The 138,681-nt window shown below is 39.9% G+C and overlaps 15 protein-coding genes and 5 non-coding genes across 31 annotated transcripts; 15 read left to right on the plus strand and 5 right to left on the minus strand.

Annotated features, from left to right (window-relative positions):
• The first annotated feature begins 1,949 nt into the window (after positions 1–1,949).
• Lst8 (MTOR associated protein, LST8) lies at positions 1,950–4,017 on the plus strand. The gene is made up of 2 exons (XM_017244113.3): positions 1,950–2,147; positions 2,224–4,017. Exons 1-2 carry the CDS (start codon positions 2,031–2,033, stop codon positions 3,052–3,054), a joined length of 948 nt encoding a protein of 315 aa, XP_017099602.2. The 5' UTR covers positions 1,950–2,030; the 3' UTR covers positions 3,055–4,017.
• A 76-nt stretch (positions 4,018–4,093) lies between these two features.
• Positions 4,094–7,153, minus strand: Gga (ADP-ribosylation factor-binding protein Gga). Its single transcript, XM_017244111.3, has 5 exons — positions 7,005–7,153; positions 6,747–6,907; positions 5,555–6,149; positions 4,476–5,500; positions 4,094–4,412 (listed from the first exon to the last, which is right to left on the minus strand). Exons 1-5 carry the CDS (start codon positions 7,039–7,041, stop codon positions 4,200–4,202), a joined length of 2,031 nt encoding a protein of 676 aa, XP_017099600.2. The 5' UTR covers positions 7,042–7,153; the 3' UTR covers positions 4,094–4,199.
• Positions 7,154–7,468: 315 nt separating this feature from the next.
• Positions 7,469–11,204, plus strand: RpS5a (ribosomal protein S5a). Its single transcript, XM_070276241.1, has 5 exons — positions 7,469–7,582; positions 8,256–8,655; positions 9,955–10,071; positions 10,322–10,420; positions 10,999–11,204. The coding sequence occupies exons 2-5, from the start codon at positions 8,257–8,259 to the stop codon at positions 11,065–11,067; spliced, it is 684 nt and encodes a 227-aa protein (XP_070132342.1). The 5' UTR covers positions 7,469–7,582; position 8,256; the 3' UTR covers positions 11,068–11,204.
• Positions 9,219–9,374, plus strand: LOC122322025 (small nucleolar RNA psi18S-1854). Its single transcript, XR_006246393.1, has one exon. It is a non-coding gene; the product is annotated as a small nucleolar RNA psi18S-1854 (small nucleolar RNA).
• Positions 9,561–9,715, plus strand: LOC122322024 (small nucleolar RNA psi18S-1854). The gene has a single exon (XR_006246392.1). It is a non-coding gene; the product is annotated as a small nucleolar RNA psi18S-1854 (small nucleolar RNA).
• Positions 10,107–10,249, plus strand: LOC122322026 (small nucleolar RNA psi28S-2876). Its single transcript, XR_006246394.1, has one exon. It is a non-coding gene; the product is annotated as a small nucleolar RNA psi28S-2876 (small nucleolar RNA).
• LOC122322022 (small nucleolar RNA psi28S-1192) lies at positions 10,608–10,748 on the plus strand. Its single transcript, XR_006246390.1, has one exon. It is a non-coding gene; the product is annotated as a small nucleolar RNA psi28S-1192 (small nucleolar RNA).
• LOC122322021 (small nucleolar RNA psi28S-1192) lies at positions 10,773–10,910 on the plus strand. Its single transcript, XR_006246389.1, has one exon. It is a non-coding gene; the product is annotated as a small nucleolar RNA psi28S-1192 (small nucleolar RNA).
• Positions 11,205–11,939: 735 nt separating the features above from the next.
• Positions 11,940–18,023, plus strand: LOC108127141 (uncharacterized). The gene is made up of 7 exons (XM_043212935.2): positions 11,940–12,186; positions 14,253–14,349; positions 14,407–14,632; positions 14,693–16,814; positions 16,882–16,956; positions 17,032–17,805; positions 17,901–18,023. The coding sequence occupies exons 3-7, from the start codon at positions 14,511–14,513 to the stop codon at positions 17,916–17,918; spliced, it is 3,111 nt and encodes a 1,036-aa protein (XP_043068870.1). The 5' UTR covers positions 11,940–12,186; positions 14,253–14,349; positions 14,407–14,510; the 3' UTR covers positions 17,919–18,023.
• mei-217 (meiotic 217) lies at positions 12,119–14,233 on the plus strand. The gene is made up of 3 exons (XM_017243996.3): positions 12,119–12,186; positions 13,368–13,808; positions 14,070–14,233. The coding sequence occupies exons 1-3, from the start codon at positions 12,119–12,121 to the stop codon at positions 14,149–14,151; spliced, it is 591 nt and encodes a 196-aa protein (XP_017099485.2). The 3' UTR covers positions 14,152–14,233.
• Positions 18,024–18,811: 788 nt separating the features above from the next.
• mei-218 (meiotic 218) lies at positions 18,812–25,936 on the plus strand. Of its 5 annotated transcripts, none has more exons than XR_011444281.1 (6): positions 18,812–19,035; positions 19,851–20,291; positions 20,543–20,610; positions 20,726–20,930; positions 20,988–21,230; positions 21,295–21,433. XR_011444281.1 is itself a non-coding variant. In XM_017244126.3 (5 exons), the coding sequence occupies exons 1-5, from the start codon at positions 21,133–21,135 to the stop codon at positions 25,196–25,198; spliced, it is 3,810 nt and encodes a 1,269-aa protein (XP_017099615.2). In that variant the 5' UTR covers positions 21,096–21,132; the 3' UTR covers positions 25,199–25,936. The 5 variants fall into 5 exon arrangements, 2 of the variants coding, with proteins under 2 accessions (XP_017099615.2, XP_070139239.1); XR_011444280.1 differs by having other exon boundaries at positions 18,821–19,035; positions 20,775–20,930; XR_011444282.1 differs by lacking the exon at positions 20,543–20,610 and having other exon boundaries at positions 20,775–20,930.
• Positions 25,937–27,854: 1,918 nt separating this feature from the next.
• LOC108127183 (pleckstrin homology-like domain family B member 2) lies at positions 27,855–52,017 on the minus strand. 4 transcript variants are annotated; one of them, XM_017244084.3, is made up of 12 exons: positions 51,857–52,017; positions 51,518–51,606; positions 37,878–37,992; positions 36,967–37,051; positions 35,263–36,868; positions 35,028–35,203; positions 34,285–34,970; positions 34,060–34,216; positions 31,851–32,034; positions 29,100–29,548; positions 28,902–29,034; positions 27,855–28,841 (listed from the first exon to the last, which is right to left on the minus strand). In XM_017244084.3, the coding sequence occupies exons 3-12, from the start codon at positions 37,990–37,992 to the stop codon at positions 28,665–28,667; spliced, it is 3,768 nt and encodes a 1,255-aa protein (XP_017099573.2). In that variant the 5' UTR covers positions 51,518–51,606; positions 51,857–52,017; the 3' UTR covers positions 27,855–28,664. The 4 variants fall into 4 exon arrangements, with proteins under 4 accessions (XP_017099573.2, XP_070139162.1, XP_017099575.1 ...); XM_070283061.1 differs by having other exon boundaries at positions 51,968–51,983; XM_017244086.3 differs by lacking the exons at positions 34,060–34,216; positions 34,285–34,970; positions 35,028–35,203; ... (3 more) ...; positions 51,518–51,606; positions 51,857–52,017 and adding an exon at positions 32,467–32,629.
• Positions 52,018–52,544: 527 nt separating this feature from the next.
• On the plus strand, positions 52,545–54,355 carry Sap30 (SIN3-associated polypeptide 30). Its single transcript, XM_017244132.3, has 2 exons — positions 52,545–53,125; positions 53,549–54,355. Exons 1-2 carry the CDS (start codon positions 52,733–52,735, stop codon positions 53,675–53,677), a joined length of 522 nt encoding a protein of 173 aa, XP_017099621.1. The 5' UTR covers positions 52,545–52,732; the 3' UTR covers positions 53,678–54,355.
• Positions 54,356–54,465: 110 nt separating this feature from the next.
• Rrp45 (exosome complex component Rrp45) lies at positions 54,466–56,202 on the minus strand. The gene is made up of 4 exons (XM_017244131.3): positions 55,658–56,202; positions 54,999–55,598; positions 54,798–54,938; positions 54,466–54,734 (listed from the first exon to the last, which is right to left on the minus strand). The coding sequence occupies exons 1-4, from the start codon at positions 56,112–56,114 to the stop codon at positions 54,694–54,696; spliced, it is 1,239 nt and encodes a 412-aa protein (XP_017099620.2). The 5' UTR covers positions 56,115–56,202; the 3' UTR covers positions 54,466–54,693.
• Positions 56,203–56,544: 342 nt separating this feature from the next.
• Positions 56,545–61,670, plus strand: LOC108127203 (HUWE1-associated protein modifying stress responses). Its single transcript, XM_017244118.3, has 5 exons — positions 56,545–57,230; positions 59,308–59,397; positions 59,457–59,643; positions 59,710–59,940; positions 60,234–61,670. Exons 1-5 carry the CDS (start codon positions 57,050–57,052, stop codon positions 60,355–60,357), a joined length of 813 nt encoding a protein of 270 aa, XP_017099607.2. The 5' UTR covers positions 56,545–57,049; the 3' UTR covers positions 60,358–61,670.
• Positions 61,671–64,085: 2,415 nt separating this feature from the next.
• On the plus strand, positions 64,086–84,107 carry sbm (L-type amino acid transporter sobremesa). 3 transcript variants are annotated; one of them, XM_070282930.1, is made up of 9 exons: positions 64,086–64,202; positions 76,950–77,121; positions 77,592–77,638; positions 79,356–79,457; positions 79,756–79,998; positions 80,284–80,782; positions 81,419–81,515; positions 81,884–82,206; positions 82,273–84,107. In XM_070282930.1, exons 1-9 carry the CDS (start codon positions 64,151–64,153, stop codon positions 82,349–82,351), a joined length of 1,614 nt encoding a protein of 537 aa, XP_070139031.1. In that variant the 5' UTR covers positions 64,086–64,150; the 3' UTR covers positions 82,352–84,107. The 3 variants fall into 3 exon arrangements, with proteins under 3 accessions (XP_070139031.1, XP_070139030.1, XP_017099578.1); XM_070282929.1 differs by lacking the exon at positions 64,086–64,202 and adding an exon at positions 76,469–76,724; XM_017244089.3 differs by lacking the exon at positions 64,086–64,202 and adding an exon at positions 76,471–76,724 and having other exon boundaries at positions 81,884–82,202; positions 82,267–84,107.
• On the minus strand, positions 84,108–85,295 carry nmdyn-D6 (nucleoside diphosphate kinase 6). Of its 2 annotated transcripts, none has more exons than XM_017244091.3 (3): positions 85,179–85,295; positions 84,818–85,107; positions 84,108–84,754 (listed from the first exon to the last, which is right to left on the minus strand). In XM_017244091.3, exons 2-3 carry the CDS (start codon positions 85,015–85,017, stop codon positions 84,502–84,504), a joined length of 453 nt encoding a protein of 150 aa, XP_017099580.2. In that variant the 5' UTR covers positions 85,018–85,107; positions 85,179–85,295; the 3' UTR covers positions 84,108–84,501. The 2 variants fall into 2 exon arrangements, with proteins under 2 accessions (XP_017099580.2, XP_070139033.1); XM_070282932.1 differs by having other exon boundaries at positions 84,818–85,126; positions 85,179–85,227.
• Positions 85,296–85,463: 168 nt separating this feature from the next.
• mRpS25 (mitochondrial ribosomal protein S25) lies at positions 85,464–86,455 on the plus strand. The gene is made up of 3 exons (XM_017244104.3): positions 85,464–85,700; positions 85,754–85,948; positions 86,217–86,455. Exons 1-3 carry the CDS (start codon positions 85,564–85,566, stop codon positions 86,386–86,388), a joined length of 504 nt encoding a protein of 167 aa, XP_017099593.1. The 5' UTR covers positions 85,464–85,563; the 3' UTR covers positions 86,389–86,455.
• LOC108127190 (probable RNA-binding protein 18) lies at positions 86,017–87,492 on the minus strand. Of its 2 annotated transcripts, XM_070282931.1 has the most exons (5): positions 87,374–87,492; positions 87,215–87,311; positions 87,026–87,144; positions 86,873–86,965; positions 86,017–86,811 (listed from the first exon to the last, which is right to left on the minus strand). In XM_070282931.1, exons 1-5 carry the CDS (start codon positions 87,383–87,385, stop codon positions 86,527–86,529), a joined length of 606 nt encoding a protein of 201 aa, XP_070139032.1. In that variant the 5' UTR covers positions 87,386–87,492; the 3' UTR covers positions 86,017–86,526. The 2 variants fall into 2 exon arrangements, with proteins under 2 accessions (XP_070139032.1, XP_017099592.2); XM_017244103.3 differs by lacking the exon at positions 87,374–87,492 and having other exon boundaries at positions 87,026–87,100; positions 87,217–87,311.
• Positions 87,493–87,877: 385 nt separating this feature from the next.
• On the plus strand, positions 87,878–92,480 carry Cap-D2 (CAP-D2 condensin subunit). The gene is made up of 6 exons (XM_017244101.3): positions 87,878–88,096; positions 88,177–88,648; positions 88,712–89,607; positions 89,665–89,806; positions 89,868–89,955; positions 90,018–92,480. Exons 1-6 carry the CDS (start codon positions 87,970–87,972, stop codon positions 92,430–92,432), a joined length of 4,140 nt encoding a protein of 1,379 aa, XP_017099590.2. The 5' UTR covers positions 87,878–87,969; the 3' UTR covers positions 92,433–92,480.
• Positions 92,481–138,681: the final 46,201 nt, after the last annotated feature.

The raw sequence follows: 138,681 nt of genomic DNA on the forward strand, positions 1-138,681 counted from the left end.
TTAATTTGTATTTTATTTAACTTTTAATACATTTATTAAAGAAAAAAATACCTTAAAAATATTAAATTTTCACGGACATTTTAAAACGAAAACACCTATCCCGGTCGTAGCTGAAAAAGGACTGACTGTAGCGTCTGCGTAGCTGAGGACAAGAGAAACACGAAAAAGTACCGTTAATCGCAGCGCTCAGAGCTCTAAGATCGGAGCCACATCAGGGTCGGATTCAGGACTTTTTTTGAAGAGGGGAATTTAATATTGCAGGATTATCTTTTTTACAGGATTTTTGGTATAAATAATTATTAGAATTTAAAGGTTTATGTTTTTAAAAGATTGTAACCGTCATTTTGTTCCTTTTTTATTGTTTACGCCCCTTATTGGTGGCGCCCACAGGATCCGTTCCAAACCTTCATTCATACAAAGAGAGAATGAGAGAGAGTAAGAGAGTGGGAGTGTAAGATTTTGTGTATTATAGTCCAATTGGAGAGCGGAGTTTGAGAGAGAGAAAAAAGAACCAAAGCAAATAAGAATTTGGGGGAGTAGGATACGAAATAGAAAACTGTAAAGAAAAGAAAGAGGAAGTAAGAGAGAGGAAGACTAAATATTTTAAATAAATCCAATTGGAGAGCAGAGATCGAGAGGGAGAAAAAGGATTTTAGAAAATAAGTAGTAGGAGTAGGGGGAGTAGGACAAAAAATAGAAAACGGTAAAACAGAGTCTCCTACAAGATGGAAGAGTAAGGATTTGCAATAAATCCAATTGGAGAGCGGAGTTCAAGAGAGAGAAAAAGGATTTAAGCAAATAAGAACTTGGGGGAATAGGATAAGAAACAGAAAACGGTAAAACAGGGTCTCCTACTCGAAGATTTCTTAAAGTGTGGAAAATGCCTCTATATCAGCACCTTTGAAATGTCAGAGATCGGGATCCCTTTTGTTTGGCCATTGCAGGATTTGCTGGCTAATTCGATTGCTTAGGCTTAGGTTCCATGGGAAGCAAATTGCTTAACGCTCCACCAGGTCATGCGTTTCAAGCTCACCTGTTTTCTGTGGTTAATTTCAAACGCCTCCAAAGTCCGCCCCCTAAGCCCATGGGACTTGCACCCACTTTCGAGTTTATGGTCAACAAGGACACACACGAACATCGGGAGTGCATTGACGTTTTGTTTGCCTTCACCGCTCTGATGGATATCAAGGATAAGAAGGATATCAGGATATCTGGACATTCGAGCTGTTTTGATTTCTCCTATTAGAACATCTTCATGTGTATTTGTGGGAAACTAATATAATATTTTCAAATCAATCGATAGGGAAAGTGTTTACTTTAATTCATGCTGTTTTCGAATTTTTACTGACATTTAATAATTAGAAAAATATTTTACAGGCAATTTTAAAACAGTTAAATATATTTGAAAAAGAATGATAGCTAGTTCTTTTTAATAAAATAAAATACAGTTGTTTTGAACTAAAATTAAAATCATAAAAGCTGCATAATAGATGGAAATTTTGAAAATATATGTATTTCCTTTCACAATATTTATTAAAAATGTAATATTATTTAAATCTTTAATATCACTATAACTGAAATGTTTTAAAAACAAAGTTTAAGCTATATACAACCAAATAAATAATTAAGAGTATTTTTTTAAAAAGGAATTCTATTGGGTAAGGATTTTAAACCAAAATACTCACAAAATAACCTTAAAAATAAACTTTCTTTAAAGTTTAATGCCAATTTGAACTTTTAATTCCTTGAAAATACTAGTTTTTAAGTTTTTAAGCTACATATGTGACTATTTATGGCAAATAAAAATTAAACAAAATAATTTTGACAATCTTAATCAATGTTATTCCTTGAAAAATGAACAATTTTAGATTGAAAATTATTAAAAATCAAACTAAAAACCGCTAGAAATAGCTATAAACCGGCTAGAAAGTCATCACTGTGCAAGAAAAATATGGTCACACTGCGACCATGAAGCGAGGAAGAGCGGCGAACAAATAAAAATAGTGAAAAATTGCAAAGCCGACAATTGAATGGAAAATATGGGGGACCAACTGATCTTGGCCACCGGTGGATACGATCACACCATCAAGGTGTGGCAAGCACACACCGGTAATTGTATTAAAACGATGCGATTCGTGGAAACCTCCGTAAGTTGGAGAGACATCTGGCTCTGTCTATCTCTCTATTTTCATGGAATCCTTGTTTTAATAAGAATTTCTTTAGCAAGTAAATGCCTTGGACAGAACCCCGGATAAGACCAGATTGGCGGCCTGTGGTTATCAGTGCATCCGTTTATACGACCTGGAGTCGAACTGTACAGCGCCGGTCATTAACTTCGATGGCGTGCAGAAAAATGTGACCCGTTTGGGTTTCCAGGAGGATGGTAACTGGATGTTCACCGCCGGCGAGGATCATCATGTTAGAATCTGGGACATGATCTCGGCACCGCCGCACTGTTCCCGGGTGTTTGACTGTGAGGCGCCAGTGAACGCCGCCTGTCTGCATCCGAATCAAGTGGAAATCGGTATGGGATCCCAGAATGGTAGTGTATTCCTGTGGGACGTCAAGTCGGAGAAGCACGAACGGATTGTGCCCGAGGTAGATGCATCCATACAGGATGTGGCCATCTCTCCAGACGGCCGCTATTTGGCGGCAGCTAACAACAAAGGCAATTGCTATATTTGGTCTCTCACCAGCAGTCCGGATCAAAAGATGAGCACTCTGCGTCCCACCAAGAAAATCCCAGCCCATAGTCGCTACATCCTGCGCTGTAAATTCAGTCCGGACTCGAGGCTATTGCTAACCACGTCCGGCGATGGTACTGCCTGCATTTGGAAGACCGAGGACTTTACCAAATGGCGGGAGCTGTGCATCGAAAACTATTGGGTGTGGGATGCCGCCTTTAGTGCGGACTCCAAATGGCTCTTCACCGCCTCCTCGGACGGTGTGGCACGCCTTTGGAAGCTCCAAACCAAGAGTCCCATCAGGGATTATACTGGTCACACCAAGGCCATCACTGCCCTGTCCTTTAAGGACGAAATTGTGGGCAAATAGCATGTAGATCGTTAGTTAGAGTTAGGCAATTGTAGGATTATATTGTCCTCCTGTCGTGATTGTCTCGTTGTGAGGGCCTTCATAGGGTAACCAATTATGTATGAATCCAAAAAAGCTCATTTTTTTATTGTTGGAATTTTGGTTTTTAATTAGGAACTCTTTAATCCTAAATTTCAACGCTTTTTTTTAGTAGAATTTCAAATTTCTAAACTATCTTCGAACCTCTTTAAAGGTTTCTTTCTCTCCAGACTGGTTTGGAAAAGCAATAATAATTCTTTAGAACTTTAAAAAACGTCTTACTCCCAAAAAGGGGTATTTTATGGCATTTAAATGACTAGAAACTTTTTTCAGTGTTCTTTAGGCTTTCAACTTGAAACAGAAATAGAGTTAAAGGCTGAAATTTTGAAAATATTCCTTGTAAATATTAAGACAACAAATTTTCCAATTCAAATGCAATATAACTTAGAATTTTTCAATTAAATTTCTAGATTTTTGAAAAGATTATGTATAACTTCCAGCAATGTTTGGATATTTTGTATACCCACCCATAATAGAAACCCATTTGAGAGAGATCCAGCGAGACAATCAAGATGGGATAATGGCATTTAGAAAACGCAACTTAGGCTCCGGCGAATGTTTTTGCAGTTTTTAGAGGCAGTTCGAAAATGAATGAGAGGAACGTTTCGATTCCATAGACAGAGAAGCACACCAACCAGAACTGAAAACCCCCCAAATACCGGAAATCAATTTGGAATAACTTCTTTTTTACCAGCAAGTGAGAGAAACGGAAATTAAGCAAAAACTACCTCTGAAAATGGGCGCTTGGCTTTTGTAGCGACTTTTTCATAAATAATTTATAAACCTTTGATACATAATTATTATATATTACGACTAAATCGTGGGTATGCAAATTTGCAATTTAAATAAAACCTTATTGGCATAAATATATAAATCAATTAAGAACATTTCTTTTTGGAAAAAAAAGGAAAAAAACACAGAATTAAAATGCCGAAAATACTTTTTCCATCTTTTAGATGCAAAACAAAAGGGAAACAGCAACCGAAGGACAATGGAATTGACTTTCCTTCATCATTTGACTGTTTTTTTTTTTGGTAGCCGGTTTTTCTAGGAAAATGGCGTGGCTTTCAATCCACATAGGCAATGCCCTGGGCCACAACAGATTCCTTGATGGGATCAGGATCATCGCCCAGCTTATAGCCCACAATACAGGTCACATCCACTGCCTTGCCGGTGGGGTTTAGCAGCAGCATGACTTGGTTGATGGGCGTGGCCGGACGGAAGGGCTTGTGCGGTGGCATCTCGCTGTCCGTCGGCGGCAGCAGGCGCACCTTACAGGGCTGCAACAGAAAGATCACCTAGATTAGATGGTTATTTAAGGAAGTATATAGGATTTACTTTACCTTTTTGACGCTCGCCTCGAACTGAAAGTCCCGGACGGGCTGGCGACTCTTGTTTTGCGCCGATATCACAATCACGGAGACCCGTTGTCCGGGTCGATCGCTGGTAAAGTTCAGACTAAGCTGCATGTCGTCATCATTAAGAACGATGCGCTGCTCTCCCGTGGCCTGGATGCTGTCCAGGTCCACCTGAATCTCGCTGAGAGGCTTGACCGGAGGCGAAGCCGGTTCCGCCGCTGGCTTCACGACCTCTTCGAGCTTCTTCTCCACAGTTTCGCTCAGCAGTGGGTCATCATCGACAGGCGCTGGATCCGAAGCGGAGACAGAATTCTTAGAGTCGACTGACGCCTCCTTTTCGTTGTCCTCTGACAGCGGCTTGACATGCATCCTATCACGAGCCAAATCATTGAGGGTTACCTTTTCGGGATCCCTCTTGAAGCTAGCCATACGCTCCTGAGTGGGCAGGATCTGCTGGAAGAGCTCTTCGCTCAGCATATCGATCTGGGGCATTTTCCTGGCGGTTCCTGGCTTTTTGGCCGAATCCCCGGAGCTTCCATTGGCCAAGGAGTCTGGCGCGATGCTGGGGCTAAGAATTTGCGGCTCGAGGATAGTGCTGGCGTTCTGGAATGGTTGGTTGGTCTTATTCACTGCCTCACTTTCGGCCAAGGCACTGCTGAAGATTTCGCTCAAGTCCGCCAACGGATTGCCCGACGTGGAATTGCTGCTGGCAGTGTTGGGAGCTGCTGCTGTTGCACTGGGTGCTGGTGCGGGACTGGCGGCACTCTTCTCGCTTCCACTCCCGCTAATGAGCAAGTCCCCGAGAAGCTCGTTGAGCAACAGGGCATTGTTGGATCCAGAGCCCGACGCTGTCGCTGTCGATGTGAGTGGTGATGTTGATGTGGACTTTGTAGCGGATGTGGAAGAACTTGTGGCCGGCGCAGGGTTTGCAGTTCGAGTGGGCGACGGCACCAGATTCTTATAACGCTGCATTGTGGCCAGAAGGGCGCCATTGGCATCCAATGTGTCCGCTATACAAAATTAAGATTAGGATTGGGATATTTTGGAATATAAACCAGACCCACCTACGAGCTGGGCATCGGAATCGTCCAGCAACTGTGGCAGATGATGGAAAATGGGCTTGTGCTTCTTGCAGTTCCTGTACAGTTCGTGCAGTGTCTCGGCAACGTCCTGGTTAGTGGGATCGTAGGTGTCCAGCATTTGGTTGAGCAACTGCATCGTCTCCTGGACTTCGCTGAGAACTAAACGGTGTTGGGCCAATAAATCATTGCGACGCGCCTCCTGCGCCATGCGGTACTGCAGCAGGAGATTCGCTCGCTTAAAGTTTTCTGGATTGTTGCTCTTGATCAGCTTGGCGAACATCGCCTCGTCAATGGTGCCGAGGACGCTCTCCCTTTTGGCCACCGCCGCCTCGGTCTGGGCGTGCTCGATGTCGCCCTCCTTGCGCAGCATCTCGTAGGCATCACGAATCTTCTGGCGCTGCGGAAACTCTGTCGTCCACAGCAGCAGGCACTCCATGATCCGTTGCTTCACCTCGTGCGGCGTCTCCGCGCCCTTGTATTTCCGCGACACCAGTCGGATTAGTTCGTTTAGAAACCGGAACTTGGCCGCCTCGTCCTGGAAGTCGTCACCGCACTGGGTCATGCATTCCTCCAGTAGCTATAAACAAGATATACATATTTTAATACTTATTAATTATTTTTCTTGATTAATGAATCATAAAAACATCTGGATTTTGAAACTGAAGTAATGATTCATTTAAAGATATAAATACTCATTTTAAAAAATATATATATAAAACTAAGTGGCTAAACCTCTAAATTTAAATCATTTTTGAATTGATATCTTTATCTTCGAAAGGTAATATATAGATTTTTAAAAACTAAGTTTAAATCCCTACAAATATCAGAAAAAAATTACATGATTGCTTCCAAACGTCCATTCTACAATAGCTCATAGGTAGATCAAGCTTCAAAGCCTAATACATATGAAATTTAACCAATTCTCGCACAAAATAACTAGCCCCTTTTGTTTGGGATACTACACAGCTACGATTACATATCTGCTACAATATGAAAATTGATAACAATTGCGAATCGACCGCAGCCACACAAGTGCGTGTGCCTCAGTATGGGTTACTGGTTTGGGCCAACTTTACGGCCCACTGTGCCAGTGTGTGAGAGTATGGGGATGAGGGTGGGACGGCCCCCTTTAACGTTGCTGGGCGTGAGAATCGAGTCGAAAAATGTCACTAACCGATATTGCTCGTGTCGCCTCCGTTATGTTGGTGGATCGGACCTTGGCCACAATCATTTCCTGGGCCTTGTGAACCAGCTGGGTATTGCTCTTGACCACAATGCAGAACATTTGTACGCCCAACTCGTCAACTCTTTCTTTTGCCGGATTTGTTGCTCTGTCTGCGGGCAAGAATCAAGAAGAAGCAGAATACGGGAGTGTAAGTGAAAACAATGTAACTCTTTGTATGCGCCATAGTTGCATTATCGCATCGCTCACCCAGCATCTCCTCCATAATGCTCTCGTCAGTTGTCATTTTGCGGCCGCTTTGATTATTAACTTGGGGACACAAAATATTTGCGGTGGTTTTGAACAACAATCATTGTGTTGTTGTTGCCTGATAGTGGTGGCATTCCATCCGGGTGGATTTTCTAGAACAATCGATAGTTTCGTTTTGCGATGATTGCGTTTTGCGACTATCGCTTAGAAAATACCAAGAATACTACCACCTTAAACCGGTAAGCTATCGATAAATCAATAAAATATTATTAAATTTGTGACAAAATGAGGAATATAAAACATCATTTCATAAATAAAAATATTCAACTATTGGAGCAATAAATTAAGAGTTTAACGAAATATTTTTTCAATAAGGAAAAATCCAAATAAAACAGCAATATCGCATTTGGAGTTGTTATCGATAGCTCAAGTGTACCCCAGCCCTGGTAATGGAATGCAACCGTGCGTGCCTCGGCGGAAACGTGCGACTGTGGCGTTGTCCCACACTGCCGTAACATGTTCTTTTTCAGGCGTTTGCCTTTGCGCTGACATCGTATCTCGATTGCTTCTGTGAAAAAGTAAGAAAATTTCGCTGTTTAACTAAGTGTAAAAGCACCAAACTATTATTAAATGGTCACTTAAAGTGTCGGCCAAGTGTGGATATTCAGGGTTTTGTGCATTTTCATCAGCAACTATAGAAAATCGGCACTTTTTGCCAGCTCCTCCATAATGAGGTTAAAAACGGTCGGCTTTTTGTTTGTGTGTGTCTGCGGCCGTACGGCTGTGTGTGTGCGTCACACGTGTTGGTTTTACCTTTTTTTTTGTATTTTTTTTTACCGCTTGCCAAAAACTATGGTTTTTCAATCACTGTAGTGATATATTTTAATAATGGCATGGTATTTTTTCGATGGATTCCCTCTGGAAGTTACTTGAGACTCCCCGGGTCGGAAATCAACAATAACGCGCGAGTGTGTATGTGTGAAGCATGTGTGTGTGTTATATATTTTTGATTATTTTTTTTTTCTTTTAAAAACGTGATTTTATTAAAGGGTTTAGAAGACGGGAATACTTTCTACAAAAGCATAATAGTTTTAATAATTTATCTTCAACGTAATTCTTTTTTTTTTTTTTGTTGCCAACCTGTAGTCAGTAACAGAAAGTTACCACGTTTTTCTTAGTGTTTTTATTATTTTAGAAGAGGCACACAGTATTACAAAATTTTCAAATAACACCTATTATTTGTACTTTCAGCATGGCCGAAGTTGCTGAAAACGTGGTGGAGAACTTCGAGGAGCCAGCACCTCTGGAAACCGAGGCTGCTGAGACCATCCTGGAGACGAATGTGGTGGCCACCACTGAGTTGCCCGAGATCAAGCTGTTCGGCCGTTGGTCTTGCGACGATGTGACCGTCAACGATATTTCGCTGCAGGATTACATTTCGGTTAAGGAGAAGTTCGCTCGCTACCTTCCCCACTCTGCCGGCCGTTATGCCGCCAAGCGTTTCCGCAAGGCCCAGTGCCCCATTGTGGAGCGTCTGACCTGCTCCCTGATGATGAAGGGACGCAACAACGGCAAGAAACTGATGGCCTGCCGCATCGTCAAGCACTCGTTCGAGATCATCCATCTGCTCACCGGCGAGAACCCTCTGCAGGTACATTAAACACCTTAGTAATAGTTATTAACTATCATATCGTTTTAGAAGCGTCTCATGCTAAACTGTGGCCACAGACCAATTACCACTGGGTCATGGGTAGAATGGGAACGCAGATAAAAATAGGTTTTAATATTATCCTTGTGCTTGAAGATAAACAGCCTCTTCCTGCTCTCATGGAAACTAAAGCCACACCTTGAAATATTTGTTTGAGAAATGTTATTTGTAGTCCTCCTCAATGCTAGTTAGTTTATATTGTTGGCAGCTAAGCATACTCTTTTATTGGACTAATAGTGAATCAGAGATTCAATATTATCCTAGTGCTTGAAGAAAAAGAAAAGCTCCTTCCCGCATTCCTGGAAATTGAAACTACAACAGAACAAATCAGGTTATATATTAGTCCACCTCAATGCTGGTCGGTTTATAATTCATACTCGCCAAGCATCCATCAAAATGGACTAAAATTGACTAAAAATATTCAATATTATCCTAGTGCTTGAAGAAAATAGAAGCCCCTTCCCGCATTCCTGGAAATTGAAGATACAATAGAAACCAAACGAATCATAGAATCCGTCCAAAACTAAAACTGCAGTATTGATTTCAACAATATTGTGGTATTCAATTGGACAAAAATGAACCCCATGATTTACTATTCCTCTTAAGGGCATCGTCTTGAAGATACAAACCTTAATAAAGTCAAAAAGCAACAATACATCATGAAAGTATAGACAGTATTCTCGAGTAGTCCCAAATCGATGGCAGTTTATTGCAATTCCCAGCTAAACTTTGCTTATATAGGGACTCATAGGAACTATCGTTTTAATATCCTAGTGCTCAAAGAAACTATACTTTCCGCTCTCCTGGAACTTAAAACTACATTAGCTCTTATAGATACTTGTAGATAGACGATATCCGTCCAAAACTAAAACTGCAGCGTTGATCCCTACAGCGTTGTGGTATTCAATTGGACTAAAATGAACCCCATGGTTAACTATTCCTCTTAAGGGCATTGTCTCAAAAATGCGAACCTTAATAAAGTCGAAATCAACAATATAATACACTATTGAGATCCATTTTCAGTCCACTGACAATGCCAGACGATATAACCTTGTCGTTGGTAGGCATTTTTCCTGCGGGATGGACTAAGATTGAAATGTTTTAACTATCCTTGATCCTGAAGATATTCAACCACTTCTTGTTCTCCTGGAAATTAAAACAACACTTCGTTATTTTAAAATAGTTACTAGTTAGGTGGTAAAGGATGACCGGGTATTAATCAGTTTCATTTTACTTTTGCAGATCCTGGTCAGTGCTATCATCAACTCTGGACCTCGTGAGGACTCCACCCGTATTGGACGTGCTGGTACCGTCCGTCGTCAGGCTGTGGATGTGTCGCCCTTGCGTCGCGTCAACCAGGTGGGTTACTCCAGACGATTGTCGGTAGCAATGGAAAGATGGCCGGTAGCAATGGCTTGTGGTTCGATTGGAGACTGCTTGCTTATAACACTTGGCCAGATCGAAATTCTATCTTATCCGTAGCGTCATAATGTGTATTATAGCCGACATTTGGCGTATGAACTGAAGAGACATTTTCAAATATTATTCACATCTATCTTTGCATAGTTTAACCTTAAACAATTATTAACTTGACGTATTTATCTTTTAGGCCATCTGGCTGCTGTGCACTGGAGCTCGTGAGGCTGCCTTCAGGAACATCAAGACCATCGCCGAGTGCCTGGCTGATGAGCTGATCAACGCTGCTAAGGTGAATTCATAGTTTTATGGACGGCGATAGTTTGGTGGTCTACTCTAATGCCTGGCATTGTAATACCGAAAATGCCTGGCCTCGCTTGTAGACCAGATCACGAACTCAGTTCAGCACTGGAATTTAAAAAGGCAATGGGCCTTGATCCGCTCGTTGCCTGTAATTTAGTGTTACAATAGGTCTTACATTTGGGTCCAATCTAATTCTGCATCATGGTTTATTAATGTAGTCTCGCTTTTGGACCAGATCAAATCTCAAAATCCTTTATTATCCTTGTGCTAAAGCCAATTGCTAGGTCCAAGCACACGAGAAACGTAAAAGAACACTAAGAATAGCATTTACTTAGCTCCCATGTGGGTCCAATCTAATTCTGCATCATGGTTTATTAATGTAGTCTCGCTTTTGGACCAGAATAATCACCATTTTTTATTATCCTTGTGCTTGTAACATATTTCTGTTCAATGCACACGAGAAACGTAAAAGAACAATAAGTCTTATAAGTAAGGCTTATGAATTATTTTTATATTTAAGATTATTTAAATCTTTATACTTATCATGATTTTTGTCTTGTTTTTTAGGGATCTTCCAACTCCTACGCCATCAAGAAGAAGGACGAGTTGGAGCGTGTGGCCAAGTCCAACCGTTAAGGAGACTTCGAAAGCATCAACCAGCAAAAACAAACTATGTGTCTGTTTTTTGTTTTTTATAAAAATAACGCGTGCTCGCTGCAAGGTGTTGCACTAAATTTAAAATAAAAAATAACATGAAAAATCCAAACAACAAACCAAGTGTGAACCAATCTTTTTTTTTTAGTCATTAATGCTGAATAAAATGTACTGTCCATAGATATAGATTCCATGGTCTTGTAAAGTTATTTCTGGAAAAGTTTTCTACGACTATAGAAATTCGTATAAAGTAGGGATTTGGATGTTTTTATGAAAAAGAAAGAGAGGGATATAGTTTGTAATCCACTGGAATGTAGGATTTTAAATATTTTAAAGCTTTTTTATTTTTCTAAATAAAAGAACAGCTATACACCTAGAAAACAATAAAATAAAATAATTATCAACATTTTTGGACGTTATTTAGCTATTTTTCTATATATTTTTTTTATTGAAACGCCCAGAACCGGATCACTAAAGACTATTTAAAATATAACCGTTTACGAATCGGTTAAACTTAAACTTAAACGGTTATCTTCAAAACCAGGTATATGGGTCTTTTTTAAATGTTTAACGTAAGTGGTTAAATACAAAAATACAAATACAGTCTGTAAATACTAATATAATTCGAAAATTCAATATAATTTGTATATTTGAACTTAAAATGTTAACCGTTTCACTGCAAAAGTGCATATCGATATAAATGTATCGAAATATCGATTCCTTTTCCTTGTGGACTTCTATAAAAAGGACGTCGTTCAAAAAATTTTCGCACTTAACTTTCATGTTATCCGTTTCACTGGAGAGCGCAAAAGTAACATATCGATATAAATTTATCAAAATATCGGTTCTTTTTCCTTGGGGACCTTTATAAAAAGGACGTCGTTCAAAAAAATTTCGCACTTAACTTTACATCCATCACTGCATTGGTTGGTTTAGTGTTTCACCAAGTTTCCGAAGCCGTTGTAAAGATTTGTGTTTTCTTACATTCTTACATTGAGTGATTCAGCTAATTTAATGGTGTGGTCGAAATAAAATGTTCACATTTTATTCGTTACATTTTGCAACAACCGAAGAACAAAACGCTAGTTCCTCAAATAACCAGTAAGTAATTTTCATATAAAACTACCATAAAAAATCATAAAGCCCAAATACAATAAATATAATATATAGCCCGTAGCTTTATAAATGGGATGCCCAATATCGCTGCACGTTTTTTTTTATATTTTGTAAAAGTGCAATTTTTGGCCGGCTGCGCATGCTTGATCGGGCCATACTATTTTTGTAATTCATGTCCTCTTTGGAGCTCTTTCACCGGCCACGCATCGGAACTTGTCGTAGCATGCAGCTTCCTCACTCTACACTTCCCATAAGCGTAGAATAAAAACATTTTTCTCTTCGGGAGAACCAAACAAAATTTTCGCTTCTCCCCTTTGAAGCTTTTTTGCCGGCATTTTCCCTCGAAAAAAACAAAATGGTGTTTTCCATTAAGTTGTGATTTACAGAAAATTAGAAATTTTATAAATTTCAAATAGAAAATTGTGAAAAAAGTGAATCGCTTGGGACATGACATTTTTTTTCATTCCCTTTTTGGAACCCATTCGCCGGCAACGCAACGAAACTTGTCGTGTCGTCTTGTTCTCGCATTTTTCACTCGAAAAAAACAAAATTTCCGATTGAAATTGTGGTTAAGAAAAACTAAAAATTATACAATTTAAATAAGAAAATTGTGGAAATAATCGCTTGGGACATGAAATAGTTTTGCATTTCCTTTTTGGAGCTTTCCAAATTCGAGCACGTTTTTGCAAAACTACGCATTGCTTTCCATGACGCCATGTTTGTAATTCATCTCCTCTTTGGAGCCCTTTCGCCGGCAACGCATCGGAACTTGTCGTAGTCTGCAGCTTTCTCACTCTGAACAAGAAAATGGCGTTGCCAACTGAAAAGAAAACAAAAACTTGAATCGTGAAGAACAGAAATCTGTTTCTTTTTTACAGAAAAAAGTTGACTGTCTTCCTTATTAGTATTTTTTCAGAGTTTAATTATATTTAATTAATTTAATTCGTGACCATTTTCCGCAATATTAAGGAAGTATTCTAACAATATTTCAACTTTTGCACTAAAAAGTAAGTATAATTCTTAAAAATAAAAACAAGCTAGTTTGTTGGGCTCCCAATATAAAGCTACATGACGGTGCACTTTAGGATCCTAAAACTTAGGATCTTCTGACTATATATTACACACCCACACACACACTACTACATGAAATAAAATACACTATTCAGATTCCACGAGCAAAAGCTAGTGGAGAAGTATTGCCGGCAGACGCAGCTGCTGAAGCTGATCGAGGGCTCTGCAGGTAAGTTTGTGGAGAACTATAGAAACCACCGCCGGCCCGAGGACCTGCTGGCGCCGGTCCAGGTAAGTCTGGACTTCAACTACCGAGAGCTGCTCCGCCAGGCGCCCAAACTCCTCGACCAGGTCGTTGAGGAGCCGCTGCAGTTCGCCGAAGCTGTTAAATACACCGTCTATGGCCTAGTTAGGGACCATCTGAAGACCGCCGGGCTGAAACCCATCGATATATCCCAGCTGCACGCCCACTGGCGGCTGGTCGGGCTGCCGTACACCCCGGGCCTGCAGTTCGAGCCGCGGGAGAACTGCCTGCGGCTCGGACTGACCCAGGTGCAGGGCATCCTGTCGGCCTACACCCCACCGGAGAACCTGGTGTAAGATAGGAGTCAGTTTATGTAATTAGTTTGGTGAAAGTATTAACACTAGCCACTTGTGTTCACTTAGCACTAACTGAGGTGTCTTTTGTATCCATCTCCCATCGGTCTGGGCCTTCATTTGTAGACTAAACTAGACTATAACCTCTCATAACCATTATCGCACGTTATCCGCATGCTGCCCAAGCCCTGGGCATGACTAGCCACTTGATTGTAATCGAACTTAATGGTTCTCAATATGTTCTGCATTCTGCATTCTAGCCTCCAATCGATTTGGTACTGCGGCAGCGGCTGTATGCGAAATGCGATACAGACCAGCTCCACGGATGGTAGGTCCATCTAGACTAGGATTCCACAGCCAGCACCCATTCCTAACCCATTGCATTATTATTTTATGATTTGATTCTAACCCAAGCACAAAATTGATTTCGTTTTTGGTTCTAGATTGTAAAGAAATCGCATCGATTGTAATCCTAGACTTTCTGTTTCGTAGCTCCGTTGGGTTCGGGCCTTAACTGACTATCTCTTGTACGCCCAGCAGGTAAGCTTTTGGATTATTGTTTTAAACAAATTCTTAAAGACTTTAGAATTCATTCAGAATTGTAGTACATATCCACGACTGTGATTTGAAGCTGAGAGCCACTACCTAGCTACCTGATAACTGGTTATATTTGCATCTGCATTCGATCTTGATATTAAAGCATGTCATCTAAGAGGAAACTAGGAGGGAAATCCAGCCCCCGCCGCAGCCCTGTCCCGCTGGAAGTTTTCCTGCGCAGCGAGGAGGACGCCGAGAGTCTGTCCCAGACTGACAGCTTCATCGGGTAAGCGATGGACACCGAGTTCTTCTGAGAATCCTCTGAATCATAGTTTTTCTTCTACAGCTCGAATGGCAACAGGGAGGAGAGCAATGTGTCGACCTCGACCTCTGCCAGGCCTGCTAATGTTTGGGGTTTTATCGAGAGCAAGGATGACGTCAAGGCTTCCGCTGGCAAGAATCTTAAGCTAGACCCGAAGGAGTATCCCCATCTTGGATGGCAACCAAAACATCCTAAAGTAACGACATCTCCGGACGCTGTTTCGCTGGCAAGTGTATCCCATGTTGGCGTTGAGGTCAACAGGCACATAGTTCCAGCTACACCTACAAAGTTGGGGGTGGAGGAAGGTAACCCAGCCATGGGAATGAAAAAATCGAATGTTCAAGATCGTCAGACACCACAGCGTCCACAAGTGCGGGTGGTGCCTCTAGAGGCCCTTCTCCAGCCTCCGGGACAGCAGTCGCAGAATCAGGTGCAGCAGCCTCAGCACCAAGTAAGAGCGACCCATCCTCGGGTTCAACTACAACAGCAGTCTCGAGACGAGGCGCAGCCGCAGCCGCCAAAGGTTCCCGATCGTCACTCTAAACGAGTGACTAGAAATCCATCTTCACTACTAAAACGGCGGTGTCCTGATCAGTCGTCCATGCAGGAGAGGCAGCAGCCTAATGTTCAAGAGCGTCAGACACTAGAGCGTCCACAAGACCGTCCACAAGAGCCAGCGGTGCCCCAAGTTTCCCCGTCAGACACTTGTCAGACATTGCCACAGAAACAGGTGCAGGTGCCCTCATTGCTGCGACCTTCGAAACTAGCTTTGGGAGCGCAACTTGGCCGGCACTCGTCACGTCAGAAATTGGTTGAAACCCCCTCGGAATTGCCACAACCCTCGCAGAATCAGGTGCAGATACAGCCACCTCAGCAACAAGTGCATAAGACCACATGTGGGGTTCAAGTGCAACAGCAGTCTCGAGAGAAAGACGTGCCGCCGCCACAGGCAAATACTCCCAATCCATCTTCGCCATTTGTTCAAGGGCCTCAGACACCACAACGTCCACAAGTGCGGGTGGTGCCTATAGATTCCCTACGCCAGCCTCCGGGACAGCAGTCGCAGAATCAGGTGCAGCAGCCTCAGCACCAAGTAAGAGCAACCTCTTGGGTTCAACCACAGCAGTCTCGAGAGGAAGACCAGCCGCAGAGGCCAAATGCTCCCGATCGTCACTCGTTGCAGAAGGGGTTGTCGAATCCACCTTCACTACTAAAACGGCGGAGCCCGGATCAGTCGTCCATGCAGGAGGACCAGCGGACCAATGTTCAAGAGCTTGAGACACCACAGCGTCCACAAGTGCCGGCGGTACCACAAGTTACCCAACACCAGGCGCGGCAACAGGCTCAACATCGCCAAAATCCTCAGAATGAACAGCCGCTGGGAACAGCAACCAATCGGCGCATACCGCTGCAAGAATTGCCAGCACAGGACATGCCTCGAAATCAATGGCCGATTCCGAAATTGATCCGCTCTCCGAAACTTATGGGGGTACAACGTGGAGAGAATTCAACTCGTGAGCCATCGCTAAAGGAGAATCAGGAAGAGCAGCCTGAGAACCAAAAGGTCTCAGAACAACCTATCTCAGACTCGAAATCAGAGCAGTCTCGCGAGGAACTGCAAAAGCAGAGTCCAGACCAACATCAACTCCAGACCCAATCCAATGGGCAGCAGCAACGGCCTCATCGAGTATCGAAGCGGAAATGGATGACTGAACGAGAACGTGGACTAAAGAGGCGGCGACTTGCTGAAGTGGAGCAGAAGAAATCGGTGGTTAAGAAGGGCCCATCGCCAGAGGAACAGAAGGGCCCATCGCCAGAGGAAGAAATCAACCCAGCGAAAGTGGAAGAGATCGTTCCTGCGCCAGAGCAGGAACCCATCCCTTCTATTTATGGACAGATTTTTAAGGATAACAGCCTAATCCCTTCGTATGTTCATAAGGCGTTTGAGGTGCCGGATCCGACAGACATTGAAGCTGTACAGCGTGTTCGACAGCTTCGGTGGGATGTAGAGCACTTTAATATTGCTTCTCCGCATAGGTCCCCACATAACTCGAATGCCCAGAAGTCAACTCCGAGGGATCGAGTGAATCCGCAGCAGCAGGCCGACCAACAGGAACATCAGCCTCCTCCTAGTCTCAGAAATTCCGTAACTTTATACTTCCCAACCGATTAAGGTTTAATGTTAATTTTTTTGTTGTTTTTTTTTTTTTTAGCAACCAACGAGGGATTGCTCGACAGAGTCTTCGGAAGATGGATCCAGCGAGGAGAGTGATTCGTCCGACGAAGAGGTACCTCAGCTTGCTTCTAGTTCCAGAAATTCCGTAAACTATCCGTAACTAATTGTTTTTTGGATTTCTTTTTAGCAACCGAGGAGAGATTCCTCGACGGAGGAGAGTGATTCACAGGAGGAAGAGCCAAATGGGCCCGAGCCTCAAACCAATGCAGGACCGAGCAGTGCAACACCAGCCGGGAGAATTTCTCCCCGGCCGGGTGATGCACCGCGATCCTCGTCCTATGATCTGCCATTCCCATCCTATGTTCCGGAGGAGAGTGATTCAAAGGAGGAAGAGCCAAACGGACCCGAGCCTCAATCCAATGCAGGACCGAGCAAAGTGGCCCCGCGATCCCCATCCAATGATCTGCCATCCCCATGCTATGTTCGGCAAGAACCAAATCAAGGGACTCGCCCGAGATTGCCCAGCTACACGTTGCCCAAGATGCCATATGAACATAGTGCACATAGTCCGGCACCGGTGGCGCCTCTCACCCTGGCATCGACTCCGTCACCCGTGTACCAGCAACACCGGATGCGGTCGATGCCCTCCGTCTCTAGGAACACGGGACCTGATCAAGGAGGGCAGAACTGGACAGCGCGTCCTCCCGTGTACCAGCAACACCGGATGCGGTCGATGCCCTCCGTCTCTAGAAATACGGGACCTGATCAAGGAGGGCAGAATTGGACATCACGTCCTCGGAGTCACAAACCGGTGGCACCTCTTAGCCGAGAATCGCCTCCGCCACCCGTTTACCAGCAAGATTCGTGGTCGCCGCCCTCCGTCACTAGGAATACGGGACCTGATGAAGAGGGGGACATCAGGAGAAGACGTCCTCGGATCTGGTCTCCAATCAGATACCCTGTAATTAGTTTTTAGTTTTTAAAGCTTAGGAATTGTTTTTATATTTTAGGTTATTTAAACTAATATACTTATCATGATTTTTGTCTATTTTCCAGGGATCTTCTAACTCCTAATATTCCTTGGACTCCTTGGACTCCACCATCAAGAAGGACTAGTTGGAGCTTGTGGCCAACTAAACATCAACAGCATCAACCATCAAAAAAATACTATATTTTCTTTTTTTTAAGAACAAAAAACATTCAAAATACAAACAACAAACAATTGTAAACCAATCTTTTTTTTTAGTCATTAATGCATAAAGATTCCATGGTCTTGTAAAGTTATTTCTAGAAAAAGTTAACTTGCTCTATGATTCTTTATCTTTATAGAAATTCGTATAAAGCATAAGATTTTAAAGTTTTTATGAAAAAGAAAAAGAAAGATGTAGTTTGTAATCCATAGGCATATAGGATTTTAAATATTCGGAATCTTATTTTATTAATTTATCAATTACCATGATAATCTGTTTTAACAGTAACAAAATAAAATAATTTATACATTTTTTCAATTATTTACCTTTACAATTTTAAATATTTTACATTGAAACGCCTAGAAACGGATCACTAAGGCTATTTAAAATATAACCGTTTACGAATCGGTTAAATGCCTAACGATTAAACATTAACATTAATAATAGCTAAATAAACACATTTATGACGTCTGTAAAAACTAATATAATTTGTAAATTCAAAATATTTGTATATTTTAACTTAATAAAATATAATTCTAAAGATATTTTAAAGGAAATTTTATTTTATTTTGGAAATTCCATGTTACATTGATGGGCTAGCTAAAAGCATACATCTTCCATATTAACATTAATTAAAATTGTCTCTTTACAATTTTATATATCAATTTTATTGTCTACAACTATAACCGTTTCATGTTAACCGGTTCACTAGAAGCAGACAAAGTGACATATCGATATAAAGTTATCGAAATGATTACTTTTCGTCGTGGACCACCTCTAGCAGGAGGACGTCTTTCAAAACGAATTCCGCACTACATCCATCACTGCATTGCTTTGTAAAGTTTTTCACCTAAGTTTTCGAAGCCGCTGTAAAGATTTGTGTTTTCTTTCATTAGTGATTTAACTTAATGGTGTGGTGGTCGAAATAAAATGTTCACAGTTGACCCCACCTTACTTTCTGCAACATCCGAAGAACGAAACGCTAGTCCCTCAAATAGCCAGTAAGTAATTTATTTTCATATAAAAGCTACCATAAAAAATCATGACGCCTAAAGACAATACCCATAATATATAGCCCGTAGCTTTATAAATGGGATGCCCAATATCGCAGCACATGTTTTTTCTTGTTTTATAATTTTTGTAACAAGTGCAATTTTGGCCGGCTGCGCATGCTTGATGGTGATGATGACTTGACATCACTTTTCGAATTTAGTTTCCGCAATTCCTTAATTCCAACAACAACTTCTTGAGTTCATTTCCAAATTCGAGCACGTTTTTGCAAAACAATTTACGCATTTTTCTCCGCAGGAGAGACAAACCAAATTTTCGCGTCTCCTCTTTGGAGTTCTTTTGCCGGCAACAAAACGGATCTTGTCGTAGCCTGCAGCTTTCTCACTCTACACTGAAGATGAAAATGGTGTTGCCAACTGAAAAGAAAACGGAAATTTGAATCCCAGTGGCCATGAAATATTTTTTTCGATTTCTGTCATGTCGTGTCGTGTTTTTTCACAGAAACAAGTTAACTGCCTTCCTTACTAGTCGTCTACACTTTTTTTTTGTAATTTTCCACCGTAGTTTATTATCCATTATCCTTGGCCATTATCCGCAATATTAAGGAAATATTCTAATAATATTTCAAAGCATTTGCACTGAAAAGTAAGTCGAATTATATTTTAATAAAAACCAGCTAGTTTGTTGGGCTCCCAATATAAAGCTACATGACGGTGCACTTTAGGATCCTAAGACTTAGGATCTTCTGGCTATATATTACACACCCACACACACACTACTACATGAAATAAAATACACTATTCAGATTCCACGAGCAAAAGCTAGTGGAGAAGTATTGCCGGCAGACGCAGCTGCTGAAGCTGATCGAGGGCTCTGCAGGTAAGTTTGTGGAGAACTATAGAAACCACCGCCGGCCCGAGGACCTGCTGGCGCCGGTCCAGGTAAGTCTGGACTTCAACTACCGAGAGCTGCTCCGCCAGGCGCCCAAACTCCTCGACCTGGTCGTTGAGGAGCCCCTGCAGTTCGCCGAAGCTGTTAAATACACCGTCTATGGCCTAGTTAGGGACCATCTGAAGACCGCCGGGCTGAAACCCATCGATATATCCCAGCTGCACGCCCACTGGCGGCTGGTCGGGCTGCCGTACACCCCGGGCCTGCAGTTCGAGCCGCGGGAGAACTGCCTGCGGCTCGGACTGACCCAGGTGCAGGGCATCCTGTCGGCCTACACCCCACCGGAGAACCTGGTGTAAGATAGGAGTCAGTTTATGTAATTAGTTTGGTGAAAGTATTAACACTAGCCACTTGTGTTCGCTTAGCATTAACTGAGGTGTCTTTTGTATCCATCTTCCACCGGTCTGAGCCTTCATTTGTAGACTAACTCCTCTCATAACCACTATCGCACGATATCCGCATGCTGCCCAAGCCCTGGGCATGACTAGCCACTTGATTGTAATCGAACTTAATGGTTCTCAATATGTTCTGCATTCTGCATTCTAGCCTCCAATCGATTTGGTACTGCGGCAGCGGCTGTATGCGAAATGCGATACAGACCAGCTCCACGGATGGTAGGTCCATCTAGACTAGGATTCCACAGCCAGCACCCATTCCTAACCCATTGCATTATTATTTTATGATTTGATTCTAACCCAAGCACAAAATTGATTTCGTTTTTGGTTCTAGATTGTAAAGAAATCGCATCGATTGTAATTCAAGACTCTCTGTTTCGTAGCTCCTTTGTGTTCGGGCTGTTCACGGCCTATGTCTGAATACCAAAAGTTGAGAGTAACGGAGCAATATCATATTTTGGCCATCTTGCCAGGCTGCGCAATCGAGACGCCAACGACCACTGGTTGTCTTTATCGTCCCAAGCTAGTACGTTTGAGAGGTAAGCATTTTGGGTTATTATTTTACACAAATTCTTACAGACATTCTGAATATATAGCACACACATACGACTGCGCTTTGAAGTTGGGAGCTAGCTACTTGATAACAGGTTATTTTACGGGATCTTCAACCAACTATCATATCGAAGCATGCCATCTAAGAGGCAACTAGGAGGGAAATCCCGCCCCCGTCGCAGCCCTATCATGCTGAGTGTTTTCCTGCGCGGCGAGGAGGTCGCCCAGAATCCGTCCCAGATTGGAACCGTACCCAACAATCAGTCACAGAGTAACAATTCAGTAGGGTAAGCAATGGACCATTGAGTTCTTTTTAGAATCCTCTAAATAATTATTATTTACCCTCTCCAGATCGATTAAATCGAATGGCAACATGGGGGAGAGCGATGTGTCGCCTATAATGACACCCTCGACCATCGAGAGTTCGGCAACTCCACCAAGGACCTCGATCTTTGCCAGGCCTGTAAATGTTTGGGGATCTATCGCGAACAAGGATGACGCCAAGGCATCCGCTGGCAAAAAGTTTAAGCTAGACGCAGAGGAGTATCCCGATCTGGGACAGCACACCAAACGCTCAAAAGTAGCGCCATCTCAGGGAGCTGTTTCTCAGCCAAAATCCACATCATGTGGAACTTCTTTGAATGATGAAGGTTTCCCACGCAATCGGAGGATAGCTACTCCAGTGCTGGGCCACTATATGCCACAGTCAGTTTTGCCGCATGCCGAGACCAGTCCAAACCAGCAGCAGGAGGCTGAGAAGAAGATGCCCGGTGCCGTGACCTCCGCTACTACTCCGAAACGCAAAGTGGCTACTGCAAAAAACAAGAAAGAATCAAGCGAGGGCCTTCAGGGTCATGTATGCCATGGTAGCGATGGTTTGGAGGCCGAAGACGCCGAGATTCCGCCCTCTCAGGAGGACCAAGACGATGATGGGTTCATTGTAGTCAGATCCCGAAACAAGCGCATAGTTCGGGTCCCACCTTGGGGTGCGCCTACGCAGATGCCGCAGAATAAGCCGAATCGATCTTCGCCACAAAATCGGCAGAATTCACAACAGTCGTACATGCAGGAAAGGAAGCGGAAACATGTTCAGGATCGTCAGACACCACAGCGTCCACAAGGGCGACCGGTGCCACGAGGTTCTCCACAACAATCGCCGCCTAAGCCCAAGCTGGCATTGGAGCCAGCACAGCAGATGCCTCAACATCAACAGCAGCAACCAACAGAGCAGCAGTCGAATTACTTGGAGCAAGTGACACCACAGCCGCAGCTGTCGGGAGTCCAACTTGGCCAGCATTCCACTCGTCAGCCGTCGGAAGAGCCGTCTGAGATTCAGCTACAGGTGCAGCAACCTCAGCACCAAGTGATCCAGACCACAGCTGAGATTCAGCTACAGGTGCAGCAACCTCAACACGAAGTGCATGAGAATTCATCCCAGGTTCAACTGGAGGAGGAGTCTCGAGAGGAAGTCCAGCCTCTACCATCCCAGCATCAACGAAAGTCTTCCGATCAACTCCGGAAACGTTCTCACAGTTCATTGCAGCAAAGACCATCGCCATATGACCTCAAACAGCGGCCGTTGCACCAACACCGATCTCATTCCAATGGGCCCCAGCAACTGTCTGTGCCTTCGCCCGGCAGAAGTCTGCGTGCCACGCAATCGGAATACCAGCTGCCTTCAACTGGGGAAGACGGATCTCATCGACCGGTGAAGAGGGATTGGATGTATGAGAGGCAGAATTTTGAAGCTGAACGGCAGTGGGAGCAGCCAGAGGAGGAGGAGGAGGATAACATCACTAGGCTTGCTAGGTTTAGTTCCCTAAACTCGAATGCCCAGGAGTTTACTCCGAGGGGTCATCAGGCCGACGAACAGGAAGAGCAGGTGGCTCCTAGTCGCAGAATTTCCGTAAGATGATGCTTCCTCCCCAGCAGAGTGGGATTCAGTGTTAATTGTTTGGATTTCTTTTTTTTTTAGCAACGACGCCTTCGTCAGCGACACAGACGCACTCTAAGGAATCCAGGATCCAGCGAGGAGAATCAAATACCATTCTATGTTCCGCAAGGACCAAATCAAGGAGTGGAGAACACTCATAATTGGATTCCGAATAGCTATACGTTGCCCCAGTCGCCATTTAATAATGGTCCGCCAAAAACAAATATATATCCGACACCGGTGGCGCCTGTCAGCCTGGGATCGGTTCCGTCAGTCGTATACCAGCAAATCCCGAATGCGCCGCCGCCTACCATCACTTTGGGTCATATGGCTAATACACCATCGGTGATCTACTATAATCCGCAAACGCAGCAATCATGGAGCACTAACGCGACACCCGCTGAGGTTCACAGCCGCTGCCAGTCGGGTTTTCGGCTTGCCAGCCTCCCTACCACTGGTGTGGGGACCCCGAACTCGGATACATCTACAGGTTGGGGCAGCCTTCAGTCGAACAACCCCAGTTCCAAGGCAATGTCAGCGGTGTGCCGCAGCCTCAGCACACCCCCATCTACTATAACAGGCCCAGAGCCAGCCATAACCCATACGCTCAGTTCCACGGAGGAGGGGGCAGGCCCGCAGCCATCCATAACCCATACGCTCAGTTCCACGGAGGAGAGGGCGATGTCAGCGGTGCGCCGCAGCCTCAGCATCCCCCCGTCTACTATAACAGGCCCCGAGCAATCCATAACCCATACGCTCAGTTCCACGGAGGAGGAGCGGGCAGACCAGTCCGGATGGCAAGCTACCAACCGCGACCTGATGTACAGTCAGCCCCTATTGGATATGGACCGGGAGGATACCCCGTCCCCCTCCCGACAATGGCCGGAACGTCATGGTGCAGAGGAGGTGGTGGAGGTGACGGCGCCAGTGCCGCGTACAGTTTTATACCAGGAGGACGGCGAACTCATCGAGCTAGACGCAGAGGCAGGCGGCCGAGGGCGTAATAGAAATCCGGTGGTGAACTACACGTTGTTCCGAACACCCGCCGATAATAGTGGCAGGCATCACGATTATCCTCAACCGGATTTCAACTGCATCCCGTCCAGCATCAGGAGTCTATACCGTTTGGTTACTGCCAAATATTCCAGCTACTCCTTCATCTATGTTCTGTGCGCCCAGCTGTGTCGTGATTGTGGGCCGATAGATTGCTACGCCAATCTCAAGATTGCACTACTCACCAGCATTGTGTCCATCGAACCGGGTGAGGTGCGTCCCCCAATCCCAATGTGCGTCATTGCAACAGATTCGCTTGTGTGCCGCCGCATCATGACCGGCATGGGGAAACTGGCACCCCGATTTGTGGCAACCGGCGATCAAGATATACAGCAGACAGCCCACGCCCTGCCCCAACGCTCCAACTGGAAGCCTTCCAATCCTCTGATCATGGCCCAAAAGGGTGTGATAAACGTTGGAGATTGGAATGGTCAATCAAATTCCAACACTGCCTACCTGGAGAAGTGCATCGAGAATGGGGCGGTACCGATTCCACAGACCCAAGAGCATCAACCCCTCAACGCGTCCATCTGGACCTATTGGGAGAAATCCAATGCAGCGAATCCCAACGTGATCTTTTCCAAATTTTGTCCGTAAGTTAAAGATCATCTCTGTAAGTCTTGTAATATTATATATCTCCTTACCTGCAGGCTATTTGGCTTCCCGATCTATATGCCCGATAATGTGGAAGAAAGCCTGTACATCTATTATTTGATGGAAGCCTGTGAAGATCGCGACGAAGAGGTTTGGGATATCCCAGGTGAGGACATAAGTATGATGCTTCATGTTTTTTCCAATAGAGTTTCTGTTTTAACTCCGTCTGCCGAAAAATTACTTAAAAAGTATTATTTCGTCAGTCGGAGGGACAGACCAGGTGAGAATCATTGCCTTCTCTGTCTAATTGATGAGCATTCTAATATCTCCATCTCTCTCTCTGCAGTTGTCTTCTCTGCCAAGACCTATGAGGTTCTGAAACAAATGTCTGAAGCTCTGGCCAAGTTATCCTTTCGAGTCGAAGTCGTGGATGCCGATGTCTGTGCGGCTATATACCATTGTGAAACGTTTATGAACAAGTTTTTCGCGTCAGGAAGCACTCGTCCCCCGCCGGACGTCCCAGCTGGATTCAAGAATATGTCCGAAATCGATCCCCACATGAACGAGTTCTCTCGATGGCTTCTCACCTACCTGGATCGGTACAGTGACGAGGATCTGGGCATGATGCCAGCACAACGCCAAACGCTACAAACCAATGACTGGGAATGCCCCTAGGGATCGGATCCTACCATTTAGAATAGGATATTAGGATATTAGATGGTATAAGCAATTAGAACTGGAAACAACCACCCTGAGCTGTGAATCGTAAAACGTATCGTATCTACCTCGCTACCATTTAGTTATAGTGGCTACTCTTTAGATTTATTAGAGACGTAGCTATAGATCACTGAGATATTTTGAATACGTTTTCTAGTTTTATAGATGAATTTACAACGAGACTTGTTTGTAAACAAAAGAAATCCATGCCGAGGGGCCGAAACAATAGCTACCTTGGATGTAGTCTCTAAGTATCCTCCACCCCAAGAATCAATTGCTTATACCAAAAACCAATTGGTAAACATTTCTAGTTTCTTGATTCTCTCGATATATGTCTGATATGTATATATATATATACGGCCAAAGCTTTAATGGTTCCTATATATATTGTAAACAGAATTCTGAAATCTATTTGAGGCTGAGACTGGCCGCGTCGTATCTCTCAGGCAGTATCCGATAATTCTTAAATAATATTTGGCTAAATATGAATTAAAATTTAAATGTGTAGTTTAACATCAAGACTAGATTTCTCATTTAAAATTAACTTTAGTAAGGTTGTGAAATTTAAAAATTATAATATAAGTTACTGTTTAAAAATTTAAATAAGAGTAGATGACGCAGGTCTTGAAGACCTCATTCCAAACAAATGTAATCTGAATAACTGTAACTTGAAAAAATATATTTTTTTTTGTGTTAAATTATATTAATTCTATAAAAATTTGTTTTATTTTAATATGAAAATCATGAAAAAAGATATTCCATTCCAATGCTTCTAAAACTGCAGCGAAAAAACAATTTGAATTCGCCGCATGGAATTCGCCTGCTCCGCCCGCCATTTTGGAATTCGCAACCGGTTCAAGCGTCGGAAAAGTATAAATAGAGCGTCGCTGCTCCAGAATCCTCTTTGAAAAACCATAGTATCTCAGCCATTTGCAGTCCGATTGCGACGTACGATGTCTCAAACGACTCGTACGAGCCAACCTAAGCGATTGATGTAAAAAAAATTTCGAAAATCAACCAACTAATTTTTAGGATAAAATTGCAGAATTTTTTTTACATAGATCGCTTAATTAGCTTCCTACGAATCGTTTAAGATATCGCTCATCAAAATCGGACCATAAATGGCCAAGATACTAAATATTTCGAAAGTCGGTTTTGGGGAAGCGGCTCTCTATTTATACTTTTTCGGCGCCAGAACCGGTTGGGAATTCTAAAAATGCGCAAAATTTCTCAAAATTTGGGTTTTTAGATTTTGATGGGGAATGATAGTCCTAGAAGAGATAAGAGCGGGGATATATAGCATTATTCGATCGGACCAGTATTAGCCAAGTTATGGCCTTTGGAAGTTGCCGTTTTGGCCATGTTTTAAATTCCATACTTTCAGAAGCTCATATCTTGGCCATTTTCTAACAGATTTTGAAAAGGAATACCATTTTGGAATCAGGAATTCGATATCCTCAAATATGCATAAAAAAAAGGAAAAAATCTGTTCGGTTTTAGCCAAATTATGGCCTTTGAAAGTTGCCATTTTGGCCATGTTTTGAAATCTACACTTTCAGGAGCTCATATCTTGGCCATTTTCTAACAGATTTTAAAAAGGAATACCATTTTGGAATCAGGAATTCGATATCCTCAAATAGGCAAAAAAAAAAAGGGAAAAAATCTGTTCGGTTTTAGCCAAATTATGGCCTTTGAAAGTTGCAATTTTGGCCATGTTTTGAAATCCACACTTTCAGGAACTCATATCTTGGCCATTTTCTAACAGATTTTAAAAAGGAATACCATTTTGGAATCAGGAATTCGATATCCTCAAATAGGCAAAAAAAAAAAGGGAAAAAATCTGTTCGGTTTTAGCCAAATTATGGCCTTTGAAAGTTGCAATTTTGGCCATGTTTTAAATTCCATACTTTCAGGAGCTCATATCTTGGTCATTTTTTAACCGATTTTAAAAAGGAATACCATTTTGGAATCAGGAATTCAATATCCTCAAATATGCATAAAAAAAGGAAAAAATCGGTTCGGTTTTAGCCAAATTATGGCCTTTGAAAGTTGCCATTTTGGCCATGTTTTGAAATCTACACTTTCAGGAGCTCATATCTTGGCCATTTTCTAACAGATTTTAAAAAGGAATACCATTTTGGAATCAGGGATTTAATATCCTCAAATATGCATCAATAGGGGGAAAAGTAAACAACAAAATTTTTGCTCAAATTTTGAAAAAAATTGTGATGTTACCCCTTTGGAAAATTTCAAAAATTGTGAGAAAATTTCGTTGTTTAATTTTTAAAATATTTTAATGCAGGTTTAAGGATATTTTAACTCTGTTTAATAAATGGTATGTCTTTCCCAAATCGGTTAAGAATTAGCTGATTAGCTGGTTTTTAAAAATTTCAAAAAATTGAGTTTTTGGCCAAAAATTCTTTTTTTTTGTTTAAAATTGGCCAATATAGTTTTTTTTTAGGTTAGATATATAGACCATAAATCTGGCAATATATAACCAGATCAGAAAGATATAATATTACAGAAGAAAATAATTATTTTCCTCTTTAAAAATACAAAAAAATTTTACCAAATTCTATAAAATATTAACTAAAATAACAAAGTTTGTTAAATATTTATCTATAAAAAACAAATGATTTTTATTAACTATTTATACTTGTTACACATTCATAGTTATTGTTTATTATTAGTTGGTGTTCTCTCACGATTATACTTTTGATTATCCTTTTCAGTTGCCTGAGCAAATCATTTAAACTTTAGTTTTTAATTTTTTATTTTAGTCTTGGGCTTAGTAACGTTCGATTTTTCGAATTATATCGTTTATCAAAATATATGGTATATTTTTCATATAAAATATAATAGTTATATAATGTGTATATGTGTATAGTTAATAGGTAAATTCACAATGAAACTTCAAAAGTACAATAGTAGTCAAATCGTTATAAAAAACTTGTATACAGGCATATTTAGTCTAGACTTTATCGTTAAGTATATATATATTAATATATATATATATAGTTATTCGTATGATTAGGCTTTGATGTGGCTGTGTTAGTAGCGTGTTGGGCTGACCATGATGTACACTTTAAAATTCTAAAATTAAGCGATAGAGGGCTTAACTAATTTTATCATAAAGTAAAAAGCATTAGGTGCTATATCTATATGAAAAAAAAATACATTTTCGACTTTGGTCCAGTACTGAAATCTCGGATTTCGTTAGTTTGCCAAATAAAAGTAAGCAGGTGTCCTGGGATGTTCTACAGGATGCAGGATGTAGTTTTTTGAGCAATTTCTTTTCCTCTCTTAGATGTCTAAAGTAGGTTTTTAGATTTATATATATATATTATCATTTCCATTTTAATGCTGAGACTGTACACTGGGCAGAAGTGTGGGAATCCTTTTTGGGAAGGTGAAATCCTTTCTATTAGTAGTCCAGGTTGCCCTGGGCTCCCGTGATTATGGCATCGATCCAAATGCGGGCCGCGGAATCGGAGGCCGCCTGCAGATTGTAGCTTCGCTTTTTCGTTTTCACAATGAATGTGCAGTGCGGCCGGCCGCTCTTCGAGGCATTCAGGTGATCCAGATAGACCTCGTCAATGGTCTGTGAAGGAAAACATAATAAAATATATGATTTTCTTGGAAAAATGCAGATCCTACTCACCGCGAAATAGGCACCGCCTCTGGGCTTCCTCTCCGATTTGTCGGAATAATATATTAAAGCACTCCTCTGACGGTCCAGAACAAACCAGCGACGTGACCATGTATGAAATGTGGCTCCCAGCTTGTGAAGGTAACTGTCCGAAAATCCAAAAATCAATTAAAATATCTTGTTTATAGAAAGATCGAAAAATAGTCTTACCCCCGACAGCTGTGGGCATCGACAAAGACATGGGGACAGAGGTCAATCTGATGGCCGGCAGTTTCGATGTGATGCCTCAGGTTCAGATCCGGCGAGAAGATGGGCAGGTAGCGGGTGAGTGGTCGCTGGTGCTTGGGAAGAACGCGTTTCCTGTCCGTGCTGGCTGTGCTGCCGCCACTGCCGCTATTCCCGCTTCCGCTACCCGCCGATGCCGTATCCTGTGAGTTGCTATTACTGCTGGCCCTCTTGTTGTTGTTGCCCTCCGCCGACGAGTCCAATCCGTTGCTGAACTTGGGCGCCTCGATGGCAGCATCGCAGTTGTTGGCCTCCGAAAGGGGTCGGGGACTGCGGGTCACCATCTGGTTGCCAGCCCCACCACCGCCTCCACTGCTGCCACTCAGGCCCAGGGCAAGGGCATGGTGTTCCAGTTCCGGTTGCGAATGGCGTTGCTGGAAAAATAAAATTTTAAGAAATTAATGAGGTATTTCAGATTTCAGATATCTTGTATATTCACTTTTCAATATTTTATTTTTTGAACAAAAACCAAAAATAATAAAATTTTTTTTAAATATTAAAACTAATCTATTTTACTCACTAAATAATACAACTCCATTCTCTGACGTGCATTGGCATCCGTGCGTCGATGCTGCACGTAAGTCATCCAAACAGACATTTTTAAAAAATTAATATCTTTTTTTTTTTTTTTAATAAAATGTATTATTTTGTATTCTTTTATAAAAAAAAAAAACACTTGTGTTTCCTGTGGAAACAAGCAGCTAACTAAGCTATTTGCCGAACAGCACTGTGTTGTGAATCTAAATTCCGATCCGCGACCGATTCCTATAGCCTCCGACGAGCTACTTGCCTCTCGAGAACTGAGGCGAACATGAACATTGTCCAGGCGGGCAGACTGGGAGGATCCAGTTCGTGATCGGAGATCGGAGATGATGGCCAATTATCCACCATAATGTGTGGCCATTGAACGAGAGAAGATAACGAGATGCTATGGCCAAATATCTGATGAAAATTTGTAAACAAATATCAGCCAAATATCGAGCTAAAACGTAAATACTATAGACCTCTGCGTAACTTGCCAAAGAGCCAAACAAGAATTTAGCAATTAGACCAAAAATAAAACAAACATTGGCCAAAAGAACAATGGAAAAAGTTTACAACTTAAGGGGAGAAAATTATTACCAATTAATTAAAGATAATATTTATAAATATATAACATTTTTCCAAAGAAGTAATTATTATTGTAAGAGTACTACCTCTAGAGAGAAATACTACCAAGAGAAGTACCGGGTATTATAAACTACATATATGAATTTTACTAAGAAGATTTATAGAAGAATATTATATTTTTTTTAATCCCTAATATTTTTAAGATCTAAACCATTGTACCATTCGCAGCAAATATTAAACTTATTAATAAAGTGTAGTCCATATAGAATCGGATCGGCTATTGAGAGCACACGCAAGTTGGTTGGGAAAAGGAGGGGGAGCTGGTGGGGTGGTCTTTTAAAATAAACATTGGCTAAAATAAAACAGCTAACAAAAGGCCGAGGCGGCCAACAACTCGTGACTAACGAGCCGGCGATAGATTTGATCGTCATCAGAAAGCCCATTGAATGAATAAGAGCTATACACTTAAAACAAATTTTATAAATTAATAAATCAATTAATTCTAGCCTTTTATGAATTTTAAACCAACAAATAATTACATTTATTATTAGCACTCGTCCAAAGTATTTTCAAATTATATTCCTTAATTATTGGTTAATTTTGTCAAGTGCCTGAGAATCTCTTAAGAATTTGTCACTTGGAATATTTATCTTGGCACTCGAAATAAAACTCTTAATTTATTTTAGCTTTTCGGCTCTTTCTTCTCTTTCGCTATTTAAATGATCTTGAAACTAAAAAAGAAAGCATAATATTAGGGTAATATTAGGGTAATTCATGATAAATAAAAAACAAGAAATACTATTTCGTTTTGGATTTATAAATCAATCTATAATGACTAGCCATTTAATATAAATTAAAACGATTAAGAAAGTAATCTATGGAGTTATCTTTTAAATTCCAATCAAGGTTGTTCCTCAAGGTAACAACTTCGAGCATCAGTGGATGGACATTATCGACCTATTTAGGAGGGGGCTTTCGTTATCGAAGAATAAACCCCCCAAAACAATGCACACGTTGCCTCTTATCGTTTGGCTCTATCAACACACACTCAGTAATTGCTGAGAACACTGCAATTCTCCAATCCAGTATAGAGTTCCATCACTGCCTCCTTACAAATAAACACTTTTCAGGAAATTATTGAATCATTAATCAACATTCTGTGGAATTATAAATTCGACTACCACCTCCTACCTCCCCTCCTACAAAACATTACACTTGTTTATGATTTGGAACGGAAACAGAAAAATACGACTTGGGTGGGTGTTGGGTGGCCAGCGAGTACGAGAGTATTATATGGGGTCAGTGGCGTAGTGAATGCGTTTTCCTTTTCGCGGAAGCACCGGAAAAACAACAATTTCCATTAAAAACAAATCAGTTGGAAAATCTTTACGTTTGTTTGGCCTAGGTCATCATTAATTTTTGTTTTGTTTTTTTTTGTTTTTTCGGGGTCAAGAGTTTTAATTGTTATAGACTGTGAGAAAAATCTTAAATCATAAAAAAATTACTCTACTATTTTTTCCAACTAGATCTTTAAAATTTTCTGGATTTTTTTTCCAGTGTAGTTACCTGTTGAGGTGTTGCTTCTGTGGTGGCTATTGTTGTTGGACTGCTCCCGGTTGACTTTCTGTTTTTCACATTATTCTCCTTATCGCCGTTTGTCTTTCTCGCCTCCTCCTTCTCTGTTGTGTCATCTGCTTTATTGAGCTTTTGCATCTCGGCCTTCTCAAATAATTTCGCATCTTTGCCGCCGCTGAGAAAATTTTAATTAAAAATATTTAGATATAAATAATGGCTATAAAATTAATATAAAATGGTATTTTTTTATTAGAGGCCTCCCTAAAGCACTCCTGAGGGCATATTTCAATATTAACTTTAAAATACTTGTTTTAATAATTTAATTTAATTTATAAATATAAGAAAAACACTAATTAATATTGTTATTATTTTTTTATCTTTATAAAATCTTTTGAAAATTATTTAAAGGTAACTTTCTTTTTAAAAAACTTCACTTAAAAAATGTTTAATATTCTCTAATTTCACAAAACCACTCATAAATCATAAATTAACTTTTATTTAACTTTATTATCACTTAAGTAAATGCCTATTTTTATGATTTTTAAGGTGTAAACTATTTAATAATCCTCAGGTGGTTTATAAAATTTATTGTCTTTTTTTTCTTTACCAGCATGGAATCATAGCATTGATTCGATTCATTATTATTATTTAGCATGACTCACTCCACCGGTGGAATTATTATATTGCCCTATTCCCTATATCATATGTATATTCCACAACCGATTCCGATACCGATGGCTTTTACGCTCGAATTCCGACTGAAAACTGAACACTGAATACAACTGACTAAGCGGGCGGACTCCGTCCGGTTGGATGCACAAAACAGTTCCGAATCCGATGGATCCGAAGCAACAGTTGGCACACAATCAAAGCCATATATATATATATATATACACATGTACATATAGGTACACTATACAATCAGCTGATAAGCTTATCAGTAATGTGTGAAGGCAAAAAGAAGTACAATAAAAAAAACGAGGCTTTACAAGAAAAAAAAGGTACAAAAAAAAAATGCAGAAATGCAATTAAATCTTAAAAAATATATCAAAAATATATATATATATAAAACTACAATTTAAAGTTAAAGTTAATCATCCGCATGTCGCGACTGTCGATTTTGTTTATTTTTTTTGTTTAGGTTTTCAATTCAAATTTCAAAATAATTCGACAACCGGTTCTCAAGAGGGTGGAGTTACCCAAGGTGGTGCGAAGGGGGTGCGGGGTGCGGGGTGACGGGGGCTAGTGACTTTGGGCCACACATTGTTTGGCTATTAGCAACAAAGTTTGATTAATTGTACAGGCCCGAGTTCAATGAGCAAGCCAAAAGGCATTTTTAACCTTACACTAGACAACAAAAGTTGAGGTACAAGCTATAGGATATATAATTATGGGTTTGGCTATTAAAAAGTATTGCTAATTTTTAAAGATTTAGTAGTAATAATATTTAAAATTTTAAAAATATCATTATTTGTTCCAAATATTAAAAAATAAATTATATTTTCATTTAATTTAAAAATATAACCTAACGATACTGTCTATTTCTAATCTCTTAAATGACTTGAAAGCAAAAAATTATTAATTAATCATCAACAAAGTTGATTACAAATTAAAAAGAAAAGATTACTCATGTCTAATAAACAAAAACATATATAAACAAGTAATAGATATGATATAATAACATATTAAATAGAAACCCAAAGCCCTAGTTACATACAGGTATAATTAGTTCAAAATATGAAAAAGGCTTTAAAAAATGATAAAAGGGCTTTAGTGTTAAGGATTTTCTAAGCATTTAATATATGGTAATTAATTAATAAGAATAAAATAAAGTTAACCTATAAGGAACTCTAGAAATTGCTTTAAAATTAATAAAAATAAAAGAAAAAATTTCAAAAACATTTAAAAGATATTTTAAAAGGAATCAAAGAAAAGAAATCAAATAGATTCCATCAATATATACACATTATTTTTATAAAACTCATAACGATCAGAATAAATAAAAATCTTCAATAATTTCCCAGTCAAAAAATAGTAATCTTCTTTTGCTGTCTAGTGTAAGCTGCACTCCAACTGCAAGTGTTTTCTTGCAGCCTGTTCTCGCTAATTAACTCGCTCCGGGGGGGCACACTTTCAATTAGCTGGCCCGCTGGAGCTGGTGGGGGCTGGGCAACTGGAAGAGGAATGGGGGTCAACTCACTTGGCGTTCGTCTCCAACTGTTCCATTGATTGCTCCATCGATTGCTGCTGCTGTTGGTGCTGCTGGGTGGAGAGCAAGTACTGAGTGCGAGCCTCGTCATGACTTTTCTTCTTCAGGTCGTAGATCTTTTGTCGCTCGTGCTCGATGACCTGATGACCTGTGGGGTATAATTATAATTAGTTTTCCAGCTTAACTGTATCTGGTTCTCTAAAAATATTCCCATACCCTGCTGAGCCAATAAGAGCTTGCGATTCTTTTCAATCTCCTTGATGCTGTCAAAGATCTTGGTGCTGGCGCCCTGGCTGGCCGAGATGGGGGCATCGTTGGCCACCTTGCAGCTGCGATCGATGTCGTCCTGCGACGGTACACGACGCTCCAGAGGATTCACCTCGAAGCGATCGCTTTGGAGGGAGAGGTTGAAGCTGATCTGCTCGCAGCTGCCACCGTTGACATCCTCGAAGAGCTGGAGGGGCAGGCGCTTGGGCGTGCTGGTGGTGGCCTCGATTTTGTGGTTATAGAACATATTCTCATTCACGCTCTTCGACATCAGATCCTCCTGATTGCGCTTGGGGCAGAGCAGCTCAGCGGATCCGAACAGGGACTGGGACATTACGCCGTTGACCAGATTGCTGCTGCCGCCGTGATTGGAGGCCGGCGAGTTGGGCGGCGTGGATTCCTCCTCGTCGGGACCGATTTGAATGCGCAGTGCCGCCAACTCGGCTTCGAGGGCCAGACGTTGCTCCTGGCGCTTCAGTTCCTCGTGGCTGGCATGGTGTTCGGATTCCTCTTCAAAGTACTGAAACTCCAGATCCTCGAACGTCTTTCTATCGCTCTCCAGGGACTCGCACACCAGCTGCGACTCCTCCTTCAGGCAGGCATTGTTTGGTTTCTGCTTTAACATGGCTCGCAACCTGAAATGCAAAGGATTTCGAGTTAGTTTCGGGTTATCCTTCAAGAAGGACACTCACTTCTTCAGCTGGTCCTGCTTCATTTCGATGGACTGCTTCAGCTTGGCCTGTTGATTCTCCTCCATGACCCGGGTGGCGTTCCGTTGGGCCTCCAGACGTCGGATCTTGTTCTGCAGGGCCTGGAGCTGCAAGCGCGGTGATGCAGTGGCGGGCAAGGGCTGCTCCCCCAGTTCCAGCTAGAAATTCAAAAAAAAATATTAATAAGCGTGGAAGGATATAGATGACAAGGACTAACCTCTAGGGTATCGATACCCGCCGTGGGAGGCAGCTCCGCCAGTTCCTTCTTGACCAGCTTCCGCCGTTGAATCAGTTCCCTGCGCTGGCGCTGCTCCAGGTGGATGCTCCTTGGCGCCGGTGCTGGTTTCCGGCTCATCTTTGGCGACTGGGTCTGGACTTCTTGGGGCTGCAGGTTCAGGGTGAGATTGTTGATGTTCTTGTTGCTCCGCTTGGGCGGCACCAGGCGATCCAGTTGCTGCTGCTTTCTCTCAAAGGACTTGAACAGCTGCTCGTAGTCCCTCTGCTGGTTGGGAGCTGGTGGTTTGGGCGCCAGTGGTGGCTTCACCATCGGAAAGGGCGCCGAAACCACGGCCGTGGATGCCTGCGGCAGGGAACTGATGGCCAGCGCGAAGGCATTGCCGAAGGATACATCTTTCTTTGGAGACATGCAGTTGGTGCGGATTTTCGTCCTCGGACTTTGTGGCACATACTTTCCACCAGGTCCCGGACCGGGTCCTGATCCTGACCCCGGACCTGGTCCAGTATTAGAGATACTATTGTTCACAAGATTCTCGTGACTAGCTCGAACCGCTGGACTCGGAGCTATTCCGTTTCCATTAACGCCAGGAGCTCCTCCTCCTGCCCCAGCTGGGACATGTATCTGGCCGTTGATCTCCACACGATTGGGTCCCAGCAGTCGGACATTCTCGTAGCCGGAGGAACTGCTCAGCATAGCTAGGTTGGCGGTGCTGCCGGCCCCCGATCCGGCGCCCTGCTGCGGGAACGGTGACTTGTTCTTGTCCCGCGGCAGGGAACCATTCGTCTTGATGCGATTCTGGACGATCGGCGAGGAGGTGATGCTGGAAGTACTCGATGTGTTGTGCGGCGGATTAATGGAGTTGTTTCTATCCGCATATTCCGTGCAGATCTTGAGCATGTCCTCCAGTTCAGGACCTCCCCCGTTGACCGAATTGTTGATCTCACTGTTGACACTGTTCATGGAGTAGATCTGGAGTCCCCCCGTCTTCGGATACCGATCGTAGCGATCGTTATTGACTTTCGTCAGCAGATCGGGTTGACCCTGGGGCTGTTGCTGCTGGTGTTCCTTGTAAATGGCCGCATTGCTGGGCACATTCCAGTAGCCACTGTTGCTGCCAACTCCCTTGGCGAATTGGTTGTTCAGTTGCTTCTCGTTGCGATGATTCTCGGCGAGATTGCGGGCAAAGCTGGCGTACTTCTGGCCCAGGACATCTTTGGCGGGCATATTGACGGTGACCAGATCGGAGCTAAACACCTTGGGGCACTCCAGTTCGTAGGCCGATGAGTTGTTGATCGGATTTATAATGCTCTCATAAAAGGACTCCAGTTCCAGGGACTGACTTAGCTCGTGGGCCTGACGTGCCGATTGCGTGAAATCGATCTGTGGCATGGATATCCTTTCGTTGGAGCCCATCGCCGATCGCATCATTTGCGCCTCGTCCGGATTATTGAATCTCAGATAGTTGGAATTGCCAATGGTAATCATTGCCCCCTGGCTGAGTTTGGTCTCCTCCAGAATCGGAGATCCGTCGATTAACAGCCGGCTATCCTTTTCGGGCACGAGAGTTACTTCGTTGGCGTCGCTCCTGGAAAATATTAAATATCTCAGCTTAGTTTCTAGCACGTGTTTTATTTTTTTTTATTTTATAAAACTAATCTAGTATTTCAAAACTAGTAATATTACCTATAAATGGTGCAGTGCAGCGGACGTACTCCGCTTCCATTTAACGAGATGCTGCAACTGGGCGCCGATCCGATTGTCGTGTCACCTAAATGGGAATCCAAACAGAAGCTATTACTAAAAATCAGAATCTTTTTAATCTTTTTAAGAACTTAGTGTTTTGAGGTTGGAATATTTCGTCAGGCCAACATTCATTATTCCTTATCTTAGTCTCTGTGTCATCTCTCCCTCTCCCTGAATGTATTTACATACATTTTGTCATATATTTTAAGCTTTTTTTTTGGTACAGTGGGGTTTACAATATAAAATTTTATAATATGAAAATCTTGTTCTTACTTATTTATTGTTAAATGATATCTGACTTTTTAAATTTTTATTGATTACTTTTTATATTTATTTTTCATATTTTTAACAGTTTTTATTCCATAGTAGACTGACTAAAAAAATAAAATAACCTCTGAAATCTCAGCTTATCGCATTTTGCTTCATTTTGTTGTCTTTTGTGCGTTGTCTTTCGCAATACAGCTTCTTCTTCTTGTTGTTGTTGTTACCGATTTCGGGGTACTTTGCTTTTCGCTTTACAAATGACCTTGTCCGGGCCGAGCAAGAGTGCGAGGGAGAGGAGGGCAGAGCGCACGCGTGGCCGCACCGGCAACCAAAACATAAATGACACGCACGCGTGCGCGGAAGAGAGACAAGCGGAAGATGCGCGACAACAGAGAGAGAGAGGGAGAGAGACATGTAACAGTGCGTGAAGAATTGGGGTTAGGGATGGGGAGGTAAGAAGATAACAGGTAAGATAATATTTAAAAATTTACTTTAAATATTATTATTTTTTATTTGTCTAATTTTTATTATTTAATTTTTTATATATTTTATATTTTTATTATTTCGTGTCACGACTATCGACTCACCTATATGTATATAGTGAATGGTAACGGCGGTGCTCAGACGTCCTCCGCCCAGTGAAACGAGATGCGGATCCGAGGCGGCGACTCTCAGCGATGGATCCTTTTTCGTCAATGACATCTGCAAAAGAGGAAGCATAACAGGAATTTTTAGAGAGGGTGAGGGAGAGCGCTCAATTAAATAACAGGAATGCACACGTACAGACAGACAGGCACACACACGCACGCTACAGACACCTGGGGACCTGGTCGGCATAAAATTGGCAGCTGGCCGATAATTGTTATTGTTATGGGGTGTTTTGGTTATTGTTAAGGGATAATAACGGCATATGTGTGTGCGTGACAAAGCACGTGTCCTTATAATGAGCGTGTGGGCGAAAAAGTATGCTATTTTTCAGAGAAAACTACACTTGAAGAAAATCTTGAATGAAAATTTTAATAAACAATAAAAATATAATTTTTATTTTTTTTTATTCACACGTCTTGCTTGAACTTGCACGTCTCTGACCGCTAACTTTCGAACAACTGTTTTTCCCCAACTTCCGAAATGATGTCACAAGCGGCTAGAGAGGTAGTGACCCCATCCGAGTGGCGTTTCCACTCGGTTTCTGCCTTCGACTCACGCACTTGTAACTCGAACCGATAAACTTGCACTCAAAAGCAACAAAAACAACAACAAAAAACAGAAAAAAAAGCAAAGCCAACAACATCAATCAAACAACGACAAGACATTGTGAAAAATGATTTATGTTTATATACATTTATATATATGTATGTCTATATAACTTTATAAGTAGTGGTAGGTAGTTGGCTCTATAGATTGAAAACTTTATCAGGCAAACAACGTGCGCTCCCATTTTCCAGTTATCCAATGTGGAACGGACATCAAAGACACACACCACTAGATAATATTAATTAATATTATTAATATTAATAATATAGATATATTTCTCTTGAAACCTCTTTAAAAAAAAAAACCTCCATTTCAAAACCACATTCAAGTACTATGTATCTCCCACCTCAAAAAATAAAACATTGTAAGCTAGTGTTATCATATTTTTGACATGATCATGATGTCTATAATGACTATAATGATGATGATCATGGGATGCCGCCACTTAATCGCAGTCGCCTTTTTTTTTCCCGTCCCGTCCCGACCACTTTTGGTGTTTATGACCCAATTCGGGATTGTTTCAGCTTCGTTTGCGTCACTCCACCAAAAACACACACACCGATGGGGGGAAGAAAGAGGTGCAACTCTGGGGGAGGGATGGAGGGAGAGGGGAAAGTATTTCGTAAAATATTTTTCCAAAAAAAAAAATAGGAAGGCGGGAGGGAGGTTGGAACCTCGAACGCAACCATTTCCGTGCCCCAAAAATAAAAGTGAAAACTTTTAATGCCCCAATACTGTGACTTCCTCCTCCTCCTCCTTGTCTTCTCTTTCGTTTTCACCTTCCGTGTGCTCCAATGTTTATCTTCTCCCTCTTTTGGCTTCCACACATGCTTTACCTGTTTTTTGTTGTTGTTGTTGTTGCTTCTTATCAAAAAGGCCGCATTTTTCATTTATTTGTTTTTTTTTTTTGGTGATTGATTAGGCTCATATCATATCATAGCCTGGCCATTAAAATATGGCCATAATAGCACTGTGGATGCTGTAATTCTTTTTAGGTTTTTAGGCCTAAGACTATAAATACCCGGTAGTTGGCTAATAGTTTTGGCTATTTTGAAGGTCTGAAGGGTCAGAAGTGGAGGAAATAGTACTTCCACAGTTTTAATACGATAAATACCCGGTACTTGTCTAAAAATGTTACTTTTTGAAATAAGCTTATTAGCCAAAAATGGAAGAAATAGTAGTTTTAAAAGTTAAAGACTATAAATACCCGGTACTTGGCTGAAATTGCCTATTTTAGGGAGCTTATTGGAAGAAAATGGAGAAAAATATTGATTTTAAGGACCTTAATGGGCAATGTGGGAAAAATATTATTTCCAAAGGTCGAAGGTTTTGAATAATTCAAAAATTTAGAAATAAATTTTAAGAAATCAAATAAGAAAATCAGGCTCATCAAAATATTTCAGTTTAAAAATTTAGTTCATAAAATATTTTTCGGCCCAAAAAAATCAAACATTTTATTAAATCCATATAGATAATCCTTGGGAGTCTTAAAGTTACCCTTAGACGATTATTACATTAAAAGCAAAAATAATTCAAAAATGTAGGAATCAAATAAGAAAATCAGGCTCATCAAAATATTTCAGTTTAAAAATTTAGTTCATAAAATATTTTTTCGGCCCAAAAAAAAATCAAACATTTTATTAAATCCATATAGATAACCCTTGCGAGTCTTAAAGTTACCCTTAGACGATTATTACATTAAAAGCAAAAATAATTCAAAAATGTAGGAATCAAATAAGAAAATCAGGCTCATAAAAATATTTCAGTTCAAAATATTTAGTTCATAAAATTAATTTTTCGGCCCAAAAAAAAATCAAACATTTTATTAAATCCATATAGATAATCCTTGGGAGTCTTAAAGTTACCCTTAGACGATTATTACATTAAAAGCAAAAATAATTCAAAAATGTAGGAATCAAATAAGAAAATCAGTTCAAAATATTCAGTTCATAAAATATATTTTCGGCCCAAAAAAAAAATCAAACATTTTATTAAATCCATATAGATAACCCTTGGGAGCCCTTGGAGATACCCACTGATGTGCACCTTAAAGGCAAAAATAATTCAGCAAAAAAAAAAATTAATAAGAAAATAAGACCACACATTTGTTATATAATACGCACTTAAAAAAAAAAATGAGAAGCTAGATGTGGATGGTTCGGCTCCACACCGAGTTCTGATGAAAATCACATCCGCCCGCCTTTAAATATACTCGGGACAGGGCAAAAATGTCCTAAAGCCTTCAAGTGAAATAAGGGATTATTTGGTGAAAGGCGATTAAAATTTTTTTCGCGCAAATGGTCACACTTTATTGTGCAACACCTTCACATGCTTGGTTTATGTTACAAATTTTGGATTTTATTTACATTTTTCTCTAAAAAAAAGGTATAAAAAAAGTTAATAGAAAATAGGAATGGAGGAAAAGCTTTTCGACCCTTATACTTTCTTGACTCTTATTAGCCATTTATTAAATGACATATCCATTAACAAATTATTGAAATACATATCTTGTGTAATTTATTTTTCCTCAATTGCATAAAGCTTTCAAGACCTCTCGATCTTTCATTTTTTTACCATCAAGCATCACTTTCATTTTTTGTCTAGACGTTTCTGCTTAATCATCATCAGTATTTTAATTATTATAATCAAATATAATGACGATTCTGAGGCTGCATCATCATCATCATCATCAGGCTGTCATTACAACAAAAAAAAAACATTACGAAATGAATTTTTAGCTTTGAATCTCTATGTTTTTCTTGGCTGCATGTCTTACAGAATACTGTGTGGCACGTCATCCAATGTGACTAGACACATATAGATCGGTTGTAGAGGAGAGAAAAAAAAAGTCTTAAATAAAATCCACAAGATGTGTAATAAATTACAAAAAAAAAAACCAAGAAAGAAAGCCCAACAAAAGCAAAATTAAATAGCCTGGAAGAGAAAACAATATAATCAATACGAAATCGAATTCGAAATGAGTCAGAATTTCTTCAAGATCCAACCATTCAACTATGTATATATTGCCTCCTTTCCTCCGATTTGTTTTATTAGCGACCAACAACAACAACAACAACAACAAAGGTATTTCAATTTTATACCGATAAGATAAACACTGAACAGAGATATGCGCCCCAAGCCTCGCATTCATTATGTAAAAGCTTTCAATGCGATAAGAAACATAGATAATGGGTTATACATAAAGCTATATAGTCGAGGTTCCCTTTAATAGATCTATATTTTCACTGAAGAAACTCTAGCTTGAAGTTAAATATTTATCTTAGTGCCAATTCTCAATTACCAGCTATTGTCATTATCCCTTATTTTCCTCAGATAAATATTATAGTCATATCCTATAGCTATGAAAGAAAACCTTCCCCTTTTCAAGTCCCTTGGCTGGTTTGTTTGCCTTGAGCTGGCGAGCTCCCCCAGTTGGTAAATACAATTTTTGCCATTTTTAGTTGACTTTATTTATAGAGCCAATACAGATGGTACAGAGAGAGAAATTCTCTAGAGACTTGACTATATTACCCCTCTAAAATAATAATAATTTTCAATAATATTTCTCTTGGTGTACCATCACTCATAATTTTGAATATAACGCGGCTGGGAGGAGGAACCTGCAAGATGCATTAACTTGGCCAACTGTCAATATTTTCGATTGACAAAAAAGCCATATTTGTTTACTTTTTTTTGTTTTGGGGAGCTGTCACTTTGTTTTTGGCCAAAAAAACCAACACATTCCGCAGACTAGTTTTTTGTGGCTTTTTTTTTGGGAGCCTGTGGGTTGCGTTTTTTAATGGCATTTCGATGTTGTTTCAAAGTCAAATAAATCTTGAAAAGTGTAAACCACCATGGGACGTGACCTGAAATGAAAGGCTAGAATAATTTCTAAAAAAAAAAAACCCTTGAATGTGAGAATTTCCGGCTAATAGAACTATTCACTATTATGACAAATATTCAGTGACTTTATCTTGGCTATATAATATTGAGAACACGAACCCTGAATAAATCATGTTTACCCATTCAGAGTAGTACCCTAAATATCGTGAGACCTTCGCGGGACACTAAAATGTGGAGCACACTGACAAAAAAAAAAAAACAAAATAAAAGACTTGTTTTGAACTCATTTCGTGTGTAGGTACCTGGGGGCCAAGCCATTTAGCCATTTGGTTATTAGACATTAGACATGTGCATATTATGGCGGCTGACACAATTTGCTAGCAAATGTTGTGGTTATAAAAATACAGATATCATTATGTATGCTAGCCAAAATAATAAACCATTTTTGTATTTTTTTTTGTTGTTGTGCCAATTGTGAATTAAAATTATAAGCAAGCGTAACCAAAAACAGAAACATAAACAAGATCAACAGGGCCAAAATAATAGAAAATATAAATAATAGAAAAAATTATAAAGGAGTGTAGATTATAGTGTAATAGTATAGAAGTATTATTTATTTAAATATATTTATTATCATAATTATTATTATAATTATTTAGAATTTTTTTTTTTTGGTATAGAGTACGCTTTATAAAGTATATATATATTTTTTTTTTGTAGTAAAAACTTTCGAAAACCTTTATATAATTTTCGAAAACCATCCCTAACAGCAACAAGCTTTTCATACTTTTTTTTAAAACTTTATTTATGTCCCATAACTTATGGCTATTTTATTATATTTTTTATATTTACGACAAAGTTACTTGAATTTTTAATACGTGATTTTTTATTTTTTTTTAGAAAACTTACAAAAAAAAGTGGCAAGGTCAGGCGACACAATTACGTGCCTACCATAACAACGAAGGGGAGTGGTCGTAGGGCGTAGTAAACCCCCGCTGCGATACGCCTATGTATGTATGCCTTGTGCATAACAAAGCGCAACCCATATTTGCCAGCACACCACCTGCCACACCTCCCACACCTCCACCACCGCCCTTCTTTCACCCGACACGCCCCCATCCCGATTGGGCTCAGTAATGTGTGAAAATTATCGTCGTTTATTTTTTTTTTTTTACCTCAAAGGTTTACGATTGTCAAAGGGACTTCCTGTTTAACTTAAAGTTACACTGAAAAAAATGTATTTATTTAATTTTTTCTAAAATGTAGGTGATTATATAGGAGTCTCTGGTCTTTTTTATACCCTTGCAGAGGGTATTATAATTTTGTCCAAAAGTGTGCAACGCAGTGAAGGAGACATCTCCGACCCTATAAAGTATATATATTCTTGATCAGGATCACCTCCTGAGTTGATATGAGCATGTCCGTCTGTCCGTCTGTCCGTCTGTCCGTCTGTCTGTTTCTACGCAAACTAGTCTCTCAGTTTTAAAGCTATCGTCTTGAAACTTTGCACACACCCTTCTTTCCTTTGCACGCAGTATATAAGTCGGAACGGCCGGGATCGGCCGACTATATCCTATAGCTGCCATATAACTGATTGATCGGAAATGGTATAACTTTGGTGTTTTTAGAGTTAGAGAGTTCAAATTTGACATGAGAGCTATTTTTGGCAAAATAATACGACATGCCAAATTTCATAAGGATCGGCCGACTATATCTTATAGCTGCCATATAACTGAACGATCGGAAATGACCACACTTTCGTGTTTTTGAAGATAGAAAGCTGGACCTTGGTACAGATTATATTTTTGGCCAGTTAATCCGACCTACAAAATTTCATTAGGATCGGCCGACTATATCCTATAGCTGCCATATAACTGAACGATCGGAAATGACCCAACATTCGTGTTTTTGAAGATAGAAAGCTGGCACTTGGTACACATTCTATTTTTGGTCAGTCAATCCGATCTACCAAATTTCATAACGATCGGTTGACTATATCTTATAGCTGACATATAACTGAACGATCGGAAATGGTATTTGGTAGAAATATCAACTTTCGAATTTTTGAAGATAGAAGCTTGGGACTTTTTTTTAGATTCTTTATTGTAATTAATTGGTTTTATTATGATGTAATCATAAGGATCGGCCAACTATATCCGATGTTTGCGATATATATCCGGTTATAGCTGCAAGGGTATATAAACTTCGGCTCCGCCCGAAGTTAGCTTTGCTTTCTTGTTTTCATATATAATCTTAAATATTATAATACTATTATTTTTCTTAGTGCATCATTAGCATCTCCCACTCCCACCCCCACAAAAAAGAGAAAAGTAACTGTAAATTGTGGGCGCCACTTAATAAATCCGTCAAAAAGGCCCACAACTTGTTTGACAAACTCAAACTAAATGATGTTAAAAATAAAAAAAAAAATAAATAACCATTTTTCCCATTTTTTCTGCAAGTCATTAAAAAATGTATTCACTAATCATCTTGTTTATGACTCCATTAACTATAAATTTTACACACCTGTCATTAAAATCAATTGAGAAACTAAAACAAAACTAACAAAAACCACTGTGAGGTGCTTTCGTCACTAAAAAAAATTAAGATTATACAAATTTAATAAAAAAGAATGGTTAGTTTTTAATTAGTTTTAAATCTATTCTTTTTTAAGTTAAACTAAAAAGATAAGGACATTTTTTTAAAGTGCTTTCGTCACAAATATTAAGACCATAAAAATTTAATGAAATATAATAGTTAATTTTAATTTATTTGTAAACCTATTCTTTGTTAATTTAAACTAAAAAGGCTCTTTTAAAAGAGGAAGAAATATTTCTGAGGTAATTTCGTCACAAACAAAATGAAGACTACAAATTTTATAGTCATAGAATGGTTGGTTTTGAATAATTTCTTAATCAATTTTTAGTTAAAGTCATTAAAAGATGCTTTCATCACAAAACTCAAGATTAAAATTTTATAAAAAGAATGGTTACTTTTATTAAAAAATAAATACAATTTTAATTTTGAAAAAAAAGCATAGGTCAGTTCCACCCAATATTAAAAAAGACTCCCACATGGCACATCTTCCATTCGTCACAAAAATGGAACACAATTGTTATTCGGTTCGTTAAATAGATAGAGATGGGCGTGATTTTCATGGCAAGTTGTAGAAAGCGATCCGATTCCCCACCACTCCACCCCTAACCGATCTCTAGATCTCTAGATGTGGGGGGCCCCGTTGAGTGGTCTCTGTGTGTCAAGTGGCTTGTTAATTATGCTCATGACTTGAAGAGAATTACCCAAAAATGGGGATTTTCTCCCTTTTCGGAAGCTAAACTTCTTCTACCGAAAAAATAATAAAAAAAAAAAAAAAAAAAACTAATTAACACACCATTTCAGACAATTCTCAGCTGCTTGACTCGCCGCCGTCACTGGCACTTGCTTTTCCTTCTCATCTTCAACCAATTGAGTTCAATTGAAGTAACTAACAACAATGGGACACCATTTATGAATCATTTGTGTGTGTGTTTTTTTTAAAGATATACATACATGTATAGGGAGAAAGATTTTTCAAAAAAAAAAAAAATTAAAGGGGAAACTGCATGCAAATGCAAACAAATGCGTGATGTCATCAACATCAAAGCAATTGCATTTTTTTTAACAAGACAACAACAACTACAACAAAAGGCGAACAAAAGCCTAGCACAGTTGGCCAATTTATAAAAGATTTTATATACATTTTTTTATACTCTTTTTAGGAGATTTTTTTAAAAGAATTATAATAATAGTTATGGTTATAGTAAAAAAAGTAGTATATTTAAACTCAATTTCAGTGACGAAAGTAACTAAGAAATGGGATAGAACCGTCAAACAATGCCTTAAGGATTTAATATTCTAGTAACGTTAATTTTTTAAAGAATTTTAATAATAGAAATGGTTTTGGTACTAAGTATTTTTGAGATCTATTTTTTAAAGCTTTTAAAGTTGAATTTTAGCATCAAGAGCGTATGGAGTTCGACACAGCTGGAGGAGAATACTTATTTTTTTTTTCTTTTGTTCCTTTTTTTTGTTTTTTTTTTTTTTTTGTCAAAAGCTTAAAAATATAGATACGATTAGAGTACTTAGTACTTAGTTTATTTAAGAGTCTTCTAAAGATAGTTTTTCGATTTTTCAGATACATTTCTAGCTACAAGAGCATATAGAGTTCGACTCCGCGTGAGGTAAATATATTTTTTTCCCTTTTTTTTCATTGCATGTAGCCGTGTGTGGGGGTAAAGTAATTCAAAGCAAAGTGAAACAAAACATGCTTTGACTTGGATGACTTCATTAACGGAACGCGCAGAAAAAACAAAGCTCCGCCGGCTTACAATCTCAGAAAGTCAGTGAAGGAAACAACAAACACTGACGCCATTTCTCAAATTATTAATAAAATTAGTAATAGTTCTTAAATATAGGTAACCTTAGGAGTCAGAGTGTTTTTAATTTAATTGGTTTATTGATTCAATTAAAGTCAAGTTTGAGCAAATGGATTTAATTAAATGGCAAGTCCAAGAAAGTCCAGCAAGCGAAGGCCATCTTTGTCCCACGCATAGTGCGTAGTTGTATTAAATTGAGGGATATATATACTATATATATACTTAGTATCCAATGGTATAGGTTTGTTGAACTCTACGCAAAAGTATTGTTTTTATACGTACGGAATGGATGGCCGGGACCGGAAAACGGAAGCCCCTGTTTTGGTTTTGTTTATTATTGTCTGCATTTTTATGCTGCCGCTGTCCATTGTGAGAATTATGAATGTGCGTTTATGGTTACCGGGTTTATGACAATGGCGGTGGGGAATGGTTATAGGGATAGCTAGAACGGATGGATGGTAACTATGGGGAATACTTGCTACTACTTGTCACTTCACTGAATGGGCGACTAGAAACTAGAAAAAAAATAGAAAATGAAAAAATGAAAAACTGAAAACAGAAAGCGGCTAAATGGAACACATGGTGACATTGCAATGGGAGCAGAAACCACGACGACGTAGACGACGATGTCGTTGCCAAAGGTGTCGCCTCCAACTAACGCCACATGTGTCACCCATGCTACATACACTGAGAGAAACTATTCAATTACACCTCTAAAAAAAAAGAAATATTTAAGAAATATATATCTCTCAGTGCATATCCATATATTCATCACTCACGCATACCGACATAGACGCACCATTAAAGATCAGCGACGGTGACAAAGTGCGTCCGGTTTGAAAAAAAAAAAAAAAAAAAAAGTGTCGGATGCAAATGTGCAGAGCGATGGCCAGAAGGGAGTGGGGGGTAAAGGCGGCATGACGCTGGGGGAACCGTTAGCATGGGGGAGAAAACAATATTGGCAATGCACAATATTGTTTTTTATAATACCCTACCTAGACAAGAGTACATCAAGTAAGCTATAAAGTTGGTTTGTTTCAGGGTTTTGTTTTCTAATTATTGTTTATTAAGGAAGGGCTAAGAATTAACCTTTTAGGTGTACTATTGCAGTGACGAAAGCATGGTAGCTAGATTATAAATCACAAAAACAACTTCTTTTACAACAACTTCTAAGGTTTTAAACCCGTAAAATAGTTATTCTAAGAAGAGCCTTTAAGAAATAATATTTCAGTGATTTCAGTGACGAAAGCTCTATAGTTAGTTTATATATTAGTTAGTAGTATATCGTAGTAGTATATTAGTGACGAAAATATTCGCTTATTTAAGATTTTAAAATAGCCAAATATATGTACATATTCTTAGAAGATTCTTACAGAAGCTCATATTAAGTTTAATTCCAATGACGAAAGCTCTATATTTTGTATACATTTTGATGACGAAATCAATTACTCATTCAAGATTAGAAAATAATTAAATATTTATTCTAAGAAGACTTTAAAGTTTAAACTAAGCCCTAAGGAGGTCAAATTTCAGTGACAAAAGCACTCTACTTCTGCTAAATTTTAGTGACGAAAGTAACTAAGAGATAGGATAGAACCAGTAACGAAAGCACTATAATGAAGTTATAACTTTTAAGAACGAAAACCCCATCTCAGTTAAGATTTTAAAAGAGTTGAACATTTATTCAAAAAAGAATTTAAACTAAGCCTTGAAGATGTAAAATTCCAGTGACGAAAGTACTATATTTGCAATACATTTTAATGACAAATAAACTAGTTAAATTATTATTTTAAGAAAAGCCTTCTAAAGAGGTCAAATTTCAATGACAAAGGACCTATATTTGCACTTAATTTTAGTGACGAAAGTAACTATACATTTAAGATTTTCAAAATACTTCCAAAGTACTACCTAAAATATCATTAAATAAATAGGAAAATATTTAACTTCTTTACCAGTCTTCTCTTCACTATTAGATATAAGTTAGAAGATTAGATACTATTCTATCAGTATAAGTATAAGCCTATAAGATTGCTATTAGATAGAAGATATTCTACAATTTCTTTTACAATTCCCCACCATCCTTTTTTAATGAAAACCAAGTTAGAGTATCCGAAATTCGCTTTACTTTCTACTAGCTATCTGTTTTATATTCATTTTGCTGCAGGGAGGGAAATTGAAACATGTGCAACGGTGGAAGGAAAATGCCTCTGTGCCTCTGCCTCTGCCTCTGCATGGCTTTTCTTCATCATTTCCCGACCAGCTGCAGCACAATAAACTGAACTCAAAGTGTGAAATGGAAAAACACATAAAAAAAAAAAAAAGAATTGAAAAAGAACAAAACACATGCTGGTGGATGCCCGTGGAAATGCTATAGCACAGTGGGTCACAAAGTGTTAAAATCATAAAAAGAAGAACGGCCCTTGCTATATTTTTTTTTAAATGAAACGGAAACTCATTAAAATAAAAATTTTAATTAAATGGGCTGGAAACAAAAACAAGATCTTGGAAGAATAATCATAAAAGTAGATTCCAGTGAACTCCTCTGAAATGTATTCTGCATATTAAGCATAATTTTTTGCTGAAATCCAAGAAGATGAAAGGAGAAGACTGGAGATGGAGAATCATGAGTGGTAGGGGAGAAATGGGAGTCTTCTTCGCAGAAACCATCCATCTTGCACTTGATGCCAAGCCATTTAATGCTTTGCGAATCAAAAAAAAAAAAAAAAAAGCAGGAAACTTTAAAGAAATGCCCACCCACAGATATGAAAATCATTTCAGGCCATACACACCATCTGTTTATATATATATATCTATAAAAACTATATAATGCTTATGATGACATTTATACGAGGTGTCTGGAGAAGGAATTGGCGCCAACTTACTTCAGAGAAGTACCGGGTATGAATGGATGGCCAAAGCCGGCTAAAACCTAACCATTTAATATATGGCCATAACAACAATCGAGTTGGAAAAAAATTCAAACTGTCCAGTCCAACCCACCTCTTAAAAAAAAAACTAATAAAATCCAACAAACATTAAAACAAGACAACGTGTAAAAAATCTATAAAAAACCAAACGGGTTGTGGAAAATAAAAATAAATGACAGACTCGAAAAGCTAATACTCTGAAACCGATTCAGAGATATCGATTAGAAAATAATCTTAATTGCTAGTCATTATTAAAAGCCAATAAAATGCAAATTCATTAATCTTTTAATTATTATTTAATACTTGTAAAGATTAAAAAGAAAATAAATAGATTATAAAGACTATAGTGTGTTAGTAGTTAGTTTATATTTTAAGTGTAATTTATTTTGTCAACTTTTGAGAAATAATTAAAAGTTTATATAATTTTTTAAGGTTTTTGCTTGTATTTTTATATATTTTTTGAGTCACGTTGATCTGAGACACGTTCCACTCGCATTTGAAGCATTTTTTTTTTTAGCCCAAAAAAAAAAAAAAACAACAAAGGAGTAATATAAACCCCGAACAAGTTCTCGGGTAAATAATTAAATATGTATCTTGGCCTTTATATATAGGAGAGCTTATACATATGAGAGACGCTTGTTATTTGTGTATTTAGCTGGGCTATTCATTACTGGCCTTGCCATTCCCGCCCGCCCAGTGATGCCAATTTTGAAGTAATTTACATAATTTTAGTTAGCAACTTGTTGGGGCTTTGTGGTCCAATAGGGAACCAAACTAAGCCACTGCCAGTTAGGTAATTGCCTCTAAAGTAGCTTCTAGATTTTATTTGAATTTTTTTCATCAAAAAATCGTTAGCATTAATCTAATTTTTGAAGGAATTTAACAAGCAAATACTATATTTTTTTTGGAATAGTTTAAGGTCATTTTGATTTTGATTTTTTTCCAGTGTAGTTTAGCAATTTCCAGACCTTTGTTAATTTTCTTCAGGATATCAGGAAATACATTTTCCAAGAGTGTGTTAATTACACACTCTTGCTGTCCAATTGGAACATCTATCTATCCAACCATATCCGTATCGGTGTATCCATCAGATGCATCTTCTTCCAACGGGAAGGTTATAGAGCCAGTTCGGAGTTCATTGTTGTTGTTTTGCTTGCTTTTCAGCAGCCACGCCCCAAAAGGAAAAGCAAAGGAAAATAAAGAAACCCGCAACTGAACTTTCGCAACCCCCCCAATACCCCTCCCCCTGCAGTGGAAGACTGCAATAACGCCCCTTTCCCCAAACAAAGTTGAGACTCTCTGCAAAGTGACCCACTCACTTGAGAATAACCGTCTCCTTGTGGCTATCTCTTTCTGGCTGGGTGTACCCGTCTCTGTTTGGCATGTCTGAGCTGCTTTTTATGGAAACCGGCTAAATTCCATTTGATTTGGAAGTTGGGCCAAGAGCCAAAGCCTTGTCTTAACGTCTTGCCTTGCCTTTTCTTTCTTTCTCAGCACTGAGAGAAATTCTTAAGAGTTCTTTAAAGAATTGTAACCAATGAAAATAATTACCAATAAGATTTCTTTTTTTTTTCTTTCAGTGTAGTCGCATTTCACTCGATGGCAACGCCGACAGCGACGTCAACTGCGACTGCATCTTGGCAGCTGTCAAGGGCGCTTTTTCCGTTTTTTTTTTTTTTTAACAAAACAGGGAGGGAAATACCGCCACAGAACAGAAACCAAATGGTATTTGCCTTTTATGACCAAGGTGGTGGTTATTTAAATGTAAATTATAATTAAAATGCATACCTTACGGCCTACGACGCTGCCTGCCGCCTTCAACTGTTGCTGCCGCTACTGTCCTGTTGATTATGTACTTTCTGCTTTTCCCTCAGAAACTTTAATGGAAATACAAATGTCATACAGGAGAGCGTTAATATTTAAGCAGAATATCTACTTCTGACAATAACATTAACAATATAATATTAAAAAAAAAAAAAAAGCCGCGCGCAAACAAACGCTCACACACACACACACACACACAGAGGCAAACGAGTTTATTTGCTGCACACAACAAAAACAAAAAGGAAACCGCAAGCAGTCAAGGAAAAAGCGCGTTTTAATCCTAAATTATTTTCATGCACTAACATTTTCAGAGTTTCAGAGCCAATAATCATCAGTAATGTATGTAAGCGATTGCCGCAAAATCAAAACAAAACACTGCGAAAGTGCGGGCTTCAAAAAGGTAAATAAACACACGCAAATCAACCGCCGACGCGAAGCGTTCGTCTATTCGTCTTTGAAAACAAAAAAAAAACCCGACAGCGACAATATTTATTTCTATCGAAATATCGATGATTAATAACTATCGATATTGAGTGTAGCCAGATGTGGGGAAATCGAAAGAAAATACGGTATTTTTTTGTTTTATTATCGATAGTTTCTTGCAAAAATCGGCTTTTCAGTTGAACAGTTAAAAAAAATAAGGTTTTAATAGGTACTTTTAAATTTTAACATTTAGTTGAGGTTTTATTTCATTCAAGTTTTATTTAAATGAAACTTTTTAGATTTTGGTAGATTTTGTAGGTATTAAAAGTGTCATCTCTAAGCTCAGCTGATCAGCAGTGTCCTATAAGACCTTAAAAATAAAATAAAAACGAAGTTGCAAGATAATAAACCTAAACCCATTGAAAAGGCTTTTAAATAAAATAGATAGGCTCATTATTGAGTTATTATAAAAATTTCCCGCCCAAAATTTAAATTTCGTAAACCATTGTCATAGTACCATCCCTAAGTGTGACCCTCAGCCGGCTGTGGAGAAGGCGACGCAAAAGAAACTATGGTGGAGGGGGTGGAACACACAAACAGCGAAAGGGAAGGCAAAGCAATCAGAAGTAGAAGCTATAGAAAGAGAAACGGAAACGTAGCCTAAAGCGGAACAAAGAGGAGGAGCTGTCGAGCAGCAGAAAATCCGCATCACTAACAGAAAATTACGGAAAAAATTGGAGCTAAACGGAGTTTAGGATGAACAACGGATTCAGCACCGGCGAGGAGGACAGTCGCGGCCACACGGACCAGACCTGCTGCCTTATCGATGACATGGAGAGGTGTCGCAACCAGGCCGGCTATGCCAGCTATTCCAAGCGTATCCAGAAAACGGTGGCCCAAAAGCGGCTAAAACTTAGTAGTGATCCCAGTGCCCAGCACATATACATCTGTGACCATCACAAGGAACGCATCCAATCGGTGCGGACCAAGCGGAGGCGCAAGGACAGCGAGGACGATAGCAACGAAACGGATACAGATCTGCACGAATTCCCCGATCTATATCAGTTGGGTGTTAGTACGCTGCGTCGATACAAGCGCCACTTCAAGGTCCAAACCCGACAGGGCATGAAGCGGGCGCAGCTGGCGGATGTGAGTAGAGTCTCCCCTACACCCCGGTCGCATATATTTTAGTTTCTTCGTCTCGGGTTTTTATTTGCCAGTCGAAAAATATACAGTGCTGGTCGCAAAAATATGTACCCAAAAAAATGTCGATTGATGAAAATCTATGTTACTTACAATTGCCCTACAAAGTGAATATGTTTGGTGACCTAGTTTGGGTTCTCAATCAAGTTTGGTGTTTGTGAAGTTGGTTTTAAATTTAATATTTAAATACTTATGGTTTCTGTAAAGTTAAAGTTTAATATTTTTGTTAATATTCTTAAAAAATTAACTACAAACAAAGGAAAATTTTGTATTTAAATCAAATCAGAGAAGATCTTTAATTTTCTTTATAGCTTTATTTAATATTTATTAGATTCTCTAAATAATTACCTTTTTTTTTAATATTTCCAGACCATTATGAAGCACTTTAAGACAATACCCATCAAGGAGAAGGAGATTATCACATTTTTTGTGTACATGGTCAAGATGGGCTCGAATAAGTTGGACCAAAAGAATGGCATTGGCAACGACACTACCTGAAGACGCAGGGGCGGAGGCCAGGTGGTCAGGTGGCATAGATTGGAGGAGGACGATGCCGATTCGGTCTTCTCATTTTAATGCCAACCCATAGACCAACAACCGCCCGCCACCCACAAACGCTCATAATATTGTTGCTGCATTTGGTGTCGTCATCGAATACCGAGACCGAGATGTCAGAGCATTGTTCATCTATAAACGACAAGGAAACGAATTGTGTGAAAAAAAAATACTGATAGCGAAATGTCCTTTCCATCTCACCCACTGCCCATAAATCTCCTTCCCGATCACTTCCCAACAAAACAGATAAGATTACTAATAACTTTAAATTATAAAAAAAAATTGCAATGTAAAACTAAACGAAAAAAAGGTAAAGTAATGTGGCAACTGGTGCTCCCAAAACAAATAAAAAATAGTCTAAGTTTAAGCGAAATATTGTACAACATAAAAGTAGCATTGGTCTGTTGTTAATATTAATAGAGCTCTTTACTGTAAACACTTTTACACTTATACATATATTACATAAAAAAAATAAACTATGTAAATTTACAAGAGAATTAACACAAAAAACCAACCACTGAATCAAACACTAATTCGTATTCTTAGATTTACGACGAAAGTTATTAATTTCATCGTTTTTTATTATATCTCATGTTAATTGGGGATGGCTAGAAAACGAACAGAACCTACCAACCAACCTAAAAAAACACCAATAAAATATTAATACTTAAATAAATTAATTATTTTGAGTTGACAGACCCTCCCCCCCCAGAAAACCACAAAAACCACAATTGCTGTAAAAGATACATTTTAACAATCGTCCTTTTTCGGAAATTATATTTAGAGCTATAGTTCTAAGACTAAGACGAACATCTTGGTTCCAAGCTCAGATTGGAATTCCTCTTTAAGCGATTTCTGTTAAATGCCTAGACTGATTTTTAGCCATACGTTTAAGCCTAAATAAAACTTAATAGAAAGCATTTTCATTTAACTATCAGGACTGTCTCTATATCCGGTTACTAGAGAACCGGCTTGGTCTCCTCCTCCGAATCCGAATCATCTGCAAATTGGATAAGATCTTCTTTAGTTTTTAAATACTTTAATTTTATATTTTTCAACATACTTTGTGGTTTTTTTGTAGGTTGATTTTGCTGTTTTTTGTTGGCTTTGTTCCTATTTCGCTTGTTTTTTACTGGTTTTGGCGTGGGAATCGTCGCCTCGGTGCTCTCCTCCGGCAGCCAAGTGCTGTCATCCATGGGAGTTTCTAGGAAAAATACCATTTTTGATCGTTCTTTTCCGTTCTATTCCATGCATCCTTTCTTACCTTTTTCTTGTTTAGGGATCTCCACCTTATCAACATCTTCCGCCACTAACTCCACCTCTTTTGGGGGCTGCTCGTCAACCTCCATTTGCGAAGCTTCCATGGTGTAACGCTCCTGACCAAGCTCGTCCTTCATCAGCTTGTGGAAGCTCACCTTTTGCGCCGTCTCACTGACCAGGCTCAGCAGTCCCGGAACATATTGACTGCCCCGTGATCTTTGCGCCTCGTGTAGGCCTAAAGCTTTGCGTATGAAATCCACCAGGGCTTTGGAACGTTTGGCTGCACTCCGGGCGCACTGCATAATGGTTCGTACATTCGTGGGTGCACTGCCTCCAGCGTTCAGCGTACACAGCTCCTGGTACGAATTAAAGCTCAGGACAATCACTGAATCGGCGGCGTTCTCTTCGAGTAGCGTTGGATCCACTATCGGCTGTGAACTGGTCTTGTAAATGCAGTATGTTACGCTGACGGGATAGTGCAGGAAGAGCAGGGGCTGGTATTCCCGCTCCTTTTCGGTGTAGATATGCAGTTCATCGTCCGCAAATTTCACATCCGGCCGGCGGTAGTGCATCAATGCTGCTAAGGTGGCTATAGTACTGGCATCTGTAATATAAAGAGGTTAGTTTAATCATTGAAGCTTCCCTGCCTGGATCCAGATCTACCATAAAGATTTCCATCGTGATTGAGCACATTAATGTCCACACGAACACACCACACGTGCAGCTCGGAAGCTATGCACATGGATTCCATGTCCAGGCACCTGGAAGTGCGAAACGTGCGCTCCAGCAGGGAATTCAAGGTGAGGAATCTCTGGTCATAAGTGCTCTGGACTTCATCGAGAAACGCCACACCGTTGATGTTAACATTCAGTATGAGCTTTCCCTCGTTGGGCCGGGCTATAGTTGGTACACCGATATCGCAGCTCACCTGGGCCAGGACCTTAGTTTCGCCCAGAGAAACCGCCACAGTGCCCCAATCCGAGCCGAAGGTTAGCTCCACATCGCGACACTCGGTGGAACGCCTTCCATCGAATCTGTTGTTCTGTTTCACCGCCTGCTGGATAAAGGTCTTCTCCGCCTTGGATTTCCCGGGCTCAAACAGATTTGAGTTCATAAACATTGTGGATTTCTGGTTTGTTTTGGATTTCAACGTTGATGGCCGGCTTTCAAAAACGTGCACCGCAGTGTGACCGGCTGATGGAAAAAAGTCGCGGTATCGACAAGTCGATTATGATTCATTTTCCAACTGGTTCCAAAGAAGGTAATAAAAATCGAATTTATATTATATTTAATTTAGTCACACTTAGTAAATTAAAATATTATTATCGCCTCTAAATACTAGAAAATATTCAAATTCCTTTATTATCTTTATTAGTTTTTTTTTAGTGTAACATGCCTTGCGTTACATTACATATATTGAGGATTTTACTGTTCTAAGTTCTTATTTAAGTCTTAAGCCATATGGACATCATTGAAATTTTTGACAAAATCGTTTATATAATCTTGAAGAATATATTTTATTAGTATTTTACAAAAATTAACCAAAAACTAGTTCAGCGTTAAGAATATAACTCGTTCGGAACTAGTTCAAAAGACTTCCGAGTTCTGGACGATCTGGCAGCGCTATCACTGAGTGTGTGAGTTCTTTTTTTGCTGGTTTACTTGATGAAAGTGCTGCTCGTTATACCACTGCGGACCAAATAAGTTACAAAACTCTGTAGTCTTGCCAAAGATTGTCGCCGCGAGCCAGTACATTGGTTTTCAGGATCGCGGAAAGGATCATTAACGCATATTCGGAGTGCGATTCCAAGAGTTGACAAACTCACACACGCAAAGTGCGTGCGTGTGTGTGTCTGTGTCTCCGCGCGTGCCTCAGTGTGTGTGTTGTGTGTAATTGTGTGTGTGTTCGAGTGTGTCGTCGTAGCTGAAGAAGAAGAGCCAGCCGCACTGAAGAAAAGGAGCAGCAGCACCAGGAATATATTTTATTTTTTTTTTTTGTGGCATTTGCCGGAAAAGAACGGAACAAGGTTGTGCGAAAAAAAAAAAACGGCCAAGATGCAGCAACAGCAGGAGTCTGGGGGCGAGGAGAGCTGGCTGGAGGAGCAATACCATCGCGAGATCCATGGCCAGCAAGATGAATACGAACGGGAGTATGTGCGTCAGCGGGACAACAATCTGAGCACCGTCTATGGAGCATTCCAGGATTCGGCCACGGCCGTTGCCCAGCTTTACAGAGGTGAGTTTTGGGTACAAACCCGGGCGGCGGCGGCATCCCCAAATCATCTCCTCTTTCAAGGGCGTCGTCCGGGCTTGAAAAGAAGAGGAAGAAAAATGGGGAGAGAACAGAACCTACTATTTTCCATGCTTTCAAAATTTTGTTAGTTCTTTCTTTGTGTGCCGTATAGTGTGTGTGTGTGCGTGTGTGTGTGTGTGTGGGTCGGGAGAGCAGGCGAGCCAAAGGCGTAGGCAGGATTAACGCCAATGGGGGGTTCCATAATTCTGCCCCCCAAAACATAACATTAATTCTCGCCTCTGTCTGCGGCAGTCCGTCTCTCTTTAAAAATAGTTTTGGGCGAGGTATTAATAGACCAGCCAGAATAAGAGGAAGAATGCACAGCAGCAGCAGCAGCAGGCGCAGCATCCCGGCTTTTTGCTCAGCTAACCCCCCCCCTCATTCCCCATCCATCCTGAAATTTTGGTACCGACCCCCTGTTCCAATCCTGAAATAATCTACGCATTATCAAAATGCAGAAAGGGCTTGCGGCGAGAGAATATGCCAGAGGGGGACAGGAAGAGCCAACAGGAGGCGGCGATGGATGGTTGTAGAGGGGGATAAATGCAATAGAAAAAGGGAGAGAGCCCAGAAGAGCGAACCAGAGCGAGAAAGCAAGTGCAACGTTTTCCCCCAGCAGCAGCAGCAGCAGCAGAAGCAGCAGCAGTAGTAGTAGTAGTAGTAGCAGCACCAGAACCAGCAGCACCAGCAGAGGCGTCGCCTTAAAGAATTTTCCTTTGGCCTGCTCTTTTTTAGTTTCTGGTCAGCCTTTTTGCTGTTATTGCTATTTATTATTGTTGTTGTTGTTGTTGATATCATTAATCAACATGTGCGTGCAGGCAAAAACACAGAGAGACAAACAACACCCAACACACACACTGCGACACGCACACGCATGCACGCACATCCAAACATCACAGTCGGAGTTTGTGTGTGTGTGTGTGTGTGCGTCGAACAGCTGTTTTGCTGTCGTCATTGTTTTCTCTGAAAGAAAAATGCAAATAAGATGGATGTGTAGAAGAGGAAGTATGATTCTTCTCATTTTTTTTGTTGAATTCTTTAAAATCTTTATTGTTTTTTTTTTTGCGAATTATTTTTGCTTATGACGACGTCAACTGTTGCCATCCCACTTCCACGAATTTTCATTCGGCATTTGCTTCTTCTTTCTCCTCCACTTTTGGGTCGATATACATATAACGGCTCTGGTTCGTCTCTCCTTTTGTCCCACTCTTGTATCTTTTCGTCCTTTATTGTCCGTGTGCAGCAGGTGTGCCACGAGCAGGGGGTTAGGGAAGAAAGAATACAAAAAGGACACACAACAAAATGGTGGAAAATGATCCTCAATGGCCGGCAGGTCACATAGTCCCGTTTTTCGTTCTAATAATGCTTCTAATAGTATCTATGATCTATTTTTAGTATTTCTCCATGCATTCTTTAGTTTCCAACTGATAAAATTTGCGAGAAGAAAGATACGAAAGAAGAAGACAAGTAATTATGAAGTCTTTAAGAAACTTGTGATGATTTAGTTGCAAAATAAATCGATTTATATCGATTAATTGTTTAGGGTTATTAGGAGGATCATTAAAGTTAGTCATAAGCAGATGGTTTAATGGAAAACATCTTTATTGCAAAAGTATCTTCCATTAAAAAGTGCCATTTTCGTATTTAATTGATCATCGATCGAGTCTTTAAAAGTCCTTAATAGCAACATCTGTGTCTATAATTGAATCTTAATAGGTTCTATTAAGAAGTCTTCTAATGATTAATAAAATATTCATACCAGGAACTTAATTCCAAATAATTGTATAATATAATATTACATGAAAGGCCTGGGGAGTCAATACTATAACATTTAATATTACCAAATTATATTAGTTATGGTTCCGGTAGGTTTTGCTTCTCACTTTCTCAGTCTTGCTTGCCACGATCCTCGTATTACAAAGCAGACTCAGCAAAAAAAAAGTTTCTTTAAACAAATAATCAAACTTCATTAATAAATAAATAAACTAATAGCTGTCTTTCTTTTTTGTTTACTTTTTAGAGCGCTCATCGAACACATTTTCCTCAGATACAGGCGCCCTTTGGCTACCCTTCCAGACCGCAGCTGGCACTGTGACAACTCTCTATAAAGGTACGATCCTTGATTTAATAGTTTCTATAGATAGTAACACCTGTAATCTTGATTTTCAGAATCATGTGATGGTCTCAAACGCACCAGCGATGCCGCCATTCAGTGTGGCTACCAAAGACGCACACGCGAACTGGCCGATTGGGCGCGCAGCAAAAAACGCCGAATGATACGACGCGAGGATCTGTTGGCCTATCTGGCAGGAAAGCCTCTACCGCCGTCCAACGCCAATCCACATGCCAATCGTCGGTGAGTCGTAATTGAGTTTCTCACAGAGCATTCCCCCATTTACAGTTTGTGTGTCTTCCTATTTAGCTCACCGAAGCCGGAACACCATCAGAGTGGTAGCGGTGGTTCTGGCTTAGGATTCCATAGTTCAGGATTGGGTCTGGCCGGTGGCCCCCCGACCGTAACTGGAGGACAATCACATTTATTGTCCGCTGGTGCTGGAGGTGGGGGCGGTGGTCAGACAGGTGGAGCCGCTGGCGCCGGTGGTATCGGTGATGATTTGCACACATTTAAGGAGGCCTTGGTTCTGCGTCCACGGTTGGTTTAATACTTGGATCTTTAAGGGTTATGTAGACTTGATTAGACGAGAGTTAATAGAGTCATGTTATCTATTATTTTCTTTATAAGTTAGTCATAGATTAGAGTTAGATTTTGAGTCATTTTTCATGTTTTCCTTGTCTATAAGGAATCTCCTTATTAAGCTACTTAAAACGGAAGAGTTTCTCGGGCATGAAGCTTGATATTTTAGGCATTACCTCGTAGATCAAGTTTACTAATAAGGTTCTGTTAATGATTTATAAATAATATATATATTTTGTTTATTTTTTTAGTGGCCCAGAGCTGTTTGCATTTGTTGCCAATGAAATAGCGCGCCATTGCAAGCGTCCCGGCAGTCCCATCGACGACAAAATGGACATATGCCACTATAATAGTAAACGTCAGCGCTTCATGTAATCCAATGGAAACCAATATATATATATATATATATGTAATACCGATGCCCCTGCCACCATCATCAACCAAACGGGCCGCTAAGGATGTGTTATGGTTTTTCGACTAATTCAAGTTTAAACTTTTTTTTTTTTTGGTTTATTAAAGTTTTTGTAAATTGTCGAAAAATCAAATTGAAATCTTCTACAAACAGAACAGCATATGTACGTAACAACCACAACACAACCCAACACACACACACACGCATGGTATATATATTTTTTTTATATATATGTATGTATGTGCATATGAGTATATACATATATAAAAATAAAGATTAAAGTTTAAGTTATGTTTTAGTTGATAGCACTTAAGTTTAAAGTCAAGTTGATAATTATTTTGGACATAGAGATAGAGTGCTGGAAGCATCGGTCGGGCATGAATATATTACATAAATACTGTTGATCATTTTCATTGCAAGGAGAAATTCATGAAAATTAATGAAAACATTAAAGTGAAAGGACACAGTTGAGTTAGTAGTTTTATGCCAGCTGTGGGTCTGACTTAAGTTTAAGCCAAGCATTAATAGTAATTGTATTTTACTAAATAAACCACAAAATAAAGCTGTGTAAATAACAAAAAACAAAAAAAAAATAAAATTAAAGAAAAGAAAAGAATGTAAGAAACTATGGAAAACGCGACATAAATTCAATGTTATTAAATATGCGACTTAAAATGAACTTTATTAGCCGATTAGTATGTATAATGTATACACGCATGTATATATACTAATTATATACAACAACAGCATCCTTTTTGAAAATGTCAAAATCTATAAAAACATCTATATATGTATATATATATATATTTTCATTCGGGTCCTCATCATCTCTATTTCCAAGCAAAATAACATTTTAAGAAAAACTCTAAAAACCCAACAGAACAAAGCCAGATACAATTCCACCTACCAAATTATAAAAACCAGAAAGAAAACATCCCTTTTATAACCAAAATCCCGAATAGAAAGGTCGACTGTATACCTTTAATTATTAAAAAAAACAAAAAAAATAAACACACACATTGTATACAACTTGTGGTGAAGCCTCCGCCAATTTTTAGCTAGCCTGATTATTCCATATACACAACATCTATTTATACATATAACTATGTATATGAATAGCATGACGATGATTGAAATATTGATCTATGTTTGTAGTTCGGCATATATTAAACCAACAAGGTCCGAAACCAACAAATTATTAAAAAAAAAAAAACAAAAATATTTAAATAAACATGAAGAGAAACAAAATAAAAACTAAAATCGGATAGGGTGTTGAGGATGTTGCTGTGTTGTCGGCAGGAAGAAGGGAAAAGTCAAGAAGCTGAAGTCGAAGTCCTATGAAAATATTGCGTTGTAATTATATGTACTAAACCTAAAACATTATTTAAAAATAAAACATAAAACAATGAGAAAATCTCACAAAAAAAAAAATGAACATAAAAAGCAACCTACAAGAAAATGAAACAACATTGTAAGTTAAATAAAAAGCAAACAAAAAAAAAACAAGAAACAGAAAAAAAATTAAACAATGGTGTTTTTTATTTAAAAATGAATGTGGGGGGAATGTTTTAGGGAATTTAAATATTCACAATTTTAAATCTGAAAGCTATAATTCGTTTTCCAATTTTTAATTTATATTACTTATATATATATTTTATATATTATTTGGAATACCAATGTATTATCCTTTTTTCTTAAGCATAGTACTGAGTTGACGAAAATCCGCTGTCCAACGAGTGACAGCTGTCAAACTCCATATAAAAAAAACGGTGTAAAAAAGGAAAGAAGAAGAAATTTTTGCCTTCTAGATTTTGCGGGTACTGAGTTGACGAAAATTTTTGTTATCGATTTTAATGGTGTTGCCGGATCAAAAAAAATAAACAGCTGCTCTCGGGGTGTTAAAATAAATATTTCAATTTATTTTTATAGGTGTGACATGGAGGGTCAATTGACCAAACAAAAAAATAGTCGGCCCGAAACATTTTCGACGCGCCAGGACAAATTAAAATAAATTTCTGCGGTCAAGACGAAGCCCATAATATGAGATTTGACCCACAAGGGGCATTTTTTTTTTTTTTTTGTTGTATTAAGTTACTTCCATCCAGGAAATTGGGGAAGATTTATTTGGCCGTCCCGAAGGGACATTTTAATGCCATAAAATGGCATTGAAATGATTTGTGATTGATTTGGATTTTGATTTTGACCCAGTTTTCTATTTCTTAATCAGCTCCTTAGCGGCGAAATACATAAACAAAACACCAACATCCAATCGTTTTGAATTCATTTTTGCTTATTTGTTTTTTGTTTACAAACAACAGCTGTTCAGTATTACCTTATTTCTTCATTGTTTTGGTCACACTACCTCGGCAGCCGAATAAAGTGCAAAATCGCTATCAGAATTTGAACAGCGGATTTTCGTCAACTCAATACTATGCTTTACCATTTAAATTATTTCCCTACCGATTTTAGATTTTAATTTTTGCAGCTCAGATCTAGGGATGGGAGAAAGCAGTGTATCGCGATAACCCGGGTCATCAGGATTGCCCGCGTTTTAGTTTGAAAATTTAAATATTCATTTTCCACTTAAGGTATTTACGGAATCAAACAAAAAGTTACTCATAATCTTCGCTTTTATAAAAACCTTCCTAAAAAGCGCATCGGTACTATTACTATATGTTTATAGACACGTTCTTACTTTTTTCCTTCTATTTATTTACTTTAACATGTTTGAACTTGTTTTTTCATATTCATATAAAGGGTTTTTCATATAAAAGGGTCTATAATAAATACATTTTTGGTTTTCATGTAATTAAGTATTCTTTAAAAAGGCAAAAAGAGGGAAAAACTCAAAGAAAATGCTATTCGTTCTATAAGAACATTTTTAATATTTTTTGGGTTAATTCCTAAGGTTTTTGAGGTTAGTTTATGTCCCGAAATAAGATGGCTGCCGATTGCTGCGAGACTGTCGATTTTTGTTTCAAAATATTGTTAAAGAATAGATCTAGTGTTTTTTTTGTTTAAGTTTTAAGCAATAAGACATTTTATAAAATGGTATTTAAAATGAGAAAATCATAAAGAAATCCCTATTGGTCCCATAACATTAATAATATATTTTGAGGTTAGTTTTTTTTTATTTCCTGTAAAAAGTTAGCTGCTTAGCTTTTGTCCTCGACTGTGAAAACGTGATTTGTAAGCGCACTAGGCCATAAAACTGCATTTGGTTAACCGTTAGCTTTAAATGCTTAACAAGTGCGTTCGGATAAGCATTCCAATCGGCTTTTGATGCATTCTCGGATATATAAGTACATATATGTATGTTTGTACGTATGTGTTTTTATGCCTTTGTATAGGTAAGATAGCTTTTGGGTTTAGTTCTGTCGTCTGTCTACGTCACGGAAGTTCCGGCGTTTGCTCTCCTTTGCCGGTTGAGTGGAGACAAAAAAAAAAAAAAGAAACAAAAAAAAAAAAAGATAAAAGCTCTGCGCAAAAGGAGCAGCGCATAAACAAATATAAAATACTGGGAAAACGTTGACAGCGACTGCGACGTCAGCAGAGGCAGAGGCAGAGAGATGCAAAGCACATTATAGAAATTTGTCGAACCGATCCGATTCCGAGACCGAGACCGAGTCCGAGTCCCGAGCCCAATTCCCGATTCCCCGGCACCTTATAAATACGCAGAGCCGCTGGCCGCCGCTTTCATTCTCTCGCAGTGTAAAGTGACATGAAAGTGACGACATTGGCGCACTGTAGCACGTCATGTATCAGCATGTCCAACCAAACAACAACACAAATCATATTCACGCCAATGGTGAGTTATACCGTTAGCGATATCGTTACTCCACTGAACTGAACTGTTCCCTCGCTCTACATTACTGTATAGTATTTAATTTTTTTTTTTTGCAAATTAGTGGTGATTATTCAAAAAAAATTATTCCCTCATATGAATGATGAACTAGACTAAATGGCAACTGGTGATTTATATATATTTTTGTTGCGTTTTGCGGTGTGCTAATTTGCGGAACAAACAATTCAAGTTGCACCATGTGATTTTTAGCCACACGAGGTAGTTTTATTTTATTTTTTTTAATGTGGCTTAGTTCATCTAATTTTTTTTTCTAATTTATTGGAATGTGTTTGAAAAACGCATGCGCGGTTAACAACGGTAAATTACTGCCCGGCTAACGGTTTCCATGTGTATCCCCCCCCCCCAAATGTGTGTGAATGGGTGAGTGTGCCAGTGTGAGTGTGTAAGTGTGTGTATGTGTGTGTGTGAGTCGGGATTGCAATGGAACAGCTGTTCTCATCGACCAGACCCTAAGCCAAGTTCATAAAAGTTGCAATATATGTAAACATAACGGTACTGGGACACACCCACCAAAAACGACCAGCCCAACATGGCCTTTTTCACTGAAAAAAAATTTTAATCCAATTAAGTCGCCATGGAGTGGACTCTTGGAATCCTAGACGAAATCCATTATTTTGACAAAATAATGCCAGAAACAGGCCAGAAAAAGACCTCTCCTCTGATAAGAATTGATTGTGTTATCTACTTACTTTTTTTAGTGGTGAAATTTCTTCTTGAAATTCAATTCAATTGCTGGTTTTTGTTTGTTTTTTTTTTTACGGTGTAATCATAGTACTCATTGATTGGCGGGCCGTACTTCTATCTATGAGAGGGAATATTCGCGTGAAATTGGATCCAAACGGCGAACAAAAATCGTAAATATACTGAATGATTTATGGCTCGAATGTGGGAACTGAACAGACTAATTGTCAAATGACTATACTATATGATAAAAAAATATACACTATATTTCTGTAGAAATATCAATTATATTGATATTGGAAAGTGGAGGTCTCTTATTGTTTAAAACTTTGACTCACTATGGGTTCTATTCTATTCTATTCTCATCATTTTTATTGCATTTTATATTAAAATCTAGGCTATATCAGTTATCAGATATTATATAACCGATTCCCTTTTATTGCCTCCATTTGCTTTCCAATTTCACTTTCATTCGAGGCCCCCCTCCCCACCCACAACGTCCCCTCTTACGTTACGCAATCGCCGAAAGCAGCCGCTTATCAGCCAGTGCTAACTGTACCCCAACCCAAGATACACACACACACATACACAGACACAGAGAGATACAGTTACAGTTACTTTTAGGCTCCATTGGTTTTTTTTTTTTTTTGTGGGGATTTCTTGCCTATTTTTAGGGGCAGGCCACGCATTTCCGCTGAAAGTGCAAACGAGAAATGAAAGGAAAGAAGAAGAAGCTAAGCTAAAAGCCGGCTTTTGCTGAGATTTGTTTTTGGCTGCCGGAAGCCGTCAAAAGCCAAAGCCAAAAGTTGCAGCCAAGCCCGTCAAGGACAAAGTCAAGGCAACGCAAAAGCATGTAGAATGCGTGCCTCTGTGTCTGTGTCTGTGTGGGTGTGAGTGCGAGTGGGCGGTGGGGCTGTTAAGGGTTAAGTGCTAAGGGTTGCTGTCTTGACATGGTTGGAATGTTGTGCACTTGACATAATTTGGCAAAAGAATTCCAAAAACATGTTTAAAAAATGTTTTTTTTTAAAGGAATCTTAACTCAGGGTTTTTATTTTATTAAAATAGAACCTGTTATGCAAGTACATAGATGTTTAAATTATTTTAATTATCATCACATGTATTTTTTTAACCATTAAGCTTTGTCACTTTTAATCACAAAATTACGTTTTTTTTTTTCCTCGTAATTTGTGTGTTTTTTTTTCGTTTCCCCCCTCTTTGAATTTTAGTTTTTAGAGGAAGCTTAGTTAATTATCCAGACTTAAGCCATTTTAGAGAAATAAAAAGCCTCAAGTGATTTAAATTAGATCCCCAGTTTTAAGAAACTTGTCTGATATCTTAAATAAAGAAAAGAAAGAATATTTCTAGAATCTAGACGTATGTATATGATAGCTTCTTGTAGTCTAATCCCCATAAGATCCTTTATTCTTTCTGGTTTTTAATGTTTTTTGGTAAATAGGCGTATAATAGATGTCTCTAAAAAGTTTTAGGCAGATTTCTTAGCAGTTATGAGAGTTACTTGGTATCTAAGGTACTTGGTATCTACAAATTCAAGAAATATCTTAGGGTATTAATATATTAATATATTGTATTACTAAACTTGCCTGATATCTTTCTTAAATAACGAGAAGAAATAATGATTCCAGACGTAAAATGATAGTTTCTTGTGGTCTAATCCCCATAAGATCCTTTATTCTTCCTTTATTTAACTCATATTACTCTTTAATTTCTTAACATATTTCCACCTTTTAGTAGCACTTACTAGTGATTTGACTAAGAAGTATATAACTCATTTTACTCTTTAATTTCTTTATATTTCCTCCCATTTAGTAGCTCTCACTAGTGAACTTTTAATTACCTTGCACTTGGCAGATTTCTAAGAGCCTCCTCATTTCAAAAAAAAAGGATGCTTTGTCTAGAAAAAAATTAGAAATTGTTTTGGCCAAGGCTAAGACATTCGCCATTGTCGCCATTGCCCTTGGCTTTGTCATTCGCCTAGTGGGCGGAGTGGCTAGTGGGTGGTAAGTCCTTGCAGGACTAGTACGTGCCCTCTGGTAGGGAAGGAAGGCTTCATCATTACCCAGCTCCCGAGAAACTTTTACGCGTTTTATGCGGCGCTCAGCAAAGTATGCCTGTCGCCATTTATTCGAGGACGCTGTGGCGTCTGTTAACCGTTATCAGCGGCGGCGAGATGTCCTGGCAAGGACATGTGGCAGGGCGCAGGCGCCAGTCTCAGTCTCTGTCTCGGTCGCTGCCGCTGTCGCCGGCGAAAGCTCTCCCGAATCCCTACATTTTGCTATTTTTAGCCCACAAATACATGGACATCTGGCAACGTCACCAGGATCCAGTAGCCAGGAGCCGGCTTTCATTGCGTAAGTCCTGCGGAGGCGAGAGTCCTGCGGGCGAGCCATAAAAACAGGTGGCCTGGCATCCTCATGGCCTGGCAAGGGGCGTGCCCCACAGATACACACACACACACACACACACACACAGATAAACAAATGTACACAAAAACGCGCCACGTGTGGCAGTCTTTCAGCCCAGATTCTAGCACAGACTTGGCCCGAAACCCAAAGAACCAGAATGAAAAACTTTTCAGTTCAAACAATCGTAAATGTCCTTTTATGGTCGGGGAGGCAGGCTCTTAAATTACATTTTAAACTAGGCGCATCCTGCAGACATTTACGCCAAACGAGCCTGTTGTAAAGTTAATTGGTTTTCATCCTCGTCATGAACATGGCTCCCAGCGAAAATCAGAGATAAAGGCTTTATAGTCTTTAACTAACATTGGAAACATGTGTGTCTTAGAAAGGTATTTTTACAATGTGTTCTTAGGTGTGGATAACGAAGGATAACGCTTGAGAATCGGATAAGAATTGGGGAAGATATAGCCATCGCAGTGGGCCCTATAGGGGAAACCCCCATTTTCAGGGGATCCATATGGAAAAATGGACAAAAAATCTGAAAAATATTTCGTCTCAGGATTTTGATGCAGAATAGTAGAGAATTGATCTAGAAATCGTTTAAGGTACTCCGCTTGAGAATCGGAGGAGAATTGGGGAAGATATAGCCATCGCAGTGGGCCCTATAGGGGAAAACCCCATTTTCAGGGGATCCATCAGGAAAAATGGACAAAAAATCTGAAAAATATTTCGTCTCAGGATTTTGATGCAGAATAGTAGAGAATTGATCTAGAAATCGTTTAAGGTACTCCGCTTGAGAATCGGAGGAGAATTGGGGAAGATATAGCCATCGCAGTGGGCCCTATAGGGGAAAACCCCATTTTCAGGGGATCCATAAGGAAAAATGGACAAAAAATCTGAAAAAATATTTTGTCTCAGGATTTTGATGCAGAATGGTGGAGAATTGATCTAGAAATCGTTGAAGGTACTCCGCTTGAAAATCGGATGAGAATTGAGGAAGATATAGCCATCGCAGTGGGCCCTATAGGAAAAATACCCATTTTCAGGAGATCCTTCGGGAAAAATGGAAAAAAAATCTGAAAAATATTTCGTCTCAGGATTTTGATGCAAATTTGTAGAGAATCAATCCTCGATTCTTTAGAGGCATTCCGCTTGAGAATCGGATTTGTATTGGCCAATTGATAGACTTTTTTTGCGACCACATGTTTCCGAACGCCATTTGTTTCTGAAATATGTCTCTGGCAACTGGCCCTTTGAGTTTCCGACCCCATGTAAGTGACAATTTAATTTAAAAGCGGACTTGGAGCCATTTAGCCACGTCTTATTTACCCTTGTGTGGAATACCAAATGTTGTGAGCCAATCGACCCACTCAAAAAGAAGGGAAAAGGAAAGGGGGAGGACGACGAGCCTCTAAAATTCATTGAACGCCCACGGCTCAAAGTTTTCCCTTTATAACGGAGAAAGTGTGTGCGTGTGTGTGTGTGTGCGTGTGTGTGTGGGTGTATCGCCATTGTCTTACATCTGTGTGCGTGTCCTTGCCGGTATTACAAATAATTGAGTGGCGCCCGGGCAGGACAAAATGGAGGCGAGTTCAATGCCTCGCAGTGGCTCCCTCTACACATGTATCTGTTCCCTGGCAGGAGGGGAATAGGGGGAGCAGCCCAACCCCCCCTGTGTCGACCAAAACTTTTTGGCCACCGCTTGGCAACAGCTTGTACACGGCCAATATCTTTATTTCAACAGAAGCATTAAGCTTGCATGAGGAGGAAAAGTTTTTTGGGGTTATACTCCAAGCAATTGCCAGTGGGATTCTCACGGACATGTGCGGCGTTGCCACCATGCATAAAAGATAACGGGAACGACATCCGAAATAGACGATGGAGCCCAAGGACACAAACGTGTCCGCAAATGCAGCTGTTTGATGCTATTTTTAATATTTTTAACAAATAATATTTGAAATGTTTGTCTTTGTGGTAAGATTTTCTTGGAATATGTATCTATGAATCAAATTTTGGGAGATTTTTGGGTTAGATATAGGTTGTTATAGATCTTGGGATGTTTAATTATAGAAAATAATACATTTTTAAGGCCTAATACATAGGTATTTTTAATAAAATAGACCACTTTATTAAGTTATAAACTTATATAAACTTTTTTTGAAGGTTATGTTCTTGAGTTAGTTCTTTAAATTTATCGATAACTATCGAAATAATCAACAGTAAAGCTACTAAGCATTAAAATTATAGTATTATATAACCTCTGAAATATATAAAGATCTATTTTAACTAAAATAAATAAATTTTAAAAGTCTCTTACCAAATAAGTTCCCAAATAGAGACTAAGATTAAAGAACTAATCTCTTCATGTAACTAATAATCGGATATTGAAAATCCTCTTACCTAGAGATACTATATCTATAAATACGTAACTTCATGTAACTAATAATCGGATATTGAAAATCCTCTTACCTAGAGATACTATATCTATAAATACGTATTTCGTTTTGTAGTTGCCTCTCATCCTCCACTTGTATGTAGATTTCAATTCAGAAGAGTTCTCCTACTGGGCTGGCAAGATGAAAATGATTCTGCCAAATGAATTTATCGCTTTGTAATTATTACCGCCGATCATTAGCGTCATCATGAACGTCGGTGGCGACGCGGCCATAGCGCTTGGAGCGTCACGAGTCAAATAAAAATCAATTGAGTTAAATTGAAAAATGCCAGAAATAAAAGGCGAAACGACAATTTCCACAAACGATCGCAAAAATGCACTTGTCGTCGTACAAGATCGGAGGAAACAGATAGATAGATAATCTTGAAACTTGAAAGGTATAAAAATAATACTACTAAACAAGGCAGGAAATAATACATGAAAGATATTGCTATAAAGGTTTCTTCGAAATCTTGTAAACCTTTTATTAAAAGTATATTTCGAATCTTTCATCCAGTAATTCTTGGTTCGTGTCCTTACTATGAAAACAAAGAATTCAAAAGCTTTCTTTTTTTGAAAGAAAATATATTCCAAATTTTCTTCAAAGCTTCCAAGATCAATAAAATTTTTATAATTTCCAAATTTAAATAAATATCTATTAAAAAATAATATAAAAACCATTTATTACAATTTCCCCTTTTCTCCTAACTCGGAATTTCATATTATATTTGCCTTTTTAGTTAGTCAGGCATTTGTGGGTGACCTTCGGGCTGGGGCGGTGACAATGTCAAGGTCGTTGCTGACATAAATTAGCACCAAATGGTGTCACAGTGTGCGTGTGCCAGCCAACAGAAACCCAAACACGTTAATACACTGAAAAATAGATTTGAAAAGCTTCTCATTTAAGCCTCAAGAATCGCATGTTTCCGGAATAAATATTAAAACTTATCTTATCTTTAAGAACGGAAGAAATGGAAACAAAATATCTGAAATCTTAAAAAAGCTTACTTAAGAATTGGAATTTTATCAATTTGAGTTTTTAAGGCTTTTCAATGTTGCATTAATTAGTTAGGAAATTAATTCCGAGTGAAAAGTAACACTTGCATTTCGTATGAATTTTGCATTTGCACACTGGCCACGCCCCTTTCCTGTCAAGTGCATGAATGGCTCGCCTTGACATTGACTTTCTCGTGTTTTGAGACTTCCCACCCACCGTTCATCCATCCCACCCATCCCCGCCCCAACAGTGCCCCACAGTGGGAGCTTCAATTAACAAAAAATCCAACGACAATCGTTAAACGACAAACGATACATTTCAATTAAGATGAGAGAGCGGGAAATATTTCGACAGCATCCAATAAAGCCCATTTGGGGGGCGGTAGACTCAAGGGGCTGAAATCGGAGGCGGGGCTGGGCGGCAACAGGAGGTGGTCGGCGGTGAGGTGAGCTGGGCATGTCTGACGCAAATGGAGCAAGAAAATATTGAAATAATAGAATTTCATAAATAAACTCAGGGGTTTATGCCGCAAGAGAAATCATAAAAAAGAGATCTCTACATAAAGGAGTTTTATATTTCTCATATTATTCTTTATTATTCATCTTATAAGTTAATAGCTTTTAATTAATATAGAATTCTGGTTCTGATATCAACTGGTTCTCACCTTTTTCTATCACCAAATACCTCAATGTGCTAACTAGATCAATAAAAATAAAATTAAGATAGCAGTTCGTCACATGGGTCACGCATAAACCGCAACCACTCTGGTTATAACAAGTGGACAGCAGAATTTTTGGACAGGGACCTGGGTCTCGGGACTCGGGACTCTACGGGAGACCGGGACTTTGGGCCATTGACATTTTGTTATGGGACTTGCGACGATACAGAACAAATCAATTAAGTGAATGGTAGAAGGGGAATGTTTTATTTTTGGGCAGCATTTAAGGTTCGCGTGTCAGACGAGGCTTCGACAACTTCCAGGGGGAGACACACAAGTGTCAGAGGTAAATCGATTCATCAGTTTGCCCAACCAACCCAATCAAACTTTTCAAAAACTGTCCAAAGACGTCGGCGAAGGCGAATAATTAGCACAAACGAATTTGCGACACATGCTGAGGAAAGTCTTCACGCGCCGTTTAATTAACAGCTCAACCAGAGCAATAAAATAAACAAATAATTTAAATTGAATTTTGAACAGACAGACAGGGTATTGAAATAATTATTCAATGAATTAAAAAGATCAGGGATAGGATTAGTCGAAGAAATATCTAAATGTTTTCAAAGGAACTACCTCTAATATCTCAAAAGAGATACCTTAACTAAGATTCAAGATAAAGTCTTTAATTCCCAAGTTGTTAAATCTTGAAAGTTTAACTAGTTAACAATACAAACAATTAATTTTCCTTTAAAATTTATTTATATTTTTAATTATCGACAGTTGTACTCGGTAGTGAGTGCTGCCTTTCCCAGAGCACTGCCTTTGCTTGGGAATTTTGTGACGCGACACTCGTCATACAACGAACTGAAATTATAGAGATAATATAGATGACATTGAAGCCGTAGATTGTATACTCTTTCCCTGTTTATTTCTATATATTTTAAAGAAGAAATAAAAAGCTTGAGAGTTGAGAGTTATTTAAAATAAGGACTAATTGTCTGTAGAAGCGGAAAAACAGATACTGTCTATGCCTTACGGAAATATTAAGATAACTCTAAAGATATAGATCGAGAGATCTTAAAATAATAGGTTTTTCGAGCTATTTAAAGGTGATTGCTTATAGCTCTAATATAGACATTAAGCTATAGTGATATCCCTGTAATCAAACTAACGAATAAATCCTTTAAAGTCAAAATATATGATAAGAATATCATAAAGCTAAGTCAAGTCACAATTCTAGTAAGAATCGCAGACCCTTAAAAGCTAACGAACACTGCTCTTTCCAGCTTTCTGCACTAAATAACGATATCTTCGGCAAGTGTATAAATATTTACCAACACTGTATGTACATATATATGAAGAAGAAACCAAATTTGTTTGGCACTACGCCAATTGAGATGCATAAAGACCCCATATCCGCTCCTCCCCCCAGTGGTCAAGCCCCCCCAACCCTGGTAGCTGCTTTGCATACTTGAAATTTTTATTTGCAGCAAAAAAAAAAAAAGTTTGTTTTTGGCCCCAGAAGAAAAGGGGTGGTGGGCTGGCAGTGGGGTGGAAAGAAATTTGACTATGAAGCGCGTGATTATTACTCATTTAGCGGCGTTGGCGTTGACGTTGACGTTGGCGCTGGCGTCGACGCTGCAGTCATTGGCAGCGACTTCTTTGCGTCACTGGAGTTTATGGGAAAAGCGGGGGCGGTATTGGCAATACACTGACAAAAAATACAGAAGGCTATAAAATATTTATTATTAAAAAAATATATGACTTTTTTTTAAGAAAAGATGAACATGTGGCATGATTAGTAATATTTATCTATAGATACTATATAGTCATTGGATCGTTGTGATTTAATAGGTTAATGGATTCTATTTTTATTTGTTTTTCTTCACCTGGAAAATACGTTTCGTCGCTCTATGAATTGTGATTGATATTGCAAGCCTATTTATCGCGTTCAATTATCTTTATATGCCTTAAACGATATACGATATTCGATAATACGAATTTTAAATACCCTTCTTTGATAATTAAAATGTTATATTTTCTAATTTCTTTCATATTCATAAAGCTAGACGATTTCTATATCTTTCAGATCGGCCAAACGCTTTATGAAACGGTCGCTCAAATGTATTAGCTTCATATTCATTAAGGATTTCGACTATAGATACCTGGTACTTGTACTAAAGTATGGTAAAGCACTGTTAATTACATATTACAACCTCTGTTACCAACTTCTATGGCATTTACTTTGGCACTGTCTTGAATTAATATTGATATAACCAATTAAAAATATTAATAGAGATTTATTGGAAATTTTTGTACTAAACTAATACCAGTAAGCCTACTAAGCTAGTTGTTTGTTTAACAAACTCTTCACTTATCTTTGCGAATCTATTCGTTGTTTGTTTTTCGCATTAACGTGTCTAAATAATTAACGACTCGAAATCGGGCGACAAGCCCATCCAATGTTCGAATTGCACATTAGCACAAAGAGGCTACGTGCAACGTGGGGCGTAGGTTCTACGATATATAACGCAAGCTACAGGGATCTTTGGGAAATACAAGTCTATTCTCACTAGAAAAATACTAATATTAATAAGTATTTAAAAAGCTAACAAAAAGCTAATTAAACAATAAGCTTAGTTTTCTGTAAGAGTATTACCCCTGTATCGGGTCTTCTGAATGGGGCATCCTATGGCAGACATAAAATATATGTAGCATTTTATGCCTGGGGCGTCAAATCAGTGTAAATAAAACTGCACTAGAACTGCCATCAACTGCCACGCCCTGTACGCCCTCCGCATTAATGAAGGAGCTCTTATGGGTGGTAGGGTGGCTCGTGTTCCGTCTCAATTGACGATACGTCTGGGAGGGATGTCATCTGACAATATTGGCGGCTGGTTTGGTTGTCAAGTGCTCTTCGGTCGGAGGTCTGTGAAAGTGAAAACGAATCAAAACGAAGAGTATCCACAAATTATAAGTGGTTGTCTATATATATATGTAAGCATGTCTGATTCTTCTCGATAGAATTCGAAATTCGAATCATACCTACGTCACGTATACGTTGGGCCACAGTGCGTATAAGTGATATTTGCTGAGAAGGCATGAAAATCGAAAATATATAAGAAATAAGAGCTTTTTTTCTGTAGTTACTCTAAATAGATTATATTTGTTTACAATTTATTCCCCATGATGTATAATTTTTTTGGGGGAGAAAGATCCGAAAGTAATGTATCCGACCCACCCACTGTCCGCCTGCCCTGTCACGCCCCCTTGACGAGCGATCGACAAAAACAAAATGTTCTACCAGGCCGCGTGACTTTTATGACAGAAAGAAAGAAAGAAAGAAAAAAAGACCTACATTGAGAAAAAATAAAAGAAATAACAGCAATAAGAATCAACTAGAAGAGCCGAAGCGAAAAAGAGCTTAACACTAGGAATCGTTTATTTATGTTTATGTATCTGTATATATATATAGGTATATATATGCAAAAAAATCAGACAATGTATTTATATACGTACAACTCTGGTCAAAACAGTAGGGTTCTACATAAATAAAGGGTTATCGAAGCATTTGAAACCATGGAGAGGAATATTACGTATACGCAATGTGGGTTTTTCTTTTTCTATGAATTAATTATATGATTTATTGATCAGTTTTTTAGCTTAAATTCTATAAATGGTACTACAAGGTATTATCATATTTGTAGAAAATTTCTTTCATTGTACCACAGTGCGTATACGTTATCCGAAAGTTAAGTCATAGAACTTTATGGATCTTTAATATTATTTGGGACTAAATGTTTTTCCTTTGCTATTTCTTGTGCGTATTTCAACGTAGCCGTGAATAACCAAAAATTTTATACATGTTTCTGTGATATTTATTTTCGTACATGCATATATCGATTTGTTAAACACTATTTTCATGATACATATACGATTTTTGGGGGCAAGTCCAGCCGAGAAGAATTGAACGGAAATAGTGCAAGAACATAGTAAAATATATGTATGTATGTATATGGGAGTACGTATGTATGTATGTATATAAACGAGTGGGCTGATGAAATACCGACTGCCTCGTGGGCGAGAAAATAAAGATCCCAGAGTGACGTAGCAGATGGAGATGATTTTTTTTTTTTTGCGGCACATGACCAAATCGGGGCCAAAGGGTGGCGTATCACCTCCCATTAATAAGCGACCAATTGAGGCAAATGAAAATGCGCAACAACCAATTAATTGAGATGAGCCCATGAATGGCCCAACAAGCCAAGTAGTCAAGTGATAGCTGGGGAGCACCCTAGCCTAGGGAGGGTCTCTGTCTGTCTGTCTGTCCACTGCAGTTATTCGAGCGAGAAGAGCCCGTGGTATTAGCCGAATAATTCGCTTTTCAAAAATTTAATTTAAAGTTATAAATAGCCGGGGGAGAGAAAACAAAAAGAGGCAGAGTATGTAGCTAGCTGCCTTCACCTTGACAATTCTATAATCAAAATATAAAAACCGTAGAAAAGCGACGCGTCGGCACAAAATTGCATAAATCAGTCAGGAGGAGGACTCTATACATACAGGCGGGTGTCACGTAGACATCAACCGAAAAGCTGAAAACAGCCGACGAGAGAAAGTCCAAGGAGAATACACAGCAAGAAAATGTTTGGGGTTATTAAGGGGTATATAAAGATATTTAATATAATTCATATAAAAACATATTTTTAATTATTTAAGAGTCTAAGTTAAAACTATAAAATCTATCAAATCCTAATATTTTCATAATATCCTTAATTTCTGTATTTTGTTTCTCTCTGTGCATTAAGAAACAACATGGCGAGCGGGAGAGCGAGTACGAGAGCATATCTTCAGCATCCTAAGCTCGTTAAGCTTCGGCTGCGGTTCTCGCTATCCCGAACACTCGCGACTCGCTGCTCGGCTGGCGAGTGTGTGGCCTTCGGGTGGCGTTCGGGTCGGCGGCTGGGGAAAAAGCTTTTCGGCTGGCGGACTATTTGACGCCGCCGACAATTGGGACGCGGACAGTTGCCTGAGAATTGCCGCCCACAGCGCTTGATTTTGTCGCGCCGTTTTCCCCGTTAGATTTCACCGATTCCCAAATACCGATTCCCGTTTGGCCGTTTTTCATAATTCGTTTCTTTTTTTTTCGCTGAGAGCTGAAATTCGCGGCGAAATAATTTTAGCAACTTGTTATCCGTCCATGCCATGCGCGATAAAATATCACAACTATTTTGCTTGCAAAAAAACGCATGCAAAAATAATTCAACAGATAATAGAGGTGCGGGGGTGGTATTGTTTCTCAATTTCTCTCTGGTTGTGTGTGTGTATGAGTATGATTGTGTGTGTGTCTGTCATTCATAAAAAATAATATAAAATATGATTGAGTATTTTTTTTCAAGTGTAAAATATTATCCATGCTAATCCATGTGTTCTCTATTCTCTCTCTTTTTTTCTCTCGGTGTCGCTGTGTGTTCCTTATCCTTTTTTACAAAAAAAAAAACAGGACATAATGTGCCAACAAAAGCAACGAGCAACGGGACAATGTGCGCCAATGGGTCTCTTGGAACAGAAGGGCCCGAAGCGCCAGAGACCGACACATCAGGGACCGGGCGGATGCGGAAGCCGCTGGAGAGGAATGGCTCAGCGCAGAACCACGCTGTTCACCTCGAGAGAAGGTACATATTGCAATATTTACACTCCAATATAAACAATAATCATTCAAATATTTAGATACAATTATTCTCAAAATAAACAGATCATTAGAGATGTTTTTGTCTCCAAAGTTTCTCTATAAACAAGTAATATCTCAAGATCGTATTGTCACATTTTTATCTTTGAAAATATTTAGAAAACTGTTTACAAATATTTCAGTTTAGTTTCAAGGTTTCATAGCAAAATATATTTTCTATTTACTTGGCCGAGACGCGTGCTTTATGGATGACTTGATTTTAGCACTAAACTGTCAATCAATGGATCCCCACCCACTTGAAATTAACAAGTTTAAGGTTCTATTTTAGGCCAATAATTTAGACAACAAGATACTACCAGATACTTAAACTTTCAAGTCAGGCTTTTGTCTATTACTTTCTATAAAGTTCTTCTAACAAATCCTAACTCTTATTTGATTTTCTTATTATCCTTTCAGGCTGGGCCTCTTCAGTGGGGTGGCTTTAATTGTTGGAACTATGATAGGTAAGTCTCTATAATAATTTCATACATATTATTATTATTATTAAACCCAAAAACAATCTCCTATAATCTCATATATGAGGGAACATGGCGCCGACCAAACTCATTGAAATTAGAACAAAAATGCCAACATGGCCACAAAACACGCCATTTTCCTTGGACTGTGTCAAATGATTCTGTTTTTCTTGTTATTTTCTTTAATAAGTTTTCCTCTATTTTTTTTTTTTTTTTGGTTGAGAACCGGTGAAAATTATTGTGGCACATTTTTTCAATCGGTGTTTTTTTCGGAGAAGAAGGCGCGCATGGCCAAAAATACGTACACATAATTTTAGATACGTGTTGTATATCCAACCGAGTACATATTTACGCAGCTTCAGACGTAAATATATATATAGCATACATATAGTATATAGTCTGTTCTTCCTTTTGGCGTTCGTGTGGGTGGGTGGTCGGAGTGTGTAGATACGCAGAATGTGACGCAAAAAAGCGTCAGAAATCCGGTAAAGTGTGGTGGACGTTGTGCGGGGCTTCGGGTTTGGGTGTTTTGGGAGGGATTAAGGGCAGCCATTCCGCCCGGCATTCCACTGAATCTGAAAAAGGAAGCCTACACACGGCCCACACACACTTGCGGTTACCATAAAAGTTTAATCAGTAATTGAAATGTATTTAATTTCCAAAGTATTTTTTTTGTTATGAACCCTTTTTATTCTTTTGGGGTTTTAATGGGGGTATTGAAGAGTATTTATAATATTTTGCTTTTAAATTAAAAATTTTTAAAATATATGATATTCAACTAGGACATTTTCTTATAAATTAAGGCAGGCTAGTTAGCGGACACACGGACAAACGGACAAAATTAAATATTTTCAAGGGATTTCTTGAAAAAAAGATTAAGAAACGAACTAAATTAGCTTGATTTTGGTGGGGGAAGTCTTTTCTATGTAATTTATGCTTTTTAAGGGTAAAATATTACAAAACATTAACGGACAGACGGACAAACGGACAGGAATTTTAGTGAATATATTAAAAAAACCGATAGAGGAATAAATTTTAATATTTTATGGTCAAATATATCTTCTAAAGCAGTTAAGTCCCTAGAAGACTAGTTTTCTGAATATTCTGAATATATACTTTGGGAATTTCAAAAGAAAAACCATATAAACCTACGGACAGATGGACATACGGACAAACGGACAAGTTAATATTTTAAAAATAACTCTTACCTCTCAAACCTTCATCACTTGTTCCTCAAATACGTTTATTTATGACATGAACGCCGGATATTATCGGTATTGCACTTTGACCTTAGGCAATGGCGCCAGTTGTGGCACGCATTCGTGTTACCAAATTGTTGCACGCTCTCACCACCACTCGCCCACTCGCCCACCCAACCACCCATCCGACCATCCTCTCCCACCTTCGAAGGGTGGTTCGTTCTCTGCACGAGATAGAAACCGTTATTTTCCCGTTATTTTGAGCTTTTACCAAATGGTGGAAGCTTTCTCAGTGTGGCAAGTGGCCCACCGCCCACTGATGACGTCTTTGCCACCCACTGATAGCCCACCACCCACTCTCATTAGCATAAACGAATCAAAAACATCGCGTGCTCCAATCAGCTGTTTTCAACCCACCCCCACCCCCACCTAGAATGCAGCCTTAATATATGCTACGAAATACTAATACCAATATATATGTATGTGCATCTTCTCTCCCCAAACAGGGTCTGGAATTTTTGTGTCACCCTCCGGTTTACTGGTTCGCACTGGTTCCGTTGGAGTTAGCTTTATAATCTGGCTTGCCTGTGGTCTGCTCTCCCTGCTGGGTAAGTACCACCATCTAATCAGGGGGTTAATCAGGCGACTTTTGGGCCACGTGCAGCTGACCCACTTACGGGCAGCCGCCAAGTGGCCAAGAGCCGTCATCCATCACAACTTGTTGCACGGCTGGCAGACGGCCAGCGGTATGTTTAGAGGATTCCCCTACCTTATCTGTTGCACTGAACTTGCCCCAAAAAAAAAAAAAGAGGTGGCCCCTCAAGGTTCAAGCTAATAAAGGCTAAGAGCTATTATTTAAAAAGCCAATTAACCCTTAAATATATTTTTGTTTTTGATTTTTTTTAGGCGCTCTGGCATATGCTGAACTTGGCACAATGAACACTTCGTCGGGGGCGGAGTGGGCGTACTTTATGGACGCCTATGGACCGGCGCCGGCGTTCCTGTTCTCATGGGTGTCGACTCTGGTGTTGAAGCCATCTCAAATGGCTATAATATGCTTATCATTTGCCCAATATGCCGTTGAGGCTTTTATAACGGAATGCGATCCGCCGAAGGGCGTTGTCAAGATGGTTGCTTTGGTGGCAATTGGTAAGAATAACGGTTTATATTACTCGTATAGAACTAAGGTCACACTTAATTTTAATTTCAAATATAATTTTAAAGAGATTTTTCTTCGAAAGTTTATTATTTATTATTTGGAACTCAATTTTAAACATATTTTATTTTTATTTTCGAAATTCAACATTAAAATAATTCTTCTCCACTTCTCCGCCACACTAATTTTCGATTTCGAACTCAGTTTCGAATGTAATCTTTATCGAAACTGGTATTTAAAAGTTTAATTTTTAATAAATTTCTTTCTCTCTGTTACAGTGATGATCCTGTTCGTGAACTGCTACAGTGTTAACCTGGGCATGGCCGTTCAGAATATATTCACCGCCGCCAAACTGGTCGCCGTGGTGATCGTCATCTGCGGCGGTGCCTACAAACTGATGCAGGGCAACACCCAGCACCTGGCGAATGCATTTAATGGTCCGATGCCTAACATGGGCGCCATCGCCACAGCCTTTTACACGGGCCTGTGGGCATACGATGGCTGGAACAATCTGAATTACGTCACCGAGGAGATCAAGAACCCCAGCAAGAACCTACCCCGCTCCATCATTATTGGCATCCCCCTGGTTACCCTGTGCTATGCCCTCATCAATATCTCCTATCTGGCGGCCATGTCCCCGCAGGAGATGATCGAGTCGGATGCGGTGGCGGTCTATTTTGGCAATCGCGTCCTTGGAGCACTGGCGTGGCTCATGCCCCTCAGCGTCACCATTAGCACCTTTGGCAGTGCCAATGGTACGCTCTTTGCTGCCGGCCGGTAAGTTTACTTGATTTATATCCAGAGAAGGCCATATCTCTACCTATATCCATTAGATTCTCAAGGGCTGGGCCTTAAAAGATTTTAAGATCGATTCTCCAATGATATGAATTAAAACCTAATCCCAAAATATTTTAGAAATATTTCTAAAATTTATTTAAATGAAGAACACTATGGGGATCAAAATATGACCCAAATCAGAAGATATATCTTCGCTAATATATATCCGATTCTCTAGCGGAATTCTTTTTACCAATTCTCTATTAATCTGCATTAAAAACTGATCTGTAAATATTTGTTTATAATTTTCATCAATTTTTTCTATGCGAGCCCTTTGAAAATATGAGAGTACCCCCATATCCTAAGATCATATCTCAACCAATTTTTAGCCAATCTTCAAGCAGGATACCTTAAAAGATTCGTGAAGATCTTCTCTACTAATCTGCATAAAAATCTTAAGAATAACTTTTAAATAGTTTATTTTTATAATTTTTTCCCAAGAGTCCTTAACAAAAATTGTAAAAACGAAAGCCAGGCCCATAAAAATAGGCAATATATTTTTTTTGTTTAGTTTTGTATCCTTTATTATAGCTTTCCAATATTATATAATATTATAAAATGTTGTTTCCATTTCAGGCTCTGTTTCGCGGCCAGCCGAGAGGGTCACCTGCTGGATATTCTCTCCTACGTTCATATACGCCGTCTAACACCTGCCCCAGGCCTGATATTCCACGTAAGTGTCTAGTTATACCAAATGTGGCAAGTTTAGAGCAAGTTTTGATAGTACTTAAAGATCTTTAATACTTTAAATAAATTTTCATGAAATTTTTAAAAAATATAACATATAGCATGCATTATTAATTAAGAAATTTATCTTTTAAAAAATAGTTTTTGATTGTAGAATCTTAAATTTTTTTGATTAAAATTCCCCAATAACCTGATAGCTATATGTTATCCTGATCCTAACCTAAATCTAAACTCCCTTCTTGTTCTTTTTATTTATCTCTTTCTCTCCCTTTCTCTTTCTATCTCTTTTTCTCTGTGCGTATGTTCCCGTAACCGTATACCGTATACCGTATCCGTATCCGTCTCCGTCACCAGTCGCTGATTGCCTCGGCAATGGTGCTCCACGGCACGATTGATTCGCTGATTGATTTCTTCAGCTTCACCGCCTGGATATTCTACGGCGGAGCCATGCTGGCCCTCATCGTGATGCGCTACACCAAGCCCAACTACCCGCGGCCCTACAAGGTGCCGATCATCATTCCCGTTGTGGTCTTGGCCATTTCTGTGTATCTCGTGGCGGCGCCCATATTTGAGACGCCCCGTATCGAGTATCTGTACGCCATGATCTTTATATTCGCGGGCCTGATCTTCTATGTGCCGTTTGTTAAATGGGGCATGACGCCGAGATTTATGAGTAAGTGAAAGTCAAGGATAAAAAGGACTTTATTTTAAAAATGTTTTATCTTTTTCCTTTCCAGATAAAGTAACACTATTCTTCCAGCTACTGCTGGAGGTGGTGCCCACTTCTTCGATGGCCATGTTCGAGTAGAAAGGACTCCATAACCATGGAATGATGATGATGATGAGGAGAAGCAAATACATTCACTTATTTACTATACAAACAAGGATATATGTTAGGAGTGAAGCCAGGGATGGCGGCAAGGGAAGGAATTTCGATAGGGGGATATATGTATATGTAGAATTGAAAGGAACGATTGAGCAACCTATTATGATATATATATATATATATTGACGTTGTCGTTGACAAAAGTAATGCTAGAGAAACAAAAAACTATTTGAAATAGTCTTTTTTATGCTATGAGCTGGTTACATTCATATACAGATACATAGTACGTATGTATATACATATACCTTTATTGATTGTGTGTAGGCCAAGTTGCATAGTTGATAATACGTACTATAGAACTATAGAAACATATATTTTTATGTTTTAGTACCTAGAGAGATCCCAAAAAAACATACAAAAAAAAAAAATCAAATGACAAAAAACACACTCACATACAGAGAAGACCTACAGAGAAGAATATCCTTGCCAAGCGGTTGGAAGTCTGACGGAGTGCTCGAGGTCGAAGGTTAAAGTACAGTGCCGCCAAAAGCACCACCAATCAGTACAGTACCCACCTAAAATAGGCAGCTTTCCGCATCGATTTGTTACTATTATTATTATTAATAATTTTTGATCCTAATCCCAATCTCGATACTATATACAAAAAAAAAAATACCTGCGTTGAATACGAGTTTAACGATCTAGAGATCGATTTGAATAGCAATATTTATGTGTACATTGTATGTGACAAAGTGATGTTTATGCAACAAACAAAAAAAAATCACAAGAACTACAACAACAAAAAGAAGAAAACTATTTAAAAAAAAAGGACAAAAAACAAACCCCAACCGAATGTTTCTAACTTTGACGCGTCAAGGATGCGCGTTTCGAAAATCGTAGGACTGCAAAATAGGCATTAAAAATTTGTAATTGAATACCAAAATTAAGGTCACTAGAAAAAAAAAATGCAAACCAAAAAAATAGCAAAACTTGGATAAACAAAAACAAAAAACACAACTATATAGAATAATTGCTAAACATTTTTTTTTTTGCATCATATGTTGGGCTTTGAGAAATCGTTTTTTTTTTTTTGAGAAATCAAAGCTAAGACTAGAATTTAGAAAGACGGTTATACTTTTACAAAAAAAAAAACAAACACAAAAAGAAACACTATTATTAATAGTTATATTATTAAAAATATATATTTTTGAAATTTTCTAATGTATTTCCTTCGGTTTTTGATCCTTTGTGAAGGACTCTTTTCGCACGAATTAGAAAAAGACAGCAGATGCCGATACCGTGCCATCTCACTCTGACCCAAGCGCCTGGCGCTTGAAAAATAAAATATTTGAAAATATATTTCAAAATATTTGAGTCGACCTGGCCGGGAATCGAACCGTAAAATAATTTAAAAACTTGGATGATTTTTTTAAATATTTCTCGCCTTGCTTCTAGCATCTGTCTGAACCGATTTACAAAGAAATAATAATAATTATCTATATATCTATAGATTTTTCAAAACGTACATACACACACACACATAAATACATACATATTTAATATATATATATATATATAATTTGTTAAGTTTATAAATATTATAATTTTTATTACCAAAACTATTTACAATGAGCTAAACGGTAACCAGAACAAATCGAAAATCTCTATCTATACATGTACCTACCAACTAATGACAAAATAATTGTATTATGTAAACCAAGAAATTGAGGAAATAAAGTTTTTGAAACACAATTTAGTTTGAAATATTTATAGGAAAAGGAATGCAAAGCATTATGGGAATACAAGTAGGTGTATATCTTAATATATATGCATTTCTTTCTTTGGTTATTTTTAGAAATTTTATAAAAATTTGCATAATTAAAATTTCTTTATTTTTGCATTATTTATTCAAGCTTTTATCAAGGTTGAGATAAACATGAATATGTTTTTTAAAATGCAGAAGCTATCTAGCTTTCAAAATTTTAGAAAAAGCATCACAAATCTTGGCTCATTTTTAAAAAACATTTAAATACAAGCTCTAATTCACAATTTAAATATTTTTTAGCCGCAGCTAGGAGCTGTCACAGAAGGCTTTCAGGTTTCTGCAATGTAAAAATTAATTCTCCAACAAGAATTTCTCCCAAAGTTATGTCTTCTTTTTCACTTCCCGACTAACTTCATCCAGTTTGAATTCTGGGAATAGGATACCGATTTCTCGCAGGGCAGATTCTTCGCTGTCGGATCCGTGACAGGCATTTCGGGTATCGGACAGTCCATAGAGAGCCCGAATGCAGTTGGGATCACTGTATACAGCTCGGAATACCTTGGTGGGTCCAAGAAGGCCTCGCCATTTTTGGATGCAGGCCTCTGACTGCAGGATAAGAGCATAGCAGGGACCACTAATGCCAAATATATAATAAGCATTTAATCAATGTATTCTTTATGTTTAAGAACTTACGTACCTGTTCATGAAAGTGGTTAGTCGATGGTAGAAGAACTTGCCCCGGTGCTCCTCATAGAATCTCGCGGAGATGTCCTTTGTGATGTGCACCTCCTTCTGGTCGAGCACTGTGAAATTCTGGGCTATCAGCGCCCGGATCTGTTGCATGGCATATGTATTTCGCAGAACGTGCGGTTTAATAAGAGCCAAAGTAATTTCCATTATATCACTAAGCTTTTCAAGATTTAATAATTCTTGCCCTTTGGGTGCCAAGTTCTGCCTTGCTTTGTGTCTTAAAAAATGTATTTTTATCTGAAATAAATATATAAATCTTTAAATATACGGAAAATTTAGAAATAATTAAGTATTGTGTTACTACAAACCTAAAATCTAAAGTTTACTTAATCAATGTTGCCGGTTTCTGTGTTTTAGAACATCAGCTGTTTAAATATTGGTGATGGGCAATCGAAAATGTGTCGATAAATAAGTGACATTGTTTTTATTGAAATTAATAGAATACAAAACCCAATTAAATAATAAAAGATAAATTAATTAAAAACGGAAATGCTAAATTCAAATGCTATTCAAATCGTCTCAGGAATTGTTACTTTTTTAAACAACTTATCGTTATCGTATGTGTTGAATTTATCGATAGATATCGCACTATTTACCAACACTGGACAATCAGCTGGCCGCATTACACAAGCAGCCGCTTCCCTCAGATTCCTCTTCTTGTTTAAGTGCAATTATATTAATTAAAAGGTAGTCATGCCTTTCATGAAAGGACGCGAGCCGATTCGGCGCACTCTCAACTACCTAAACGCCGGCAAACTGGTCCTCAAGGACAAGGTCCGCATCTTCAGTGTCAACTACAACACATACGGTGATCATCACGCGGGTGCCAGGTAAGTTTCCTATTCAGATTATCCAATGGTATCCTAATTGCCACTATTTGCAGGGACTTTGTCTTCTGGAACATTCCACAGATCCAGTTCAAGAATCCCGAAGTTCAGGTGCTCACCCTTAAGAACCTGACGCCGTCGCCGTTCGTGCGATGCTACTTTGAAGATGGCCGGGACATGCTGATCGACATTGAGGGACGAAACAAGAACGATATCATCGAGCACCTGGTCCAGGTGGTGGGCAAGACGAGGTGAGATTAGAGCAGATAATATGTTGCTTATATTTATTAATATTTCTTCAAGTTTGGTTTAAAATCAGTTACAACTTATCCTAATTGACAGAGTTCTTTGCGAATTTTTGTGAAAAATTAAGTTTAGCTCGGTTGAGGCAGGAAATATAATGGTAGAAAACGAAAAATAAGTTATATAAATTTAAAAAATCAGTACATTTACTTAAGTGATTTGTTCCCTCGCAAGCAATACACTAAAATGCTGCCTTTTTCTTGCCCATTCACACAGAGAGCAACTGGACGCGGAGGCGCGCCTAAAGGAGAGCAAGGACAATCCGGCAAACTTTGGCTACGGCTGCGGCAGGCACTGCATTTGTGAGATTCCCGGACAGGTGCGGTGTCCGGGCACAGTTCCGCTTCCCGAACAGATGCGTGGGAAATTCAAGTTTGCCCCCAAGTAGATGCTCCCGGTTGATTTTTCCTCTCCTACGTTTTTTTTAAATAAATTAATTATAAAACTAAACTAAACGCCGGCAAGGCTCGTCCGTTGAGGTAGCACCCAAAGTACCATGGCTTTGTACGAACTGGGTCTCGTGGTTTCAGCGTCTCTTGGGGCGCTGCTGTCGGTGGTATGGTGCCGAGGATTTGCCATAGCGCTGGGATGTGTCACGGTCCTTGTTGAACTGATAGCGCTGGATGAAGGGCACGTTCGTCTCGCCTCGGCCATGTGTGTTTAGCTCCAAATTGTCGTCGGTCTGACGCTCCAGCACCTTCAGCTTTGCCTCTATGGCGCGTATGGCCTCCGATTTGCTAATCTTTTCCTCCCTCTTGCCGGTGCCCAGAGCTGGGATCTCAATGCGGGGCTTTGGTTTCTGCAGGTCGTCCTGCAAGTGATAATGATTATAAATAGTGTCCTACAACAATAACTAGTTATAGGGGACTTACATATTTGATATTCTTGGCTAGACGCACGGCGATGGAACGATTTCCAACGCTGCTGCCGTCAAGTTTCATCAGCGCATTGGTGGCTCCTTCGTTCTGTGAAAGTGGGAGATGCATTTACAAGGTTGGGGAAGGTTGCACTGTAGCAACACTCACCTGAGCAAAGGTGACGAAAGCATAGCCACGGGATTGGCCGACCATGGGGCCTCCTTTGTGGAAGAGCATGTCGAACTTCTCGATGGGGCCGCATTTTTGCATCAGTTTGAGTAGTTGAAACCGATTGGGGGCAATGCAAAGGGTCTATTAGCACCGTCGAGGCATATTCATGAAATTATTGTTCAACTTACTCGGTGATGCGAGAATCTAGATTTCCAACCCAAATCCGTCGCTGCTCCTCGGAGTTTCCAGTCGTACTGCTGCTACTTGTGGCACTGGAACTGGTCTGAAATCAAAGTCAATTTACTACAGTTAAGAAGAAAACTACAAAATATATATTATACGCACTGCACTTGCCATTTTCTTTTGGCCAAAACAAACCAAAGAACGAAACTATTTTTTGTGTATGGGTGGTGAGTTGCGGTCAGCTGTCTGCAGTTTATCGTTTATCGAAAATAAACTCACCATCAAGAAAGTGTTGGAAAAGGTAAGAAGCAAGGCACTATAATTTGAATTAATATGATTTTAAAATTAAACAATAAATAAAAAATAAAGCATATGCAGTGGACTTCCCTAGAAGATATTAATTTATTTATCATAACGCCTAAGGGTAAGAGCGTATACATATCAAACTGTATCACAAAACAAACAATTTTTACACGTTTTGTTAACTTAATGTAATAATGAGAAATATTTATTTGTAATTTTTATTATATTAAGAGCTTTTAATGTAAATTAGTATTAAATACTTGAAGTTAAGTCAAATTTCCGTTAAAAGTATTTCAAACCAGCGGTACAGCTCGATCCTCGATAACAGAGGGTCGATAGAGGTCTGCGCTATCGAACTACCATCTCTAAAGACGACGCTGGGCTGTTAATCGTTTTGTGTCCAACAGTCGATCCGCAATATTTTAATCAAAAGGAAAATAGAAAAAGCCCCAACGATGGAGGACGCTCCAAACTTTCAGTTCGTGCTGCCTCTGAACTCCTCCGATCTGATCAACTCATGCTCGGATCAGTACTTTGTAAAGGAAGTGTTTCCCAGTTCCGAAATACCCGGCAAACTACTAGGTGAGTTTCCGTTGGCGCGTCGTTGTATTTGAATGCTCCCAAGTATTTATTTACATTAATTTTGGCTTTAAATTCCACAGAATGCAAACGAAAAGCACACCAACAAGATCCATTCTACATCTTCGAACATTTCGACACATACTACTCCGTTCTGGAGTCCCCCGGGGTCGATAGTGCCTCTGTGCGCAATCTTATGCGCTCCTTCGACCTGATCTACATCACGGTCGATAAGCTGGGCCAGGACCTACAGCCACTGCTCACCAGCAGTGAGCCCATGTCCAATCAGGTGCGCAGCAGCTACCTCAACCTGACAAAGATGGTGCTCTTCCTCCAGGTGAGCACGGTGAAGAAGCTCGACCAGATCGTCCAGCAAACGCTGCGCGATCAGCAAATCAACGTCCAGAAGAAGCGGGCCAAGCAGCAGGAGGTCATGGAACAGTTCCCCGACTGGGACCACAAGCGGGGCAAGTTCCTCATCCAGCTTTTCAATATTCTGCAATGCCCGCTGGAGAAATTGTGGAGTCCGCCCGTCGCCGAGGAGGATTTTGTATCGTAAGTTGCATGAGTGCCTTCAGTAGAGAGTCTACTGTACTCAGCGGATTTCAATTCTTGCAGGATGTTCTGCGACATTTGCTATCGAACTCTGGAGCTGCACCAACTGCGCTCGGACAACCGACACATCTTCGACACGGTCTTCCAGATCCTGGGCACTTGTATTAAACGATTCAATCAGGCCATGACTTTCCCAGTCCGTATCCTGCAGGTTCTGCGCGGCACAGAGCACTCGGCATCTTCGATTGCCAACGGAATCTTGCTTCTGCACGAGGAGTATGGAATCTCGTCGGTATTTTCCATCCTCCTAAAGAGCATTGTGGAAGTCCTCAACCAAGACACCTCTGACTCGGCGGTGTCGAAGAACTTTTCGAATTTTCTCACTGAATTCGCCAACATTGCGCCCAAACTGATCATTCCCCACTTGGCGAAGCTGGCCGAGGAGCTGCTCGACTGCCAGTCGCATTCCATTCGCAACTGCGTGCTCCAGATAATCGGCGACACGGTGGTGTGCGAGTTAACCTCGGAGGAGCTCACCGATGAGTTGCGCGAAGTGCGCAACGAATTCCTTGATCATCTCCTCGACCACATACTGGACATATCCGCCCATGTGCGCTCCAAAGTGCTCACAATTTGGCACCATCTCAAGACCCAGCATGCCATTCCGCTCAGCTATCTGACCAAAGTCCTGGAGGAGACGGTGGGTCGGCTGGAGGACAAGAGCTCACTTGTGCGTCGCGCCGCCATGCAGCTTATCAAGTCCGCCCTGGAGAGCAATCCCTATTCGCCGAAACTCTCGCTGGACGATCTGCGCGTCAAGCACGAAAAGGAGGTGGTGGCCATGGAGAAGCTGAACGAGCGGCTGGAGGAGGAGCGCAAGCAAGAAGAGAAGCTCAACGAGGAATGGGGCACCCTGGCCGTGGAATTGCTGCCCTTCATCGAAGAGAATCTCAAAGAGTGTAAGTTGGACTTTGATTCTAGTAGGAGTTCTGGATCTAAATCGGAATCTCCTTTAGTTCCAGAAATGCAGTTCGACAAGGAGGAGAGTGACGAGAGTCTCATCCAGAGAATCATTCCTTTGATGCGGGAGAAGGACTACAAGGCTGTTATAGTGCTGGTCCGTAAAGTGGACTTTCTGGCTGGTAATCAGGCCATGAGGTAAGTTATTCAAAGCCACTGTTAGTGTCTCTTAGTGGATCATCTAATCGCTTTCTTCCAGTTCCCTGCTGAAGCACGAGGAGCACTGTGTTTATGTAATGGCTTTGATGAAAACCTATCACCTTCTGGCCGCCGGATTCAAGCAGAGTGTAGGTGTACCGACCTCTAGAATTCAGAAATGTATATAACCATTGAATGCTTTCCCTTTCAGAGCGAGGAGATGCTGCACCAGATCAAGACGGTACAGTTCCTCAAGGACAGCATCGAATTTGCCCAAATGGTCACCGCCGCCTTCCCCAAGCTGCACGAGATGCTCATGTCGAAGACGAACAGCGATGTGTTCGAGGCCGTGGATCTCTTCACCACCGGCTACATGTTCGGCATTCACGGCACCTTGTCCGGCATGCAGCAGATGCTGCAGCTGGTCTGGTCCTCCGACAAGGAGAAGCGGGACGCCGTCTGCGCGGCCTACAAGCGCATCCTCTTCACCACGGATCAAACTGGGCGCACTCATGCCATACTGGTGGTGCAGAACCTGTCCAAGTTCCTCTCGGACATCGAGTACGGCCACTTCAAGGCCCTCGAGTCGCTCATGGCCGAGTGGGTGAACGGCGAGGACATCGATGCCGCTGTGATCAAGGTCCTGTTCGAGAGGTTCACCCTCAAGCTGGAGGGTACGACGCCCAACGATGCGCGGCTGGCGCTGCAGCTCCTGATCATGGCCTCCAAGTCGAAGGCCAGCATTTCCGCTGCCAACATAGCCCTGATCGAGTCCATCGCCATCGGGGAGCGGGGCCGACGAGATCCGCGCCTCTTCTCCGGCTGCCTCCAGTTCCTGCTGAACTCCATTGATGCCAACAACAACGCCAAGTACTACAAGCGCCTCAACAGGGACGCCGAGTTCGTGCAGAGCATCACCCGGCTCTTCCTCGACTTCTTCTTCCACGAGAAGCTGTCCAACTTTGATGATGTGGCGACGAGCCTGTTCGAGTACCTGTATCGGATGTGCCAGGCTCCGGACTTGATTGCCCAGCGGCTGGTGGCGGAGCTGTTGCGGCGCTTCAACGACAACTGGCTGGTGGAGGAGTCAGCTGCCGGGGCGGACAAGGAGAACGACCTGGGCCTGGGCTCGCAGCTCTCGCAGATCCCCTACTCTCAGCCAGCATCGGTGGCCCTAACCCAGACGTTCGGCGCGACCCAGAGTCAGGGCAGTTGTATGCCCGTGTTCCTGTTGTCGCGCTTCATATTCTGCATCGGCTACATGACCGTCAAGGAGATGATCTTCCTGGACATGGACGTGTACAACAACATGAAGTACCGCGAGAAGATCACTGCCCTGGAGGAGCGCGACAAGCGCAACCAGATGGCGAGCAGCGCCCAGACCCCGGCCCGACGAACCCTCAACATGTCGGCGATGGAGGTGCGGAAACGGCTGTCGGGGGTGACGGCGGAGCCGCAGCAGGAGCCGGACGAGGACCTGGTGGGCGCCACCGCCGAGGACAACATCGCCGAGGAGATCAACGCCATCTGCGAGGACCTGATGCTGTTCAATCCGAACGCCCTGCTCTCCCACCTCTCGCCCACCATCATCGAGATCTGCAAGCGGCCGGGCGAGTACCGGGACGCGAAGCTGCAGCAGTCGGCGACCTTGGCTCTGGCCCGCCTGATGACCGTGTCGTCGCGGTTCTGCGAGTCGAACATGAGCTTCCTGATGAACATCCTCAACCTGACCAAGAACATTCGCATCAAGTGCAACACGGTGGTGGGACTGTCGGATCTCACGTTCCGCTTCCCGAACATCATCGAACCCTGGACCGGTCACATCTATGCCCAGCTCCACGAATCCGACACTGAGCTCCGGCTGACGGCCATTAAGATGCTGTCGCATCTCATCCTGAACGAGATGATCCGCGTCAAGGGCCAGATCGCCGACGTGGCGCTGTGCCTCGTCGACGAGAACGAGGAGATCCGCGACATCACCAAGCAGTCCTTCAAGGAGATTGCCAACAAGCCCAACATCCTGTACAACGTCCTGCCCGACATCATATCGCGCCTGAGCGACGTGAATCTCGGCCTGGAGGAGGATCGCTACCAGCAGGTCATGTCCTACATCCTGGGCCTCATCCAGAAGGATCGCCAGATCGAGACGCTGGTGGAGAAGCTCTGCCTCCGTTTCCCGGTTACCCGCGTGGAGCGGCAGTGGCGCGACATCGCCTTCTGCCTCAGCCAGCTGACCTACAACGAGCGGGCGGTGAACAAGCTGATCGACAACGTCCAGCACTTCCGGGACAAGGTGCAGGTGGACGAGGTCTATCAGTCCTTCAAGCTGATCATCAGCAACACCAACAAGCAGGGCAAGCCCGAACTAAAAGCCGTCATCACCGAGTTCGAGAAACGGCTGAAGGAGTGCTTAGAAGTGAATCCGGATCCGGCGTCGGGTCAGTCGGGCGACCAGCCTGGTGCATCGGGGGTGGACGCCAACCGATCTCGTGCTCCGGCACCGAAGTCGAAATCCCGTGGCGGTCGCCAGCCAGCCGCCGGCAAGAAGGCTCCGGCCAAAGGACGTGGTCGACGCGGTCGCAAGGACTCTACCTCCGATGAGACCAGCGATAGCGACAGTGACTAGTCACTGTAACTTTCTCAAGTATTCATCAAGTTTTCATCAAGTTCGAACAAAGGAGAAAAATTTCTTAATCTTAGCATATAAATTAAAATTAGTATGAAGATAATTCTATTATTTAATTAAGCTATTTTTATTTTTTTTCATTTAAATCATAATTTGTATGTATGATAATAAATAAATTTTGGGTATTTCGCAAGGGTACTAGTACTAGGGGAGGTCTAAACCTCTCCCTGGGGAGGTTTATCCCTAATATCCTTAACCATTTAGACCATTTCCGGTTTCCATTTAAACTCATGTCAGAGATTAAAGTCGCAGCTCGCAGCTCGCAGCTCGGCTAATGCAAAACGCCTCGCATGAGCTGCATGAGTGATTTGCTGCCCGAATTACGTATGCAGCAAATGACCATCATCCTGCTCCCAGCACGCTGCCATAAAAAATTGCCTTACGAAGGAGTCGGGAGTCAGGAGCCGGGTGCCAGGAGCCAAAGGACGAGACCCGGACCTAGTGTGTGGGTTAAAATATGCGCACAAGCCAGCAATTGCAGCGGCGTGGCCATATAGCTATATAGAAATTGAAGCTTGCATACTAAAATGCATTCCCTAAATACACTTTCCAAAAAGGATAATGATTCCAAAGCAAGGAAGTGTTTTTTTTGCAGTGTAATAACCCATTAAGAGTACTAGGGCATCATCCTAATTATCCTTTAAAGCTATAATATGGTGGAAAGATATTTTCTACAGTGTCCTGCTACCAGGACTCCAACTCCGTCTTGGCCTCTGGCGGCGACATCTCTTTACAGTTTCATGTGAGCCTGTCCGGTTGGAGTTCGTCCTTCTCTCCGTTTGAATTATTCAAACAAATGACGCAACTTTTCCAACAACCGGCGGGGTGTTTCATCATCACTCTGTAACACTCACGGTGGATACTGCATCATGGTGCATCATACATGCCTACATCTCGTCCAGCGTACAGGGTACAGCGTCCAGTTCCAGGTTACCAGGCTCCAGGCTCCGTCTCCAGCGCCTTGTTAGTTCAAGGACGGCAATTTGTGTTGGCTGGGCGACAAATTACAGTAGAGTGGCGACAGTACACTGAGAGATATAGTATATTAATTCAAAATAAATGCTAATTTTAGAAGGAAATACTAAAGAATTAATGTATTTGAAAAAAAACCAATAAGTAATATTTGTATTTAAAAATTTAAATATAAGAATAGTGTCCTAAAACCTCTAACTTCAGTGTGGAGTAAGGTGGGCGAAACAGGAAGGAAAAATAAAAAATGGAGTCGGAATGGCTGACATGCAAAATGACAACCGGAAACTAAGCTTTACATCGCTGTCACAGTGTTGCCAGATTTCTGACATTAAATAAATTAAACTGTAAACATTATTAAGCCTTTAAAAACTTAAATAAACTAAAAAACACACAACAATTTAAAGCAATTCTTGATAAAAATAAAAATATAAATCAAATGTCAGTTTGCAGTCCTTTATGAAGACATAGGAAATAGTGTGTCCTCGGACACTAAAGGACAACGGGATAAAAGAAGCCCCAGGGGGCGTGGTGAAAGAAGTTAGTAAGCAAGGAGGAGGAGAGGAGGAGGAGCAGGACCCGGAACTTATCGCATACAATGCGCATTAGTAGTGTCTACATGCATCTGCATCAAGTTATTTCCATACTGGCCGGAGTCCAGAGTCCCGGAGTCCCGGAGTCCGGACTCTCGAGAACGGCTGTTGCATATTTCAATGAGCTTTGTGGATTTTCTCCGTTTGTCGTCGTCGTCTTCGAGCTTTATTTTGCTCCACTTTGTCTCATCCAGAGGGAGGAGTCTTGCATTCCTAGCGGATTATATAGAGGTTTCCCGTGCAAAATATATATAGACTCTACTAATTAAACACTTAATAAAACCAATTAATAATGATTCTTTGCGGTTTTATGCTGAACCTATTTCTGGATTTGGCCACAATTATGTTCCTGACACTGACAACTTGTTTTGTAGGCCAGTGGGTCCTGAAATATGCATATTTCCATCACCGACTTGCGGCTTTTAATGCAGTTATAATGTGATATGGGGCCTGACCGCAGACTTCTTGCCGTTTCCTTGCAGTAACACATGTCAACTGCATTCTCCGGCATATGCCACTTGCGGCTCCTTTAATTATCCTTTCCCAGGACAATGCCCACTAATTTTCGCCCAGCTTAGGTCTCAATTGAGTTTCTAATTAACTCGGAATTCTAATTGAAATATATTTAAATTAATTTGGTTAAGCCCAAAGCCTTAGGCTTGGCCTTAAAACTTAAATAAAGGTATTATTTTATTGAAATTAAAATTATTTAGCTTCTTCTTTAGCTTTTCTCTTTCATTGCAAAAGAGTACACATTTTGGGGTAAAAAAGGGGGGAAAAGCAAAAACAAAAAGAAAATAGAGCGATCCCTTTATGATCCTCCTTCTTGAAAGAGAAATTTCGCCTTTTTCGCTCCTAGCGTCAGAAAGAGAGCAGCCTTTGGGGTTCTGCTTTGGGGGATCAGCAAGGAGCGTTTCATTTACCTCTTCATGCTCAGTGAGGGCGCATCGGCCCAAGGAGCGAGCCTGTCCAATTGTAAGAAGAAGAACTAGAAATAAAGAAAAGTGAAAGATCCGCCATTACTGCTGGCAAGGATCATTTGTTGCTGGATTAAAATTAATTGTAAGTTGTAACAATATTTATTTATCTATTAGTACTAGTTTTTAATGCTTACAAACGTAAAGGAAAGGAGAGAGCCTATCTGTGACTGGCCGCCATAGCTGAAATAATATTGAATTGTTTTGAAATAATACATATGTTATGTAAGATTTAATTCTTTCCATTCATTATTATTTATTCCTTTTTCTAAAAACCAAACTCAAACAAGTAAATTTAAAAAGAAGAATCATTTAAAACGGGAGCCACTTTAAAGTGCTACCAAATCCCGTTACTTTCCACAGCAACATCTTGTATTTTATTGCTGATTTTTTATTGCTCCTTATTTAAGTGACTTGTGAGTGGAAAGAGAGGAAATTTGGAAGGATTCGATGTTTCAGCTTTAGACAAGCAAGATGAGAGTTTTAAGTTACGGCTTGTCTATGGAAAGTGCAAAAGAGAACTCTCTTTTATCCTTGAAAAAAAAGGAAAAAATGAGAAATTTATGGCTTGCGGATTTAAATTAAGGGTAAGTTTTTTTTTAATTATTTCCAAAAAATAAAAAAAATAAGTAAAAGATTTAAAAAATTTTAAAACGGAAAATGTAATTTAAAGTGAATGTAAAAACCAAATCTAAAGACCTTTTAAAAGCTTAAAAGTGAAAAAATTAATAAAATATTTTGGCTAAATATTAAAATTATACAAAACTTAAACAAAAGAGGTTAAAAACTTAACTAAAACACGTTTTTTTTATGTATATATTTTATTTGTATCCTTCTTATACACATTTTTAAATATATTTTAAGAAAATACCATATATTTTCTTATTGACTTAATTATCTTGTTGATATTTAATTTTCTTCAAAGTAAAATCCTCGTCCCCGATAGCAGATAATTTGAAGTGCTTCCGATTATTGATTTCGTAAACTTCCCTAAGGGCTGATTGCAGATTCTCGAAAGTGCATTTTCATTGGAGGAGCAAGGGAGAGACTTGGTCAGCTCCAGCTGTTTATTTTGTTTTGGGTGCCATTCTGGTACATACATACATATGTCTCCACTTATCCACTGCCCCAACCATCCACTACCCATTCTGCTTTCAAGCCCCTTCGACTTTTAACCACTTTTCCTTATGCACACCGTGCCGGCGGCAAATTGCAAAATGGACACAATTTTTGCTACCAATTTTTTTTCCTTTTTTTTTTTATTTAGTTTTTCTTTTTTTTTTTTGTACGTTTTCTCTTTCTTGTTCATAAATATAACTGCTATTATAAATGCACACATACTCATATGCGTTTACACTTGAAACTATAAATGGGAGAAGATTTTAAAGATCATTTTTTTAAAGGATTTTAATTTATTTTTATAGACTCTTTATTTATAGAGTTATAATAATAAACTAAAATACTAAGTATTGTATGCCATTTGGTCCTTTTAAGAAAACTAAAGCCTACTTTTGTGGGTCATTTGTTTTATTCTACCATTTCCTTGGCTTAAATAATATCTTAAAAGATTTCCTAAACTAAATAAAGTTTACAACTCTTAAAATCATAAAATTGTAAAAATAATAAAAATTTAACATGAAATGATGCATTAATTTGCTCGAATTTGATGGCAGTGTTTATAGTTTAGATATGCTGATATGCAGGAAGGTCGCCCAGGAAGGCGGTAGTCGGTGGGTGGGTGGGTGCGGCTTTGGGCTTGGGGGGGCGTGGCAGCTGAGTGGGGGTGACACGCATGCAAAACTTTGTGTAGGAAGCAAACCAGTTCAAGTGCCTGGAAAAGTAAAGTCGTCTGGTGACTTAAGTTGTTATAAAAATGCAAATTTTTTACAGCTTTTGCCATTTCCTAGAGCAACAACACGACACTGAATGAGCATGTGTGTTTCCCTGTGTGTGTGTGTGTGTGCAAGGATATCGTAGCTTGGGGATCAAGGAGGTAGAATAGATGGAGAGAGGCTTAGTCGGTTAGGGGTGAAGGATATATATATGAAACGATAACTACACGAAATGGTTGTAATGATTTTGTCATGAGTTTTGTTGCGGGGCATAAACTAGGCTGAGTATTCAACTCCGGGACGTGGGCTGTGGATGACCCCGACAGACCGGCAGGGCACACACAAGGATTCGCCCGTCCTCTATCAGGACGAACTTAAAAGGCAGCCCTGGCGAACATTCGTATGCATTCTCCAAGCCAGAAATAGGACAAAGTCTTGAGTGTTTACACAACAAATAAATACAAAAATTAAAAGGAAATAATTTTAAAATTAAATAATACACATAATACTACGTTTGTGGCTTAAAATTGGGTCCCTTAGGGTTCTAAAAGTATTATTCTATAATTTAATAGGACTATAGTCCTTTTCTACAATTTCTTAATGTGTAGAGATGAACTGCTCCTGACATACATATCCTGGCATTTACTTAACTACTCCAAGAACATGGCTGAGATCTTTGGGACAACCTCAGAATTATGGTCACGTCTTCAGTTGGAGCATGGTCCTGGCATTGACCACTTGACAGTCCGAGTGACCAGCCCTCATCTTCCTTCGTGACCAGCTAGCTAGCTAGCTCCTTTATGTCATCGCAATATGAATATCCTGGCCAAGTCACATGGCTAGTTAATGTGTTTTCTTGAGATATTGTGGCTCAGGATGCAGATTTCTTGGCGCCAGTCCTAAATATTAAGGTTTTTGGTTAAAAAAAGTTAGGATTTTCTACAATGTTAGGTTTACTAATTAAGATATTAGCTAAATGTTTTAAATAAAAAGAGGATTAGATAGAAAATGTACTCAAAAATAATTTTCGTAATTTCTAAAATCCTTGCATCTTGGCCTAAGCCTTTAGAGAACCCGAAAAGGATCGACAGACTTTATAGATCCTTTGTAGTTTCCCTTTTTTTAATGATTTAGAATGAAAGTATTCAGAAAACTGGTAAAATGAAACCTTTAGAACATCCTGAAAGTCGTTCAAACACGGATGCATAATGTATGCAGACACACAGGTGGGCGGGGCAGCCAGGGAAAGCTGGCAAGGGTCCTGCATGTGTCCTTGCCAGGCTGATGTACGAGAGAATTATGCGATAAATGTGCATTTTTGTGAGTTATTCAAAGTATGTATGCACATCGGTGTGTATCTTGGTCCTTGGTCCTGTGTTGCTTCTGCCTGCCTGCCTGGCCTGCCCTGCCCTGCCTCCTCTGAGGCATCCGTGAACAGTTCATTTGGGGCCAGGCTTGTGCAATTTATGACAACGTCTAGGATCAGGACATGCAAAATATGAAGGCAATAAAATGCTCCAGCCGAAAACTGTGAAACTTAAATGCTAATAAGGGGGCGAAGATAGCAGAGTGCTTATCCTTCAGTCGTTATCCTTTTTGGCTTGTGAAAAGATGCTGTAGTGCCCATCAAGGATGTCAAGGTGCAAACTGTCTCAAGATGCCATGTTAAATGTTTCAACAATTGAATGCCAAGCCGAGATTTCCCAACGATTCGGATTTTAATTAAAAACCATTTGTGAGGAGTTTCAGTTTTTATAGCTTTTTTTTTGTGTTTTTATAAAGTGTTGAGGGATTTTATGAGCTCTTAAGCTACGTTATGGATAAGCTGATTTCGAAACATAAACATTTATGAGTAATATTTCCCATTTATGGATTTAAGGGAAGGACATTTCAATAAATTTCGAATGGCACATGTGCTTACAATGAGGTAATTAATAGAGATGGACGGAGAATGTCCGGAATGGAAGGACCTGACAGGATTGGCTACTTAATCGCTTGCATCCTGGCTGCCTGGCTGGTGGGGATGGTTGGCATTTAAATTCCAAGGTGCAAACTGCCGTTAGATGCAATGCAAATTAGCCAGAGAATGGTGATTTAGAGACAGATGCTCCAGATGCAGACAGGTTTTGATTTTAATTTTAATTAAAACTTCGAGGAATGCTAAGCCCAGGCCAGCCCAGGCCAGCTCAGCTCAGCTCTAGCAGCTGTGTGGAATCTTTAACAATAATAAGGCATGACGAGTGGTGCATAAATTTATTTTCCAGAATGCATCTCCCAGACTTTGAATGTGTGCGGACGGAGGGGGGAGGGTGGGGGTAGGATATTTGTGTATCTTAAGGATACAAATTTGTGTATCTGTGTAGGGAGTGTATGTGTGGCAGGGTAGGTGGATAGAGAGATACATGAAAACTAACGGTTACAAAACCATAAAACAAATTACATTCTGCCAGCGTTGGCATCGCAGTCGCTAAGTGAAAGAGATGGAAGACTTGGGTGCAAAAGAGTGAGGGCGAGTGGGGGAGGGGGAGGGGGGGGCAAGTGAGATGCTTTGATTATGTGAACCTTGGCGGAATGACTTTTGCCCTCCTCGCTCATCTCAAGTTGTCTTCTTTGACGGCAGCGTCGCCGTCACCGTCGACGTTCGGCAATAAAAAGCACAACATAAATGTGAGAGCACTCATTCCGGTGGTTTTTTAGTTTTCTTCCGCCCAACCCCGCCCAACCCCGCCCTTTTCCGGAACTCGACCTACGGAAACCCCTTTGAAATATGTCCAAAAAAAAAAGGAGGCATCTTCTAAATGCTAAAAATTAATATAAACAATGAATTAAGAGAAGAGGCTCTTAAAAACCCACAAAAATATATAGTTTCAACATCATAATCTTAAGAAAAACTATAATATTACCTATAAAATTAGTCTAAAAACTAAAATTTTTACTCAAAAAACTTTCCAAATCATTTCGATCCTAAGATACCTCTTGTTTATTTATTGCTGGTCCATGAAAAACCGAAAGTAATGCAAAACATGAAAAGAAACAACAACTGACATACTCGTACGTATAATAATGCATAAATTGTGGCAAGTTATAGCAGCTCCTGCTTCGTTTCCATATAGTCCTTTTTGGTTTATCCCCCGGGAAGGGGAAAGAGTCTACCACGGCTCCATATTGAAGATGAGAATATGCGAAGATTTTTCCACTTAACAACAGCAAAAAAAGAAAAAAAACTTTTTAATTATCTATACATGTGCTGGGATGTGCTTGCATGTGTTTGTTGGCAATTAAAGTCATATAAAAAGCTAGGGTAGCCCACTTCCATGCTCCTCCTCCCAACCTCGCCCCCGACTCTGTCATCCCCAATCAACTTCATCCTCATCCTCATCTCAAGTTAAAATTAAAATTACTTTGGTTTGTGTTTTCGCTCGGCATTGAGGATGGAGAAAGGGGGGATTTAATGGGTCACAGGGTCAGCTTTAAGTGACACACACAAACAAACAAATACCCAGTCCCCCCACACACACTCGCATGCAGGAAACCGAAATGGCGTTCAATTCAATTTCGGTTCAATTCAATTAGACGGGGGAGGATTTAATTGAAATGCCGCCAGTGAACAACAAAAAAAAAAAGTAGGAAAAACTTTTTAATGCCTCAGCACAAAATGATGTCCAAACATTTTCGTCCTTCCTTGATGTCCTTATTGCTACTGTTGTTGCTGTTGTTCAATGTTAATGCTATTGGTTTCCAGAGCGACCAAAATTGATGTCAATTGATATTGATAATCCATGCATTATGCGCGATAAACAAAGTTAATTGAATCAAAGGCGCTGCCCTCCATCACCCATCCTCCATCAGCCAACTGCTCTGCGTTAATGGTGCGTATGAGCAGTGTCCTTTAAGGACGAAATCGAATCTGAAATGGGATTAGCGCCCGGATGCCCGGATTTACCGCCGATGCTAATTCCTTCAAATTGACTCGACAGATACCTCGCCACATTAAAATGTTCACGTACAGCCAATTAAAAACTATTTTGTAGCTGAAATTAATTAAAGTTGAATAAAATATGTTAATTAAATTGCATTGAAAACACGGCATGTCCATGAATGTTTCAATAAATATAAGTCTAGGCTTATTTTAAAGCGAATATTGGTACAAAATGGTAGCTCTTCTAGACTTATTGTGAAATTGACTTATGGTCCTTCGAGACAGATGACAGATCTACTGAGGGTCACCTCTTCTAAACTGATAGTTGATTGGTCCTTTGACACAGTTGTTAGGCTATGGTACCAAAAGGTCTTCAAGTATTTAATTCATTTTCTTTCTAGTTATATTATCTATATCTTTCATAATATCTACTATGTAAATGTTAACTATTCTCGGCTGATTGCCTGGTCCTTCGAGCCGGATATGAGCTTTTATAATAGCCCTACCACAAAGCCTATAAATCTTTAAAACATTTTGTTTCTGGCTTCATATCTGGGTGATAAATAACTAAATACCTGGAAATACCAGAAGTTCCATTGAAAGCGCCAACTTTGACGGTTGTAGTTTCACCAAACGCCTATTTTTTTTTTTTAGGCCAAAGAAAGCCGTCGCAGAAGCGTCGTTTTCTGGGAATATGGGAGAGGGGCTGTAGAACACCACCTGCCAAGGCGTCAAAATTAAAAAGTTTCGACAGCGCTTCAACAACAATTTGGCAAGTTTCTTGATGCTTGAAATGAACAATAGTTTTAAAATGCCACCAACCCCGGATAACTGCCTGTCCCCAGGGGCGTTATTCATGGGATAGAGGAGGGGGGCCCCAACTCGGAACTGAGGTAAAGGAGGAGCCCAGTTTTATGAGCTTGGCAAAAAGTTAGCTAACAATTATTTTTTGCCGGGGCAAACGCAAAAATACGAAAAATCTACATGACACTGAATGAGTTTTCAAAGTTTTCCAGGCAGTGACAACCGGGCCAGAGCTGAGGTGGAGGTGAAAAAGAGACAAACGCATTATCATTTGGCTAGTATGTGTCTTTGTGTCTTTGTCAGTGTGTGAGTGTATGTATAAGTGTGTGTGTTGGTGTGTCTAATGCACATTTCAGGGAGTATTCTTATTCGTTTGCGTATTCTCCAGCTGAAGCTGTCCAAATGTTCTGTCAAAGCACACACGCACTTTCTCACTTCCCACATTCCCTTTTACAATTTTGGAAATTACACTGAAAAAATAAGGATTTTTATAGCTTATAGATTTAAATTTTCTTGATTTAAGATGGAAGGAGCCGTAGACAGGTCTTAATAATTAGATCTCATCAAAAAAGTTCACCTTTGAGTGTCTCGAAGGACCAAAAGCAAAAGGGCTTTCAGTGTAACATACTCCCTTGTCCTCTGGCACGTCTTGTCCTTTCCATATGCGGTTTATCTACAACTCGCACTGACATTGGACTCTCTGTTCTCTGCTCCATGCCCCGGTACACACACACACACACACAGGAAACGGAAAGAAATCAGGCACTTCCCCTCCTTTGGGCCAAGCCCTACCATCGCCTTGATCCTGGCCAGCCCCAGTTGTCTGTTCGTTTTAAAACTTTGCGCAATTGTAATTATTTTTCGATTTGCATGCTGCAGTTTTTCAGTTGTCCAGCAACTTTAGAGCCAGCAACAGCAAATGCAGCAGTTAGACTAGCAGCAGAGCCAGCAACAGCAACAGCAAAAGCAGCAGCAGCACCAGTGTAGTAACAACAATAAAAGTGGCACTTTCAACTGCCACTTGCAGCAGACCTCTCCCTACAGTTGGCCACTAACCACCCCAACCAACCCACTCTACCCCGATGACCCACCGCCTGGCTGGACAATGAGGAAAATGCCTGAGCAAATGTTTGGCTTTGTTCGCTTAATTACAAAAATTGCAAAAGCTTCAAATAATTTTGATCAGCTTTCTCCTGCAGTATTTTCGAACAAAACTCTCTCGTATGTGATGGGCTGAACTGGACTGAGGATGGGGTTATCGAATCGCAGTGGTGCACAGTGGGATTTATGGGAGTTGCTAGTGAAACGCGATACACACAGAAAGGTAATATAATCTAAGGGCCATAAAAATTTTAATAATTGAGGTATTATATATCCCTTGCATGTTTTTCCAATTAGAATTATATAATTAACGTTTTTAAAGGCCTTGGCGCTAAAAGTGGATCATCTGTCCACAGTGCCAATCCAGTCCGGTTCGGAAACGAATTCTTGGACAGGCCATCCCACCCATATGAGACCGATTCCCAGCCCGACGAAAGTTGCCCCATGAACAAAAAACTTTGCACGCACTTGGCACATTGTTTTGGGGGCGATGGCTAGTTTTGGAGGTGGTGGTGGTGGTGGGGATCTGTCAAGTGTGCGGTGGTTGTGGCCATCAGAAGTCCAAGTCCGTTCTCGCACATTTTCCCAGGCAAAGTTGGAGTAACATCATCATCAAGAGCATCCAGTCCGAGTGCGTGGGAAGTGTGGGAATAGGACCAAGTCACAGTGGAAGTATATGTATAGTTTTTAGGAGATATTATTAAAAATAATGCTTAAATTATCCAAAAGAAAACTATTTGAAAGATGGTAACTTGAAGACTATTTTTCAGGGAAGATTGGTATGTACCTTGTCCATCTGAATATTATTTTAATTAACCTTTTTCCACTGTGATGTTTAGAAAAGACTAGAAAAACTGGCATTTGGATGCAAAAAGAGCGAGAAATGTGATTATGGAAGATTTTGGAGAAGAATTTAAAAGGCAAGACGGCTGAAAGGCAAATCAGAAGATCCCAGGACCCATAGGGAAAATTCAAGAAGGGGAAAGTCCAAGAAAAATTAGAGAAATAAAAAAGAAATACCAAACTCCGAGCAGATTAATTAATTTTCTTCTTGGCAATGTTACAAATAAAATGCTTTATTTCTGAGATTTTTGTTTAAAAAAGTAAAGCGAAAGAAAACGAATGGTATAGTGTGTCCTTTTGTCCACCAATCTGTCCCTTTGTACGTTACGTTTTACGTTTATTTTAGCTTAATTAACTTTTATTTAAAGCCAGGTCCAGGTCCCTGAACTGTGAGCCATTTTAACTAGTTTTTTTTTTTTTTTGTAGAGCAACGTCTCAAGTATTGCGATCTCCTGGCCTTTGCATTCGAAAAGCATCCAGTGCCTACTGGGAGCGGGTAACCGCACAACCCTTTTTGCCTTTTGCCATCTGCCCCTGAACCCTGTCCCTCGAGCTGTCCTCCTCCCTAAGCTGTCCCCCCCTTGCTTGTAAAGCAGGCAACACCCGGTGGAACCGATCCCATTGTGTTCCGCTGTTGCGGCCTGGGCGTCTGAAATTTAATACTTTTGCACATTTTCTAAACTGTCGTTGGCCTTAGCGGCATGCCTCCGACTCCTACCATGCTCCTCCCAGTTTCGTCCTTTTCCGGTACCTGTCGTCGCCGGCCCCCTTTCTTTCTGTTTTCTCCCAGGACATGTGTGTGTGTGTGTGTAAGTGTTGGTGGGTGTATGGATGGGATGTGGATGGGTTGTGTGGATGCGGACCTCTGTGCATTTTTCTATTCCCGTTTTCATTTATGCAACGTTGCCACAGAAGAAGCATGCTGCAAAAGGAGCTAAAGCAACAAAATTTTGTCTGTGTTTTTCTAAAATTAAAAAAAAGCACTGGAAAAATATGCGCGCTGCGTCGCTGCTTCATTGCTGCGGTTGACAGCAGCAGTGCACTTGAAGAAATTATTAAAAAAAAATACTTCAAAAATCATAAAGTATAGGATGAGAAAGATAGCTTTGTGGACAGGTGGATTCCCGGATATTGTAAGATATTACTTATTATTATTTTTTATTAATTTTTTCAAGTGTATCAGCAGCGGCAATGGTAATAGTGGCAGCTGCAACATTGATGCCGCTGCCCGCTCCCTGCCGAGCTGCAATTTTTATGACATTTCATTTGCATGCCGCGCGCAAAGTCAGCAGAGGCAGTGGCAGAGACTGTGGCAGAGGCAGAGGCAGAGGCAGCAACAGTAGCAGCAAAAAGAAATTAAACACAACAGCGTCAAGGGATAGCAGCTGCGGTGTGGCAGAGGGGGAGGGAAGGGGGCGGTGAGTGTTGCCATTTTAGTATGCACACAGAATTGTTAACAATATGGCGCCTCCGTTCACCATACTTTGTTGCCTCCCCCGCGCCCATCAGCCCTCTTAGTGACCCCCCGTCCCACCCTCCTGGTACACCCCCGCTGGCTCCTCTGATTTTCCTTTTCCATTTTCCTTTGGCTTGATCTCTCAGCCCGAAAGCTAGGGGTATGTGCGGCTGGGAACTGATGTTGGACTGTCCAAGATTTATGCCTTCAAAGTGGCTTTATTGGGAAAAATTTTCAAAGAATTTGGTTTAAAATAAAATATGTTATTTTTTTCGATTATATCTAAAGTTTTTTAAGGTTTTTGAGGGCTACAAAAATTGTTGATGATTTTTTTTTAAGTGTAATAGACAAGAGAACATACGGCCAGGAAAAGAACAATAAATAGAAAAATAAACATAGGAACTCTAGTGTTTGTGGAAAACCAGAACGAATGGATAAAATAAGGGAATGACTAACTGAAATATTAAGGGAAATATAATATTAAGGGTATATACCGAATATTAAGGACATTTTAACGGACAAAGAAAATTCATAAAATAAAGAATTAAAGAAAGTATCTCACACCTGAAGAATATACATAATTTCTTCTTTTTCTTAAAACTTAATTATAATTATGTTTGAAATACTTTAGGTATTTCAAATACTCCTTTTTTTTAACCCCATCCTCTTTCACAGGATATCAAAATCTTCGATACATTAGCAATTTCCAATTTGTTGGTTTTGTTTCCCTTTGTTTTTTAGCCAGCACTGTCAGTATTTGTATTTTTTTTAATTAATTCAGTTTTGAGCAATTAGTTTTGATGCGTTGCGTTTAAAATTAATTGCAGTAGCGTTAATTGGCTGCAATCTGCCACCCATTGCCTCTAACCTTATAAAGCCCCCCCTCTCAGAATACTTCCGGTTGGGGGGGAAGGGACACAGAGCTTAGGCCACAGAGGAGTTGGGGAAGTAAATCAACTAAAAAGTGCACAACACACAAAAATGTTTCCTCTGCGGCTCATTAAAGCTTAATTTGCTGAGTGCCGCCGAGGGGGAGAGGTATGCGAGTTGACTAAAATACGAAATTAATTATATATACATATAGGTATAGGTATAGGTAGGTAGAGATATACATACATATATGGATGGTTGTTTTATATATAGAGGTATGTTTAATTGCCAAGGTGTCTTTTTCTTTGACATTTTCCCACACTCGGCTTACGGGATTCTAATGCGATACACATGTACGCATAGCTAATCAATTTAATGCCACATGCCACACACTCCGCTTTCCGTAATTGTTGTGGTTGTGCCACGAGAAGCTGGTGAAGAGAGTTAGCAACGTTTCTAAAATTGTTAAAGCCATTTATCCCTTTTACTTTTAACCAAAATAAATATTATTCGATCATCTTTTTATTTCATCTTTGAAACTTTGTCTTGCTAGGCCCTTCAAGTCTCAAAATCATTCATTCAATCATTCCATATCACAAGTTACTTTAAAGTGGACTGCCCCCCCCTCCTATATCGATCTTAAAATAGACCAATTTAATTACCATTTGGAGTGGTATTTCCCTTTGTGACCTCTACTTTTCCGGCTGCTCCCACTGATGTGCTCATTAAAATGTGCTAAGGTTTCTTAAATTACCATTGCCAATGAAAGCCAGAGTCTCACGAAAGCCCAGCCACCACTGCGTATGGGTAATATGCGACACAAAAAGTGCCCAGCACGTGCAGGAGTGTGTGCCTGGGTGTGGGGGTGTGGGTGGGGTGTAGGTGTACCGTATATATTTGCTAATTAGAATACGCTTGCGGTTTTCCATTTGGAAATGTCATAAATACACCACGAACACACACACACACACTCTGCCATAGATGCTGGAAACTCCAACCTAGTGGTTGGATTATTTGTTTTTTTTTTTGTGCCGAGGATGCTGCTGGTCTTGTCCGGTAGCTGCGGTCATGACCGTCGAGGGTTCACTGTCTAACCACCTGCAGCATCCCTGGCCACCGTTCGTGTGGCTCCTGTGGCGGAGCTGGCAAAAACTATGGCCTATTTATGTGGGCTCTGGCCTGGGATCCTGGTCAAGTTTGGTAATCAGCCACCACGAGAACAGTGAAGTGCCCCGGTAACTAAAAAGGGGCTTAAAATGTGCAAGAATATGATACACATTACATAGTTTTTATATGTTTGGTTTTTAGATATGGAAAAGGGTAGTAAGGTTTTATATTTCGGAAAGTGTCCAAAAAAACCCTCGAACATGGCAGGTGGAGCACAATGGTTGTCTCCGATTGTGGAAGCTGCAGGTCTTTCATTATCTTGATTGTGGGTTTCAATGTTTAAATTATTTCCATTGCTCTTTAGACCACCTAAAAGGCAACATTTGCAACAGCCAGGACAAGGAACTTTCTATTAGAACAGATTATAGAGTCTATTTTCCATTCCAAGTTTAAAATTCGATCTTTTGCTGGTCTCTTTAAATCTCAGTTTCTGTTGCAAGTTCTATACAGCTGTGGAAAGCCTCTGCTGTTAAAGCAAACACCTCTCATCCATATTCTGATTTTTCCAAGTCCTGCCCCCAGGACATTGCTTTGATTTTGCTTTTCCTATACTCTCTTTTTTTTTTTTGCTGGCTGCTCTTTTTCTGTTTGCATTTGGCATTTGGCGGCGACACTTGCAGCTGTGGCGCCTCCAATGATTAACGCTCTGATCGGCACTTGCTGCACAGTGGGCCAAAGCTAAGGTTTTTTTGGTTTCATCTTTAAATCATACATTCCTGGTATAGAGGGATATAATAATTAAAGGAAATAAATGTTTATATGTTACACTGTTTGTAACCTTTTCACATTCCCCAAATTGCCTCGAGGCCCTGCCCATAAAAGAGGTCACGAGGTCGTTCGGCCTGTTTGGCCGGGCAACTTGTGCCTCCTTGTTGTATATTTTTGTTTGACAACATCAACATCTTTGGCGACACGAACATAAACGTAAATGTACACTTGCTATGCCCACACATTCAGTCAATAAACACATTGGCAAATAAGTATGGTCTCTCCATTGAAAGCTAAATAATTACATTTTGGCTTGGTTAAGTGATGGAAATGAAATGGAATGAGTTTGGCTTCCAAATCTAGCTTAGTTTTTGTCTCTAGGTTTGCTTACTACCGGATATCTATAGTTTTGTTTAATGAATGGCTTTAGCTGGAGGAGGAGGAGCTAGTCCAGTTTCATCTGGACAATTATTTTGCATAAGTGCAGGCGTGGCACATAGCCTTGGCACAATTGCATTTAGCTCTCCTCTGGTATTTATTATCGGATTGGATCGGTGCTACGACTGGACCAAAGCTACAAATGCCCATGTATTAGTTAAGAAGCCAAAGCACGAACACACGTCCAATATCCGTGTGTGTGTGTGTTAATGTATGCGTGCATGAATGAGCATTAAACAATGGCCGTCCGGTCCAAATTGACGGACTGACTGACTGACTGACTGACCCACCGACTGGCCAACCGGCTGGTTGGCTGCCCGGCTTGTTGGCTGGTTGGCTGACTAACTGGCGAGTGTTATTTAATTACGTTCAAACAAAATTCAATTGAATTTCCTCTCCTGCCGTCATGCCGTCCTGCCGAGATTTGAGCTCTGGGCTGCTATGCACTAGCACGCTCAACACTTTCCACATCCTATGCATCCCTTTGGCTTTCCAATACAAATCCATAAGCGTAGGCAGAAATCGATCTGGCTCAGGCTCTTTCATAGAGGGGGTATATACTTGGGGGATTTCTATTCTAGAGGAGGTGCGAGTGGGATTGTACCTCTGGTAGGTTATTAGACTTGGGCTTTAGGATTCTCTTTCAAAAAATTTAAGACCTCTAACCTAAATTTTTGTGAGGTATTAATTTAGTATTCCAAAAGGAAGAGCTATGTCCGCCTGTCTGTAAAACTCTCCTTTAAGCTTTACCTTTTACCTCTAAGTTTTGAGAGTCTGTCTTTGCACAAGATCTTATATCCTGTATTTTTGGGTATTATCCCCAACTATCTTCGCTTGGAATTCACAGAATCCCCTTTTGATGAGCCTCTGGTCGTCCTAACTAGCCTCCACACTAGTCGCACACACTCATACCCACCCAATGTGCAAACACATTTTGTTATACAAAATAAACAAATCAAATTAGAATTAATGTTGAATAATTAGTCGAAACATAACGCATTGGGGGCATTTACGATTGCGATAGGAGCTGCATAGTCCACCGGTTGGAGGAGAGACGGGGCGATCGAGGGGCGGGTGGCATGAACATAAATGTCCTGTGAGGATGTGTGCGGTCGTGTGTGTATGAGTGGGTGTGTGCTCAATGGCATGCAAGTGGTTTGTTTGTTAAACATGTAATTTCATTTTGAACTCCCTGCCGCAAGAAATGGCCACTGCTTGGGGCATGGAATTGGAAGAGGGTGGGGGAGGGTTGGTTGGAAAGGGCTGGAGCTGAAGCTGGAGACCCTCAAGGGTGCCAGGGCATGGCTGAGACATAAGCCTCAAATTCCTAAGCAGTTTTGGCCCAAAATCCGATTTTGAATGCAATGGAAATTCAATGCCAGGAAGGACATTGTTCACCTGGTGGTAGTCCTGGTAATCCTAACAATACCCACCAACTCTCAATCACCTAGGAAGCTGGGTAGTGAGCCATATATTACAGGAACTAGATCATTAAAAAGCCAAGCTTGTTAGCCGGCAAATTGTCAATATTATATTTATCGTCAACAATGTAAGGAGTTCATGTCTATCCGCCTGACCAATTTTCAGTTTAAATTTGAATTACCATTACAGTTTATTGGACAGGAATGATGTCACTTCTGTTGGTTGCAAGCATTTATAACCACAACTCGGAAACCAATTACAGATATGAACAGATATTAATATGATTTGAGTTATTTTCTTCAAAAAGTTTTTCATTCAAACAATTAGATTTCCAAAATATAATGCTTGTAGGTGTTCTCCTGTTGCTGGCGCAGGACCTGACTTAAGGATAATGCTAATTGATTGCTATAAGCATTGCCTATTATCCTTATCTCCTGCACAAGGTGGAGTAGACTCCTCTACACATGGAATAATTTTTTGAAAATATTTTAAGGTTATATTTTAAGAGTCTAGCTGTCCGTGTGTCCGTTAGCTTGTCCGTCTAGGCCTTGAAAAGTATGAGTTCTGATTAGCTAATCTCTTTAAAAATATCTTCCTATTTATTTATGGCTATGATATTTAAATAAGCTTTACAGCTTAGTGACTAAAATCTATCTCTCTGTAGTATCTGTCCGCCACTCTCTGTCCGTGTGTCCGCATCATATTTTTGGAATGACTTAACCTACTGACATTTTCTTTTCTCCGCATGCAAAATGAAGATGGAAGGCATTTCTGAAAAAAAAGAAATCAACGCAAATTGCTAAATGTTGCAGCTAAACCCCTGCCACGCCCCTACCCCCCAGCCTCTCCGCCAGTGTGTGTGGCATTTAAAAAAGAAAATCAGAACGAACCGAAGGTGGCGGCAAAAAGAAACAAGATGGAATATCTTTTAAGCCATAGTCGGTAACTTGCCGGCTTTAATGGCAACGGCTTAGAGTCTTCCTACCTCCCTCTCTCCCTCAGACATACATAGCCTGGGCCTGTCTCTGTCCTTATCTCTATCTCTATAGCCGTCTCTGTCTCTTTTATTTGGTGCATAATTGAAATTTATGCTTAAATACATTCAACGAGCTGCTGAGCGGCTTATGATCCTTCCATCACTTCTTTTCCTGGGGAATGTTGTGCTCATTTTTGGTGGGTCGTGGTGTTGCAAAGGGGGGGAGGCAGTACTGCTGCTGCTGTGGGGGCGTGGTGCGTGTGTGTATTTTGCATATTTAACTTTGCATTTGAGCGCTAAGCTTTCTTAGTTTATTATTTAAACAGAAACAGGCGAACGACGTTGACGGCGACGACGGCAAGGATGACGAGGATGTCGACGAGCTGGTAAGGACGAAATTCCACATCAGGGGGAAGGGGGGATAGGGAGTGGGAGTGACAGTAGGTGGGTGGGGTATGGTGGTTAAAGGGTGGCCGGGGTTGAAGCGGGCAGGATATTGTCCCGGTTATTATTATGCCAAGTAGCTGCGTCTTTGTGAGCGTCCGCCTCACTTTGGGACACTGAGAAAAAATACTAGGTAATTGCTAAATAATTCTGGCTTAAAAAAATAACTAAAAGCTGCATCATAAATAATTTTTTGCGTTTTTTAACTATTTTTTAACAAGATTTTTAATCAGTAAAGTTTATTCAAAAGTTTATAAACTCAATTTTCTTCAAAAAAAGTTAGGTACATAGATTTCTTATGACTAAAATTATTTATTAATTTATTAATACTGTTTTTTATTATTTAAAGCATATATTTTTTAATCTAAATATTTTAGTTTATTAAAAAAATCCCTAAACACCATACCCCCAATTTTTCCAAGTGCCTGTGTGTGTGTGGCAAGTATTTAGCGTGCGTGAAATTGAGATAAATGTCGTCAGAGTTATGACATGGAGGCAACCCAAAAACCCCAAACCCCCAATCCCCTAACCCTCAACCGTAAGCTTCTCCCACCAACCTTAACCACGCCCACCTAACCCAATTCAAGCCCACAAGCCAACCTCGGATTCGCGAGGCAGTCGCCGGAATATGCAAATTATTTTGAAATTTTTTGGCGGGTGTCGCACTCCTCCTAACCACCTCCTCCCTCTGGTCTTGCCACCTGCTGTCTGTTGCTTCCGACGACTGCCACGCCCCCCTCTTCCACGCCCCCTGTGACCAGTGGCTTGGCTCATTGTCATTAAGATTATGAATTAGCATTTGTAAGGCATTTTTGTATGGGCTCAGCTGCGAAGGCTAACCCGCCTTAAAGAGCAGCTCAGCCTGTGTCACCTGCCGGATGATTGAGTGCACGCAGGTGGGTCGACCGCCGAGGGGTAGCCGGGTGGGCTGTCTCTAATCCAAGGTGACTGACTATGCTTCATATCCCATATGCATATTCCACCACTGAGCCAGCTAGCTTATGAAGCTTATGAAGCAGGGATATTTTATGAAAAAAATCGTATCTTTAGGAAGTCCATATCCTAGCCAGTTCTGATCTAATCTTAAGGAGAGATATCTTCAAAGCATCGTGAATCAATTTACTTTCGATCTGCATTTAAGCCTTTTTATTGAAAAATTTTAAGATATTTTGTCAATTTTCCCTATGAGACCCCTATAAAATGGAGAATTGGTGAGTACTGCCCATATGACCCCACTACGAAGTCCATATCTCAGTCAATTTTCAACTGATCGTAAAAAGGAATATCTTATAGGAATCGTGTATCAATTTGCTTTCGATCTGCATTTAAACCTTTTCATCGAAATTTTTTTCAATTTATTGTCAATTTTCCCTATGAGACCCCTATAAAATGGAGAATTGGTGGGTACTACCCATATGACCCCACTACGGAGTCCATATCTCAGGCAATTTTCATCTGATCCTAAAAAGGGATATCTCAACAGAATCGTGGCTCAATTTCCTTTCGATCTGCATTTAAACCTTTTCATCGAAATTTTTTTCAATTTTTTGTCAATTTTCCCTATGAGACCCCTATAAAATGGAGCATTGGTGGGTACTGCCCATATAACCCCACTACGAAGTCCATATCTCAGCCAATTTTTATCTGATCCTTAAAAAGGGATACCTTAAAATAATTTAAGTTCAATTTTCTATGATTCTACATTGAAAAGGTTACATAAATAAAGTAGTAATGTATGAAATGATTTTTGAAACTCATGTTCTTGAGGAAAACCCCTTGTTTCTCGCAGTGTTTTGAGATGAAAAGAAGTCCTTGTGTTGCACGACCCACAGATCTAGTCCTATCACTCTCTGCTAAAATAGTTCCACCCTTTTTCTCTTTATTTCGATCCCTCAAGAGTCATCTCTGAGCTCGGACCGCCCATTCTGTTCCCATCGGCCAAGTTGTCTGTTTTTATTGTTTTATGAGGCCTTGCAGCAGCTGTGTGGCAAGTTGGCCCTGCCTTTTCCCGCGGGCCATCTTCGTGTTGCAGTTGCAACAATTTCATAAACTGCTGATGATGCGCAGCAAACAAAGTTTTCGGGCAGCTGATAAAGAACGTTGCCGGTGCTGGTGCCGGTGCCGGTGCCTGTGCCACTTGTGTCTTCTGTTCTGGTTTCTTTTTCAGCTCCTTTGAATTTTTTTCACATTCACTAACAATTTGCTTCAAATTTCCCAAAACAAAAAAAAAGAACTATAAGCTTTGGCCTTGGGAGAAAATCTTGCATATTTTTTAAAGTTTTCCTTTTTTTTTCTCTGGTTCTTTTTAAATGGAGTGTATATAGTTTTTTGATTAAAATGAGAACTTTAATCCATTAATGATTTAACGGATTATATTGCTGGGCCATTAACCGCATACCACTAAAGAAGGCAATGAGCTGTATTCTGTATTCTTCAGTACTTTGGCTACTCGATACTTTGTGCCGTGAGTTAATTGTTAACGGTAATGTCGGTGCTTTGAGGGCGCATTATTTACACCAATTAAACGGTGGGAATTAATTAACTTCCCGCATTTCCACCTGCCAAACAATGGCATGGCGACTTTATGCTCTGTATGTATGTATAGTAAGTACATCTGACAGCAGTTTTTCGAGAAATCCATTAAACTGATGGTGTGAGCTGGTATTGTCTTTACTTATAATGGCCATTAATCGAAGACCATTGATTCTGTATAGTGTAATGGATATATGCTATTTTTCGATGAGTTTGAATTGTCTGTTTAGGTTTCAATTGGAAAGTAACATTTAGGTGAAAAGTAGCAGGTATTATATAGTCTTTTTCTCTTCTTTTGGGAGCCTGGGAATAATTTGTTTTATTTTAAAATTTAAGAAAAGGGGTCTATATTGTTAGGAAAAAGTATTGGGTATTATTTAGGTGGGGGCTCTCTTATTATTATTCTTATTTTCTAATATCTTGAGTATTATATTATTGCTTATTAGCAGAAATAGATTTTAAAATATTTAAATAGGAATATATATTTCAAAATCGTCTACCCAAAAGTGCCGGATATCATATAATAAGTGATTACCATGTGTTCTTTTTTCTTCAGCACCTAACCATTAATTTGTGCAATTTAAAGTTAAAGGAAAAAGGTCTATAATTGTAGTCTCAAAAGTATCGGGTATTATATACTCAGGTAGTACCTTTTTATCAATTTTTCCTCTTTAATAAATCTAAAATATTTCATAAAATACCTCGAGAAAAAGTCGGAAAGTCTTAAGATAAAAACCCAAGACTACTACCAGGTATCATATAGTCTATCCATCCCTTTTCAGTTCTCCTTTATCCCAGTACTTGAGAATAAATTATTGCATATTGGTGTGCAACAAACTTTTGATTGCAATTGTAGTTTTGACCTCTCTCTCTCTGTGTTCTCTCTATTTCTATATATTTCTGTCGCGAAATTTTTTCATTCGCATTCTTTGCATAATTTGATTTTCCTGTTTTCGCATGATTTCAAAATAAACATGGAAAATTCGACATCATTTCCTACAACACTATTTCTCCTCGGCCCTCCTAGCCACGCCCTCGGAATTTTTCAAAATACAAAATACGAACAGAAAAAAAAAATGAAAGAAATGTTCTTTTCGTGAAAAACTTTGGACTAGTTGAACTTCTTGCAGGAAAAGTTTCAGCGTATTTTGCTTGCAGTTTTGTTTTTTTTTTTAGTTTTCCCAGTTTTCTTCATCACGAACAACAAAATATCGCCGGAGACGTTGAGCTGAGGGGCGTGGTCGCCGGAGGAGCGAAGTGGGCGGTCTCCGTGCGTTTGCTGTAAAATAAATATTTGCATGTGTTGTGAATATTGTTCCTTGCATTCTTTTTTTTCGCCTTTATCGAACCTTCAACAGATATTTATTTTTCCACCGCATAGTTTATCAAGCAGTTGGCAGGGTGTAGGGAAGGGAAAGGGGTGGCTCGATGCCCGGGGTCAGGGGTCAAGTGTCCTTTGGAGGTGCATCTTGTGTAAAGTGCAATTGTTTGGCGTTTAAGTGCGTTTTCATGTTTTCGACCATTGAATTTGCTCTGTCATATTTGCTGTTTACCAGTTTCCTACCCAATTCGACCTCGTCCTTTTCGTCCTTGTTTTCATTCAGTTTCTTCCGCCATCCGACCATCCAACCATCCGGTATCCGGATCTGTTCCAGATGGTTAATCAGTCAAGTGACGTAAGCGAAATTATGTTTAATGCACCGCCATCGCCTTTTTTTCGGGGTTCTGGGTTCTGGGTTGTGGCAGGACTATTATTGTTGCAACACGTCATTGTTGCAATTCGTCGACATAACAAATTGCACATCCTTCTCGACATAAACGTGCTCCATGGCCAGAAATAAAATCAATTCATTATTAAGGGGGGAGGGTTTTCGTTTTTTTTTGGTTTTGTGGAAAACATATTTGTGGAAACATTCTGGGTGGGTAGGAGGAGGATAATCAGCAAAAGCTTGAAGACATTTGAGTTGGCTCGTTGATTTCCATCAAACTCCATGAAATTGTCTTGTTATCTTTGGCTTTTGTGGCCAAAACGCTTTGGATCCTTGCATCCTGGCATCCTAGCATCCATCGGCCACCCGAAAGTATTTTCCGAGGAATTTGCGTTTGCATTTTGTGCGGCATTTGCAATTTGTCTGGATCTGAGTCATGCCACAGTACTTCCTGCCACAGTCTCTGTTTCACAATTTTTTTTTTTTTGTGTCAGTCTGAATGCCACTATCAGCAATATCTAGCTTCCGATTTCACTGAGAATAAAATCGGGGTTACAATTCGATTTTTGAGAGTAATTTTTTTGGAAATAAAATTGAAATATTTTAGCCTTTTTAAAGGTCATTTGTTTCTTTTATATATTTTCTAAGAAGTTTATAATTAAAAGCTTAGCTTGTCGTGAAATATTGAATCATTTCTATTAAAGATATTTTATTAAAACTATTTTTCTGCTTAAAATTCAATTAAATCTCCTTTTTTTTGTCGTTTTTTTTGAGCATTTCAATCGCAGATGACGATGTTGCCTGATACTTCGGTTGCCACATCAGCAGAAACTCACAATAAGGCTGCATAATGCACAAAACTCTCATCTGTGCCCCAGACAGGGGGCTAGGGGGTTAGGGGCGTGGCAAACTTTGGTGGCGACGGCCTACTTTGCAGATTCAAGCTGTTTTTCTCTTCATCCTCCTAACCCCTCCTCCCTGCGCCGAACGGTGCAAATCCAAAGGAAGCGTAAGGACCTTTCGGCAAATGCCATAAAGTACACAAATCCATTTTCAGCTTAATCGCTTCTACTTCAATTTGCATTCGTTTGATTGTCTTTCGGGTTGGGCTTGAAGTGGGTGGTTATAGTGGGTGGTAAGGGTGGTAAGAGTGGGGTGGTAGGGTGGTAAGAGTTGGGTGGTTGCAGTGAACGCCCCAATCTCTGTCGACCATCAGTCGGAACACTGATGAATTCGCAGTTGTCAAAACAAAATGTTAAAGTGCAGTCTGCAGACAGAAATCCCAAGTCTAGGAATAAGATTCCACCCACTCGCCTCACTCTGGTGGGGCATGCAACGTTGTAGCACACGCCACAAAAAATTGGATAATCTAGGTTGCTATTTCAACCAAAAAAAAAAAAAAAGTTGAGAGAAAATTTCTGTCTTTTAGACTTGCTTTTTGTAGATTTATATTCAAATGTGAGGAAGTATCTTTTATTAAACTTTAACCTTTTAAATTTTTTTATTAATTTATTAATCATTATTATATTATTTAAATTTTAAGAAAATTAAACACCTATTTTCAGTGTGAAGTTATTCCTTTGTGTATGCTTAAGTCAGGTGAGCGCGAAAGATTTGCATTCAAGTTTCGTAGGGATGTGTGATGGCTCCTCCTGCTAGTCTCCACTGTCACTCGATGACAGCTACTGCGACTTTCTCCGCCCACTTTCTGGCACCATCCCTTCACTGCTCTCGGACGAGTGATAGCTTCATTAGCAGTTCAAATGTCAATCAGGATGCCGTCTCGCAAAATTTGCATTTTGTTTTTCCCCTCAACTTTGCTTGTTGCCTCTCTGCATTTGGAAATGGATGTGTGTCCTGGGGGCTGACTAGCTGGGTAGCTGGGTGGCTGGGTGGCTTTTGGAGGGAGGCTGTATCCTGGGTACTACAGGTACTACACCTTACTACCTGTACAAGCCGCTGTAAAGTGTGCACATTACGTAACTGTTACATAAGCAGCCGGCAGCGGTGTGCTACCAATGTCGTACCACCTGAGCGTCAAACCAGAAGGGAAGCACCTGCGGCGCGAATTTCACATCAAGTGGCAATGTAAATGAGAATCGAGAGTCATTAAATCGTTATACGTCAATTCCTGAACGTATATATAGGACCACGGTATATATATATACATATATACAAGGTATTACCAGCACACACACTTTGGATTATTTGTCATTGCAATGGCCAAGTTAATTGCATTCCAGTCTTGGGATTTAACTTACCCTTGGCTCTAGAATAAGTATCGGGTATATTATATTCCTTAAGTCTTTAAAGAATTTTGAACTAAAAACCATAATACTTTTTGGTTTTTTTCTGCTGCCTGTTTGGATGGATGGCTGATTACCATTTTGGGAATAAATCTCAAGGCCTGTTACCATCACAAATTAAGGATTAATAAATTCCCAATAGCCAGAGATGGTCAAAAATCAGCGGAGCAGTCGGTGGAGCAGTGTGGGAGGCAAAAAATATGAAATCCAGTAGGTGGATGCCGGAAATCTCGTTTGCCTTTCAGGCATTTATCGATTTAATTTGCAAGGGATTTTAATGTTTACGAGTACGAACTGCTGTTGCTGTTGCTTTTCATTTATTTGCGGCCAAGTGGCCCAGGTCCTGTTGGAGCCTGTTGGTCCTCTTTCATTCCCTTGGTGGTTGGTGGTTCCCTCAGCCAGGACCTCCCTTTTTGGGGCCGATTCAATGACCACTTGACGCGCACCGCATGTTTAAAATTTTCAACGCTCCAAACACACAAATTGTTGGTAAATTAAACGCAAATATTGCGGCGCCTGGCATTTGATTGAAGTGCCACCACCCACCCCAAAAGGGGGGGGGGGGGGGAGAGAGTATAAATATATATATATATATGTATGGTATATAAGGAGGGGTACACTGGGCGGTACTTTCGGACAAAAGGCGCCGCTTTTCGGGTGGCAGCTTGTCGCTACATTTTCTGATTCCGACTCCGATTCCAGATTCCGATGTCTTGCAAAAAGTTTCCATTTCCACAAATTGTGGCACTTCCTGTTGCCATAAATTTTTCAACAATATCCCCGTCTGTGGCGCCTTTAAGACCCTCTCAATACTAATTACCGAAATGTGTGTGCCTTATGCTAATGAAGTCCTCAATTAATATTGAATTAAAGTCATCAAATATTGAGGAGCCACTCAATGCCAATCTCCGGAGCAATTCCAAAAATAATTGATATAAATATTTTGTGATAGAATTCCTTAAAAAATGGGCCCTCCCTTAATGAGTAATTAGGTTTTTTTGTTTTTATTATCAATAGTGGCGAGTGAACACAGGGCCAATAATAATAACAATAATAATAATAATAACATCAAGAGGTTTGTGATGAAACATGGGCGGCTGCTTGGTGGGGTCGGTTTGGTTTGGAGTGGGTGGTGGCATGCAACTTGCACATTTGCAGAATTTGCGCCATTTGCGCTAATTGCGCGCCACATGCACTTAACAACGCCTTCGCCATTGCCAGCCATCAGATGGCTGGTACCGAGCTGAAACCGAAACGAAGTGAACCGCATCCAAGCACAGTCATGCCAGCCAGCCATCCAGTCACCCAGCCAGCCAGCCACCCACTAGCCCAGGAGCCACCCACTGGGACAGAGGCCACAACCTGCCAAGGAGGAAACTGGAAATACAGTGTCCTGATTTTAAGAGATTTCTTTTGGGGTTTCTTTTGCTTAAATTTTAATATTTTTAAGACTCAAGATCAGAAGCTTATAAGGCATATAATACCCGGTACTTCTATAAACCCTTAGTTTGTTTAAATAAATAGAATAACCCCTACAGTATTTGGTTTAAGACAAAGTTTTGAAACCATATGATTACCTAGTTTTTGTAATAATTTGAAGAACTATTTCTTATAGAGCCACCTCGGCCACTGTGGAGCGTAAAACACAAAACGCAGAACGCAAATCGAGCTTATTTGCCATAATAAATTTCTCATTAACATTTCATGTAAGATGAACGGGCGGCGCAACCACACCACCCACATGGGTGGGTCCTGGGTGAAAGGATACACACACCCCATGACTGAGTGTGTATGAGTGTATTTTGTGAGAGTAATGGAAACTGTGGCAGCCACATGAACATTACCAACGGCTCCACAAACTTTGAATTTGATGACTTGAAACTGTTTTTGGGTTTTTGAAGAGAGTGCAAGACTTTTGGCTTCGCAGTGTCAAGTGGCACGAGACTGCACGAGTGTAGAATGTATGTATGTATGTGCCGACATTTAAGTGCATCATCAATGTCGAGTAGAAGTGTCCTGGTAGAGTTGCTCCTTCGGGCAATACTTCGAGTGGATTTATGGGTAATTAGTGAGAAACGGCCGCAAATTTTGGTTAAGACTTGTGCCAACTTCAAATTCCATTCATCTTAAGTATTTTTACAACAAAATAAACACAAAAGCTCTTGGATGGATGTTTCTGATAGAGGTCCTTGACCTTTTCACTTACTACTTGAGGTTAAAAATTGGATAGTATTTGTTTCAAAACTATATAATATTTGTTAGTTTTGTTGGATTATTTTATTTATAAAGTTTCAAGTACTTGTCAGACAGAACACTTAATAGTTAACTAAGCTTTGGCACGCCCTTTGCCACACCATGTGGTATGTTTGTTTGTTTTATGAAGATTGAGGCGCAATCGACTTGGCCTGAAGTGTGACAAATTTGCCAATTTCCGAGTGGTCACTATAAGAGGGGGCTACTCCCCCTACTACCATACTCACTGCTCACTGTCATGCCACCACCTGTCAATGGCAAAAACGCTGAAGCGTCTCGTCAGCTTTACCAAGACACTGAGAAAAAAAAACCAGTAAGACAAGAGGTCTTTTTAAGATAATAAAACCTATAATAATTCTTAAAATTATTCCCTAGATTCTTCACTGACTTCACTGTTTGTTTCGATTTATTACAAAAACTAAGCCTATGTTTTTTCTTAATCTTCTTTCCATGTTTCTCTATAATTTTCTCTATTTATTTTTCAATATTTTGGAAAGTAATAAATTTTTTTCAGTGCACTATCTTCACTGTTGTGGTTCGCCTTGTTGTCTTAATTTCTTGTTGGGTTTTCAGCTCACGTTCGCGTCAAAATTGAGTGGAGGATGAATGGGTGGATGGGTGATGGGCTGGTGGGCTGTTGAGAAAGGAAGAGGGGGGGAGGGGTGGTTAAATGGTGACTTAGGTAAAGAAGAGGGGAGGGGTGGGAGGGATGGTACAGTGGCTGTTGCGTTCGCATCGTTTACTCGGCCCTCAAATTTTGCGCCGACTTCGAGTATCTAAACCGAAAAACAAAACTTGCAAAGTGGAAATGCTGAGGGAAATCAAGTTACTGGATTTCCCTAGCCCTCAAGTGGAAAGTGGCCCGTGGGCAGTGGGCGTGGCAATCAATCAACCAGCAAAAAAAAAACACTGATCAGCTCTGAAGGTGATCGATCGATCTGCTCCCCAATGGTTTTGAAATAAAAGTTTTTCTTCCAAGAACTTGTACAACTTTCAGATATAAATCGAAGACCTAACTGAGATTTAATAACTACGAGAAGTTAAATAGCATATTTCTTTATAACCTGTTAGTTAGTTTGGTTATCCGCCAAGAAGAACAAAATAATGAACTTTTTTAAAAAAAAAAAAAAGAGTATATATATTTTTGTAGCCTGGCAACTAATTGGAGAAGCTCTCACGCTGCCTGCTACACTGAAACTTTTTATTATACGATGCTTATTAAGTCGCCGAGTTAGTTGGAAGCTTTTTTGGCGGCTTCTCTGCCTCGACGGAGAGTTGAAAATATTGTTATGGCTTTGGCCTGGCCTGTCTTTCCTGTGCACCAGGACTCCCAGCTTAGAGCTGCTCTATAGAGTTTCGGGTTGGATTAGTCCTGGAATGGGACGGACTATTAATGATGCAGCTGGAAAATATCATTGAGAACGACACCATTTTGGGGAATCAACTTTAGTCAAGTCAAGTCATTTCTCTGGCTCTCTCTGGTTATGCAACCTTTTTTTTTCCCCAATAAAACAAAATGCCAAGGGGGGCGGTATAATGTGGGAGTTGTGGGGGTGGGTGTGGGTGGCACTCCGCATGCGGTTGACTTCCCGCGTCGACATGCTCCTCGTTGTTGCCAGCAAACTAATTAAGTTTAGCAGCCAAAGACATTGCTCCTCTCGCTACCAGAGCCAACCAGAGGATAAGGAAGCAGGATGGGGCCGGCAGTGGGTGGCCATGGGCCATATCATGGGGTGGTAACTATTCTTCCTTTTGCCCCCTTTTGGCTCATTTTGGCAGCGTGCATCATCAAGAGAGGCAGTGGCAGCAGCAGCATGGCTGCTCGAATTTACTTGCCAACATTCACAACTAAATTAGATGCATAAACTTTTGTTTATTGTTTGGTTTATGTCTAGCTGACGTGAGCCAAACACACACACACACACACACATAAACATAAACATGGCCAAGAACTCTTTAATTTTGGCTTAAAGACAACAGAAACTCTAACCACGTTCTGAGTTACAATCTGTTTGGGGTTACTAACTCACAAAATAGGGGAATGTTTATAGGGAATTTAATATTTAAAGGATATACATATATAGGTTTTGGTTCAATAGGCTTTCTGAAAGGATATTGCTTTATTCTTTTTTTCATCTAATTGAATTTTGGGGGTCATGGGAGTTGGGAGCTGGGGGCTGGGGGCTGGGAGCTGCGACCTGGTAGCTGGGGGTATTGTGTAGGTATTGTGCGTGACTGAGGTTTACGGTGCGTGCCATGGACATAATTCAAAGCCAAAAACTGTCGCTGACACGACAACAATAGCGGCAGCGGAAAAATGCTCATGCTGCAATAGTTTAAACAACAAACTTGGCAGGACGCACATGGGAAAACGCGGCAGCGGTGTGGCGTTGCCCGTGGCGTTGCAAGTCATTTCGATTGCAACAGTGTTAACCGCAAACTTCCGATTGCATTTTCGCACACAGCAACAGCAACAACAACAGCAGTAGTAGTAGTAGTAGTAGTAGTAGCAGTAGCACTACTAGAAACAACAACAACCACCTTGCCACAATGTTGCCTCCTCTCTGAAAGTGAGCAACATCCCACCAGATTTTGTTTTCAACTCTCAGAGGGAAATCATCCAGAAATCATTCATACCCCCTCATATAACTTGTTAGATTCCAACTAGATTTTATGGCTTTAATCGATTTAAGACAAGTTAACTATTATTGAAGAGTATTTCGAATTCGTTTTGGTTGCATTTTAAAGTTTAAGTTGCTGGTGGAAATTGCTGCTGTTGCCTGCCTGTTCGCCAAGTTGTCGGCCATTTGAGAAATTGTAGCAGCACACGCGCCTAACAGTTCCAAAGGGGGCGTGGCAACGAAAGAGGCGGGTGGGCCAAGGGGGGCTAGAAGAGAGCTGACGTGAGCTGACAGCCGCCAAAAAAAAAAGGAGAAACGCCAGCCGTCGCCTGGCAGCGCCCGCTATTGAAAGTGACTGCTGACTGTGCCGCAAGTGTGAAATATTTCCCCAGAAAAGGAGAGAAATAGAAAGACAGAGACGGCTAGAGCAGCGAACGTGCAGCAGGGATTACCACCCATCGAGGCCCAGCAGTCCTATTACATGGGCAACCGCAAGGTGGGGAGGGGGGCTAGTGGCATAAACTAAAGCTATACTAGATGCAGCTTCCAAAGGCAACAAGAAAATGAAATAAGAGATCTTCTTCAAAGGTCCTCTATACCTTCCTCTTAATCTATTATAATTAAAAATTTAAACAATACAAAAAAAACGAGTATTTTTTCTCAGTGTATTGGCTGTTGCAGCTGCAAGTGAAGCCAAAAGTGACACTGAAGCGGCGACTGGGACAAGCGGCTCAATGGCTGCCGAATCACGGAAATTGTTTCGCCCGTGACTCGGCATCTATGACTGTGTGGCACGTTTTGTCCCCCCTCTTCCCGTGCCGTTGTGTCCCTGCTGCTGTTGCATGTCGCGTCGACACTTCAACTTTTATCCCAGGAACCAGCGTCATTTGCAGCCCGATTCGCAAAACTGTTGCAAAGACACCGAATCCTTTTGGCATGTCCCCCGCAGAGACTTTCATAATATGTGCATGGGTGGGGCAAAGTGTGAATTCAAAAAGGGTTAATGATTAAAGCTTAAAAATATAAGACAGGTTGCTAAAAAGAGTATAGACTAGGTAGGCTTATATATCATAAAAATCTGCGGAGAACCCTTTTATTATCATACGCCCCTGCTTATCCACACACATGGCCCATTGTTTGGATCCCGCTGCCAAGGACCATCAAATAGAAGCTGCGAAAAGCAGATTTTTGGATTTTGGCCATGCTGCAACATTGTTGAGATAATTACAAGATTCCACCACTATGGACAACCGAGCACCGAACCGACTACTAGTACCACTACCACTACCACTGCCCCACGTTGCAACTCAGTTGGGCGCCAATAGAAATCGCCGCATACCTTTTTCCTTCAACGCAGAGTTAATTAAAAAATCATTTTGTCACATCTGTTGGCAGTTGAAAGCTGAACGTGATGCTTTGCAGTTTCGGTTTTTTCATTCTACCTCTCACAACAAGAATATGATATCGTATGCTTTCTAATGGGAAACGAATCAAGAGATATGTATATCCATGATATGGTTTGGTTTTTGGTGCTCATTCATTGATAAATAAAACTTTGGAATTCTTTGCTCTCTTCATATAAATATGTGCATATTAAAGAGTAATACAAATATAATAAATCATGAAATGACATTTAAAGTAATAAATTAAAGGAAATCAGAACCGGAGGGTGACCAAAAAAGATCATGCAACCGTTGAAAGAATATGGGTAAAAAATGGTATTTAAAATAAAAAAATTGTAAAAAAATAAATAAATTTTGGAGAAAACAGATCCAGAAAGTTGTCAGGTTATTGGGTATACAAAAGGCTATAGTTTGAGAATGATATTTAAATAATAAAATAAAGAAAAATATAAATAAATTAAAGGAAATCAGATCCATTTTACTGGCGAAAATATTATACATGAAAACCCATTGTAACAAAATGAGCTTTAAAATTAAAAAAATATAAATAAATTAAAGGAAATCAGATCCATTTTACTGGCGAAAATATTATACATGAAAACCCATTGTAACAAAATGAGCTTTAAAATTAAAAAAAATAAAAATATCCAAAATAAATATTAATAAAATAATAGAAAAAAAATAATAAAAGGAAAGGAGAACCCGGCCAGCCGAATGCCGAGCGGCGACTGACACATTTTTCTGCTAAGGTGGGGTTTTATATAAAGGTCAAGACCACTTGATTGTAGGGTTACAAGGCTCTACGAAAAGCCATTTAATTGTTTCTAGAGCTGCCACCCTTGTTTTGAACTTTAGCTTGTGCCTGATCAAGAGTCTACACTACTTTATTATATCTTTTCTTGACTTCGTATTAATTTATATATTATACCCTTTGAAAGAGTATGAAATGAAGTATCGCGAGAGCTTTAAATTATACATCCAATAGCCGGCTGACAACTCTGAAATCTATCGATAAAAAACAGACTTCTGGGGACGTGATCTTTAGTATTCCGTATAGTATAGTTGTATTCATAACGACCTTTTTTGATGAAAGTTTATTATTATCTTTTATTTATGTCATTAAATGGATAGTTTTTTTTAACGAATCCTTAATACGCTTACTCTTAATTACATTCGACAACCATGCAATTGCTATAAACTGGTGAGAAGTGTGTGTTTCAGTTGCAACCGCTTGTTGCACCAACTGATTGATTAGCCCGACCTTATCTCCTGGCCATTACCCCTTGCTACATAGTGCCCTTAACCGGCAATTTAGCGCTAAATTGCGGCCATCAATGGCAACGTCATTTTGCACCTTATTGGCCCGAGCTCAGCTCCCCAATTGAAATGTGCACACAATGGTGTGTTTGTGTTGTGTCTACTTACCGCCCCACATCCACATCCATCCAATCCCTTACACACATCCATCCAGTGGTAACCCCTTTTTGACCTGATCTAAGCGTTCCAATTACTTTCAATTTGTTTAGCGCGCTTTGCTCTGAACTTGAACTTGCCCGAGTTGGCTAAAATGAGTGAACTGAACGGCTCAGTTAAGTTAAGTTTCCTGTTCGCCAAGAAGCTGCCACTTGTCAGGCACTGAGAGAAGTCTTAAGTCTTTAATAATCTCTGCAAGTATTGGGTATTTATAGTCTTTGCTAAGAGGTAAGCTAGAAGTTTCTGCCAGATGCAGAAGCTTAAAATCACAAAGGTAAAAACCATGTATAGTATTGTGAAAATTTTCGAACAGTGCACATGTTGGCAGTGCCACTGATGCTCGTTGCGGCAGCTGATAATATGGCGTCTAACAAAGTTATGGGCCAAGTCGAGCAGATGCGAACGAGAATGGAAAGCCAAGTCAAAAACTTGGCCACTGTGGCAGGGCCGGGCAGGGCAGCCAGGGCAGGCAAGGCGGCGAAAGGCGAGAGCTAACTAAATTCATTTAGCTGCCAGTCTGCAGCCATGAGCTACAAGTACAAGTATCTGGTAGATGCTTTCGGTATCTGTTGGATGTGTGGATGTGGCCTGTAACTGTGACTGTGTGTGGCAGATAAAGAGCGACAGTAAGTCCGTTGTCGGAAATTTATTTTTGCGGCCAAAAGGTGCAACCGAGTTGTCTTGGCCTGCATCGATGTCGTTGCCACATCATTATTTCACTCGGTGAGCAATTGTTGTTGTGTGCTGTCCGGTCCCAAGGACACCACCAACTTGGCCAGGACTCTGATTCTAGTCGGCTACGGCGAATTTATTTGTTTTGATCTCATTTTTATTGCCGACAATTTAGCAATGACTACAAATCGCTCATTTCTAATGGACTCGCATTTATTTTGGCCACATGGTGAGCTTGCTACGGCTGCTTATTACGTGTGATTCATTTGCCGGACCCGGGCGAGATTAATTGATATTTGAAATGACCTGGGTCTAAAGCAAGGGCATAGTTAAGTCCCTCTGTCTGGTCCATCGGTCATGTTTGTTTTGATTCACAGCCGGCACTGGCAAGTCCTTGAAGTACTTGCTTGTTAATTTATTGCAATTTAATCAACAGTCGATGGGGAAACTATATATATGAGAGGGCTAATCTTGGAAAGAAAACACAACAATTTCAAGCCTTGCTGTAAATTTCCTTTAAAGTTTTTTTTATTAAAACATAGTAGGATAGCCTGAAAATGAAAAGCTTTCTGACCCGGATTGAGACTTTGAGGTCTCTCCGCCCTTGGGGCTCGAGCTCATTCGGCTTGAATTTCAAACCGTACTCCGTGCCTCTGGCGAGCATTCAGTTTTTCGTGCTTTGTGCTGTCGCTTTAATTGAAAGCAATTAATAATATCGACGGCGGGATACGCGGATACATCTGCATGTGGCAGTCCACCCACAAACACACACTCACAGCTTCAGATACTTATATATACATATACATACTACTCTATATATACATATATATTCGGTTATGTGGGTGCATTGACAAATGGTGTTTTTAATTAAAGGTAATAAATATGTTTGAGTCGTGGCGAAAGAAAGAAATAATGAAAAAGTGTACAGGGACGAACAAAAAAAAGAAATCCAAAACGATGTCGTACGCCCCCCGGCATAAATCATAAAAGCCAGCGACATGTACAAATATATAGTATTCTATATATACATATATGTATTCACGAGTGTATCTGGGCCCCACATCTCGATGCCTTTCATGGACAAAAATCAAAGGATAGGAATGGGGCCACTTACACCCACTGCCACACCCACACCGACACCGAACCGACACCAATCGTGTGTACAACTTCAAACAATTTTCATTAAAAATTAAATTTCCTTTGCATAATTAAATTAACTTGCCACACACAAACACAATTATTGGCAGGTCGACGAGCGGCTCGCTACCATGGGACCAGCTCTAAAGTCTGCCAGGATTAATCACTTTTCCATCATCGCCACAGCCATTTGAATGTTCTCGTGGTCCTACAACACATGCAATAATGTTTACCAAAGCGTGATTGAAATAGTTAGCACTGAATTTCTTTATTTTCTTTATAGGTAATATCAGGTAATGAGAATAGTCTTCTATTTTTAGAGGATCATGGGTTGCTGAAGCCAAAAATAATTAAAAGTTTTGTTGCAGCTTTCATTGGCTCGATGCGCTTTCGCATACATATCCCTTGATCCCTTGAAAATGTGGTTTTCCCCAAAGGACCCACGGTTATGGCTATAACTTCCCCAATTCTGATCCAATTCTCAAGCGGAGTACCTTAAACGATTTCTCAGTCAATTCGCCACAATTCTGCATCAAAATCCTGAGACGAAATATTTTTTTAGATTTTTTGTCAATTTTTCCTGATGGGATCCCTTGGAAATGGGGTTTTTCCCTATAGGGTCCACTGCGATGGCTATATCTTCCCCAATTCTTATCCGATTCTCAAGCGGAGTACCTCAAACGATTTCTAGATCGATTCGCCACAATTCTGCATCAAAATCCTGAGAATAAATATTTTTTAGAATTTTTGTCCATTTTTTCTGATGGATTCTCTTGAAAATGGGGGCATACAAAAGGCCATAGTTTTAGAATGATATTCAAAATAATAAAATGAAGAAAAATATAAATAAAATAGAGGAAATCAGATCCAGAAAGTTGCCAGGGTTTTAGGTCTACAAAAGGCCATAGTTTGAGAATGATATTTAAATAATAAAATTAAGAAAAATATAAATCAATTAGAGGAAATCAGATCCAGAAAGTTGCCAAGGTTCTAGGCTTACAAAGGCCATGGTTAGAGAATGATATTTAAAATTAGAAAATTAAGAAAAATATAAATAAATTAGAGGAAATCAGATCCAGAAAGTTGCCAGGGTCCTAGGCATACAAAAGGCCATGGTTAGAGAATGATATTTAAAATTAGAAAATTAAGAAAAATATAAATAAATTAGAGGAAATCAGATCCAGAAAGGTGCCAAGGTTCTAGGCTTACAAAAGGCCATTGCTAGAGAAATGATATTTAAAAAAAAAAAATGAAGAAAAATATAAATAGTTTAGAGGAAATCAGATCCAGAAAGTTGCCAGGGTTTTAGGTCTACAAAAGGCCATAGTTTGAGAATCATATTTAAAATAATAAAATTAAGAAAAATATAAATAAATTAGAGGAAATCAGATCCAGAAAGTTGCCAGGGTTTTAGGTCTACAAAAGGCCATAGTTTGAGAATGATATTTAAATAATAAAATTAAGAAAAATATAAATAAATTAGAGGAAATCAGATCCAGAAAGTTGCCAGGGTCCTAGGCATACAAAAGGCCATGGTTAGAGAATGATATTTAAAATTAGAAAATTAAGAAAAATATAAATAAATTAGAGGAAATCAGATCCAGAAAGGTGCCAAGGTTCTAGGCTTACAAAAGGCCATTGCTAGAGAAATGATATTTATAAAAAAAAAATGAAGAAAAATATAAATAGTTTAGAGGAAATCAGATCCAGAAAGTTGCCAGGGTTTTAGGTCTACAAAAGGCCATAGTTTGAGAATCATATTTAAAATAATAAAATTAAGAAAAATATAAATCAATTAGAGGAAATCAGATCCAGAAACTGGCAAAAATCGTATACATGAAAACCCATAGTAGCAAAATTAGCTTTAAAATAAAATACCCAAAAAATGATTCACTCTTAGCAGAACACAATTCTTAGCTCGAACATATTTTAAAACCCACAACTTTTATTTCAAGTAAAAGCACAAAAATAAAATTAATTATTCTTGAAATCAAAATTAAAAAAGAAGAAAAACCAAAAAATCGATGTGAATAATGTGGAAACAAAGTCCATCCTTTCTTGGAAAATATTATTTAATTAAAATAGAATATTCTTGTCCAAAATAAATATTAATAAAATAATAGAAAAAAAATAATATAAGGAAAGGAGAACCCGGCCAGCCGAATGCCGAGCGGCGACTGACAGAGTTTTCTGCTAAGGTGGGGTTTTATATAGAGGCCAAGACAACTTGATTGTAGGGTTACAAGACTCTACGAAAAGCGATTTAACCGTTTCTAGAGTTGCCACCCTTGTTTTGAACTACAGCTTGTGCCTGATCAAGAATCTACACTACTTTATAATAACTTTTCTTTACTTTGTATTAATTTATATATTATACCCTTTGCAAGAGTATGAAATTAAGTAAAGCAAGAGCTTTAAATTATATATCCAATAGCCGGGTGACAACTCTGGAATCTATCGATAAAAAACCGACTTCTGGGGACGGGATCTGTAGTATTCCGCCAAAAGAGGTCGCTACGCTGTGTTCATAACAACTTATTTTAAGAAAAGTTTGATGTTTTATGGGATGTTTTTTGACTTTCTATCTAGTTTCGATTTAAATTTAAAACGAGGAAGCTAGTCACAAAAGTGGCAGTGGTTTAAAGAACCATTTGGCCTTATCCGCTTTTGGCCAGGTGGCTTCGCCTTCAATTAGTTGGTTTGCTGACTGGGGAAGCTCGCTTAAAGCATTTAAATGAATGTTCACACCATATTAAGCATAATCCTTTTGCTGTCAACTGCTGGTTCTTTCCGAGTTCCGGACCGCGATCCCTGGACTCTCGGGTCAGACTTCAGTTCTACTTTGTTGAAATGCGAGGTTTTCGGTTTTGCAACTTAATTGAGTAAATGTGGTCATCAGTTGCACTTTGGCCGTGCAAGTTGTGGCCGGTGGGGTCAGGGGTCAGGCATGGTCGTGGCAGCCCAGGATGGCCAGGACGACGGCCAGGATGCCATTGCCAAAGGCAAGTGTGCGCCATTGTACCGGAAATGACGAGTGCCAGTTGCCGCTAAGCAGCTTAAGTACGCCAACTGAATGCCACACAAGACTTGGGTGCAGGATACGTAGCCAGGAGCGGACCAGGACGGACCTCCATCTCTCTCCGATCGCCGCCGCCGGCAACTTGGATGGCAGGCTGTTTCCATTGCAAGTGGGGGGCTCAACCTTGCTCCAAAGTACGAACTTTGTGGCCTCTGCTAGCTTTGGGGTACTGCACTTTTATAAAAAAAATGATCCCATACTTGTAAAGGTATTTCAAGAAGGTATTGAACTGCCTGACTCCTCTATCAACTCTAATTTTGTGGGTATTATGATACCCGTAAGTAAAGTTAACTTTCAATTTAAAAGCCAATTATTTTTCTCAGTGCTCATTTGCATGTGTGCTGTGAAGAAGAGTGAGTCGTCCTTCTGGCTGCCAGGAGGGCGATTTGAAAAGGACATGCTGCAGGCCACCGAGGCAGTGGGAGAAAGGACATGGTGGCTCTCCGGCCAGAGACACAAATTTGGCCATTTTCATTTTTGTTGCGCCATTTAAATATTAAACGCATTTGAAAGTTGCACTCGCCGCTGCCGTTAAATGAGCTCCGACATTCTGGTCAGGACGTTTTGTGGGGGGTGCCAGGACTACCCAGTTACTGGTACTATTACTGTTACTGTTCCTGTGAGTCCCCGGTAAAGTTTTTCCGCCCCGAAAATACTTTTAGGAGCTATCATCCATTTGCAAACCACTCAGACCCACACACACACACATTCCCTTGCCGTGGACGAGGACGAGGACGAGCTGTTTTATTTCATCTCCAATTTGCGCGCTGCCCCGGCGAATTGAAACATTTTGTGTATCCTTTCGCTTTTTTTTTTTTTTTTTGGTGCAACGGAAACGAAGTGCAATGACTCTGCAGAAGTGCTCCTTGTACCTCTGGCACTGCCTGGTGGAATCTCAACAAAGTTGACGTCCCTCCAAAGGGGTTTTAGACTCTGTCTCTGATTCTGGGTTGATGGTTTTATTTCACAAACATTTTTTTAGGTTTATTGAAATATTTTCTTTGATTTCTCACCAAGAATCATTGTACCATGAAATGCCAACAAAAAAATAGAGGTTATATAGCTTTTATGAGGAAATATATATTAAATATAAATTGTAAACTGTTTCCACGCGAACTGCCAACTTTGTGAGTGAGATCGATCGCATACCCAAGGACGTTCGAGGACGAAAAGTTGATTCGTTTTGGCTCCGAGTCGTCAAAGTTTCGATTGCATTGTCTCTGGACATCCAGATCCGGATACCCTTCCCTGACTCACCTTGTTTTCTGGTTTTGAGGAAATGCCACAGAGTGCCGAGGCAGGGATATGGCTGGGGAATTGCCCCGAGACGAGTCATGGAGAAAGTTTTTCCATGTTTCATTGTTCGGTGTGGCACAAAGTGAGCAGCAGCAGCAGCAGCACAGTTGTGAAGTTTCTTCGTCCATTCGTAGAACATTTCCCTGCAATAATTATTTTGTGGCCTCAAGTTGGCGCAGGAAGCCTACGTATATATATGGGCCAGAACTGGACTCTGGCCGGTTCTTAATCAGGGCCGGATTGCAGGCTCTTAAAACAGGACTATAGTAAACTTTATGAACTCTCTTAAATGGTTAACTTTCTCCTAAATGCATCACCATATTGGTTTTTTTTTTTAATGAAAAATATCATACAAGATGTGTCCTCGATTTCCAGAACCCAACCCTGTCAGTCCTGTGAGGCCTTCAGCTTGGACCGTGGCCGTTTATGTGCTTTTAATTAAAATAACCAACACAACATAGAGGCTGGGTGGAGGGGCGTGGCACAAAGGATTGTGGGGCAAGACCAAGAAATGGTCGAAGGACAAGAAGTGGGAGTAGAAAGCATCTTTGTCTTACTCTAATGAACTTTTTGGCAAATTTAGAGCCCTACCAGAAAGAAGGAGGAAGGACACGTTGAAGGACCATTCTGGGCTCGGACTTGTGGCAGCGTCTTCATTGCCACATTGCCACACTGCCACATTTCTAGAATTTCATTAATTTTTCGTATTCTTTGCGGCAATTGTTCATTTGTGGTGTTGGGCCGGCCGGCCGGTCTGGAATTGAGTATCCTTGGGCCCTGGAAACAAGAAACTATTGCAAGTGAATGTTCTGCATTCGTTTCAAATTTTATATGCGGTCTAACAACAATGAACTCATTTATTCCCAATGGATGTGGCCATCAACCAAGACCAAGAAAACCGGCAAAACCCCCTTAACCAGAAACCAGAAACCCAGAAGACCAAATTAATTTGCATGAATACATTCCATAAATAAATTGCCCATCATATTCCGAAAGTAATCTGCCATTTGGCATTAGTCATTAGTCCAGCAAATTACAACTTTAATTACGATTTCGATCTGAAAATGAATAATCCAGTTTGTATGGAGAATTTATTAAAGAATTCAAATTTGCATTTGTTGCCACTTGCCACGTGCAAAATGTAAATTATCCAATACAGGTGCACTTTTGGCCAGAAAACAACGTACAAAGTTCACTTCAAATCGAAGATATTTGCATATCAATCATATCCATTGCACGCATGAAGGCTATTTTGCAGTTTGTGTTGTAAATATTTTGTTAAACACAGAGAAAGATTCAAAAATATGAAATGTAAGTTTCAAGTTGCAAGTTTTAATTGCATTTCAAATATAACTTAATTTAGCATTTATTCTGATAGTTATCTAATATTATAATCAAAGGGATTATTATATTTACAAGCAATTAGATTTACTTTTCAAATAATGTAATTAAAATACATATCCAGTATCCAGTATATGTTGAGTAGAGTTGTATACAGTTTTTTCAACTAATAAAGCATAAAATATTATTGATAAGTGTGACCAGACGAGTTCAACATAAACTTCTTTTAAAGACCGTAAAAGTACCGGGTATTACAAACTCAACTACAACCTTTCCTTCTTGTTACATTCATGATTCTTTTTATTTATTCAAATCCTTAAAAAAATGAATAATTTTTATTAATGTAACCAACTTCTTCTGTAACTTAATTCTTCTTTTAAGGAACGATACCAGTACCGGGTATTAAAAAGTCGAGAAACTCAACCATAATCTTCCCTTCTGTTTTTAATAATGAAAGTTTCTATTTACACTCTGTTTTTAATTTCTGGTCAAAGCCTTTTTGAAAATTAATATGTAAGTGTTTACTCGCAAACCCCACAAAAAAAAAGAAAATGATTCAAAAACCAATTGAAACTTTTCGTTATATTCGGAGTGATTTTGGTCTATTTGCGGTAGTGGATATGCGTAAATCACAGCGTGTCATAAACAACTCTTACCGCAGCGCATCAAATCCGAGTCCCCCTTTATCCCCTCAACATCCTGGCTGGCATCCTGAATCCTGTCTGTTTGTGGGCCTGCTCCTGGAAAATGCCATAAAACATGCGACATGTTCGGCTGCTGTAAACAGTTACAATTACTGGGAGCGTTACGGTCGGTTAGTCGAGTGGACGATTAATTGCCAGGACAGAATGGATATGGAAAGTGGAAATCAGGCAGCAGACTAACCCGTTGCTGGGAGAGGCCTAGGCAGTCAGCGTCAGTACTAAAAATGCTGTTAAGTTTTCAATTTGCATAAATGCCAGCCGACGCGTCGAAAAAGCAGATGCCATTTTGTTAGCCCCCCAAACACGCTACGCCAAAACACACCAGAATTTATTACACCCCAAACCAATAAAAAGCGGAAATAGTTTCGACGACAAAATAGATGTAGAACTCTAACAGAGATCACCAGGACCGAGACCGGGACAAGGACCAAGTCGTTTTTATGTTTGCACACATGGTGGGCGCACATTCTCTTAATTTCAGTCATAATTACCTGGCCTAATGATGGATTAGACGGTTGGGAGGGTGGTTGGGAGAGTGCCCGGAGAAGAGGGCCTGGCTAAAATGGATATTTTTTGAAGCCCATCACGTATTTGCATTGTTATCGTTTTTATTATTGCCACTTTTACGTGTCCAACGAGTCGTAAAGCCACAGAAACACACATTTTCACTGGGATTTGAGCGGAAGAGCTCTGTCACCTAACCCCTATTGTCTCGCTTCCGTATGGGTTTCAGACTCATGGGCTTCTATTTTCATTTTTGTATTTTTTTTTTTGTGTTTTGTTTTGGTTTTAGTTTCAAAACAGACATAGGCACTCAGCCAGCTTCATCATAAAAGTCATCTAAAGTCCTAATTCCAAAAACAGTCCGGCCGGCCCTGTATCTGACTTTTTAGGCTTGTCACTTAATTGTCAAAATATTTAACAAGTTGCTTTTGAAAAGAAAAAATATAAAAATTATGAAAGGTAGGACTATGTTAGCAAAAGAGAATATATTAAAAACTAAAATCTCTCTTTAGTTGATTTTTATTTTTATGACTTTAGTTTGAATTTTATTTTTCTTTGAATCCAGCTTGTAATTCCAGCTGGCTTGCATTTTTTTTCGCTTTCGCACTTAAGCCCTTCGGCTTTTGGCGCATTCTTCTGCGATTTTCAATCCCTACTTCAATATTCTTCGATTCCTCAGCACTGTGTCTTACGGAATGCCTATAAACTCCCCACCAACTACTAGTCTAAAGAAATGAACTTAAAAAGTTACTTTGGCTTAGAGCGGCTTAAATGGAGGGGCCATGTATTGGGGGGTTTTGGAGGGAAGACTCGATGGCTTCTGCTTCACTTTAATATTTTAATAAGTTATTTATTAGAAAGTTTTCCCACGGCTGGCAGCCAACTGGCAGAGTGTAGGCTGTGTTTTTTCAGCGCGTTTCCGTTCAAAGTTTTTATCTGCCAGTTGTCAACACTTGGAGCTTAATGCCATCTGCCCGTGAAGCCCCCCACCTGTATCCTTTTATTAGAGTCCTTGGTGATTGATTTTTCTTTCTGGAAGAGGTTTGAAAATATGAACACTTCTATTCCAAGCTTTGGGATTCAACTCCCTATAAGAACTTTAGCATATTTTTTAATTTTTTTTTATCTCTTAGTTTCCTTAGCCATTGTCTCTTAGGTTTCCTCAGTAGAAAATAAATTTCTTAGACTAAGATTAAGCTGAATTTGAAATGATTTGCTGGACGTGGCATAAATAACCGCCGCCTTGGGGGGAGCAGAGGACCGAGGCGAGAAATGCAAAAGTAAAATGTAAATGCAACTTAAAAAGCTCTGCAAATAAATTTAAATTAATCCGTAAGCTCAAAAAACTACAAAGTATCCAAAGGAGGAGTATAGGGGATGGGTGTGGGGATGGGTGGGACGTCCGCTCAAGTGCTGCTTAATTTCAATTAAGCTGAGCAATTTTCACAGTTTGTTAATCTTAACTAGAAGTCCGCGCTAATAATTAATTTTCCTTTTTGCCGACAGAGTGTGGACATTCGTTTGTGAGGATGTACTTGTACATCCCACCCATCCGACCACCCACCCATTCAGCCATCCCCCCACTTGAGGCTTAAGGTACACAGGGCTACTTGAAACTTTTAGCACTTTACAACAAATGTTTTTCCTGTATTCCTGTATGGGGCAAGCGGATGGATGTAGTGGGTGGCTGGATTTTCATCCCAAGTGCTGGGTAAACTCCAGACATCCCTGGACGTTCTCTTAGTCTTTGTTGGTTTTGGTTTTTGGACGGGCCTTGAGTTATTAGAGTGCATAAAACGCACTTTTCGACGCTGGAAATTTATTGGGGCACATTAGAAAATTCACCACGACACACGAAGCATCTCCAGGACCTCTGGCTCTGGCTCTGGCATCCTCCCGCTTCGCCGCGAACACTTAAGACAATGTGCCACACATAACTGGTGTCCTGTGGCGGGGAAAGTGTGGGAGAAAGTAGAGGGATGAATGGTGGCTGCCAGCTTAGGTCATTTGGGTAATTCAATTAAATGGATGTGGCTTGGGAGGGGAGCGAAGACTACACAGAAAAGTTGGTATTTTTAAGGGATATTTTATTAAGGAAAAAATATTACTCATACGCAGTGTGGCCTTGGTGGGAAGTTATGGGATATTTTGATTAATAAACCACCTAATTGATGGATTTCTCCAATGATGTTAATGTCTTATATTTACCATATTTGTGCTCAGTGTATTGTCAAACCAAAATTGCCTGATGAGGAGTAAAGTAATTCGTTTTAATTTGACGTTAACTGAGATGGTTCTTGAGTTCCTCTTTTTTTTTCTCCCCCATTTTCCACACCTAAGTGGAGTTCTCAGCTTGGATGATGGGGGCCGGGGGAATACATATATAGTTCCCACTTCATTTGCAAGAAGCAATCACATTTTTTTTTGTGCTGTTTTTGTTGCTGGAACCGAAGCAATTGCTGAGTGACCATTCCAGTGACCCTTCTCGCCCACCAATTGACCGAGTTTGACACCAAATGTCTGCGTATGTGTCTGCCTCAAATCCTCTTAAATGTCAGGGCATTTGCCGTTGGCTGCTCTCCGGTCGAATCGTCCTGGCTTAGTCCTGGCTCTTTAGCAGCCAATATTACACTAGCCAGGACGAGGGATGGGTGTCACTCAGTGTGCTGGTGTGAGTGGGGGTGTCAGTGTGTTTTAATGCATCATTTAAGCTGTAATCTGTCTTGAAGCTAAGCTCTGCTATCAACACACAAACACACTCATAGTGTCATACACACACACATGGCAGGAAATGGAGAAGATGGAAGCGGATGTGGTTGTGGTTGTGAAGATCCTTGACACCTGTCCCTTCTATTGCCACTTTTACTTTTGTTTTCAAAATCTGTGACTTGAGTGTTGCCATCATTTTTGAGGTACTAAATGTTTTTTTCTCCCTTTTTTTGGTAAACTACAATAAATAGACAAAAATAATCGACAAATTTCCATAATTTTTAAACTTAGTGCTTAGTCTTATGTTATTTATGGACTTTAACTTACTTCAAATGGTTTTAAAGATATAATTTTCTCTAAAATTCTCCAAATTTTTTCTACTGATTTAGGAGAACTTAATAATCGATAAATTTCCATAGATGCAATAAAAGTTAAGCGTTTTAACAATTACAATCTAATTGGGGAAATGTAATAATAGATAATTTTTGATAAGTTCAATAGAAATAAATTAATTTTTCAATTAATTCTAGATCCTTAGGCCTCTGTCTTTAAAAATGTATAATCTTTATAATTTAAACAGTTTTAAATACCGATTTTTCCCTAAAAAAGAACTAAAACTTAATTGGCCAAATGAAATAATCGATAAATTTCGATAGAACAAATGCAACAAAACAGGCGGCAACAAAGGCTCAATGGAAATGCATTTTGTGTGTAATTAAAGTGCTTGAAACTATTCCAATTAAGGGCCACGCCTCCTTTACCCACGCCCCACACCCCACGCTGCCCTGCCTTCGGCCGCTTACGAAAAAGCCGGAACTTTGAAATTTCCGGACTTCCGAGACCAAAAAAGCAAAGAAATTGTAATGTAAATAGCAATCACTGTTCATGGCACTTGTGGAGCGATTAAAGTCCTCCAATTATTATTTAACCAATTATGGCATCGATTTATCTTGGCTTTAAGGGGTGAGGGAAAGTTAATGGATAGGGAGTCTTGCTAATTGCCGCTTTGCCGAAAATGCGATGCTTTTTTTTTTTTGGTAAATATGTGAGGAGAAAGTATACTGCACATATTGGCATTTTGGTTTCTCGCCTATACCGTCCATCCCCTCAACCAAAACACAAACTATCCGGCTATAGAAAATTATTTGTTTGCGGCAAATCACGTTTCAGTTGGCTAAAAGTTAGCAAACCGACAACAGCCGCCTCTCATCCAACTAAAAGCGACATTATTTGCGTACGTGTGCGGCCCTTAAACGGAATGGTGAAATTAGAGGGGGGCGAGGCGGCATGGGATGCAGGGGCAAGAGTAGCGACAGGAGGCAGCCACCATTAACGGGCAGCGCGTGCGCCATTGTCCTCGCGACGCCATCGCCATCATCAGTAATCCTGGCAAGGATATCCACCAGGACAGTGGATTATTTTCATTCATTTTGATGACGAAAATCAATTGCATAGCCGAGCTTTAAAATCGTGATGTAATTTTTTATATTTATTACTCGCGGATGTTGATAGATAACCGAAAGCCAAGAAATGAATTTTTTAAAAGCTGTCATCAAAAAAGGATAGCTATCTCTATGAAATATGAGTTTAAAGGACAATGTTGTAAGAAAGATTTAAAGTATTTAAAAGTGCTTTAAAAATATTAATACTTTCCTTTCATTCTTTTATAAATACCTCTCAATTATTGCACTTGAAAACCCCTCGAAAAAGCTCTTAACAAATTCCCATAAAATGGCTTTTTTCAAACCATTTCAAGTTCTTTAATTTGAAAGTTTTATGACTTTTGAGGTAGTCGCTCTAAAATCGTTTTGTTTGCGGCTCATTACCGTTTCATTGCCGCTTTTTTTTTGTAAAGCCCATAAAACCCTTAAGTGTCGTTTCCGCCATGGCTTGGGTGGTATGGGTTGCTATGGTGTAGGTATATCCCTATT

The sequence above is a fragment of the Drosophila bipectinata genome, chromosome XR (assembly GCF_030179905.1).
Source record: "Drosophila bipectinata strain 14024-0381.07 chromosome XR, DbipHiC1v2, whole genome shotgun sequence".
Taxonomy (NCBI): Eukaryota; Metazoa; Arthropoda; class Insecta; order Diptera; family Drosophilidae; genus Drosophila; species Drosophila bipectinata.

Bases quoted from the DNA above. Each gene is read 5' to 3' on its own strand.
- Lst8 (XM_017244113.3), top strand. From the start codon at position 2,031: ATGGAAAATATGGGGGACCAACTGATCTTGGCCACCGGTGGATACGAT. The intron at 2,148-2,223 runs GTAAGTTGGAGA...GAATTTCTTTAG, and splicing joins TGCGATTCGTGGAAACCTCC to CAAGTAAATGCCTTGGACAG.
- Gga (XM_017244111.3), bottom strand. From the start codon at position 7,041: ATGACAACTGACGAGAGCATTATGGAGGAGATGCTGG. The intron at 5,501-5,554 runs GTGGGTCTGGTT...AATTTTGTATAG, and splicing joins TTCCGATGCCCAGCTCGTAG to CGGACACATTGGATGCCAAT. The intron at 4,413-4,475 runs GTAAAGTAAATC...TTTCTGTTGCAG, and splicing joins TCGAGGCGAGCGTCAAAAAG to CCCTGTAAGGTGCGCCTGCT.
- RpS5a (XM_070276241.1), top strand. From the start codon at position 8,257: ATGGCCGAAGTTGCTGAAAACGTGGTGGAGAACTTCGAGGAGCCAGCA. The intron at 8,656-9,954 runs GTACATTAAACA...TTACTTTTGCAG, and splicing joins CCGGCGAGAACCCTCTGCAG to ATCCTGGTCAGTGCTATCAT. The intron at 10,072-10,321 runs GTGGGTTACTCC...TTTATCTTTTAG, and splicing joins CCTTGCGTCGCGTCAACCAG to GCCATCTGGCTGCTGTGCAC.
- mei-217 (XM_017243996.3), top strand. From the start codon at position 12,119: ATGTTCACATTTTATTCGTTACATTTTGCAACAACCGAAGAACAAAAC. The intron at 12,187-13,367 runs GTAAGTAATTTT...TACACTATTCAG, and splicing joins GCTAGTTCCTCAAATAACCA to ATTCCACGAGCAAAAGCTAG. The intron at 13,809-14,069 runs GTAAGATAGGAG...TCTGCATTCTAG, and splicing joins ACCCCACCGGAGAACCTGGT to CCTCCAATCGATTTGGTACT.
- LOC108127141 (XM_043212935.2), top strand. From the start codon at position 14,511: ATGTCATCTAAGAGGAAACTAGGAGGGAAATCCAGCCCCCGCCGCAGC. The intron at 14,633-14,692 runs GTAAGCGATGGA...TTTCTTCTACAG, and splicing joins CAGACTGACAGCTTCATCGG to CTCGAATGGCAACAGGGAGG. The intron at 16,957-17,031 runs GTACCTCAGCTT...ATTTCTTTTTAG, and splicing joins GTGATTCGTCCGACGAAGAG to CAACCGAGGAGAGATTCCTC.
- mei-218 (XM_017244126.3), top strand. From the start codon at position 21,133: ATGCTGAGTGTTTTCCTGCGCGGCGAGGAGGTCGCCCAGAATCCGTCC. The intron at 21,231-21,294 runs GTAAGCAATGGA...TACCCTCTCCAG, and splicing joins CAGAGTAACAATTCAGTAGG to ATCGATTAAATCGAATGGCA. The intron at 24,804-24,869 runs GTGAGAATCATT...CTCTCTCTGCAG, and splicing joins CAGTCGGAGGGACAGACCAG to TTGTCTTCTCTGCCAAGACC.
- LOC108127183 (XM_017244084.3), bottom strand. From the start codon at position 37,992: ATGTCATTGACGAAAAAGGATCCATCGCTGAGAGTCGCCGCCTCGGAT. The intron at 34,971-35,027 runs GTGAGTGTCCTT...TTTGCATTTCAG, and splicing joins AAGCAGGACCAGCTGAAGAA to GTTGCGAGCCATGTTAAAGC. The intron at 29,035-29,099 runs GTAAGACTATTT...ATTTTCGGACAG, and splicing joins GATGCCCACAGCTGTCGGGG to TTACCTTCACAAGCTGGGAG.
- Sap30 (XM_017244132.3), top strand. From the start codon at position 52,733: ATGAACAACGGATTCAGCACCGGCGAGGAGGACAGTCGCGGCCACACG. The intron at 53,126-53,548 runs GTGAGTAGAGTC...TAATATTTCCAG, and splicing joins AGCGGGCGCAGCTGGCGGAT to ACCATTATGAAGCACTTTAA.
- Rrp45 (XM_017244131.3), bottom strand. From the start codon at position 56,114: ATGTTTATGAACTCAAATCTGTTTGAGCCCGGGAAATCCAAGGCGGAG. The intron at 55,599-55,657 runs GTAGATCTGGAT...TTTATATTACAG, and splicing joins TCACGATGGAAATCTTTATG to ATGCCAGTACTATAGCCACC. The intron at 54,735-54,797 runs GTATGTTGAAAA...TCCAATTTGCAG, and splicing joins ACCTACAAAAAAACCACAAA to ATGATTCGGATTCGGAGGAG.
- LOC108127203 (XM_017244118.3), top strand. From the start codon at position 57,050: ATGCAGCAACAGCAGGAGTCTGGGGGCGAGGAGAGCTGGCTGGAGGAG. The intron at 59,398-59,456 runs GTACGATCCTTG...CTTGATTTTCAG, and splicing joins TGTGACAACTCTCTATAAAG to AATCATGTGATGGTCTCAAA. The intron at 59,644-59,709 runs GTGAGTCGTAAT...CTTCCTATTTAG, and splicing joins AATCCACATGCCAATCGTCG to CTCACCGAAGCCGGAACACC.
- sbm (XM_070282929.1), top strand. From the start codon at position 76,652: ATGCGCGATAAAATATCACAACTATTTTGCTTGCAAAAAAACGCATGC. The intron at 77,122-77,591 runs GTACATATTGCA...TTATCCTTTCAG, and splicing joins GCTGTTCACCTCGAGAGAAG to GCTGGGCCTCTTCAGTGGGG. The intron at 81,516-81,883 runs GTAAGTGTCTAG...CTCCGTCACCAG, and splicing joins CCCCAGGCCTGATATTCCAC to TCGCTGATTGCCTCGGCAAT.
- nmdyn-D6 (XM_017244091.3), bottom strand. From the start codon at position 85,017: ATGGAAATTACTTTGGCTCTTATTAAACCGCACGTTCTGCGAAATACA. The intron at 84,755-84,817 runs GTACGTAAGTTC...ATTTGGCATTAG, and splicing joins CTAACCACTTTCATGAACAG to TGGTCCCTGCTATGCTCTTA.
- mRpS25 (XM_017244104.3), top strand. From the start codon at position 85,564: ATGCCTTTCATGAAAGGACGCGAGCCGATTCGGCGCACTCTCAACTAC. The intron at 85,701-85,753 runs GTAAGTTTCCTA...CACTATTTGCAG, and splicing joins GATCATCACGCGGGTGCCAG to GGACTTTGTCTTCTGGAACA. The intron at 85,949-86,216 runs GTGAGATTAGAG...CCATTCACACAG, and splicing joins CAGGTGGTGGGCAAGACGAG to AGAGCAACTGGACGCGGAGG.
- LOC108127190 (XM_070282931.1), bottom strand. The intron at 87,145-87,214 runs AAGTTGAACAAT...CCCCCAATCGGT, and splicing joins AGATTCTCGCATCACCGAGT to TTCAACTACTCAAACTGATG. The intron at 86,966-87,025 runs GTGAGTGTTGCT...CCACTTTCACAG, and splicing joins CTTTCGTCACCTTTGCTCAG to AACGAAGGAGCCACCAATGC.
- Cap-D2 (XM_017244101.3), top strand. From the start codon at position 87,970: ATGGAGGACGCTCCAAACTTTCAGTTCGTGCTGCCTCTGAACTCCTCC. The intron at 89,608-89,664 runs GTAAGTTGGACT...AATCTCCTTTAG, and splicing joins CGAAGAGAATCTCAAAGAGT to TTCCAGAAATGCAGTTCGAC. The intron at 89,956-90,017 runs GTAGGTGTACCG...TTTCCCTTTCAG, and splicing joins CCGCCGGATTCAAGCAGAGT to AGCGAGGAGATGCTGCACCA.